The sequence below is a fragment of the Loxodonta africana genome, chromosome 12, assembly GCF_030014295.1.
Source record: "Loxodonta africana isolate mLoxAfr1 chromosome 12, mLoxAfr1.hap2, whole genome shotgun sequence".
NCBI lineage: Eukaryota > Metazoa > Chordata > Mammalia > Proboscidea > Elephantidae > Loxodonta > Loxodonta africana.
In genome coordinates, this window is record NC_087353.1 from 22,559,027 (window position 1) to 22,703,205 (window position 144,179).

Below are 144,179 nucleotides of genomic sequence, written 5' to 3' on the forward strand. Positions count from 1 at the left end.
AGTGATCTAGTGCTGCTTTAAAAGAAATACCACAAGTGGATGGCTTTAACAAAGAGAAGTTTGTTCTCTCACAGTCTAGTAGGCTAGGAGTCTGAATTCAGGGTTCCAGCTCCAGGGAAAGACTTTCTCTCTCTGTTGGTCCTGGAGGAAGGTCCTTGTCATCAGTCTTCCCTTGGGCTGGGAGCATCTCAGCACAGCACCTCAGGTCCAAAGGACACTCTCTGCTGCTAGCATTGCTTTCTTGGTGGTATGAGGTCCCTCTGTCTCCCTGTTTGCTTCTCTCTTTTATATCTCAAAAGAGATTGGCATAAGACATTATCTAATCTTGTAGACCTCATCAATATAATGGCCACTAGTCCATCTCATTATCTCATAGTGAGAGAATTTACAACACATAGGGAAATCACATCAAATGACAAAATGGCGGACAATCTTACAATACTGGGAATCATGACCTAGGCAAGTCGACAGATATTTTTGGGGGACACAATTCATTCCATGACAGTGTTAGCCTGAAATCTGAGGAGCGTTTCTCACAGTTGGTTTGGTCACACAAACTTCTTTGGAGAGTTTAACTTTCCCACTCTCCCCACGTGTATTCTGGCCTTGTCCTTGAGATCCAAACTTTTTGTTGGAAGTCCAACTGTCAGACTAGCTGAGAGGACTGTGAGGATCTGAGTTATGCAACAGGCAAAAATGTGTTGAGAATGAGGGCAAAAGGAGGACACTCATACATTTACTCACACAAACACAGAATAGAAAGGGACCATCTTACTACCACATACGCATAAACTTTGTGTCAATTTGAAAGGTATATTTTTATTTTACTTTTTTTTTTGTTTCTGATTTTGAATTACTCATTGCAAGGAAGGGGTGGAAAGGGCATCATCACTTCTGCAGTGCAGAGCAGTAGATGAAGCATTGCCTACAGACACACTGGAGAAGTCAACAGTGAGCACTTTCTAAATCAGTGCTTCTGGATGGGAAAATATACCCGTAGTTATGGTAACAGTTATTAGAGTAGGCAAGTTCTTAACATTAAGACACATTTTAAAGTCACTAGCTGTTTCCTGCTTTTAATTTACAAAGAGCTCTCTGCGTATGACTTGGCCCATTTATGGTCTTATTCTATTCACCAGGACAAGTTTGTTGGGTACTGAGAAAACATGAAACATTAAGGTATTATTATTATTCACCTTTTAAAACCCATTCATGGTGTTACTTCAGTGCACTTCTAAATAAGAGGTGGCAGGCAAACTGTAATGGCTTATTTAAAAATCAATAAGTAATTGACAAGAAAGCAGAGAAACCACACTCTGGAGTGTTAGGGCCCTGCAGCCACCTTAAGTAAGAAGTGAAAATAAAATATTACTATCATGTCAAGGAGAAAACAGCATTTTTTCCCAGGGAACTTCTTTAAAGAAACCCTTATTACGTAGTGCTTTGCCCCAATGTATCGTGGACAGATGCTTTGGGGACTGAGCTTGTGACCTGCCCAGGTTTGCAGGGTGGTGAGTTTGGTGCCCTGGAAAATCTGCTCTTGTGGGAGGGTAGGTAACTGGTTTTGTTTCTTTGTAGATCATCACTTGACAGCTTCCAATGACATGCACCCAGCTTGGTGTGCAGAGGGATTTTTCAGTCTTCTGTGGGGGATGTCTGGGTGCTGTAGATGGTTAATGTGCTCAGCTGTTAACCAAGCATCCTGACCAGCGCAGAAGGATTTTATGGATTTCAAACTACCTGGATATCCTTTGGAGTCCATGAGTGGTGAAAATGGCTAATGTGCTGGGCTGCTAACCGAAAGGATGGAGGTTCAAGTCCACCCAGAGGCACCTCAGAAGAAAGGTCAGGTGATCTACTTCTGAATAGTCAACCATTAAAAACCCCATGGAGCACAGTTCTACTCTGACACACATGGGCTCACCATGCATTGTAGTTCACTGATATTTGGCTCTTTCCCGGGCTGCTCTACTGCAGGGCTGGCCAACATGCCACCAAATTCCTGAATCAACAAAGCTGAGGCATCATTCGACAGAATGAGCTGGCATCTGGCATCAGTGGGGAGAGCTGGCTTCACAATAAATCAGGATTTTACAACCTGTTACAGTGCTATTCGATCTGGGCCAGCTCCAGGGTAATTTTGCAGCTACTGGGCAAAATATTGCATTGGACATATTGCATCTGCTGCAAAAGACCTCTTTAAAGTGTTAAAAAGCAAAGATGTCACCTTGAGGACTAAGGTGCACCTGACCCAAGCCATGTTAATCTCAAACACCTCATATGCATGTGAAAGCTGGACAATGAATAATAAAGAAGGAAGAAGAATTGATACCTTTGTATTATGATGTAGGCAAAGAATATTGAGTATATTGTGGACTGCCAGAATGAACAAGCCTGTCTTGGAAGAAGTACAGCCAGAATGCTCCTTAAAGGCAAGGATGGTGAGACTTCATCTCATGTAATTTGGACATGTTATCAGGAGGGGCCAGTTCCTGGATAAGGACATCATCCTTGATAAAGTAGAAAGTCAGCAAAAAGGAGGGGGGCCCTCAACAAGGTGGACTGGCAGAGTGGCTGCAACAATGGGCTCAAACACAGCAATGATTCTAAGATGGCATGGGACCAGGCAGTGTTTCATTGTGTTGTACATAGGGTTGATATGAATCAGAACGGCTCAATGGCACCTAACAGCAACAAAGGCAAATGCCCACTGATAGACCTTTTGCACCCAGTTAAGATAAAATCTCCAATGCTAAGGCATGTAGTCATTTGTAAGCTTTAAAGAAACAATTAGGAAAGTGGAAAGGGATTGGATTTGGCAACAGACTAGAACATTTTTAAACAAGCAGAATTTAAATGCTGTTTGCCGGTAGCCATTCCCATTGGAGTCTGCTTGTTGCCTGGAGTCTACGGCAGTAGACTCATAAAGAATTTGGAAGTTGACTTGACAGCAACTGGTTTGGTCTTTTTTGTTTTTTGTTTTTTTACAAGTACCCCACTCGAGTGCAAGACAGAACCCCAAATAGAATCTGGAGGTTTTGATGAGTTCAGAAACAGAACTTGGCATTTAGGGAGGTGAAGGCGGCTAGAATTTGCAGGGCAAAGTATTAGAGAGGAAGGAGCTACATAGAGAAGTTCAGAGATCTGCAGAGATCCCCCTGAATCTTTGGCTGAGTACTGATCTGCCCGTGACTGTGAGGAAACTACCGAGGCCGTGGGAGGAAACACTGAAAAAGAATGTTGTGGGCAGAACAATCTCCGGAAATCACACAGGCCTAGAAATAGTGGTGGTTTTAAAATATGCCCACAAATTCTTTGATATTCTTCCTTTCAAAAGGCGGAACCCAATTCTACTGCCCTTGAACGTGAGCTGGACCTAGTGACTTGTTTTTAAGGAATAGAATATGGCGGAAGTGATGGTGCTGGTGTATGACTTCAGAGACAGGTCACGAAAGGTGTTGTGGCTTCCTCCTTACTGTCTCTTAGATCAGTCCCTGTGGGGGATGCCAGCTGCCATCTTGTGAGGACACTTAAGCAGTCCTATGAAGAGGCTCATGTGGCAAGGAGCTGAGTCTCCCTTGCCAACAGCTATATGAATGAATCATTTTGGAAGCAGATCCTCAGGCCCCAGTCAAGCCTTTGGGTGACTCAGCCATGGCCATCATCTTAACTGCAACCTTATGAGAGATCCTGAGTCAGGATCACCTGGCTAAGCTGCTCCTGAATTCTTGGCACAAGAGACTGTGAGATAATAACTATTTATTATTTTAAGCTGCTGAGTTTTGGGCTAAATTTGTCTGTAGCAATAGGTAAATAGTACTACATTTCCACCAGCCAGAGTGGCAATGCCTCAAATGGAGGACTGAGTTGAGTTCTCAGAAGAAAATTGCCTCATAGAAGGGACAAAGTAGGCTTTTATGGACCTGCCCTAACAGTGCTAAAATACAAGCCTAAAAAAGATTCAAACTAATTTCAAGCAACTTAACCGCATCCCAGAACAAAGCCCATCAACAAAATCAAGTCACTAACAGTGCAAAATTGACCATGTCTGGCATCCATACAAAAATTACTGGGCATGCAAAGAAGCAGGATAATATTACCCATAACCTGGAGAAAATCCAGTCAATAGTTTATATCTGTTTAGACCCAATAATGACAGAGATGATAGAATTATTAGATGAGGATATTAAAACAGCTATTATAAATATATACTCCAAATGGTCAAGAAGGTAGAGGAAGATATGAATATGAGAAGATATAGAAAAGACCTCAGTTGAATTTCTTGAGATAAAAACACAGTATCTGAAATGAAAAATACATTTACATGAAATAACTGAAGATTAGACACAGTAGAAGAAAAGACTAGTGAATTTGAAGATATAGCATAGAAACTGTCAAAATGAATACAGTGAAAAAAGACTAAAAAAAAAGAAAATGAATAAAGCATCATCAGTAAGTTGTATAGTATCGGACTGTCTAAAGTATGTGTAATTGGAATCCCAGAAGGGAGAAGGGACAGAAACAAATATTAGAAAACATACCGGTCAAAATTTTTCTAAATTTGATGAAAATTATAAATCTATAGATCCAAGAAGCTCAATGAATTCTGAGCAGAAGAATCATGAAGAAATCACACCAAGGCACATTATAATCAAATTGCTGAAAACCAGTGATAAAGAAAAAAAAAAAGTCTTAAAAACAACTAGAGGAAAAAGCCACGTTTTGTACAGATGTCAAAGATAAGGATGACAGCAGACATCTCACTGGAAATCATTCTGGCCAGTAGACGGTGAAGCAGCATTTTTAAAGCACTGAAAGAAAAAATTACTCTTGACCTAGAATTCTATGGGTAGCAAGAATAGTCTCTCAAAAAATGATACTACAAAGAGATTCTTAGACACACAGCTGAGAGATTCATCACTAACAGCAGCACTCAAGAAATGTTAAAGGAAGTTGTTCAGCGGGAAATGATGTTGTTGTTACCTGTTGTCAAGTTGGCTCTGACTCATGACAACCTATGTACGACAGACTGAAATATTTCCCTGGTCCTGCATCGTCTTCACGATCATTGTTATTCTTGAGTCTACCATCCATTTGTCAGTTTGTCATACTGTGGTAGCTTGTGTGTTGCTAAGATGCTGGAAGTTATTCAGCCAGTGTTTAAAATACCAGCAAGACGGTGGACAGGTTTCAGTGGTGCTTCCAGACTAAGACAGCCTAGGTAGAAAGACCCGACAATCTACTTCCAAAAATCAGCCAATGAAAACTCAACGGGTCACAGAAAATGATACCAGATGGAAATTTTGATGTACACAAAGGAATGAGGAGCACCAGGAATAGTAAATATGTGGGTAAGTATAAAATATTTTTTCTTATTTCAAAAATCTTTAAAAGATAATTGACTACCTCATACAAAAATAATAGCATTATAATGTGGGGTTAATAACACACGTGGAAATGAATACATGACAATAATGGCACAAAGGCTGGAAGAAGGAGAAATGGAAGTTGACTATTGCAAGGTTCTTAAACTATAGGTGAAGTAAGTATAATAATATTTATGGTGACAAGTTAGGAGCCCTGGTGGTACAGTGTTAAGAGCTCGGCTGCTAACCAAAAGGGTGGCATTTTGAATCCACCAGCTGATCCTTGGAAACCCCATGGGGCAGTTCTACTCTGTGCTATAGAATCACTATGAGTTGGAATCGATTCGACGGCCACGAGTTTGGTGTTTTTTTGGCAATAAGTTAAAGAAGCAAATTGCAAACTGTAGAGCAACCACTTAAACAAAACAAAACAAAAAGGCGTAACTGATGAGCCAGTAATGAGATAAAACCGAATCGCAATGAATACTCAATTCAAAAGCAGGCAAAAAAAGGAGAAAAAAGGAACAAAAAACGGATAGGATAAATAGAAAATAAAAAGCAAGATGGTACATTCAAATCCAACCATGCGGATAATGACATTCAATGTAAACATTCCAATGAGAAGTCAGAAATTGCCAAACTGGATAAAAAAACTATACCCAACTATATGTGGTCAACAAGAAACCTACTTTGAATATAAAGACACAGGTTAAAAGTAAAAAAGGATGCTAAAACTAATCAAAAGAAAGCTGGAGTAGCTATACTGATATTAATAGACAAAACAGATTTCAGAGCAGAGAATATGACTAAGGATAAAGAGGGTCAGTTCTTCAACTGGGCACGGTAATACTAACATGTAGCTCTGTTAACAGACTTCGGAAGGGAAAAAGGCTTTCATATACGGAAAGTAACGCTTCACGCTAGCAGACAACTGTTGGCTACTGCTTTATTTCATGTTGCCGTAGAAGTATTTTGTTCTGATCAGTTAGTTGATATGGGGTAAAATTTTGGGCACAAAAATTTCTATGTCACCTTTCCAGAGATGCTGTAATCAGAAAGAAAAGGTCAAAAACAAGCAAGATCTGTTGCTGTTAATCAAAAGTACCAAGAAAGAAGCCACTTTGTCCAGATGCTGCAAGTGGCATCTAATAGGTCAGTTAGCAGAGGCACGGTGTCTTGCCTTTTCTCAAGCAGTTATTAGTAAATTTCTTCAGAAAGCAGTAAGAGATACTGTACCCAATTGCTTATTTCTCATTTTGGGGACAAAATGTATCTTCCTCAAGCTAGTGGATAGGTGGGCCTGGCAAGCAATGCGATGAACTTTATTACAAGGCAGATGGGAGACCCTGTGAAATTGCCTTGAAAGGCAGCAACAAGAGACATTAGCCCTGTGGCTTAGGATGCCAGTAGGAGTTGTCACATATCCAGGGGTAATTTTCAAGTGTGAGCTGTCAAAATTCAAGAAGCCTGCTTAATAGAGGGCAACTGGAAACCTCATGGAGTCCCGAAACCCAGACCCAAACCTGTTGCCATGGAGTGGATTCCAATTCACAGCAACCCTATAGGACAGAGTAGAACTGCCCTGTGGGGTTTCCAAGGAGTGGCTGGTGGTTTCAAACTGCCAACCTTTTGGTTAGCAGCCGAACGCTTGCTTAACCACTGTGCCACCTGGTCCCCACTCATAGAGTCCCTGGGTGGTGCAAATGCTTAATGCTCTTGGCTGCTAACTGAAAGGTAGGAGGTCTAAATCCACCCAGAGATGCCTTGGAAGAAAGGCCTGGTGATCTAATTCCAGAAAATCAGCCATTGAAAACCCTGTAGAGCACAGTTCTCTGACACACATGGGTCGCCATGAGTTGGAATTGACTTGATGGCAATGGGTAGTAGAAGCCTTATTCAAGGGTATGGTAAGTATCACTATTGGGTGGTTCTATTATCTGCTAAGCTGCTATGACCTTTAGTGCAAACAATATTATGTATTTAGGAGCTACAACAAACTGAACTGTGGAAATTAGTTCCAAAAAATACTCTTCTTTGATTCATCAGTGAATGATACAGCCAATGTAAACATTGACTGGTGAGAGCTGGAACTGGTAAAGTGATACGGGCATTTTCTTGGTTGACTGTATCTCAATATGTTATCTCATTTAAATTTCCTCCAAACCTACTGGAGTAGGAATGAGTACCTGGATTTAACAATTGAGGAAGCTGCTCAGAGTTCACCCAGCCAGAAGGCTGAGTGTTACTTGGACTCAGCTGTGTTAAACTATGAACCCCAGATTTTGTGCACCAACCAGGTGGCCAATTATAATTGTGAGCACATACTAAATACCCATTTGCTTATTTCTTGTAAAGGAGATGATAAAATCCCTGGAAGTTTTAGGCAGGTAATCAGATGCTTTCTCTCAGTGGCATCCTTGAGTTGGGTGGGGTAGATGTTAAAAGGCAGGGTGGTATGCTGAACACATCCCGGCAAGTGTGACTAAGCTGTTCTCTCCTCCGGGCTGATCTCCAAACGACAAGCAAGAGGACTGCACAGGTCTACCTTGAAAAGAAAAAGAAGATGGTGAACTCAACTGATCATTCAGAATTTAAGCTTGAAGAAGAGTGTGGGGATTTTTTTCCCCTGGAAAAGTGATACTGCCATCTTCTATGAAGCATGGTGTAGTGGAAAGGGCATTGAATAAGGTGGTCTCGTGTCCTGGGTGCTGATTTCCATTAATTGGCTGTGAGATTTTGGTGACCTCTCTGTGCCTTAGTTTCCTCATCAATAAAATGGGGATAATAGTATCTACCTCATAGGGTTGTTTGTGAGGAAGAAATGAGTTAAGATATGTAAAGTGCTTAGAGCAGTGTCTAGCTGATAGTAAACATTACAGTAATAATATTACTTTTACTTTGATAATTATTGTTCACTGTTCTGGGCCTCAGTTTTCCTATCTGTAACAGGAGCTCTTAGCATCTTTATGCCTCTAAACTCTTATGAGCGCCCCATCTGTGTCGTTGTTTTCTTAGCACTGGGGAATCTGAGACTTGAGACATGCTACTCAAGATGGTGGGGAACCCCATGTCATTTAACAAGGTCACGGTGACTGAGAGGATTGACTGGGCCCTTTGTCTCTTCTGGGACTGGAGCCCTGCATACCGCCTACATTTGCCAGCATGACACCACTGTTTCTAAATGATGGAATTCTCTCCTCCTCTCCCGGGTTATATTGTGGTTCTCTCCCATCGTCCCTTCTAGAACCTCTCCGTCCCCGCACTTTGGTCTCTCTCTCTCTGTCCTTTCCTGCCTCTCCCCTGCCCTCTGTCTAGCCTTGTTTATTATGAATCTTTCCTATTTGATGACAGGAGAAGGGTGTCCCAGCCCCCCTCAATCACATGGGAGGCAAGTGTGGGGGCAGGCACACGCCCAGCTCCGTTAGAGGCCAGCCATGGGCCTGCTTTGAGCTGTTGTGGGTGCCAGTCCCCCCATTTGCACACTGTTTCCTTACCCATCGTTCCGTTCTTCTATACCTGGCCTAGATTTATGCCTGCTCAGACCTCTAAGTTCAGTGGAACCCTCTTTCTCGGGGACTGAGCAGGTCAAGCCCTGTATCAGCGTACAGTCCTTCGCCTCAGCAGCTCTGGGCACGGTGACATTTTACATGCATTTGTGTGATTGGTTGTGTATGCTACTCCATTCACCAGACTGTATACCAGTGAGCACAAGGCCTGGCGTGGGATAGACACTCAACGAATGAATGTCGAATGAAGGAGTGGATGCATGGATGTGCAAGAGCAGGTAGTGGCTGCTTCTCTGAGTGACACGTGGATGACTGGGGGCTGTTCCGGCGCAGGTCTCACTCTTTCCTGAGCCTGTGCCCTTGACATTCTGATTTGCTGGAGTGGCTTCCTGGCTTTGCCCATTGCACTGTGGGCATGGGTCCTGTTAATCTTTGAATCCCGCTCAGCTTGAGGCTGAGGGAGAGCACACAATGGCTGTTTAATATATTGGTTAGGGTGAATTGGAGTGGTGTGGCAGTCTTTCTATATCACAGTTCATCTCAGCACTAAACAAATCCTTCTGTGAGTTACCCCTCCTTAACGCATGGGAAGAAACCCTGGTGAAGTAGTGGTTGAGAGCTATAGCTGCTAACCAAAAGGTCAGCAGTTCGAATCCACCTGGCGCTCCTTGAAAACCCTATGGGACAGTTCTACTCTGTCCTTTAGGGTCGCTATGAGTCAGAATTGACTCGACGGCAGTGGGTTTGGTTTGGTTTTTAGGGGCAACTGGTCAGGAACAAAACCCTCTGTCCTTTGGTTCCAGGCATCTACTCCACTGGATTGTCTTCTCTCCTCTTCTCCCTGTGGAAATCGATACTTTTCTGTGAAACTTGCCCCGGTCAGCCAGTCCATAGCACCTCAAGAAACCCGTTCTATCGCTGGTCAGTTTTCAGGCTGCTTTTGTTCGCTGTCCCCCAATGTGCTGTCCTCCAAGCAGCACCAGATGGCCCCTGGCTCCCCAGGTTCACACCTCATTCGGGAAAATTTGGGAGTGCCCATGCTCAGGTCATTTTATTAGGAGCCTCCAACCAAGGACCCACCTTGGATTTCCCCTCTGAGGAAGAAGTCATTGTTCTTTCTCTGGAAACCTTTCTGCCCAGGGAATTTACAGAGCAAACCGCTGATGCCCCGCCCCCCCCACAGCTGTCTGGGAGAGTGGTGAGTTGTATGCACCGAATACAATGCGCCTACCTACAATGGCTGATGGGGTTCCCTTTCTGTCCCCCACTCCCACCCCAGGCATTCTGGGTCAGGTGGCAGAGCCTTTTTGTATAGGTGGCTGATTTGGAAAACTCGAGAATTCCCAGGACAATACCATTGTTGTAACCAGCTGAAAGAGGGGAGGTTTCCACTGAGAACAGGGCAGTTGATAATACTACTTTCACAACTTTTATATGCAGGGAAATATCCCTGGTGTTTTAGAGCTACAGTTGGGGATTTTTCATTGTTCAGCTGGTGGAGAATACCTTCTCAGCAGGGCAGAGCCCATTCTCATTGAAGGACGGATAACTTTCTTGCCATTTCTCCTGGGGGTGGGGGTGGGGAAGCTCCTAGGAGGAAGGGCAGCAGCCTGCTGACTCCCTCACCCAGCTGGGCAGTCTTTCTTATCACAGTTCAGCGCAGCACCCAACAAATCCTTCTGTGAATTACACTCCTTGATGCAGGGGGGGAAACCCTGGTAGCATAGTGGTTAAGTGCTGTGGCTGCTAACCAGAAGGTCAGCAGTGCGAATCTGCCAGGCACTCCTTGGAAACCCTGTGGGGCAGTTCTACTCTGGCCTGTAGGGTCTCTGTGAGTCAGAGCTGACTCGATGGCAGTGGGTTTGGTGTTTTTGGAACGCATGGGAGGAAACCCTGGTGGCTTAGTGGTTAAGTACTACGGCTACTAACGAAAGGGTCAGCAGTTGGAATCCGCCAGGCGCTCCTTGGAAACTCTACGGGGCAGTTCTACTCTGTCCTATAGGGTCGCTATGAGTCGGAATCGACTCCACGGCAGTGGGTTTTTTGGTTTTTAACGCATGGGAGGGGCCCTTGTGGCGCAGTGGTTAAGAGCTTGGCTGCTAACCAAAAGGTTGGCAGTTCGCATCTACCAGGTACTCCTTGGAAACCCTATGGGGCAGTTCTACTCTGTCCTACAGGGTCTCTAGTAGTCGGAATCGACTCAATGGCAACAGGTAATGCATGGGATTTTAGAATCTAAAAATGTTCCAAGTCAGCAACTGTGTCAGGCAACGTGGTGGCCCTTTTCAGACAGTGAACCTGTGTTGAGCATCCACACCCATTTTCCAGATTGTTAAACTGAGGCTGTAGAATTGCGGTTGCTTGTGTTGTTTTAAGCACGTATCCCTGGGCTCTCTCCTTCCTCCTCAAGCCTGCTGGAATGAGTTTACTCATTCCTGTGTGGCTCCTTCTTCTCTCCCCAGTCTGCCGGAGGGCGGCAGGTCCTGGGATTGGCCGAGGGAATCACCTCAGCTCTCCTAGCTGACTCACACAACCCAGTCACCAGCCCTGGTCACTCACAGCACAGACAAGGGCCCTTCCAGGTGGACTCCAGACGGGCGAGATCAAAAGCCTCAGGGCTTTGGAGGATCCAATTCCGTTTATAACCTGGGAATGAAATACGGTCTAGTGGGTTGCTTGTTTGAAAAAAATTTTCTTCCTGCATGCCTGGTCCTGTTTTGAAGCCGTGGCAGTAACGGGGAGAGCAGGGAGACGAAGCTGGGTGGGCTGAAGGACTAAGTTGCTCTAAACCCAGAGCCAAAGTGTCATCTTAATGGGGCCATGTTAATCAGTGCCCTTACGGAGGCCATCCCTGCCCCCGCCGCCCCCTAAGTACATCATCTGTAGAAGAGGGAGTTTCCGACTGGATTTTATGTTTTTAGACCTCCAGGCTCCAAATTTTAAGTGTTTCAGATTTTAAACGAAGGCTTTACCTAAGCTGCCTGAGGTAGGACTTTGCTGTCAGCATAGGATAAACTTGCTTCCCTACCCCAAAGTTGTGTCCTTCTGGAGGCAAGGAAAGGAATGCTTCCCTCAGGCTCTGCAACCAAAAAAACAAAAAAACAAAAAACCACCCCAAAGAAAACCCAAACCATTTGCACTTGAATTGATTCTGACTCATGGCGACCCCATCTGTTGCAGACTGGAACTACTCCCCATAGGGTTTTCAGGGCTGTGATCTTTTGGAAGCAGGTCTTTAGGCCTTTCTTCCTAGGTGCCTCTGCATGGGCTTGTGAAGGCCAGGCAAACCCCTGTAATGGGCCTCCCAGATACCCCTGGTGGAAGTGTCTCACAGCCACAAATGGTGGAATACCCCTTGTGTAGCCCCATCTCTAACATGTCAACATGGGAGAGGGTTGTCTGCTTTCCTAGGGACAGAGGCGGCCTAGATGGGAGGTGTCCCATGACCTGCTACATGGGAGGTTTCCCATGGTCAGATCACCTGGGCAAGTCTCTCCAAGCAGATGACTCCACATTCTTTCTCAAGCCAGCCAGCTTCTTCCTTGAGCCCCAGATCTTGTGTCTGCCCACCTTTCGACACCTGCTCCAGCCTGAGCTGCACTCCTGAAGCCCTTCATTCTTACTCATGTCAGTAAAGGGCATCACCGAGACTTCACCCTTGATTCTTCTTTCTCTCATTGTGAGTCCCTTTTCTCTTACATCAGCAAGCCCTTGGCCTTTACCTTCTAAATATATCCAAAGTCTTTCCAGTTCTCACCACCCACCCCCACCAATTCCATCAGAGTCTGAGCCATCACCTCTCATGGATTCCTGCAATAGCCTTCTGTCTCCTCCTGTCCTGCTACGGTCAGTTTTCCATACAACAGAGGACTGATGTTTTCACAAATGTAAACTGGATCATATCATTCCCAGGTTTCAATTCGTTCTTGGAAAATATCTAAACTCCTTACCCTGACCTACAAGACCCTAAATATTTGGCCTCTGCTACCCTCCTGCGTCATTTCTGGATTAAGCTACAGTCACGTACCACAGCCTGCCCCAGGACCTTTACACTTGAACTTTCTGTTTTCTGGAAAATTCTGCCTCCTCTCCCCATCTTTGTATGATTAGGGCGTTTCTTATCATTTAGGGTTTCAGTTCAGATATGACCTTTCTGATCACCTGATCTAAAGTAGTCATTTCACCCTCAGAGATTAGCTTGCTCGTTATTCATTCCTTGATGTATCTCTCTGCAAGCAGAGACCTGTCTCTCTCGTTCAGAGCTACATTTTCCAGGGTCCTGAACACAGCTCGACAAATATTTGCTTAATGAATGACTGAAGCAGGAATGCTTTGGAAATGATTGCCCTGATCCTTTGGATAACAAAGGTGAAGTGCTCTGCTGCTACCTAAAAGGTTGGGGGTTTGAACCCACCCAGCAGCTTTGTGGGAGAAAGGCTCAGCAATCTGCTTCTCATAAAGATTACAGCCCAGAAAATCTTACGAGGCAGTTCTGCTCTTTCACATGGGGTCGCTATGAATGGGAATTGACTTGATGGCAGCCAACAACCAGGAAGTTGAGAGACTAAGGGGAAATCACAATTATGGCCAACAAGGCTGCCACTTTATGACTGAAGAAATAAAGGCAGAGGGTCAGGAGGGCGCTAAGGGATGTGTCCAGGTCCCACTGCTCCTGAAGAATAGGGCTGAGATGACAGTGGGTTACAGCTCTAGAAGGTTTCCTGGGCGGGTTTACTAGCCTGCTCCTTACCACTGATTTTGCAAACACCCTCCACTCCTTTAAAAAAAAATTGTCATGGAGTCCATTCTGACTCTACACTCTGGTTTGCACTTGGCTGCTAACTGTAAGGCTGGCGGTTGGAATCCTCTCAGCGGCATCTGCAGAAGAAAGGTTTGGTGATCTACTACTTCCTTCAAATCACCAAACTAAAAAAAAACAAAAAACCAAACCCGTTGCTGTCCAGGCTATTCCGACTCATAGCGACCCTATAGGACAGAGTAGAACTGCCCCATAGAATTTCAAAGGAGCGCCTGGTGGATTCGAACTGCCCACCTTTTGGTTAGCAGCTGTAGCTTTTAACCACTGCACCACCATTGAAAACCCAACATCCGTAAACCAAAAAAAAAAAAACCAAACCCATTGCGGTTGAGTACATTCTGACTGATAGTGACCCTACAGAACTGAGTAGAACCTCCATAGAGTTTCCAAGGAGTGCCGACCTTTTGTTTAGCAGCCAAACTCTTAACCACTATGCCACCAGGGTTTCCCTCCACTCCACCCGAGGCAGTGATATATGTCGACCCAAACTGTTCAAGAAAAGACGTGACTTTGGCCCTGGGAAAGAAAGAAAATAAAAAATACGGCCTAAAGGCCCACACCCACAGGAAAGCTAAGGTAGCCCTTTAATGGTTACTAGATAATAATATTTTTTTATTATTATTTAGTAGATGATTAAGAGCTCGGCTGCTAACCAAAGGGTCCCCAGTTGGAATCCACCAGCCGCTCCTTGGAAGCTCTATGGGGTAGACTCCCTGGGCCATGGTACCAATATCCCGCATGTGTGATGTGCTTCAGGGAACATGGTACCCATATGGCCCACTCTAAATAAAACTGAAAACAATTTCATGTGCAGCAAGTGCAATGTTTATTTAGTATTTTTTGTGTTATTTTTCGTAAGGTAGTTTCTGGCTCAAGTATTACCAGGAAGTGTGACTTCCTGGGACATGGTACTGTGATGTACCACGTTTGCCAAATACTTCATGGAACATGGTATCAATGTGGCCTGCCTGCGATTGGCACCCCATTTTTCCAAACAATAAAAAAACTACCAACAATGATTCGGCATCCATTCCATTATTGAAAAAACATGTCATCACCAAAAAAAAAAAAAAAAAATCGCCCACGAAGGGTTTAAGGATGGGCTGGCTGGTGGACCCAAGCCTTCCAGCAAGAGAGGCCCCACAGCAGCGGGCGCCACGGGACCTGAAAGCGGCCCTGTGCTCCGCGCCGCCGCAGCCCCCTGGCGCGGCCCCTCTGGCCCCGCCCCCGGGGTGGGCTGAGCCGGCTGACAGTCGCGCGGCCGGCTTGGTGTTTGCATACAAAGGCGGCCACGCGCGCTCGCCCTGACGCCGGAAGGTGAGTAGATGCTTTTTCCCGCCGCCCCGGAGCCGCTGGCGCCGGCGCCGGCCGCGGTGGGGGGGGGGGGCGCCCGGGGAGGGCGGGGGGCAGCCCGTCAGTCCGCGGCGAGGAAGGCGCGCCGCGAGGCCGTTCCGAGGCGGAGGCCCCCGGGCCTGACCCGCTGTGACCCTGGAGCCGACTTCTGCCCCGGAGGCCCTTTGAGGAGAAGTGATGGGGGAAGGAGGTGGAGAAACTGGCCGGGCCTCCTGGCTGGCTCCGCGGGTATCCCTGAGGCCTTCCGCTTGGGAGTGCGCCCGGAGCCCACCGCGAGGCCGGCCCCGCTGACCTTGAGCGGCGGGGCCGACTTGGGGGCTTTGTCGCGAAACCCCGAGGACAGCGGGGCGTGCTCCACCCACAGAGGACCAGCACCCTGCAGCGACCAGAATTTTTTTCCTACTGTGCACAGGGCGGAGGGGGGAGGGTTGTTTCATGACCGTCTCCCCAGGGGACTTAGGATTCTTGCCTTGCAGATGAGAAAACTGAGGCTCAGGGAGGTTGACCTATAGGCCCAAGGACACACAGCTTCTTGGGAGGCTGGCTGAGCCCAGATTGGAGTCCCGGTTCTGCCAGGCCTCCGTTTACTTTTCTTGTCGTCTAGTGATCTGGGTACTGGGAGTGGATGTTAGACCTGGTTAGTTTCTTTAGCTGCTCCTGACAAGTAATTTCACTTTTGGGAAGGCGAGGAAAATAGAACAGGAGAAATAATGGTTTGGAAATAACTTCAAGTGCCGCATAGCTAGAGCCTGGGTAACTGGCTGGTCAATTTGTGAGGGCAGAAGTTGCTGGAGAAAGCAGCAGTCAACTGTATTTTTTGACGACCAAACAGGAAACTTGAACAAAAACAACTGGCAGTGTTAATTCAGAGTGTTTTTAGAATCCAGCAGTTCCCCACAGTACAGCAGGAATGTTTTGGAAAAGTTGACCTTGTAACAATTTTTTGGGGGGAGGGGGGTATGGTGGTGAAATGTATTGTTTATCTTTTGTTCCATAATTTGAGGTCTTATGAATCAAAGTAAGCAACTGAAGAATGTATAGAGTAATTAAGAAACACACATTTTTTTTTTTTCCAGAAATTTTGAAAGATCTAAGGATTTGATTTATGGTTTTGTATTTTGATAATGCTTTGTATTTGACAACGTTTATTTTATTATCAAGCATTTTTGTGTTTGGGTGTGTGTTGGAGCTTTTATCCTTGCTCACATGTAAGACCATTGGGAGTTGTCGAGCCAGCTCTGGACAGGAGGCTTGGGTGGGTACTAGTCTTCCTTCTGCCTTAACTTGCTGGGGGAGTCCCTGGGTGCCTCAAACTGTTAATGTGCTGAGCTCCTAACCAAAATGTTGGAGGTTCGAGTTCACCCAGAGACACTTCACCGCCTCAGCAGAAAGGCCTGGTGATATAGTTCTGAAAAATCAGCCATTGAAAACCCTGTGCTGCTCAGTTCTGTGATACATATGGGGTTCCCATGTCTTGGGGTCGACTTGAGGACAACTCATGTGTGGTGTGTGTGTTAACCTGCTGCTGGACCCTGAGCAGGTTCTTTCACCAGCCTCAAACCAAAGCCATTGCTGTCGAGTTGATTCTGACTCATAGCAACCCTATAGGACAGGGTAGAACTGCCCCCATAGGGTTTCCAGGGAGTGCCGGGTGGATTCGAATTGCTGATCTTTCAGTTAGCAGTCGAACTCTTAACCACTACACAACCAGGGTTTCCTTCATCATCCTAGGTGTCAGTTATCAGAAATCTCTCACTTTAGAAAAGAATGGGCTGCATGGGACAAACCTGCTGAGTCTTGTCTTATGGGAGAAAACTTAAGGGCTCAGGTTAGGGACTGAAGGATCTGGCACTGGGAGGGTGGGTCCTGGATGGCCTTCCCGGTCTGGCTGGAAGGAAGTCTGTAGTCTCTGCTCTTAGCCCAGTTAGCTGTACTCAGGCCCTGGACCAAACAGAAGACCAAAGGAGGGGCAAGAGATGGAAAGATATTTCAGAAGAAGGACTTGAGGCCACAATGGCCTGAGAGGCCCTGAGGCTTAGTGCAAAGAACTTGAGTTTTGTAGTTATACTGACCTTGATTAAAATCTTAGTTTTGTCACTTAAAACTGTATGTTGAACAATGATGAATACCTGAAATATCTCACAACATGGGCAAATCTGGAGAGCATTATGCTAAGTGAAGTCAGTCACGAAAGGACATATTGTATGAGACCACTATTATAAGAACTCAAGGAAAGGTTTACACACAGAAAAAAGCAGTCTTTGATGGTTACGAGAGTAGGGAGGGAGGAGGAGGGGAAATCACTAACTAGAGAGTAGACAAGTATCAACTTCAGTGAAGGGAAGGACAACACACACTACAGGGGAAGTCAGCACAACTGGACCAGAGCGAAAGCAAAGAAGTTTCCTAGACACGTCCAAACACTTTGAGGGACAGAATAGCTGGGGCTGGGGCCTGGGGACCATGGTTTCGGGGGACGTCTAGGTCAATTGGCATAACAAAGTTTATAAAGAAAATGTTCTACATTCCACTTTGGTGAGTAAGAGTCTGTGGTCTTAAAAGCTTGCAGGCAGCCATCTAAGTTACATCAATTGGTCCCATCCCACCCGGAGCAAAGGGGAATGAAGAAAACCAAAGACACAAGGAAAATACTAGCCCAAAGGACTAAAGGACCAAATGAACCAGATACTCCACCAGCCTGAGACCAGAAGAACTAGATAGTGCCCAGCTACCACCAGTGATCTGACAGGGAATACAACAGAGAGTCCCGGACAGAGCAGGAGAAAAATGTAGAAGAGAATTAAATTCAGATAAAAAGACCAGACTTAATGGCCTGACAGATACTGGAGAATCTGGACACTGTGGCCCCTGGACCCTCTGTTAACTCCGAATTCAAACCATTCCCGGAGCCCACTTTTCAGACAAACGTTAGACAGGCCTATAAAACAAAAAATACACGTGAGGAGTATTCTTCTTAGTTCAATCAAATGTATGAGACCAAATGGGCGGCTCCTGTCCAAAACAGGAGGAGCAGGCAGGAAGGGGCAGGAGCTGGATGAATGGACACAGGGAACATGGAGTGGAAAGGGGGAGCGTGCTGTCACATTGTGGGGATTGCAACCAATGTCGTAAAACAATGTTGTATAAATTTTTGAATGAGAAGTTAACTTGAGCTGTAAACTTTCACCTAAAGCACAATTAAAAAAGGAGGGGGGGAACTGTATGTTGTTATCATCCAGTCCATTCCAACTCCAATCACGGAGACCCCACGTGTGCAGAGTAGAACCGTGCGCCGTAGGGTTTTCAAGGCTGTGACCTTTTGGAAACAGCCAGGCCTGGCACCTTTGGGTGGATTTGAACTGCCAACCTTTTGGCTAGCAGCCAATTGCTTATCTGTTAACTTGGGGCAAAAGACAAATTCTCTGAGCCTTTGTTTCTTCATATGTGAAATGAGATAATTATGCCCATTCACAAGACTAATGTAAAAAGTAAATAAGTTATGTGGAGCACCCCAGGCATAACGTGGGCTCCGTGGTAATTGTTATTATTTTAATTGAGAAACACAGTGTGCCAGTGGGGGAGGGGCTATTTGTAGGGTTGGACAGCCCTGTCTAATGCTGGCCCTACCCGTTACTGCTTTTTGACTGTGAGTTAGCCTTTGCTGGATCTTATCCTTTCTGGGTTCAAGGTCTAAAAGGTACCGAATGAGATAAGTTGATCTGGGCAAGTGTGCTTCTGGGTGAGGGTACTGGTAACTTGTTCCAGGAAAGAGCAGTCAGGGGCAGGGGAATGGAGTGGGTTGTCAAGGGGGCTTTTGGAGCATTTTGAGAGACACCTAGGAGTAGTGATCCGGTCACAACGCTGAGGCTGGTAGTTTGACCTGCTGTTTGCACTTGAGCTTTCTCAGTCATAACTGGAGCGTGGGATTATGGAACTACTCAGAGGTACTTACGAGGACATCCTCTGCAGTAGAATGTGAGGCCATGATGAGTTATCGCACACTGTCAGTTTTGGGGCACGTTTCCTCACCAAGTTCCCTGTGAAGTGTGAAGTCATATTTTTACCCTTTTTTGAACCCTGGTCCAATTTATTATGTAATAAGCCCATTCACTTAAAATCAGGCTGGGGGTGGGGTGGGGGGAGTAGAGCAAAGCCCTAAGCAAGTCCTTCAATGATTTTGTTAGTTACTGTCAAGTTGATTCTGACCCATGGCGACCCCGTGTGTGCAGAGTAGAACTGTTCCATATGGTTTTCAAGCCTGGGAACTTTTGGAAGCAGATTGTCAAGCCTGTCTTCCGTGGTGCCTCTGGGTGGGTTTGAACCACCAACCTTTTGGCTAGTCATCAAGCACTTAACCTCTTGTGCCACCCAAGGACTCTTCAATGATTTTACAAATTCTTAATTTATAAAAGGCTCCAGGAGTTTTTGTGTTAGCAATTTCTGAAATGTTTGCTTTCTAAACTGTGAGAGGAGAACCTAGAGGGTGAGGGGCTGAGCCCCTGCTTTTGTGCCTGGCAGCAGATCCAGTTCAAGGGGACACACATTGGCCTGGGTGCCTTGATTAGTGAGTCTCTGCCTTTGATGGGAACGATGAATCTGTCAACTTGGGAGGTGCACAGAAGACCGCATTTGACTCTGGGTCTGGTAAGAGAAAAAGGGGTTGGGAATATGCCCTGCCCTCCCTCCTTTCCTGTGCACACCTTCCTCTTTCTACTTCTTCCTCTTCTTGTGGTCAACAAACAAGAGTTCTACAGCAGCTGGGTGCTGGGAGTGGGGGCGGGCTCTGGCATGGTGGATTATTTTGAGGAATTATTTTGGTTTTCTCTTTGTTGAGAGCTCTGGGTTTAGGTAGAGGCCAATATATTGCAGAATGAAGGCTGTGGCCCACTGGTCTTAACATCAGTAGGTTGACAAACATGTCTTTTTTTTTTTTGGACAAAGATTTTCAATGAAATAGAATAGAAAAGAAAACAACAGTATATTAAACCAATCTTTAGTTACGTATTGTTTTGTAAAACTTATTTTAGCCTGCGTGTCCCTGTGCCCGCACACATGCGTTCACATGGGGAGTGGGCCCAGAGCCTGAGTCTGACCAGGTTGAGCGTCTTGAGTGCTGGCTGCAAGGAGTCAGGGAGCCTGGCTGGCACTTAGACATTGCCACCTTCCTGAAGGTCTCTTGTGAAAGGTCTTTCTGCCCTCAGCAGAATAGCGGGATTTACATGTGGGTACTGGTTTACCGGAGCCCTAGTGGTGCAGTGGTTAAGAGCTCGGCTGCTAACCAAAGGGTCTGCAGTTCGAGTTCACCAGCCGCTCCTTAGAAACCCAGTGGGGCAGTTCTGCTCTGTTCTATAGGGTCATTATGAGTTGGAATCAACTCAATGGCAAAGGGTTTGGTTTATTTTTAGTTACTGGATTGCAAAGGAGACCTGGTGCCGCGGTCGCTAAAGTGCCCAACCGCTAAGTGAAAGGTCGGCGTTTCAAACCCACCAGCTGCTCCACTCAATAAAGACATGACAATCTGCTCCTATAAAGATTGCAGTCTTGGAAACCTTATGGGGCAGTTCTACCCTGCCCTGTAGGGTCGCTGTGAGTCAGAATTGACTTAATGGTAATGGGGTTAACTGGGCTGCAACATGAAATATTTTTCTTGTTGTGGGTCCTGGTCAAAAATTAAAAAAAAAAAAAAAATTGAATTTGTCCTTGTAGAATACTAAGATCACTCTTTGAGAGTATTTCATTGATTGTCACATTTTAATGTATCTGAAATCAGTGTCTCTTACACGTGTAGGCATGTTTTATAGGCTGTGTATTTTTTTCTTTCTTGGTATATTAGATAATGATGTGACTTAGCATCATAATGACTTAGAATCTTTAAGTGTATCCAAAAGCAGCCATAGTAGTAAGCAGGTGGCTGGAGCTGGCTGTTGACACACATAGATTTTTTTTTTCCTTGATTCCTTTCATCCTAGTTCCAATGGACAGGACTGGGTTTCACTCCTCTGGTTTTTCATTAGCAATGGATATAACCAACCAGCCTGCCCGTTGGCCATCGAGTTGATTCTAACTTATAGCCACCATGTAGGACAGAGTAGAACTGCCTCATAGGGTTTCCAAGGAGTGGCTGGTGGATTTGACCTGCTGACCTTTTGATTAACAGCCAAGATCTTAACCACTGTGCCACCAGGGCTCCGTTTGCTCCTGAGTGGCATGTACTTTGAGTTGGTTCACAAAGTTGACCACAGACCCTGCAGTTGAGATGCACCAGTTTGCTGACTGCTCTGGGACACAACAAGCACTCTTATACCTGTGGGCCTTTGTTACCCAGAAGGTCCTGCTTGTCTCTTTCCCTCTATCTCCTTATTCGCATGTACCCTCTCTCTTCTTGGTGAAGTCTTCCTCTGCATTCATGGATCTCACACCAGGCAATACATCTTTGATTTACAAAGACCAGGGGCAAGCCACTAGGGTCATAGGATGATGGTAGACCACAGCCCACTAAGTTATATTATCTCCTGCTAGGCAGAACTCTTGAGCATCCAGGAGGTATTTAGCCTTCTCCTCATTGCTGGGGAGGATAAAAGGATCATAAAAAAAAAAAAAAAGGATCATGTAGAAGTAGAAATGGATCTTACAGAAGTAGAAGTGGCAAAAGCAGGGCATACTTTTTTTTTGACTAAGACACAGATTTGGCAGATGGCTCTTACAGGTGTGTAACGAAAGGATGCTAGATGAGTGTGTCAGTGGGTTTTCTAAGGAAACAAAATGTCCTGTCCTCAGTAAGTTAAATAATTAAGAGCCAAGGAACCCGAGGCTATACCTTGGGCTGTTTTTACAAGCACAGTTGACTGTGTTTTAGATGTCTCCATCCCTCTACTGTTCAGACCTTTTGTGCGCATTGGCACGGACCTGGGAACACTGATCACATGGGATTATGATGTCCGGGAGTTGCAAAATCTCAAAGCTGGAGGAACTGAGAACTCACCCATCTGACCTTCCTACCAAAGCAGGACTCCTCCCCAACATCCCCCTTGGAGTACAGCAGTTTCAATGATGGGGTGCCCCTGAGATTAAGGGGACCAAAGTTTTCTGTCCCTCATCTAGTTCTCTAAGTCATTAAAAATTGATACTAAAGTAATATATGCACATGTAAAAAACAAAGACACAAACAAAATGATACCACGGATGTATTTATGATAAAGAATAAAAGTCTCCTCCCCTTCTCTAGGCCTGATCCCCAGGGGTGATCACTGTGAACTTTTTTTGGTATGTAAATCCTCCCAGACTCTCTTTTTTGGGTGTGTGTGCTTATCAGAATGTATGTAAATGAACTTAAAAGTGGATTCATATTATAAACATTTTATACCTTTCTCACTCAATATATATATCTTTTCCTGTTAGTGTTCATGGAGCTTCTCTTCTCATTTTCTTAACAGTCTTATAATATTCTGTTATAGGGTAGAGTCCGTTATATGTTCCATTGTATGGTCCATGATTTATCTAACCAGATCCGATTGATAGTTACTCATTTCTAATTTTCCCTATTACAAGCCAAGCTTCGGTTAACATCTTTGCACATAGATCTTTTGTATTTGTAGGGTAAATTCTTAGCAGTAGAATTGCTGGGGTTTACTAGTATGTGTAAAAAGCCATAGATACTGCTAGAATGCTTATACCAATTTATTGCCCCACCAGTAGTGAGAGTGTTTCTCCTACTGTCACCAATCCTGGTTTTTTTTTTTTTTTGAAATGCTCTGATTTTTGACCATCTGAAAGGTCACTTTTGATTTGCAGAGGCACCTTGGAAGACAGGCCTGGCAGTCTGCTTCCAAAAGGTCGCAGCCAAAAAAACCCTATGGAGCAGTTTTATTTTGCACATATGGGGTCGCCATGAATTGGGGTTGACTTTATGGCAACTAATGACAACAAGAAATTATGAATGGGGTTGAATATCTTCTTGTATGTCATTGACCAGATGTATTTCTTTTTCTGTGAACTCTGCATGTTTTACTACTGAATTGTTCCGAGACCATCTTGAATAGACCTTAATAATATTCTAAAAGTGGCTGGTGTTAGTAAAAATTGTGAAATTATTGAAAGCTGTTGCAGGGATTTTGAATTTTGGCAGTAGTTCCAAGAAAGCAGAATTTCTTGGCAATCTGTGAAGTCTGGAGAAGTCTGTCAATTTTAGACCAACTGCTGATTTTTCTAACGTAACAACTAGGCCAGAAGTCATGAGACCGCCATTGCTTCATCTTGACAAAGTGTTGCCTGCTTTTTTTTTTGATACGTATCAGCGTGTATGTAAATAGAATTCTTAAAAAAATGGGATCAGATTATACATATTTTGTATCTTTTTTCACTCAGTGTGTGTCTTTTCATATTAATATTCATGGAACTACCTTTCACTCTCATTTTCTTTGGAGTGTCATAATATTCTATTAAAATGGTATATTCTATCATATATTCCACTATGTGGTCTATAATTTGTCTAACCAGAATCCTATTGATAGTTTTTTCTAATTTTCCCATTTACAGTCAAAGCTACAATTAGTGTTTTTGCACACAGATCTTTTTGTATTTGTTCTGGGAGCATGCAAGATTGGGTTAACTAATGCTTTTGAGCATCTACTGTGTGGCAGGTGTTGTACAGATTAGTTTAACTATGTGAGCTCCCTCCTGTGCTGAAGGAACTTAAAGGGCTCTTCTGTGCCCATTCTCTGCTTCCTCATTGTGTGGAGGTTTCCTGGGCTCCCGCTTTCCTAACTTGTTCCTGCAGGGTAATAACAGTGCCGTTGCTTCCTGGACACACTCTCTACACCCTCATTCCTGGAGCTGACACTCTCCTTCCTCTGGCTCTGAAGCTGAAATTCCAGGAGCTGTGTATTTATCTGACCTGTTTAATTCAGCAAGGGCTTTGATGGGAGGCCCCCAGTGCCAGCTGTTTTGGCTGCCTTGTCACTGTTGTCAGGAAGTATTGATCTGGCTTGCAGACTTTATTAAAGCATCCCAAGCTTTTCTAGTGAATTTTATTTTGGTCAAGAGTGTTTCTGAGTGCTAAGAAAGTTCACCAGTTCCCCCGGGGGTGTTGATGGACTTTTGTATAAGAAGCTTCTCGAAGCTCTCTCTTCAGGACAGATTAACTCACTGGATGAAGTATCTGGTGGACTCACTGAGCCTAGAATTGGCAGACGGGGCACTGACTTGCCTAAAAGTATGCCTTCTAGTCAGTAGCAGGGTGAAGGATTGAACCCAGGTATCTTGACTTTGATCTGGCATTCCATTTCCTGCATCACGCTGCTTCTAACTCATCTTTCCTTTTTTGTCATTTGTGTGTAACTTACCGTCTTTAACAGCTGTGATAAATATCATTCCACAGTGCACTGAAAAAAGTCCTCATCTTTGGCTTTAATATAAATCACAATAGGAAAAGAGTGTTACTTATAAACCAATTTCATTTCCATGCAAGTCTTATTAGTCATTATTGTGGATTGAATTGTGTTCCCCAAAAAGATATGCAGCATGTCTAAACCCCTGGACTGTGAATGTGACCCTGTTTGGAAATAGGGTCTTTGAAGATGGTGTCAGTTAACATGAGGTCATACTGGAGTAGGGTGGGTCTTAGTCCCATCTGAGTGGTGTCCTTATGAAACAAGAAGAGGGACACCAAGAGACAGAGGAAGAAGTGAAGACATATCTACACTCCAAGGAATGCCTCGGGCTACCAGAAGCTGAAAGAGGCAAGAAAGGATCTTCCTCCTGGAGACTTCAGAGAGAAGATAGCCCTGCTGAAACCCTGAATTCAGGCTTCTAGCATCCAGAACTGTGAGAGAATACATCTCTGTTGTTTAAAGCCACCTGCTTTGTGGCACTTTGTTACACAGCCCTAGGAAACGAGTATAATCATGATCCCATTTTTGGAATTTCTTAGAAATCTTCTCTCTCTCTCTTTTTTAATGCTTTGGATGAAAACCAAACCTTATCTCATAAGCCTCCACAGCAAATGTGATCTTGGTTAATGCCGGTAGCAGCCTGATGTTTACTTCTTGACTCAGTGCTGGTCAGACCTCAGATTTGGACACAGATTGAGACACAGTCTGGAATGTGTTCAAAGGAGAGCAGCCAAGGGTGGTGAGTGAGAGGACCCGAATCAGCCCTGTAAAGCATGGCTGCAGAGCCAACAGGGCCTACCCTAGGGAGGAAGGTGCAAGGGGCAGTTGCAGAGCTGTCTTGAGATGGCTGAAGGGGGCCACTAGGAGAATGGCACATGAGATTCGCTCCCTGGGCTTCAGCGGACCTGTGGGGAGGTGTGGGGTGAAGCCTCAGAGAGGCTGATTTTAAATACACTTGAGGAGGAACAGTCCTTACTAAAAAAGCCAAGTGGCTTAAATACTTCTAGGGATGGGTTCTCACTCTCCCAAGGTGAATTCTTCACTTTTGTGAGAAATTATAAATGGATATCAATAACTGGGTCAGTTAAGGTATAAGGCTTGAAGCATCTCAAGGGCAGCTATTGATCTTACCTGAGTTCCTAACCCAGAGCCAGCAGAGCTGGTGTTCATGTAATCGCTACCGCATAAAGGGAGGAATGGAAGTATAGGAAGGGTTATGTCTTAGTTGCTCCCCTGCCATCAGAGATAACTTTTAGAACTTTCAAGGTAGATAGGGGTAAAAAGCTAGAGGGAGAGACTGTGTCCTTGAGCATTTAAGTGAAATCACTTTGCCCTTTTTCTTCATTATCTCAAAAATAACCAGAGTTGGAAGGCCCTTAGGAATTTTCTCTGACTTTTAGAGCTGGAGAGGACTGAGCTGGTGGCAGGGCTCAGCCCTGGGTCCATGTCCCTGGCCCAAGCACCATCTGTTACCCCCTCGGTGCCACCTGGAGACTGGCGTTGCTGACCTGCTGCTCCTGAGTAAGCACAGTCATACCTCTGAAGCAAAGAGGTCAAATGCTGGCTGAGGAAAAGGACATAATACTCCTAAAATGTACTACAATATTTGTCTCACCATTCATTTGAGAACTGAATGTATTTTCATATACTAAGCATTATACCTTCTGAAGTATAAAATTTAAGGTATATATATGTGTGCTGCCTACATATGTGGATTAGAATGTCTAGACATGCAGAAGGTTTTGGAGGACTGTCATGGTGATGGTTATAGTGTAGACTTACCTAGATGTCATTCCTGCATCTGCCCCTTTCCTGTATTGGGACCTGCAGCAAGTTATTTAAATTCTACCTCTCAGTTTCCTTCCCTGCAAAATAGGAAAGCTGTATCCCTTGCATTATCATGATAAACAAGTAAAAACAAATTAGCTTATTATTACCATCATCATCTCAACAGTGTTACCAAACTAATGATCTATAAAAATGGACAGTGGATTTAAAGGATATTAAAGGCAAGCATCACACTAGTTCACTGTTATTATCATCTTTACCTAGTGTTGCCAGTGGAAACCCTCGTGGCATAGTGGTTAAGAGCTACGGCTGCTAACCAAAAGGTCAGCAGTTTAACTCCATGAGGTGCTCCTTGGAAACTCTATGGGGCAGTTCTTCTCTGTCCTGTAGTGTCGCTATGAGTTGGAATCGACTCGACAGCAGCGGGTTTTAGTGTTGCCAGTAAACTTAAGAGATATTTAGACGTCTCTCCAGTGTGCTGATTTAAACAAAGTTGTTTGGTAGGTTGGGGCTCCACAGTCAAATTTATCAGCCCTATGTGAACAGCAGCAGTCCATCAGCTGGTTCCATATCTGGGTGCTGTAATAATTCTGCTGTTAACAGGAGCACAAATGAGTGAGCCCCACCCTGGCCTGATGTTGGGCTGGTTTTTGAATCTATAAGCTTCCTTCCTGTCCCTCGCACCCAGACTCTGCTGGCGTCCCCTAAGTGTGTGCCATGAGTGTTGATGGAACCAGCAGAAGACAAGCTTCCTCTGTACGTGCAGGGGCAGTGGCTTTGTGGCGGCTCTGCCCAGGAAGTGATGAATCATTCTGAGGAGCGGAAAGTGCTGAGGTAATCTTTAGATCGCAGACTGAGTAAAGGGGGTGTTTTGACCTTCTCTTTTTTAGCCCTATAGGGGTGAAAGGGGAGGGTTTTTTTTTCCTACCTCTATTTTCTTTTTTTTTAATTTTATTTATTGTCCTTTAGATGAAGGTTTACAGAGCAAATTAGTTTCTCATTAAACTATTAATACACGTATTATTTTGTGACATTGTTTGCCAACCCTGCAACGTGTCAACACCCTCCCCTTCTCCATCTCAGGTTCCCCAACTTCCATTTGTCCAACTTTCCTGTCCCCTCCTGCCTTCTTGTCCCTGCCCCTGGGCTGGCGTGCCGTTTAATCTTGTATACATGGTTGAGCCACGTGTACTGTTTTATGGGCCTGTCTAATCTTTGGCTGAAGGTGAACCTCAGGAGTGACTATAGTACTGAGTTAAAAGAATGTTCAGGGGCCATACTCTTGGGGTTTCTCTAGTCCCTGTCGGACTAGTAAGCCTGATCTTTTTTTTTTTTGAGTTTGAGTTTTGTTCTGCATTTTCTCCAGCTCTGTCTGGGACCCTCTAATGTGATCCCTGTCAGAGCAGTCAGTGGTGGTAGCCAGGCACCAGCTAGTAGTCTGGTGGAGGCTATGGTAGTTGTGGTCCATTAGTCCTTTGAACTTATCTTTCCCTTGTATCTTTGGTTTTCTTCATTCTCTGAGAGGGAAGCTTTTGAATTATGGAATTTCAATATACCTTCTAAGAGGCCTTGAGAAGGGAGAACTGATGAGTGTGAAGAGTTTTGAAAACATCATATCCAGAGCCAGCCACTGAATCTTACTTCTCTAGTCAATTACCGTCTTAGTTATCTAGTGCTGCCATAACAGAAATACCACAAGTGGATGGCTTTAGCAAAGAAAAATGTATTCTCTCACAGTCTAGGAGGCTAGAAGTCCGAATTCAGGGTGACACCTCCAGGGGAAAGCTTTCTTACTCTGTCAGCTCTGGAGGAAGGTCCCCGTCATCAATATTCCCCTGCTCTAGGAGCTTCTCAGTGCAGGGACCCAGGGTCCAAAGCCTGCGCACTGCTGGCTCTTGTTTCTTGATGGTATGAGGTCCCCATGTCTCTCTGTTCACTTCTCTATTTTATATCTAAGAAGGGATGAGCTAATTTTGTAGATGAGTTCTGCCTCAACATAACTGCCACTGATTCCACCTCATTAATATCATAGAGATAGGATTTACAACACATAGGAAAATCACATTAGATGACAAAACGGTGGACAGTCACATGATACTGGAAATTATGGCCTAGCCAAATTGACACATATTTTGGGGGGACACAGTTCAATCCATGACGCTTACTAACGAAGGTACTAACAGTATAAGTAAAATTTACAGTATGCTTTCCAGAGGCAAATACCCATTCAAATTCATCATCTCGCTTAACAGTCACACCGTCAGCAGGTTAGGCTTGGTTAGGGGACTGCCTGGGCTCATGTGCAAGTAGCTAATAAATGCTGAGAAAGACAATCAAATCCAGAACTTCTGACCCCAAATTTTATGCAATTTCTATTTCTCAGACTCTTTACCCTTTGCCTTTCATGGCCTATTTGTTGGCAAAAAATTTCTTAAGTGTTTGCAGTGAATTTCGTTTGCAACATTTATGAGCTTTATGTTTCTGATTCTGCCATTCAGAGTCACCCAGCAGATCACTAAAGGCTTTCGCATCAAAACTCAGATGAGGACAGATACTTCTCTCTGAATCCTTGTTTATTTTCTGGTGTCCACTGCCAGAACACCCGTTGTTTCTTGCCTGCTTCTGACTTGTACTCTATTACCTGGGGCTCTAGTGCCGAGGGGTAGAAGGAATGGACCTGGTGGGACACCTGTGACCTGAGCTACTCCTGAAGCACTCAGGGCTGTAAAATAAGGAAGGTGGATTAAATGAGCTCCAGTGATGTGCAAATGGCATTCCCCTAGTCTGTAATCAGGGTTGCCTTTATTTGGGTGACTTTTAACTTTTAATTACAGTTTATGATGATCTCTATAGCACTGAACATCCTGTAAACATGTGCCAAGTTTTGTGACCTTGTAACTATATGATTATGATTTGTTTTGCTAAAATCATACTAAGATGTTTCTTAACTGGGCCTTGTCCATTTCTACCAGCTTTATCCACTCGAGATGGAGGAGGCAGCATTGTGCAAAGGAAAACAGGGGAGGCTTGGGGTCTGTTTTGTTTCTTAGGGCAACCATAACAAAGTACCACAAACTGGGTGGCTTATAAGAACAAATTTATTGGCTCACAGTTCTAGTGGCTATGAGTCTGAATTAAGGGACTCAGCAGGGCCATGTTGTCCCTGCCTACCCTGTAGGGGAGATCTTTGTCTCTTCCAGCTTCTAGTAGCCCCACGAGTTTCTTGGGGTTCCTTGGCTTATAGATGAATCTTCACCCGGCTGTCTTTCCTGTCTGTCTCTGTCTCTGTGTACCTTCTCTTCTTTCATAAGGACAGCAGTCATATAGGTGTAGTCAGCTCACGTTAACTGATAACATCTTCAAAGACCCTGTTTCTAAATAAGGTCACATTTGTAGGTACCAGGGGTTAGGACTGCAACTTATCTTTTTTGGGAGACACAATTCAGCCCACAACAGATTCTAACCAGGGCTTCTGCCTTAACCTTGCCACCAGCTAGTCATGCTACACTGACCACCACCTAACCTTGGTGCTCCTGGCTCCTCCTCAGAAGTGGGGTAATAACACTAATCCTGATTACTTTGCGGGATTAGTTAAATTTGTATCAGAGGAGATCACATATGTGAAAAAGCTTTGTACCTTGTAGAATGCTATCCAAATGTAACATGGAGGCTTGCATGGCCTTTACTTAGGATTTAATTAATGGTAACGTGTTAAGTTTGATGTGATGCTGAACAGTTTTCAGTGCAGCTTCTAGACTAAGACAGACTAGGAAGAAAGACCTGGTGATCTACTTCCAAAAGATAAGCCAGTGAAAACCCTCTGGGTCACAGTGGTCCAATCCCCTTGTGCACAGAATTGCTATGAGTTGGGGGCTAACTCGATGGTAGCTAACAACAACAACAACATGTTAAATATTTTGAATATAAACATGATGGGCACTGGGAACGATCTGAAGGCTTTGATATCCACCCTGGCTTTGCAACCCCATCTAAGTCTTTCATGTAACTATTACTTTATCCTTACCTATTCTCTCTGGAGTTCTTAGGTGTTCTGTTCTGCCATCAGGTAGGAGACATTCTCAACTAGGCTACATCTGCAAATCCCCCGAGAGCCTCACAAAAACAAGGATCATTCTCAAGGGGTTATGATGACAAACACAAATTTAACATCAGACAAGCAGCAGGTCTCTGAGCGACCGAAATTCTATTTCGTCCTGGATATCCTTTCCAAGATGAATACAAGATTAGCCTCTGCTGAAATTTGAGATAGTTGTATAATTTGTTTTCTGAAATTCTTTCTCGTTTGCTTCTAACACATTTACTCATTTTTCTTTTTGTGGTGACCTGTCAACTCATTCCTCATTAAAACTCCAGAGGATTGCACATGTCCTTGTGGCCTGTGACACTCTGACTCAGAGTTTCTAGGACCCAGCCCTTAAGGCTGTGCCCCCAATAAATGGGAACAGCCCCCTCCTCTCCAACACACACACACACAAATCCACAACCTTCCATTGTACATTCTATCCTTGGTTTTCCACAAATAGTCATCAGTAGTAAATAAACACTTGTTCCACAGTCCTTCACTCGAGGGCATACATTTGTTTATGATGTTTTAAGAGTAGGACAAACACAGCTTTGATTGTACATCTGCTACTTCCATTGTACCAATAGAAAAGCGTTCTCAATCAATATAGCATTTTCAGTTTTGGAAGACTGTCACCATGCAGATTTAATTTAATTCAACCATTCTAGAAGTACTTAGCTTAATAAACAAATGTATAAGATGAGACTCTTGGCAAATGTTGAAGAATGTAGTCAAAGACAATGTGGAAAGTAGTTAAAGAAACCGTGACCACGGATAACTGCATACATCTCCTGGGTCCCTGTGATGTGCCAGGTACCATGTAGGGGCTGGGCGCCCAGACATGAGCAAACTCTTATCCTTGACCTTAAGGACGGCAGGTTAACATGATGGACATATGTCTGCTCAGCCACGTGGTGATTGATAGCTAATATTTATCAAGCAACTACCCTGGGTGGGGAGTAATGCCATTGACTGAGCTTGGAGCACTGAGGAGGAAGTTGTTTGCAAAATACCGAGTCGTTTTGGGCATGTTTATGAAGGAGGTGTATCATGGACATCCAGGCTCAGACACTGAGGAGGAGATTGGAAATAGAGTCAGGGGTGATTGTAGAATTCTTGTGGGACACATAGTTGTTAAAGAGAAGAAGCGGTAGCAGGAAGAAAGAAAAGTAAAAATCAAAAGATCTACCAGAAAAGATGATTATGAGAGTTGTGTTTATTGTTGAGACAGTTTTTTTTAAATTGTGCCTTACATGAAGGTTTACAGAACAAACTAGCTTCTCATTAAACAGGTAGTACACATATTGTTTTATGATATTGGTTAACAACCCCACGACATGTCAAAACTCTCCCTTCTCGACCTTGGGTTCCCCATTACCAGCTTTCCTGTCCCCGCCTGCCTTCTAGTCCTTACCCTGGGCTGATGTGCCCCTTTAGTCTTGTGTTGTTTTATGGGCCTGTCTAACCTTTGGATGGTGAACCTCAGGAGTGACTTCATTACTGAGCTAAAAGGATATCTGGGGGCCGTACTAGTGGGGTTTCTCCAGTCTCTGTCAGGCCAGTAAGTCTGGAATTTTTTTGTGAGTTAGAATTTTGATCTGCATTTTTCTCCAGCTCTGTCTGGGACCCTCTGTTGTAATCCCTGTGTTGAGATATAGTTTTGTCTTAATTTTGGCACTTGTTATGGTGAGGTTTTGTTCATCCTCGCATCCAGATCTTCCAGTCTTCAAGGAGGAGAGGAGGGAAACAGCATGCATTTAGACGTTGCCCGCTATGCTGTCATGTTATTTCCAAGGAGTAAACCCACAATATTAAAATAAAGAAACGATTATTTCCTAGTTAACGTGGCTTAAATCACGTTCTAGTTGAGAGAACTAGAAAGGGAATTAAAATCACTTTCATCCACTTGCATCATAAATGAGCAGAACAACTGATTCCTGAGATGATGATGGAGGGCCTAGGCCTGAAATAGCTTGGATTCCCATATTTAGTTTTAATAATTGATGCTCTTAAAATTGAACATACTCTTACTAATGTTGTAAATAGAATCCCAAGTGGAAATATACTTTTGGAGTTTTATGTTCCTCGGCGTATCACCTCTTTGGGTCTAATATAAGTGCTGTAGTAGTTGCTAACCTAGATAAGAATATCTAGAAAGATGATATTCCCATTCCAATGGGATGTAATAACCTCAGAAAATTTTGTATTATTGCAGTAGGTCAAGCTAGAAAGTGCCATATGTGTGTGTGTGTATATAAAAAAAAATTTTTTTTTTTTAATTTTTATATATACACACTAAAAAACCTGTTGCCATCGAGTTGATTCTGGCTCATAGCGACCCTATAGGTCAGAGTAGAACTGCCCCCTAGGGTTTCCAAGGAACGGCTGGTGGATTCGAACTGCTGACCTTTTGGTTAGCAGAGGAGCTCTTAACCATTATGTCACCAGGGCTGCATATATATATATATATATATATAAATAAAATATATAATACATATATACATAAAATAGCATATACATGTAAAATATGCTCTGAAAATCCACAGCACAACTTAGAGAATTATAGTTTTGCCAACGGGTTTGTGAGAGGTTTGGCCCTGCTCTCCTTCAAAACCTTTTGAACTAAGGCTTGTGCAGTCCTGTTTCAAGTGGTAAATGAAACCCGAGCAGGTGAAGCAGCTGTTGCCTGCCAAATTTTGAGATTAAAATCAGTAGATTTAAAAGTAATTTGGTATGGGGCGAATGAATAGCAGGCGTCTCAGAGCAGTTCAACTGAACATTTAAGCATTTTGTTTTATTCCTTACAGATTTACTTTTCTTTTGTTACTCTTGAGGTAATTAAGATGTTTTCTTCTTCAAAACCAATGTTTCCCTCACTGCCTGGTCCCGTGTCTCGGTGAACACCAGGAAACTGAAAACCATGTCGGTAATACGATTAATGGTTCTTGCATAGGGAGGTGAACTCATCTTGAGCTGGCTTGTCTAACTTATTATGTTCAGGTAAATCAAGTTACCTTCTTCCTTGAGCCTTTTACTTCAGATATAACTGAAGGAAGTGAAACTTGGGAAATTAGACCCAGGTGGTTTAGTCTTATATTCTTTAAATATTTGCTAAGCATTTATTTAGAAGGAGCCTGCAGTAAGGACAGAAGAACAGATGAAGAGGAGCCCTGGTTGCCCCAAACTTACTTGCACCACTCAGCCAAACAGGTGTCTGCTGGTGACAGTCCCTTGTTCCCGTGTGCAAGGCGCTGTAGCATGTCTCTTGGGAGTGGCATTTCCTCCTCTACCCCAAGCTATTTTTCAAAAAAGTTTAAAACGTTTTTTATTCAATTGTGGTCAATATATAGATAACAAAACACTTGCCATTTAAGCAGTCTTTACATACACAGTTCAGCGACATTAAATATGTTTATCGTGTTGTTCAGTCATCACCGTTCTTAATTTTTTCCATCACTCTTAACAGAGGCTCAGTGTCCCCTAAGCATTGTGTCTTCCCTTCCCTCTCAAATAATTTTTTTTTTTTAATCAGTAATATTCATCTCCTTGAAAGGAGTTTCTGGTTAATTGTATTCTCCATTTTTAAAAAAAACATTTCAGTGATGCTTTTGAATCTGAGTGATACTTGAGACCACTTTAGGAGATTGTTGAGATTTGCCGTGTTTGGCCTGCTACATGTGTTAGGATTAGGGGCCAGTGAAGAGTCTAATGATGTCTGGCCTGGAGCAAGAGGCACCCTATAAGTAAGGGAACAGGAGTAGCAAGGCTTGAGACCGAAGAACTGAACCAGTGGTTGCCTTGCTTCTCAGATAGGGGTTTGGACAGCTCACTGTGGGGTGCAAGGGGTAGTAATATGAGAACCCCAAGGGAAGGAAGGAACTCAGTGGCAGAGAAACATCTGGGCAGCACTGGGGCTCAGCACCAGGATGTGGCATGGGTCTGCTCCCAATACTGGCTGCCTCCCAGGGTAGGGCAGAGGCTGGAAGGAGCTAGGCAGGGAATCAGAGCTCTGCCCAAAGGTGTGGTGGGTTTTGGAAGGCAAACCAACACCTGTGCTAACGCCCATCCATGTGCTTTGGGCACAGCTGGCGACGCTTAGCAGGGAGAGGCTGTAGCTCAGTGGGCGCTTCAGGGCTTGTCCAGGGCACTCTGTGTGGGGGGTGGAGCACTGACAAACTAATTCCTGACTCAGTTTACCATTGGGGAAGGGGCTCCTAATAAGCTGTCAGCCTTGATCCTCATTGGCAAAGTTGAATCTACAACCTGGAGGTCAGAGGCAGAATGGAGTTGAGGATTGATCATAGATTTAAGACCCAGGCCCACCTGATTGTTTAAATCTCAACTTTGTTACTTATTAGATAGACGAACTTGGGCAAGTCGTTCGTGTCTCTGTAAAATGGAATAAACCCAGTATGCCTAGCAGAGTTGATCCTGTACGTGGAAACTACTGAGTTTTCGAAGCCACACCTGGACAGGACTGTGAAAGGCAAGGACTGACTTCCTGGCCTTTCACAGAGATCACGTTGGGGACCAGAGGAGATAAAGTTGGATGTGTGTGGGGAACACATTTGGGAGAAGTCCTTGATTACTGAGCTGGGATGTTTGTCATTTACATAAAGGGAGTATTTTTGAAACTGGAGAATGAAAGAATCAAATAGTGTTTTGGGGTCCAGTCAGGTTTCATTCAGAATTAGTTGAGAGTGAAATTATTTTCAAGGGGAAGTGGTAGTTCAGTGGTAGAATTCTCACCTTTTGTATGGGAGTCCCTGGTTTGATTCCTAGCCAGTGCACCTCATGAGCAGCCACCACCTGGCAGTGGAGGCTTTCGTGTTGCTATGATGCTGAACAGGTGTCCGTGAAGCTTTCAGACTAAGATAGGCTAGGAAGAAAGGCCTGAGGTCCACTTCTAAAAATCAGCCAATGAAAACTGTGTATCACAGCAGCCTGATCCCCAGTCGATCATGGGGATGGCACAGGACTGGGCAGTGTTGTGCGTGGAGTCTCCATGAGTCAGGGGCTGACTCAATAGCAGCTAACAAGAAGATTATTGTCTAGGCATTGTTGTGACACTGGCTTGGTTTATACACCTCGGAGTTCAGCTGGGAGAATGCTCACATTGTGGGTGTGCTTATTCCATGGTACCATTTCTCTCTGGGGTGAGAAGTAGGGGCATGACCTCTTTTGCCCAATCCTAGGCTAGATGAGAAACTCCTTCTGGTGTGAGTGCTAGCTAGGCCTTTTGACTTGTGGTGACCAGAAGATAGGAGAAGAGACCCTTTGCTGTATTTAATCTTTTGTGCTAATGTTCACCCCCAAACCTGGGAATTATCCTTCATTTCTCTATTTCCTTTGCCCCTTCATCTACAATCCATCATCAGTGCTGTCTAAACTGGATTCTGAATCCATCCACTTCTCTCTGTTGCCACAGTTATGGGCCTGATCTCAGCCACCATTGTCCCTTGGCAGTTTGACTGTGGTAGCCAACAGCTTCTCCTCCTGCCTCCCTCCCTGCAGGCCCTTTCTATACAACAGCTGGAGTGCTTTTGTGAAGAATCAAATTGGATCATGTTCCTTAAGGCCCATGCTTAGAACCCTTCAGGGGCTTCCCATGTGGTGAGTAAACTCCAAGTCTCTTATCACGTTCTTCAAGACTCTTGGTTATCTTGTACTTCTTGATTTTACCAACCTCATTTCATACATCTTCTCTGAAAATTAAGGGCATATGTGCCTGATTTTGGTTGCTTAAACCCTTCTATGTCTTTGGACTAGCCGTACCCTGTGCCTAGGATGGCTTCCCCCCAGCTCTTTCTGTGGTAACTTCATCAGTTCCTGCAGCTTGCAGCTCAGTTAACACCTCAGAAAAAGCCTTTATTGCATCCTCATTTATAGTAGCTCTTGTTCTCACTTTGTCTCATTTCCTACTTATTGCCTTCCTGGCACTTAGCACAGATCTTATTTACTTGTAGGCGCCCCCTACATTGTCAGCCTTGACTACTACTCTGTTCTCAGAACTGAAACTGCTCGAAAAACCCGTGTTGAATGAATGACTGACTTTGATATTGCTCAAGATGACATTTATGCAGAAGCTGGGGAAAAATTCATGAGGACTCCCCCAAAAGACTTCAGAGAATAAGATTTAGGTGAAGGTGGATTTACCCTGGGCCTGTGTGGTGGGGTTTAACCACATGGAAGGCCTTATCGTAGGAGATGCTCAGAAGGCTGCCCCAGGTATAGATGTTGAGGAGAGTTCCTAGGAGTAGGTTACCAGGTGGGGCCCATGACCCTATCATGCATTAAGAATTATTGAGCCAATCTCTTGTCTTCAAGTATAGGTATTTTCAGGTTTGCAAATGAGTTATTCAGTAGAAAGTACAGCTAAAGATACCAGAGCACCACGAATCTAAGCTAAAGACAAAACTAAAGATACTAGAGCAGTGTCTGATTATTTGTAGTAGGAAAATGCAATGGACCGTGGCAGTGGCATATAGCGGAAAGATCACAGGGCTGGAAATCTGAGTCCTGGCTCCATCTCTGCCATGGGGGTGGGGGAGGTATAGCTTGCGTGAGCCACTTCCTGTTTCTGGGCTTGTTTCTTTAGAATGAGGGCGTTGAAACAACTCCCTAAGGATCCTTTGAGCTCTGATATTTTCGGATTGTGTGCGATAACCTTGAATGCACTCACTGCAAAGGGGGAGATGTGCTTTGTTCTTGAGGACAAGATAATAGAGCAACATTTAGTTTTAAATGATTAAAGATAGCTTGTCAGTTGCTAAGAGTTAAAGAGAGCAGTCTTTATGTCAGTTAGGGCTGGAATTGGACCTTGGGGGTCATCCAGGCCAACATCCTCATTTTACAGATGAGAAGCTGAGATGCAGAGATGTGATACCATCCTGCTGTGAGCTTTCTCTTATGAATAAAAAATGTCAAGCTACGAAAAGACATGGAGGAATCTAAGTGCGTATTGCTAAATGAAAGAAGCCAGTCTGAAACAGCTACATACTGTGTGATTCCAACTATCCGACATTCTGGAAAAGGCAAAAGTGTAGAGACAGCAGAAAGATCATTGATTGCCAGAGGTTCAGGGGGAGTAGCGGTGGCGGGGTTGGGGTGAAGAGTGGAGCACAGGGCATTTTTAGGGCAGTGAAACTATTCCATACGATACTGTAATGGTGGACGCATACCATGATGTATTTGTCAAAACCCATCGGACTGTACGTGTGTCAGTATTGCTTCATCAGTTATAACAAATGTGCCACATGAATATAGGATGTTTGCTATGCAGAGGGGAGAAGAGGTATATGGGAGCTCTGTAATTTCTGCATAGTTTTTCTGTAAACCTAAACCTGCTCTATAAAAAAAATGTTTCCCACCACGTCCTTAGATCTCCTTGCGAGTTGTGTTACGAACAGCAGTTCTCAGCTGAACTGGTTTGGGTTTAGGACCTCACTGGTGGTGGAGTGGTTGTATCATGCTAGTGGTAGGCATAGACCACATAGAAGGTGCTGAAGTTATCAGTGAGGGACACTAGAGGGTGCTTGACAGAATGGATGTGGATGTGGTCACAGAAGCAGAAGACCCATTTCCTAGGCCTGGTAACACACCTCCTCAGCTCTATGGTCTTGGGCATTGACCTTACTGCACTTTTGTGTGAACTTCAGCTTTCTCATCTGAAAGACTATGTACTTACAGGGTTACTGTGAGAATCACATGAAGCTTAGACAATGTATGTAGAAGTAATTGCATAAAAATGCTATTCGTATTGCTTGCAAATAGCTGTAGAGTTAGAGATTTACCTGTCTAGGTAAGCATAATATGTTAAAATCTAGGTTTAACGTTGAGGGTGCTGGCTCGTTTTATAAAATGATCTACTGTAAAAAGTATCAGGGTTAAAAAGGGTCATTTTTAAATATTGTACATCTTTGCATCTTTTTTTGGATGAAGTTAGTTAAACCTGAACATTTAAGCAAACTTAGGAAATGCATGCTTTTTATAGTCACATAGATATTTGACTCATATTAGCAGGGCAGCTTCAGGTGGAAACTGGGCGGCTCTGGCGTTTACCCCATTTGAAAGGGAAGTAGGCCTGTGTGCATCACGGCACGTGTTTTCCGAAGGATGTGCTTTTTTCCTCAGTTGAGGAGGAGGGGTAGCATCAATCTAAAGAGCTTCATTTCAAAGTTTGAGAGGAGCCAGTCAGGGCTTTCTTATATTCTTGTCTTGTGTGTATCATTAATTACTTTTAGGTCTCTGGCCTATTCTAAATTAGAATTAAATCAACAGCACCTATTTGCCCACTGTAGGCAGAGCATTTGACCCAACCACTTTTGAGGCCCAGTTTCCACATTTATAAAATGGGCATATTATATCACTTCTGCGTATTTCATCAGGGTTGAGGTAAGGTTTACAAAAGATACTTCGTGTTTTTGTAACTCCAAAAGGACAGGGATCAATGCTTGGCTTCAAGGAGAGTATGGGTTCACTGAGTGATAGGAAAACCATATGGGAACATCAACGACAGAATGGAGACACATCAGAGCCAAGAAAATGCATAGGACCAAACTATATAATGTTACTCAGTGACATGTGTGTACCTGCTCTGTGGTGGTTCCTGGGATAATTGTTAGTCACCTGGGGTGGGTAGAGGTGATGGTGGTCACACACACCAGCTTAGTTGCCTTGAAGAATCGGAACAACATGGGCCAGGCAGAAAGGAGGTCTTGGGATTGGAAGATTACATTTTGTAAATCATTCATGTTCAGATGGTATTTGAAGCAATGTGACTTCATGAGCCCACCAAGGCATTAAGCGGTAAAAAGAAGAAGAGAGGGTCTGGGACTCAGCCCTGAAGTATAAGTGCAGTTATGGTCGGTAAAGAAGAGGACCCCTTAGAGCGGAAAGGCCACTGAGGTACCACATCCCTGAAGGGAGACCAGAGGATGGCTGATAGTGCCCAGCCCAATGAAGCAGAGCCGTGAGATGTGAACAGGGGAGAGGCTGGAGGAATGGCCAGGCCAGGGCTGAGATATCAATGTGTGGGCCAGTCTGAGGTGTCAAGGCTACAGCACAGCGCAGCACAGCAGGGCACAGTGACAGGCAAGAGGAGATAATTTGGAGAGCCAGGGTTATGCTAAAGTGGGCAGTTGGCCAGGGGTGGATCAGCACCAAGGTAAGTAGTCAGGAATCCAGAAACTATGAAGAGAAGTGCAGAGTCTAGTAGCAGCTCACACTCCTGGTACTTTGAGCCCAGAAGTATCTCTTGAATTTGTCCCTTTCCCTCCATCTCTTCTGTCTGCCTCGTTCAGGCTGGCATCATTGCTTGTTTGCACCATCATCCACAGCCACCCAATTAATCTGCTTGCTGTGGTTTCTTTTCTTGCCTTATCTATGTTTTTTTTTTTTTTTTTTAATTTTGTTGTTGAGAATACACACTGCAAAACAGATACCAATTCAAGAGTTTCTACATATACAATTTAGTGACATTGATTACGTTCTTTGAGTTGTGCAACTATTCTCACCCTCCTTTTCTGAGTTGTTCCTCCCCTCATTAACAGACTCACTGTCAGATAAGGTTCCAATCTAATCTTTCTAGTCGCTATTGTCGGTTTGATCCCGTATAGATAGTTCTTAAAAGAGCATAATGCTCAAGGCAGACCTTTTTTTTTACTAGTTAAGCTAAACTATTATTTGGTTTTAAGATGACTTCAGGGGATATTTTTAGTTTAAGGTTTAAAAATTATCTCAGGGCAATAGTTTCAGGGGTTCATCTATCCTCCATGGCTCCAGAATGTCTAGAGTCAATGAGAATTTGACATTCTGTTTTGCCTTTTCCCCCTTTTGATCAGGATGTTTCTATGGAATCTTCGATCAGAATGCTCAGTAATGGTAGCTGAGCACCATCCAGTTCTTCTGGCCTCATGGCAAAGGAGGCAGTTGTTCATGAAGACAAATAGCTACACATTCCATATTCTCTGATTCCTGACTCTCCTTCTCCCTCTGTTGCTCCAGGTGAATAGAGACAAATTACTGGGCCTTGGATGGCCACTCGCAAGCTTTTAAGACCCCAGGCAGTATGCAGCAAACTAGGAGGCTGAACAGAAGCACTAAACACATTATTAGGCCAGTTAACTGGGATGTCCCATGAAACCATGACCCCAAACCTCGAAACCAAGGAACCAAATCCCATGAGGTGTTTGTTTGCACATAAGCATGCCTAGCAGCTACTCTTTTTTTCTTTTATTTTGTCATTGTTGTAAATGTATCTATCACACAACTTCTGCCAACTCAACTTTTTACAGGTGTACAACTTATTGACAGCGATTTCAATAATCAGCTGTGCATCCCTACCCTTAATCAATGGAATTTTTCCATCCCTTAACCCCCTTTTCCCCCCCTCCCTCCCATACCTGGCAACTACTAATAAACTGTGGTCTCTATACATTTGCCTTTTCTTGTCTTTTTATATAAGTGAGGGCACATAATATTTGTCCTGTTGTGATTGGCTTATTTCACTCAGCATACTGTCTTTAAGCTCCATCCATTCTGTAGCACCTATCAAGACTTCATTTCTTCTTCTGGCTGAGTAGTATTCCATTATTTGTGTATACAGCATTTTGTTTATCCATTCATCTGTCGATGGGCATTTAGGTTGTTTCCACCTTTGAGCTATTGTGAGTAGTGCTGCAATGAACATTGGTGTACAGGGCTCATTTTAAGTCTCCATTTTCAAGTCTTTTGGGTATATACCTAGGGGTGGAATTGCTGGGTCATATGGTAGTTCTATTTTTAGTTTTTTGAGGAATTGCCACAATGTTTCACAATGATTGTACCATTTTGCAGTTCTGCCAGCAGTGGGTAAAGGTTCCAATTTCTCCACACCTTCACCAACATTTGTTCTTTTCTTTTTTTAATCTTAGCCATCCTACCTGTTACCCGTTGCTGTTGAGTTGATTCTGACTCATAGCAACCGTGTAGGACAGAGTACAACTGCCTCATGGGGTTTCCGAGGAGCGGCTGGTGGATTTGAACTGCTGACTGTTTGGTTAGCAGCCATAGCTCTTAACCACTACTCTACCAGGGCTCCTTAGCCATCCTAGTGGGAGTAAAATGGTATCTCATCGTGGTTTTGATTTGCAACTCTGATGGCTAATGACGCTGAACATCTTTTCCTGTGTTTGGTGACCATTTGAATGTCCTCTTGTGTCAAATGTCTATTCAAGCCCTTTGCTCATTTTATGATTGGGGTATTTGTCTTTTTGTTGTTAAGTTGTCAAAGTTTTATATATATTTTGGTTATTAGATTCATATCAGTTATATGGTTTCCAAAGATATTCTCTCAGTAGCTTGTCTTTTCACTTTTTTAAAAACTCTTTTGATGAGCAAAAGTTTTTAGTTTTTATGAGGTCCCATTTATCTGTTTTGTCTTTTGCTGTCTGTTATTATATTAGTTAAATATTGTTAAAGCCTAGGCCAGTCAGCGTTGCCTCTGCATTTTCTTCTAAGAAATCTTAAGGTTTTAGTTTATATATTTAGGTCCTTAATCCGTTTTGAATTTGTTTTTGTGTGTGGTGTGAGGCATGGGTCCCGTTTCATTCTTCTGTATGTGGAAATCCAATTTTCCCAGCACAATTTACTGAAGAGATTCTTCTTTCTCCATTGAATAGATTTAGCACCCTTGTCAAAAATCCATTGACCTAGATGTGTGGGTTTATTTCTGGGCTCTCAATTCTATTCCATTAGTCTTCTCTGCATTTTTACTGTGATGCTTTTGCTAAATCATGGATCTAATTGTCAGTTTGTTGTCCAGAATCTCTCTGATGGCTTGTTATTGCTACATAATGAAGTCCAAATTTCCTAGCCTGGGTTTCAACTCTTCCCTCCTGCATGTTCTCTGTTCTAGGCCCAGTTCCCTCTTTGTACCTGGAGCTTTTCAGGCCTCTGTGCCTTTGTGCAGAATTTGTTCAACTGCAGTGCCCTTTTTTCCTACCTTCTTACCTGAAAGCATTCTATTCCTCCTCCAAACCCCCCTCAAGTGCCCACTGCTCCATGATGCTTTCTTCTCCTTCCTTGGTCACAACTCCTTTAGCATTTATTAAAAACAAACAAACACAACAACCAAATTAAAAAAGAAAAGCCAGTTGTCATTGAGTTGACTTTGACTCATGACAACCCTATGTGTGTTAGTAGAACACTGATGTATATCTTAGTTACTTGTGTTTACTTCTGTCTCCTTCACGGGCATTGTGCCTTTTTTGTCTTGGTGTCCGCAGCACTAGGCCCTTTGTGGAGTAGATGCCCTGGATGTTTGCTGAGTGGATTAGCTGGTCAGACAGAAGCAGAGCGCAGTTATCCTCTTGGGTGGTGGGAAAGAGGTCAGACAGGCAGACAAGGACCAACCGAAGTGGAAATAGTTAAAAAAATTTTTCTTCCCCTGTCTCAAGTAAAAACAGTCATCTTTTTCAGTGAATATTATTAAATGCTTATTCTGTTTGGCCCAGTGGGGGATGCTAAGATGTATAAAATACAGTCTCTTTTCTCAAGAGTCTTAGGATTCAGTTATGTAAAACATGTCAATAATGACAGAACAAGGCAGGTAGGCCATCAGGATGATACGCCCAGGGGTAACGGCCTTCGGGCTTCACGGGACAGTGGGTATTTGATGGGTTTGCCGTTCTGGGAAGGAGGGAACATGTGGTGGGGAGTGGGTATGGTGGAGCACATTCTAGGGAAACAATGATATGAGCAGGGTTGAAAAGTTGGAGTTTAACATATATTGATACATTTTTGAAATGGCGAGGAGTTCATTTTTATTCCCTGAATTAATCATTTGTGTGTATGTATATGTTTTGTTTGCTTTTGTCTGTTTCCTAGGCTCAAACCATGAATTACGTTGGGCAATTGGCCGGCCAGGTGTTTGTTACAGTGAAAGAACTCTACAAGGGACTGAATCCTGCCACACTGTCTGGATGCATCGATATCATTGTTGTTCGCCAGCCCAATGGAAACCTTCAGTGCTCCCCTTTCCATGTCCGCTTTGGGAAGATGGGGGTGCTGCGCTCCCGAGAGAAAGTGGTAAGAGCAGAGGACCCAGTGGCCTGATGGGCTAGTTCTCTCCTTAGAGAAAGCCATTGTACTTCTGTGACTTTGCACATCTTGACCTTCTCTCAGATCTACATTTTCAGCTCTCAGTTGGGAAGGGCTGTTCATTAAATTGACAATTATTAATTCAAATTATTCTGGCTACTATATAAAAAAAAAAAAAATTTTATGGCTGTGTAAATTACACCAAAATGTAGTGCCATAAAACAACTGTTTATTATGCTCATAGATTCTATGGGTTGGGAATTCTGACAGCACAGAGGGATGGTTTGTCTTTGCTCTATGTTGTCTGGGGCTTCCGCTGGAAGATTCCAAGGCTGGGGGCTGGAATCATCTGAAGGCTTGCTCACTCACGTGTCTGGTGGTTGATTCTGGCTCTCGACTAGGATCTTTGTGAGGATGTTGGCCAGAACACCTACAGGTGGCCGTTCCATGTGGCCTGGTCTTCCTCACCACATGGTGTTATGGTTCCAAGTTGAGCATCACAAGAGAAAGGGAGCCAGGGAGAAGCTGTATCCTTTCTATGACCTTGCCTCTTAAGCTACATAGTGTCACTTCTTTTCTACTCTGTTAGTTGGAATAATCACAACTCTACCCAGACTCAAGGGGAGGGGAAATAGACTCCACTTATTGGCAGGCAATGGCAAGGTTCTGGAAAAGCATATAGGACCAGAAATAATGATACATCCATTTTTGGAGAATACAACCTATCACACAAATTGGAAGAAGGAAATACTTAAAAAATAAATGTTTCATGCCCTTAATATAGAATTTGAAATAGTGTATTACAATCAGCTCTCTGGGTTAAGTTCAAGTGAAAACTATTCAGAATACTTCAGGGATCCCAGCCAACAGCAGACAAAATGTTCCAGGGTATAATTTCTGAAGACTAGGGGTAAGGAGACTTTGACTGAAGGTTGAATTCTACCCCTAACCAGCTGTGTGATCCTTGGCCAATTGCTTCCCTTGTCTGGGCTTCAACCCCTTAGCTGGAAAACAAGGAGCTGGGTCTGGTGGTCTCTGAGGCACCTTTCACCTAGGTTCTATCCTTCACAGTCAGCTGCCTGCTCTCCAGAGCCCGGAACTCCTGAAGTGCATGGGTCTCCATGAGGGCTGTCACCCTGGATTAACTGATTGGGATTTGGAATTGTGAAATGTTTTTGGGATGTATTTGATTAAAGTGTGTGTGTAGCGACACAGCCATCCCCTCTGAGGTTTTCTTGTGGTGAAGGCAGCTTATTGTTTTCTTAAAACCATGTTTTTCTTTCAGGTTGACATAGAAATCAATGGGGAATCTGTGAATTTGCATATGAAATTGGGAGATAATGGAGAAGCATTTTTTGTTCAAGAGACCGATAATGATCAGGTAGGAGAGATGGGTCAGAATTACTTCCTAATCTTGAGGTCTGGGCAGTGCTCATCCAGGAGACACATCAGAAGTGTGGTTGGAGAAGCAGTGCGGGTGCCGGGCTGTGTGGACAATGCTAGCGTGAAAAGCAGCCCTTTTCCCACACTAGGGATTTGAGCCAGACAGGGTGAGGCCTCTCCACATAAGACTCAGGTGTCGTGGCCTTTCTGAGGCCACTGGTCTCTTGTATTCCTGCTCTAGTTGGCAGAGGGACGGCAGTCAGCCATTTGGCCTCAACCATTGCCCAAGGCATACAAATTACACTGATACGGGAAATCCCAAGGCCAGATGTTCTAATTTTATTTGGTGAATGGCCAAACCACTTTTTATTACTCTTTAATTCACCTGGGAAGCTACTTTGAAGAGGTCTGATGCACTGATTGTTCAGTGAAATCCACCTGAGCTAGTTCCTTTAGAGGACGACCCAACCAAAACCAAACCCAGTGCCGTCAAGTTGATTCCTACTCATAGCAACCCCATAGGGTTTCTAAAGCTGTGAATCTCTACAGAAGCGGACTGCTACATCTTTCTCTCACAGAGCTGCTGGTGGGTTCTAACCACTGACCTTTCAGTTAGCAGTCGATTGCTTTAACCACTGCGCCACCAGGGCTACCTGGGGGAAGTAGTCTGATTAAAAAGAAGAGCTCTGTACAAAGCCCTAAAACAAATGACTATAGTTTGTAGTTTTAGAACAGAATTGTCCCAGGGCACTGCTTCCATTTGGTCTGCCCAGGTGAATGTATGTGGCCCCGCTCTTGGTAAAGGTATAATATTTGAGGCAGAGGAAACCAGGGTGTGGCAGATGTGGCAGGTATTGCACAGGCCCTGGGCACATGGCACCGCTGAGCAATTTCTATTAACTCAGTACGGCCAGTGGTGTATCTACGGAAAATGGTGCATACAGCAAGCATTGAAATTGCACCCCTGTCCAAACATCTGACACTCCTCTTTCAGATAGATAACTTTACCATAATTTCAGCTCAAAAGTACAAGTCAAGCTCATTAATCATGTAATACATTGCTGTGCTTGAGGAAGGACATTGGGCCATAGCGGGTTAATAGAAACTGCTCAGAGCGCCACATGCCCAGGGCCGGTGCAATACCCCAGATATGTCACTGTTAAGAGGAATCCCAGAGTCCTCGCCTGTGCCTTCCCTGTCCTGTAACTACCTCCTGTGGTCATCAGGGATGCCTGCCTTTCTGCTCCTTTCTTTACCTCCCTCTTAAAGTGGAAAGCTCTGGTAATTATTAGTTGATGCCTGTGGTACTTTGACAGAAACTCTCAAATGGACACTTGCTGTTTGTTTCTTGGCTTTAGTCAGATTTTAGGCCCTATGAGCTGAGGAAGCATTTGGGAAAGGATGTTGTGGACTTAGAAGGTAACAGCAACCCTGCTTGGCTGGCCTTACAGAGGTCCTGTGGGTGGGACGGGGTCCTGGAGGCCAGAATATGTTCTGTCCCGTAGACATGCCTCTTATCGTTTCTGGGAGGAGCAGAGGCTGCTGGAATTTGGGGAGCAGTGTCCTTCAACCCCAGATTGTTGCAGGATGTCAGCTCTACCTTTCTCCACAGGCTCTTGCTGCCCCTTCTTTTCAGGCTGAGGACAGGCGAGAACCCTTTTTTTCTACTCTAGTTAGTGCCTTTGTTTCTTCTTCATTTGGTTCAGTTGGCCAGTTGCATGTGATGGCCTCTAAAATCCCTTCCAGATTTCATGTTTTTAGCATATTTGATGCTCTCCAAACCAATTTAAGGAGCCTCTGCGTGGTACAGATGGTTATGTGCTCAACTACTAGCAGAAAGGTTGGTGGTTGGAACCCACTCAGAGGTACCTTGGAAGACAGGCCTGGCCAGCTGCTTCTGAGAGGGCATAGCCTTGGGAAAAAAAAAAAAAAAAACACACGTGAGGAATGTGCTTCTTAGTTCAATCAAATATACGAGACCAAATGGGCAGTTCCTGCCCAAAAGCAAGAAGAGAAGGAAGGGACAGGAGCTGGACAAATGAACACAGGGAACCCGGGGTGAAAAGGGGGAGCGTGCTGTCACGTTGTGTGGATTACAACCAATGTCACAAAACAATCTGTGTATAAATTTTTGAATGAGAAATTAACTTGTGCTATAAACTTTCACCTAAAGCACAATAAAATTTAAAACAAAAAAACCCAATGGAGCAGTTCTACTCGCACATACAGGGTTGCCATGAGTCGGAATTGACTCAAGGGCAACTAACAACAATAAAACAAACTGTCAGTAGCCTATTTTTGTTTATCCCCTGTTCTTTACTTATATATATATATTTTTACTTGTTATACCTTATTAAAATAAGTGAGTCATTCATTAATAAAATGGGTACTATAATTCTTAAAAAATTGAATCATTATAAAGAAACTATTAAACTGACATTTTGTGTTTTTTGTCCTTTCATTTTTAAGAAGATGATCAATATCTAATTGCAACACCTAATTACCCAGCTGTCACATACCCGGATGTGCCCTGGGCCAGGCAGACACTCAGGAAGGGGGAGGCTGTCAGTAGCTCTTAAAAGAAAGTTATTACCACCTTAATTCAATGCGTATTGGTAAATATACACACACACACTCTCTCTCACATAAGCACACCCTTACGTACACTGAAATTTAAAATTTAAGACAATTTCCAGGATAATCCGATGACTGAAATCCCATTTTCTCCTCTTTACTCTGGACGGGGTTAAATTTTGTGACCTGAAATCACTGATAATTACCTCACTTTGTTTTAATTATGTGACTACAGGACTCATTACAAAATGGAATTTGATGAATTGTCGGCTTTTTGATCGTCTATCAGATTTGGCAGTCACGTCTCTAGAATCACTGTGGCTGTGACATTTAGTTACATTACTGCTGTGGCCCCCCCCGAGGAGTGCTTAAACTAAAACCAAACTGCTGCTATCGAGTTAGTTCTGACTCAAAGCAACCCCATATGTTACAGAGTAGAACTACTCCGTGGGGTTTTCTTGGCTACAGTCTTTACAGAAGCAGTGTGCCAGGCCTTTCTTCCACGGTGCTGCTGGGTGATTTTGAACCACCAGCCTTAGGTGAGTAATTGAGGGCAAACTGTGTGTACCACCCGGGGACCTCAAAGAATGCTTAAAAAAAAAAAAAAAAAAAACCTAAATTAACACTGGAGAGCTTTTGGCATAGTTCTGCTCCTTAAACCCAAATTAACGTAGTTAAATTAATAAAGACTCTTTTTGGAAAATGTTTTCTGTTCTTTAGGAAGTGATCCCCACGCACCTGGCCACCTCTCCTATCCTGTCAGAAGGGGCCTCGCGAATGGAAAGCCAGCTGAAAAGGAACTCTGTAGATCGAATAAGGTGCCTGGACTCCACTGTGTCGCCCCAAGCTTCACCTCTGAGTGAGACGCCTTCAAGTGGCTCTTTAGTAAAGAAGAGAAGAAAACGGAGGAGAAAATCCCAACTGGACAGCCTAAAAAGAGACGACAACACCAACACATCCGAAGATGAAGACATGTTTCCCATAGAGATGAGCTCTGACGAGGATAAAGAACCACTGGAGAGCAGCAGGTAAATGTGCGTGAAGGGAAAGACCTATAGTACATGTCAGAATTGGGTGAATAAATTCTTAAAGCTGAGCTTTATAAACAGTATTTTTCCCCATAATTTCTAGTTTTTCTGTTATGAATTTTGGAATCATGTGCACTTCATCTTATACAATAAGTCCCCAGGTTACGAATGTCCAACTTACAGACAACTCTTACTTGCCTTAAAAAAAAAAAGCCTTTTAGTGTTATGTAAATTCGCCCTCACTTTGAACTGATTGGGACCCTGGTGGTGCAGTCCTTAAGCGTTCGGCTGCTAAAAAAAGGTCAACAGTTCGAATCCACCAACTGCTCCTTGGAGAACCTATGGGGCAGTTCTACTCTGTTTTATAAGGTTACTGTGAATTGGAGTCAACTTGATGGCAGCAGGTTTGGTTTTGAAACGATTGAGCCAGCCCCTACTCACAACAAATTCTTCATCATAATCACATTCACGGTTTTGCACCGCAGTTGTTAAATTATTGAAAAGGCTTCTAGCCTTTTCTTGAACTAACCAAAACAAAACCCGTTGCCATCAATTCCGACTCATAGTGACCCTGTAGGACAGAGTAGAACTGCCCCATAAGGTTTTCAAGGAGCAGCTGGTGGATTCAAACTGCTGACCTTTTGGTTAGTGCCTGTAGCTCTTAACCGCTGCGCCACCAGGGCTCCTTCTTGCACTGAAGTAAGGGTAAATAAGAACTGTGTGCACCTGTTCTGACTTACCTACTAATTCAACTTAAAGGCAGACTCAGGAATGGATCTCATTTGTAACCCAGGGACTGCCTATAGTATAAAGATTTGCTGTAGCTTATAACTAAGGCAACTGGGAATGCCAAACCTCCTTGGCCGACAACTTCAGCAGTTCAGAATAGAATAAATAAACAGAAACTGAGCAATTCGGTAATCCATGAATTAAACCATTTTTTCAGAACCTGTTCTTATTTGTGTACTAACTATATACATGGCAATTGGGCTGAACGCTACTAGTTTTTTCTACAAGCAAACTTTTTCCTTTTTAATTCTGATTAGGCCTGAAATTTGATGGACGTTTGGTTCCATTTTTTTTCGCTTTTAAGAGTGGTGAAATTCTGTTTCTACGTATTACTATTTTGGTGAAAAATTCCCGTTTTAAAAGATGAAACTCATTTGTAAATAATATTTGAGTGCTATTCATGCGTTTGTGACATTCAGTGTAATATTTTATATCTTTTTAAAATAAAGATGGGATAGAGGAATGTCAGGAGTAGTCTTTCCCACTTTCATTATTCAGAGTAGAGTTTTTTTTTTCCTGGCAAAGGCAGGTTAGCAACGTTCTTTTCCTAACTACAGCTTCTAGTCTGTTGTAGACTAAGAAAGCGAATAGTTGGGTTCATTAGAATTGCCTCTCCTGCATGTCGTTTAATTCCAGAACTTGGTGATAGACAGTTCAGATGATGTTAAAAATACAGGCAGATGACTTCTGGATGAGTGAAATAGTAAATCATATTTTGTAATGAGCGTTCTTATACCTGTAACGAGGCGCTTTTACAATCACTTTAAAATTATAAGATACATCTGATTTATATCATTTATGTCTTCTGCTAGATGAAACACGCAGGTATGTCCACGCTCTGTGTGTGATCGTTCGTTATTCAGCAGTCCCACCTGCCCATAGGAGGGGCTTTATAATACCCCGGGGCCACCTGTGGGTGAAATATGTTATGAGGTGAAAATATAAGAGGCGACCGTAAGGTGCAGCGGTGGCATAGCAAGCCTTGTATAAGCCCAAACACTTACGCACAGTAGCTTTACAATTCCGCCAAAACAGAAATCCGCACACATTGATCTGTGTCTGTATTGCACTCTTTTTCTCTCCACTGTCTGGGATGTGGAAACCCTGTGGTGGAGCGGTTAAGAGCTCAGCTGCTATCTAGAAGGCCGGCAGTTGGAATCTACCAGGTGCTCCTTGGAAACCCTATGGGGCAGTTCTACTCTGTCCTACAGGGTTGCTATCTGTTGGAATTGACTCGACAGTAATGGGTGTTTTTGGGTGTCTGGGATATACCTGGGTGGTTTACAAAGAGATCGTGTTAATCTTCAGAGCACTCACAGATAATCAAGGGCAAAATTGCAACTTTATTATGAATTTGTCACTAGTAATTCTTTAACTTCAATTTTTTTTTCCTCTAGAACTCTTCCTAATGACATACCTTCATTTCAAGATGATATTCCTAAGGAAAACCTCTCCCCAGCCCTGACTTATCCTCAGTCAGCATCGTACCCTAATTCAGATAGAGAGTGGTCCCCTAATCCAAGGTAAGTGTGTTTGCTCACCTGACCCCCAGTGCACAGGACTTTGAAGTCAGTTATAGGAAGTGTGTCTAATAACATAGGAAAACATAAGGAAAATATGAACATAATTAGGACTGGAAAAAATAAAGTTTAGCATGGGAAGTATAGATCAGCACTGGAAAGGGAACATGCACAGATTGTAAACTTCTATACAAGAGGGTCACTGTTCTGCAGATGTGGCCCTTAGCTGTCTAGACGTGATAATGACATGCAGTTATATAATGCTAACTGTTAACAGGTGAAATCAGGGTAGCAGAGCCTTTCTTGATAGTAGGCCTAAAGTAAATTTTCAAAAGAAAGGCCTGGCTTCAGGGCCCACTGAAGGCATTCAGGGCTCTTCGAATGATGCCTTCCTCCCGTGCTTTAGTCCCTTTTGCTGAAGTCAAGAGAATTTATTTCTGTGAAATGAACTGTTCAGTTGTCCTAGAGTTCTGGTATAAACTTTGAGAACTGTAACTGCACGGTGTACAAATTGCTATCCTAAAGATCTCAGAGACTTTTAAATCAGTGCAACCTATTGAATGTATCTGAGCTCTTCTGAGCAGTTTAGGGGAGAGATCCAAACCATACATTCCCCTTGGGGAAGTCTTACCAATGGGGTGAGAATTGGTTCTTCATGGGCAAACAATTTTTAGATACTTACAGTAGTTTGTGACCCTCTAAAGGGCCACAGTACATAAACAAATACACAGTGTATCTATGGCATGAACATTTTATGGGGGAGGGAGGCTATTAGGAAAAAAAGTCTCAAAATATTTGACGGGGTAGTGATAATTGAAATAAAAGATTGAGACACCCTGGTCTAAATGACAGTGACATCCTTGGATTATTTTTATCCCTAAAGTCTTAGATTTACTTCTGGTTTAAAATGGAAGTGTATGAATCCTTAGAAGCTCTGCTGTGTGCCTCAGAGGCTTCATACCTAAAACCAGTCTCATCAGAGCACCACTTCTGGTTCCAGCTTGATGAGGGTAATCTTGTTAATGCAACAGCAGCCATCAGCAGTGCGTGCTGAGGCCAGGGAAAATAGATCTGTCACATGCCTGGTTTCCAGCCAAGACTGTGACAGTAAATGTTGTTGAACCAGTGTGGGGCTGGGGACCTGGGATGAAGCCTGTTACTGAGGTCCGTCTGTCTTTACAGACCAGCCTTGTCCAGTAATGGCAAATATTCTAGTAGTAGTATTTAAAAAGTAAAAAGAAACAGATGAAATTAATTTTAGTGATATATTTTATCTGATCCAGTATGTTTAAGATATTATTTCACCAAGTAATCTGTTTTTAAAAAGTATTCATAAACTATTTCAGATTTTTGTTTCGATATCATGTCTTCGAATCTGTTGTGTATTTTACATGGACCGCATATCTCCATTTGGACTAGACACATGTCGAGTGCTCAATAGCCACTTACAGCTAGGCTGTCATTGGACGGCACAGGTGTAGCCTTTCCTAGAACCTCATTCATTCTGTCCCTAGATTTGTGGAGGTAAACCCCTAAGGAGGGAAAAAATACAATATTTTGGAAAGAAAAGTATATGGAATACTTTCAACTGATAAATTGAAAAATCTGTTCAGAACTATACATGAATTTTAAGAATTAAAAAGAAGTGTTTGAAACATAACCCTGAATGTGTTTCTCTGCCTCTAGTGTTTTGCTTTATGAATCCAGAATGACTGCGTTAGGTTATGTGGACCTGACCACTGTCAGATGGAATTATACATTTTTCTTCTTGGAAGAATGTGTTTTCTTTAAGGAGACAATTGACAAAGTATCGAATCTTTGAAACACACAGTTTGACTGGGCACTAAATGTGATCAGAGAAAAACAATCTTTTCTGGGCATATAGATGACATAGAAAGTGAAATAGATCTTTTCTGCAGCTTCCTGTTTTCGTGGTTCAGAAAACTCATGTTGATCTCAATAATTTCAACACGTAATCCTCCAGTGTTGTCAGATGCCTAAGTATGTTCATTTTCTTATACATGTTAGTGTTGAGAGTAGTTAAATCATTGATAGGATATTCCATTTAATTTAATTGACCTGTAATTTTTCTTTCTTTTAATGTTTATCCCGTGGTATCCAGTAGCCTGGTAGATTGCAAAAGGACCCCCCCTCATCGTGCTGTTGTGCCCGAGGGTGGCCTTTCTAGTTCATGCCCTCCACAGCCTTCCCACTTCCATGCTTCGGAAAGGTAGAAGAGTTAATTTTCCCATTTTGGACGTATTCAGTAATGAAAATTTTGATCTAACTCTGATCAATCTGTTTTACTAACCCAATGACTTATGAAGAAAATACCTATAAATTATATTTATATAATAGAAAAATTTTGATCTAACTCTTACAAATCTATTTTACCACTAACCAAATGACTTATGTAGAATGTACATATAGATTACATATTTCCTTTCACTTTAAGCATTTATAAATTATCAGTTTTTTTTTTTTTAGTTAATAAATTTGACCCTCTGGAAATTATGATCAAGGATGTAATTCTACCTAATTCTGTGGAGTGCCTTAAAAAAATAGAATAATGAAATCTAGATGGGGAATATCCTACGTTTCGTGTCTGGGGTTGTTCAACAAAAAAGTTTACAAGATATTTTTAGGATGACACATTAGTATAAGAAAAGTTATTCTAAATATTTAAATGGTTCTTTAAACTTTCTGAATAATAGAATGAGATATTTTCCACAGAATTCCGAGAACAGAATTTTGGAGAATAGAGTAGATTGGATCTTAATTCATATTTTCCTTAATACAATTGTCTTAGGTCTCTGCCTTCATTCCCTCAATTTTGCCCACTTTTTTTTTTTTTTGATGTACCTGTTTTGTGGACTTAGTTTACTTTAAAACCTTAGCAAAATAAAGCCATGATTCATGTCTACAGAGAAATCTTTTTTCTTTGTGATTGAAGAACCAAATCTCAGGATATACTTCATTCAGAGGTTATATATATGCGGAAGAAAGGCCATTTTAAAGTGAGGTAAACTAAGTTGTAAGCATTTTTAACTAATTTGCCTGATTGGATGTGACAAAAATATAAAAAACTATTATAAGGCTAATAAATACATTATTTATAAACATCAGTCCATGACTCTGTAAGCTTACGTTTTTGAACAACCCTTGATCTTAAACGTCTAATATTTGCCAGTGGGACATTTTGGTATCATCTTTCTGATGAATCATGCTCAACTTTGGGACATCTTTTCCCCAGTTCATCTTTAGTCATCCTGAATTCCCTTAACAACCAATCATAGGATGTGCCTAGGTATTTGCATACTGAATCCTTTTGAGAGGGGCTGAGATGGCATAAGTGGGCAGCATTTATTGCAGTGGCATATTTAATGTGAGAGATGGGACTTGCAGCTTGTGGCTATCACAGAGCACTTGGTTCTTTATGAATATTTACAGACTTTTTTTTTTTTTTTACTTGGGTTATGGGTTCTAGAGTTGGAAGAACCTTGTTCAGATTTTCATTCTTCAGATTTTCATTCTTCTTGGAGTAGGTGTAGGTTGGTTACAGCTCACGGGCTAAATCTGGCCCACCACCTGTTTTTGTAAATAAAGTTTTATTGGAACACAGCCAGTTTACATATTGCCTATGGCTGCTTTTGGGTAACAATGGCACAATTGTGTCCTTGTGACAGAGGTCACATGACCCACGAAGCCTGAAATATTTGCTGTCTGGCCCCTTACAGAAAAGTTTGCCAACCCCTCCTCCAGAGCAAGTTAAGATCAGTCTAAAGGGCTTAATTTAATTTAATGGCAGTAAGTAAGATAATTTATTGTTCCAAAAAATTTATAACAAAATATAAATTATATTTTATGTGATAAATTAAAATGGCAAGAGCGTTTTAAACAAATGATTTGGGATCTGGGTTATAGCATTGTTGAGGGCAGCAAGCCAGTTATGATGGACTTTCTCTGCGGTGACTCTGGTGAAAGAACAGATTGAGGTCACAGTTGTTGGTACAAAGGCCTGCCGCTCGAGGCCACAACATTCCTGTTTCTTATTTCACAGATACTGGGTGTATAATACGGACACTTTAGTGCCAGAAAAGCATTGACCATTTGAAGAAAAGCATAATTACAGAACTAGAAGAAGCACGGGCGATTGATGGCAATGAATACTTTACCACTCAGACCTGTTTTGTGTTGAGCATTTCTTCTCGTTTTTCTTCCCAAGGGCCAGCAAGATGTGTATGTGAGAGAGGGCGTGGGGGGAATCCCATTATATAAACTCTCACAATATGATATCTCAGGATCCTGCTCTGCACAAACTGACACAATAGAGCCTGAGTAACAGGCATCATAGCAACACCCCATTTCAGATGAGCTGGTGGGCAATGAGCACCAAGGAAGAAGAGACAAGCCTATATCCAGCTCAGTGGGAAATGAGGGCGAGAGAGCAGTTGGCCTGTTTGGTCCAAATGGCTTGACTAAAGATTGGGAATCAGTTTAGCCATGGAGGGGCTCTATTTGATACAGGATGTGTGTATTATCAGCGAGCTCGCCTTGTACTGACTGGAAAGTTGTATTCAGGCTTATTGGAGTTGACATCTAACTCAGATAAATGAGACCAAGCACTGCAATGATAGCTAGTTTAAGAGAATATATAAGGACTTTGAAACAGAGTATCCGAAAGGAAAACTGTGGTAACTTTATTGCTTTATATGAAACCTCTGCCATCTTAATCACTCAAGAGAAGATGATGGAGCAGGATAAAGATAAGAGATGACTACTTGGGTATTTTTTTCTAGTCTATATATTTTTTAGAATACTGTGAGAATCTTGTAGATAAGTTACTTTTGCTTGGTTACTTTGGCTGGACAGAAGCATGACTTTGTTCAGGTCGCAGAGTGAAAATATAGAAAACACAGAGGTGAAAACACAAGTTACAACCACTTAAAGGTTGGCCAGAGACATAGATATCGTGATATGTTGGTAGAGAAAGAGTCTTAGCAAATTGGTCAGTCCTTTGAAGTATTTCTGGAAGGCATAATACCTTATAAAGTCTTAACTTCGAGGCTTCTGCCTCATTAGCAAGTTCTTTTGTGGCATCTGATATTTGTGGTGAAGTTGGCTATGATACAGTTCCCCTATTTTCAAAGCCAATGTAGCTTTATAAATATTTCAAACATAGAATATAATGGATGCCTGTCTGAGATGACCAAGACCCTTCGTCAGCTGTCTGGAAGTTGAGAGACTTGATTTGAAAATTGAGGTGAGCTTGAGATGAGGCAGGGACTGGGGTGGTGGTTTTGAGGAAAAATAAAAACTCTTTTATCCATTCTCTTTTCATGACTTTTTCTCTTTTTAAATTTTCCTTTCTAGACTACTTCTTTTTCTCATCTTCTCAACTTATTTTGAATTTGGCAGCAGGTTGGGGTGGGGTTACCCAGCTCAGGAACACCTTCCACATGGACACATGCTCTGTGGACCCCTGATGGTCACAAAAGGGGTGTTTTATGAAGCCATGCTGATAAGGGGACAACAGCTTGGGTGCATTTTCTAGGCTATTTGAACCATGGATCTGGGCCAAAAACATTAAAAAAAAAAAATAAATACATAAAGTTTCTTTTCCCACCTTAATCATGAATTTGTGTTTTTTAAAGTCCTTCATGTTCCCGACCTTCAACACCTAAAAGTGATTCAGAATTGGTCAGCAAGTCCGTGGATAGGACAGTGCAGAAGAATAACCCAGAAATGCTCTGGCTGTGGGGAGAATTGCCACAAGCTGCAAAGGTTAGTCGAATTATACCAGGTTTTTTTTTCTTCAATTCTGCCATACACTGTAGATTTCTATTACAACTTAGCTTGAATTATGTGGAATCAGTATCATATCATAGCCAAGGAACATAGATTAAAAAAAAAAAAAAGTTTATCTTGAACATCTGAATTGCTTTTTCCTGCATGCTCAACATTATAGAGAGGCTTCATTGCATTTATGTATTTTAAACAGGACTACCTTGAGACTGGAGCCCTGGTGGCACAGTGGTTAAGAATTCGGCTGCTAACCAAAAGGTTGGCAGTTCAGATCCACCAGCCACTCCTTGGAAACCCCATAGGGCAGTTCTACTCTGTCCTGTAAGGTTGCTGTGAGTTGGAACCGACTCGAGGGCACCTAACAACAATAACAATAACCTGGACTCTACCCTTATTTTAGCATTTACATTTCATATCACAACTACATGCAAATTAGAAGAAATACAACTTATGTGTCAATCCTGGTATCCTGAGCACATAAATAGAAAATGGCTCCCAGCTCGGGTTCTGAGAGATAACTAGTGAGAAGCCACATGATGATAGACCTAGAAGCTGGGCCCTTTGAAAGAAGGGCAAGTGAGTTGTGAAAGCTGGAGTTACATGGTCTCGTGTCCCTCAGAGAGAGAGAGAAGTCTGGGAGAGCCCTGGGGAGAAACTGGGGAGAGGGAAGGGTTAATACAGCAGAAATGAAAGTCAGGGTCTAACAAACAAAGTCAGGAATTTTAAGGCTTTAATTCATCGGGTGGTAAGTATTTTTGCACCCTTATTAGTGGCACCGAAGAAAGCCAAACCAAACCCATTGCCGTGGAGTCTGGTCCAACTCCCAGCAACCCTATAGGGCAGGGTAGAACTGTCCCATAGGATTTCCAAGGAGTGGCTGGTGGATTTGAACTGCCAACCTTTTGCTTAGCAGCCGAGCTCTTAACCACTGTGCCACCAGGGCTCCCATTGTTGGTAGAGCCCTGGATTTGCCCCTTGTCAGAATCTTCAGAAGAAAAAGAGAAGCAGCTGAGTGTAGTGGAGAGAATGAGGGCCACGGAGTCAGACTGTCCGAGGTTAGAATTCCTGCTCTACTACTTACTAGCAGGATGGCTGTGGGTGAACAGACTCACCTTTCTGATCCTCAGTGTCTTCCTCTGTAAAATGTGAGAAAACAATGCTGCTCAGAGTTGTGGAGAGGTTAAATGAGATGATGTGTGTAAAATGTCTGGCATATCATAAACCGAAATCCAAACCCGCTGCCGATGAGTCGATTCTGACTCATAGCGACCCTATAGGACAGAGTAGAACTGTCCGATAAAGTTTCCAAGGAGCGACTGGTAGATTTGAACTGCTGACCTTTTGGTTAGCAGCTCTAGCACTTAACCACTACGCCACCAGCGTTTCCCCAGTACTGTAAGGCCCTTGGAAAATGCTACAGCCTCTCTCATGCCCAATAAATGTAATAGGAATGAATGAGTGAATAAGTGAATGAGTGAATGAGTTGGTGAGTGAAGATTGAAAACATTCCTTTTGAGAGTCAAGATGGGTAGCTCTCTTAGAGAATACGCCTGTTGAGGCCACAGTTGGAAATTCATTCTCTTTCCAGGTTTCTTTAGGTCTTAAGGAAAATGTTGATTTCTGTGCCCACAAGTTAGAGTGCTGGCGCAGCCAACTGTCTTTATGAATTTATGTCATTAGTTGCTAGAGAAGCAGGGTGAAAGTGCAGACCCATTATTTTTCCTGGCAAAATAATTCTAACCACAGATGTACTGTAGCATTATTTTTAATTATGCTGGAAGCTGTAGGCTCCAATATAGAAGTGATGGCCCTCTTCCTGCTTTCTAACCCATAAATTGCATATTTGTTTTTAAATTGAATAAATCTTTTCCATAACTGGCAATTCCTTTTAAGGGATAGAAGCAAAATGCTAGTTTCCCACTTAAGTGGAAAACAAAAATAAAAACAAACCAACCTGTTGCTGTTAAGTCGATTCTGACTCACAGTGGCCCTATAGCACAGAGTAGAACTGCCCCGTAGGGTTTCCAAGGAGTGGCTGGTGGATTTGAACTGCAGACCTTTTGGTTAGCAGCTGAGCTTTTAACCACCATGTCACCACAACTCCAACCAACCAGCCACCAAATCTTCACGCAATCACTCATGTTTTCGGAGTGAACGCTATTGAAATATACCACGCATGCAAAGAAATACACGAATCATAAATGCACAGTTCAGTCCATCTTCACACTGTGAGCATACCCATGCAACTTGAACCCAGATCAAGAGCTAGGACACAACTAGCAACTCAGCAGCCTCACCTTTTCCAGCTACTGCGCAAACTGACTACCTCCTTCCACCGCCCACAAGGATACACATGGCCTTGACTTCAGCACGGATTTGTTTTGCAAGATTCACCCATGTTGTGTATAGCGTAGTTCATTGTTCATTCATCCTCATTACTGTGTAGTATCTCATTGTGTGAATTTACTTTCCATTCTACTGATGAACATTGGGGTTGTTTCCACTTGTTGGCCATTACTACTTCTACTTACTTCTTTCCTAGTTGATGTTTTATATGGAAGTCCCATTTGCTTTGGGACTGTAATCTTGGTTCGTGGACCTTCAGGCAGGTCAGGAAACCAGCAGGTCCTTCCTGAGGCTTAAAGATCTTCCTGCAAGTGGGCAGTACCACAGATCACTAACTGACTACTTGTTATTCTCCTTTGGTTAACTCAGTTTTTCTGTTTGCCTGGTGCTCTGACCTTCTCTCTCTTTCTCTCCCCCTTCCGTCTAGTCATCTCTACACAAGGTGAAAGAGTCCAGCCCATTGATCAGTAGAAAAATCTCTGATAAAGTGCACTTTCGGGCCATTCAGAGCGAATCTTCAGATACTTTTAGCGACCAGTCCCCCACGTTGGGTGGGGGTCCTCCTGAGCAGGCACTTTTAGACCAGAACAAGCCTCCGACTGAAATGCAGTTTGTGAATGAAGAAGATGTCGAGGCCTTGGGAGCAGCAGCCCCGCCGTTACCTACGAGTGAAGAACACAAACCCCCCTCTGCCAATTTAGCCCAGACAGCAAGCAAGACAGACTCTCCTTCTAGGAAAAAAGGTATAAAGGCTGGGACTCCCAGATTTTTTCTGTGCACATTTTGTATTTTGCAAATTAGAGTTCTTCCTTTCAAAAGTTCAGAATAAATTGAAATAGAAACTGAACCGTGACATTTGTCACGGCCAACCTGTGCTCTTTTGCAGACTATATTGATTTTCAGAACTTAGTCAAAGGAAGTCAGACCTAAGGAGGCTTTGAGAGTCCTACTGTAAACCTCCTCATTGTACAGACTGAGGACACTGAGATCCAGAGGAGCTAATGTGTTCCAAGCCATCAGGCAGAAGTCCTCTTCATGAAACTATGTATGGGATGCCATAAAAAGCGAAGTTCAGAAAGTTGATTAGTGAGCTGATCTTGGTCCTCTCTCTCCCCTTGCTCCTAGTCGCTCCCTGGCCCGTTATCCTGTTTTAATTTCTCATACCATTTGTTACTATTTCAAATGACCGTTTATTTGTGTATATTTTCTCCTGACTTCCCAGACTAGAATGTATGCTCCATGAGATCAAGGATCTTTTCTGTCTGGTTTAACCTTTCTATCCTGGTGCTTAGAACAGTGCTTGGCACCTAGCCGTGCTCCATGGATCTTTAATGAATTGGTTGAATGGCAGTAGCGATGATGTCAAGCCTAGTGTTTGTGAGCCACGTAGCTTTGTGCAGCTTTCTAGATTTGATGAACCAACCCCATAGTGCCCTGCAGCCATGAAGAGGAAATCCAAAATCACGGTGTTTAGCGACTGAGGGCGCTATACTTGAAGTATTGTTGCGGAAGTGCTAACTGAACTGAAGTGCTGACTTCAACATGCTGAGTGCTTAGTATACTTCAGGCACTTTACAGATGAGAAACTGAGGCTCAGCCAAGTTAAGCCACTCGATCAAGGTCACACAGTGAGTGATGGAGCCAGTAGGCAAACCCCGGACAGTCTGGCTATAGTCATCCTGTGCTGCTCACTTCTAATTCCTGGGGTTCTGGGCCAGTTTGGGTGTTTCTGAGCCAATTTTCACATTGTGCTTAAATACCGTTTCTAGAGACACTCAGAAGCCTATCAGTTTGTTTCTAGCAGAATGATTCTCCACTGTGATCCATTTTCCCTTTAATTTAGATAAACGAAGCAGACATCTTGGTGCTGACGGCGTCTACTTGGATGACCTCACAGATATGGATCCTGAAGTGGCCGCCTTATATTTTCCCAAAAAGTAACATTTCCTTTTTATTCCTCACGTCATTTTCTGTATAGCCAGAGTATTACTCTGTGAGCCTGTTTTTTTTTTTTTTTTTCTCATTGATTAGAACACTAGTAAGGAAAGACAGTGAGAGGCTGATATTTTACCATGAAAAGCACCCAGTGGAAAGAATTGACTCTGTGTGTGCCCTTAAGTATGTGCACATCTCTGTGTGTCCATGCACGTGGCCGGCTTCCCACCTGGAGACCAGAAGCGTGGGCACCAGGCTGTCTCACACCATGAGCCTAAGATTTTTGTCTGCTGTGGTCATTGCACCACCGTCCAAATAATCATCAGAAAGTGGGCCGCTGCACCGTCCTCCCCCCTCCCCAGGAGAGATTTTCCTGTGGTCCTTGGGGTTTCATCTTCAGCTCGTCCCTAGGGCAGCTTGCTTTCTTTGTCTTTAGTTTATTTCACATGGGCTTGGGAGGGGACACAAGGCCATGCCAACACCTAAAAATAATTGTCCCTGCTAAGGTGAATTTATTTTTACTTCTGTTTCATTGTCACAGTGCTTTAATGAAAAGTCTGACCAGAGATGAAATCATTTGCTTCTCTGAGGTGTAGCAGATTGCTAGAGAGTAGTTTGATGTCTATGTGAGACCCCCCGCCCCGCCCCACCCCGCCAAAAAAAGAAAGTTCTCAGAACATCTCCATTTTTTCTTCTCCCAGTGGAGATCCTTCTGGGCTCGCCAAACACGCCAATGACCTTGGAGTCCGGTCAGCCAACCAGTCCCCGCAGTCCATGGGCAGCTCTGGCATTGACAGTGGTGTGGAGAGCACCTCGGATGGCATGAGGGACCTGCCATCCATTGCCATCTCCCTCTGCGGGGGTCTCAGTGACAACAGGGAGATAATGAAAGGTACTGCAGATGCACGGTTGCATCTGGTTTTTAAGCCAAGAGCACCCTCTTGTGGCCGCTGACCAGAACTTTCAGAAAACCAGCTTACCCAAAAAAACTAGGTTTCTTTAAGTACATAGTTCATTTCAAAAGTACCTTTAAAAAAAAAAAAGTAACTTCCTTTGGAGCACGAATGACTTTTTGTTCCTTCACAATCCAAATGTTTCAGGTTTGCAGTTAGCTGACCTCAGAGTTCTATTGATCATACATGGCTTCAGGTACCAACAAAGCCATTGGGGTTAGTGTGGGTGTATTCAGCCATCTATGGTCAGGCAGCGTTTGCAGAACACCATTGTATCTCCTGAGCCCCATACCAGTTACACAGAGGTGTCTGCCCAGAGTCTGTGGCCTAGTGGGAACATCAGTCTTATGAACGTACAGTGCTTTGGAAGTGTGTGAAAAATGCTGTGGGGCCTTGGAGGAGAGAGGGAGGTCTGAGATTGCCTGAGGAAGTCTCGGAACACTTCACAGTTGGACTTGAAGAGTGCTGTTGGGGTTGGCTTAGGTGGTTCATTAATTCATAGCATCCACCATATTTGTAACAACAATTTTTCCAGGGCAATGTACGCCAGAGACTCCTAGTCAGTACAGTCAGCAGTTGTCAACTGATGAACTCTTTAGCTAGACCTAGCTGCCCTCCCTCAGCCCCTTACACCTCCTAACGCCTGGCACCTTCTCATCTGCCCCGAGTTTGGTGGGGCTGCCTCTGCAGTAAGGCTGCACAGGGTCAGCCAGGCAGGGGCCCCTCCAGCCTGCAAACTTATTACAGGTGACAGTAATGAACCACTACAGCTGCTAACATTTGTTGAGCCCTTACTTAAGGCAGGGCACTGTGCTCTACATTCATTACCTTATCTATCCTCACAATGGCCCTAGGAGGTAGACAGGATGATTATTCATTCTGCAGATGAGAGAGCTGAGACTTGAGATTCATCACTTGCCCCAGGTCACATCAATAAATGTGACTTACACCTAGGGAGTCTGTCTTCAGAGCCCTGCTCACTGTTAACCTACTTCTACAGATGCGTACGTTGCCATACTTCCCACACACCTCCTCCCTGGACTGCTCACATCTTCAGACATTGCCCAGCCACCCTTCCTTCTCCACAGACGCTACCCCAAAACAAAATGAAGCCCCCTCTACAGCTACCTTTTATAGAATTGTCCACACAGTTGGAATGCACGAACTCTCAGAAAACATGTGAATGAAAAAGAAAAATATGCCTGTTTTTTAATGTAATTTTCTTTTTCTGTTCTTTCCCTTATCCGCTGTGATCGCCTTCGCAGATGCATTTTTGGAACAAGCGGTGTCCTATCAACAGTTTGTGGACAACCCTGCTATCATCGATGACCCCAACCTTGTGGTGAAGATTGGGAATAAGTAAGTCCCTCCCGGAGGTCATTCTGGCGGTACCACGATACTATTTCAGTTTTATTTTTTTAAATATGCAGAGACCCAGATATTAAACCTTAAAATATATATAAAAAAGCATTTGCTAAAATTAGTTATTCTCTCTTCACTTTTGGCAAAATTCTGTATTCTTGTATAGTTGATAGGCTGAGGTAGCTATAGATCTTGTGGATTTTAGTGTGTGTCTACACTGGATTTTGTAACTGAGTTTGTGAAGTCATAATGCTTGGCTCGTGGGACTCAGACCCCATATGTTGTTGTTGTTAAGTGCCGTTGAGTTGGTTCTGACTCATAGTGACCCTCTGTGCAACAGAATGAAACACTGGTCCTGCGCCATCCTCAGAATCATTGTTATGCTTAAGCCCATTGTTGCAGTCAGTGTGTCAGTCCATCTCGTTGAGAGTCTTCCTCTTTTTCGATGACTCTCTACTTTAGCAAGCATGATGCCCTTCTCCAGGGACTGGTCCCTCCTGATCACATGTCCAAAGTATGTGAGACGAAGTCTTGCCATCCGTGCTTCTAAGGAGCTTTCTGGCTGTACTTCTTCCAAGACAGATTTATTCGTTCTTCTGGCAGTCCATGGTATATCCAATATTCTTCACCAACACCATAATTCGAAGGCATCAATTCTTCTTTGGTTTTCCTTATTTGTTATCCAGCTTTCACTTGCATATGATGGGATTGAAAATACCATGGGTTGGGTCAGGTGCACCCCACATGGTACGTAGATAAACAGAGTAGACTACATGTACCAGTGCCTGTAAAACTTCCTTGTTTGAGGTAAAGGGATGTACAGACACTTTTGCAGACTGTCAACAAACTTTTCTTCCCGAGATGAAGTCATAAATGTTTTACATGTTACCTTAGGCTAAGCTAGCTGCCTTATCCTTGAAATGTGGCAAGAAATGCCATAAGCACTTGGGTTGTTTGAGGCAACAACGGCACAGTGGAATTTGGGCTGCTCTCCAGCTAGCCACTGGTGTCTCCTGGCAGGTCTGACTGTGTGAGCTTGAGCCATGTCTGTTGTTTGGCCTCTTAACGTGGCCACCGTGGGGTTACGTAGAGATGGGAAGCCATTGGCAAGGGCCGGTTATGTGGGGGAGGTCTGGGAAATGTTAGAAACAGTATTGGCCTCTCTGAGAACCTAGCTGGAGTTCCACAGCTTTCCTTGACTGCTTCTCATGACTTATAAAGATTTTCAGCCTGTGCCTTGATCTTTTGACATCTCTTTCATTTTTCTGCCATGCTAGATATTATAATTGGACGACAGCAGCACCTCTACTCCTGGCAATGCAGGCCTTCCAGAAACCGTTGCCAAAGGTGAGCTTTAACATGCGAAAGAAAGGGGATGCTCAAAATGATGAGTGGCTTAATATGGGTAGTTGGAATTTAACTTTTATTTTAAAACCCACAAAGTTAATTACACTATGCTGTTTTGAAGTTCATGGGTATTTACTTCAGGAGTTTCAAATCTGTCATGCACCTTGGATGCCCTCCTCCTTATCAAGGCAAAACCTATCAATCTTGGCAGTACTGGACCAAGTCCTGCCTCCTCCATGATTCTTAACACCGAGCTAGGGACACAGGTGGGAATAGAGCTGATGGTTGCCAGGATGGTCAGAGCCAAATGATAATGCAGAGAGAAAAGGTTCACAGTTGAAGGGTTGGAGCAGCCAGAGGGGCCGGGCACAGGGAGGCAGCACGTCAGACATCAAAAGCCAGCACTAATGTCAGGTGTTGCCTCAGCCGGGAAGCCACATGCCTGCTTCTCTGAGGCACGTGCCAGACCAGGGTCTGGGCAGCTCATAAGAGTATGTAAATATTGCAGGGAAGAGTTTTGTGATTTTTTGCTAAAGGTTTTATACTTTTTTATTAGTTTTTTTTTTTTTTTTTTTGATGCCTATGATTTCCCCTGTCTACCTATCGTCGTAGCATCCTTTTAGATTTTGAAGCCGTGTTTTCTGGTCTTTATGAGTTCAAAATTGTTATAGCACCCTGCTGGAATCTTCCTTTGTCATGATGTATTGATCTCTTTATTTCTAAAATGCTTTTTTCCTTAAAATGTATTTTATTTTGTATCAATTTAGCCATACTGGCTTTCTTTTGAATATTATTTTCACTGGTGTGTCTTTTCCTATCGGTTTATTCTGTACTCTTCTGTGTTGTTACATTTTAAAAGCACCTCTTGTGAACACTGTATAGTGAATGTTTAAAAGATAAAATTATGAGTATCTGCCTTTTTTTTTTTTTTAAATCCATTTATAGTCAATATTGATAGATTTATTGCTACCCTTTTTGGTGCTTTTGAAACCATCTTCCCCCTCTCCCCCTTTTGCTTTGTTTTCCTTCCATTTCTGTTTTTTATTGAACAGATCAAGTTTTATTTAGTTAAGACTCTATTTTATTTGGGCTTTTATATATTTTAGAGATTATCGTTAAATTTTCTAATAAGCATAATTTATTTAGAGTCTAAAGAGAGTCAATTTTTTATGAATAATCTAAGACTTGGACCATGTTAAATGAGTCCCCTTTCATTTTACCTGTACTTATTACCCAATATTTGAGTTCTACCTTGTTGATAAATCTCCCTAAAATAGTCACTATTATTATTAGCATGGCTTTATAGGATCAGTGGTTGATTAGATTTATCCCTGTGCTTTATCAGCTTCTCTACTCACCATTATTTTTTACATCTAACTTTTTTCTGTTAGTTTTAAGTTCTTTTTCCAGAACTACATCCTTAGTTCCCTCAGTAAGGGTTTGTGAGTAGTAAGCTCTCTCAGTCTTTTGTCTGACAAACTTCAGCAACATTGTCCCTTGACTTTGTCATTGTTGGTAACTGCTATTCCTCGGTAGTCTTAATTTCAAACATCCCATTATCTTGCTACCATTTCCTAACTTTCTGGCTTACTTTGTCTAGTGCCTCAACTCCAACAATCCTTGGACTTTGAATCTATTTATTCTACCACCTTTTCACTGTCTCACCCACCTCAAATCCTTTTTTTCTTCTTTTCCTGGCTTAAATTCCATGGCCAATCCTTGTAATAATTTCTCTTGAATACTCTCTCAACTCTCTTGCCCACTCTCACATTGTCACACTTCTTGGCTAAATCACAATCTTGGTTGATTTTTTTCTCCTACTCCATACCTGCCCAAGTGCAGCTGAACATGGCTAAAGTAAAACACACCACATCATGCCAAATGGTGTCAAATGACCCCTAATGCTGTCTTGCTATCATAGCCCATTTACTCTCCAGCTCTCTTAGATGACTATTTTACGCTTGTCTCTCCTCAAATCTCCAACATCGCCTTCCCTGTTTCTTGCTGCTGGTGACCTTGCTTCTTATTTCACTGAGAAAACTGCAGCAATCAGAAGCAAGCTTCTACTGTGTCTACTCTCTACCTACATCTGCACACACTGTCTTGTCTCCTGTTAGTGATGAGCTTGCAGTGCTTCAAACTACAGCTGTCATTCCCACTTGGGCACCACTCCAGCAATTCTCCCCTCTCTCTTCTGCACCCTCAGTATTGTCTCTCCTAGATCAGTACCACTGGCATATACGTTCCATTAGTTGTCTCATCCCTTTAAAACCCTCTGTTAATCCCACTACTGTTCTAATGCTTTTCTTTCTCTTATAGCACGACTCTTTGAAAGACTTGTTGATACTCGTTGCCTTCAATTTCTATTCTATCTGGAACCCACTCCAATCAGTATTTTGCCCTCATTACAGCACCAAAAACACTTTTAATCAAGGTCACCAATGACCTCCATGTTGGTAAATACAGTAGTCAGTATTCAGATCTGATCTTACTTGACTTGTCAGCAGCATTTGACCCAGATGATCACTCCTCCCTCCTTGGAACACTTTCTTTACGTGGCTTTCAGCTGAAAACCCCTGCTTACTTTCCTACCTTTCAGGCCACCTCTCTGTCCACTTTACTGGTTCTTAGCCTCTAGACCTCTAAATGTTGGAATTCCCAGTACTTCTATGTGGGCGAAGTGGGCCAGCATGGAAGAATTTTGAGAAGAGTGACAGGATCTGAGTTAAGTTTCGCACTTAAGTATCACACTGGTTGTTATGTTAATAACAGACTGAAGCGGGGAAGCAGGAAGAAGAGAGGTGAGGTAGACATCTATGCAATACCCAGATGAGAGATGGTGATGGTTGAGAGAAGTGGTCAGATTCTAGATGTATTCAGATAGATTTGAGCATGCTGTTTGAATTGTCTGTTAGATACCCAAACAAAGATGTTGAGCAGGCAGCTTTAAGTCACACTTAGAATGGGGTCTGCTTCCCCATTTCCAAAAATTATAAAAATATACCCCCATATTTTCTTCTAGTACTTTGGTTTTAAATCTTTGATGCATCTGGATTTTATTTTGGGCGTAATGACTGAGTTTGCTCCATCTAGATTTTATTTTGAGGATGTTGAGCAAGGAATAAGAAACCAACAGTTTTTTCCACTTGGCTATTAACTCAGTTAGAATGCTTTTTTTTTTTTTTTTTGCGGGAAGCAGTGACTAAAAGTGGCTTAAATCATAGGAGTTTATTATCTTACATAATATTCTTAATAACAAGAATCCTAGAGATCAGAGGTTTTAGGTTTGATTAATTTGGGTTAACATCTTTGTGATTTTTTTGCATTTCCTTTACACCCTTACTTCACACAACCACATCCAAAATAGGAAAGATGGGGGCAGGCTTTTCATATTTCATTGGCCACAAAGGGCACGTAATCACCCCCTAAACCAGTTGTTGACAAAGCAATAGAATAATTATGAGGAGCTTCAACCAACCAAAGTTCGTTCTCTGGGTTGAGGCTGTCTTCCCTGAACATATTGCAACCTGATTCCTGAATAGAGTTTGGAATCTGTTGGCAAGAAAGAAAGGAGATAATGCATCTAGAGAGGCAGCTAACAGAGTCCTCTACTCAATTACACTAATAAACCCGAAACCAAACCTGTTGCTCTGGAATTGATTCTAACTCAGCAACCCTATAGGGTTTCCAAGGCTGTAAATTTTTATGGAAGCAGACTGCCACTTCTTTCTCTTTGGAGTGGCTGGTGAGTTCTAACGGCCGACCTTTTGATTAGCAGCCGACCACTTTAACCACTGTGCCACCAACCAGAAGAAACCAAACCGGTTGCTGTCCAGTCGATTCCAACTCATAGTAACCCTATAGGACAGAGTACAACTGCCCCATAGGGTTTCCAAGGAGTGGCTGGTGGATTCGAACTGCTGACCTTTTGGTTAGCAGCCGAGCTCTTAACCACTGTACCACCAGGGCTTCAGTTATCCTACCATGTATTAAATAAGTAACCTTTTCTCCCACGGATAGATAATTACAATTTTATCATATATTAAATTTTTCTATGAACTTAAGAGTTTCTCTTCTATTCACTGATATGTTTATTTATGTACTGGTACTGCGTTCTTTTAATTACTGTAGCTTTTAAACATGTTTTAATATCTAGTGAGATTTGTGCCTATTCATTATTCTTCTGTTGCAGAATTTTCTTGACTATTTTTGTTCGTTTTTCCACATGAACTTGAGATTCAATTTGTCTAGGTCTGAAATAATCTTACTAGGTTTTTTTTTTCCTTCCTTTTTTAAGAATTGGAGTCGTGTTACATTTATGGGTGAAATTAGGGGGGAAGAAGGGGAACTGACATCTTTATGAATTCTCCTGTTTGTACTTTTGTATATTCAAAGTTTTCTTTTGTGCCAGGCATGTTTTAAACGATTAAAAAAAAAAAAAAAACACTTAGGCTAAATATGTAAGGTATTTACCTGTCTACTTATTTGTGACCTGTTAAGTTGAAAGACTTAAGTCTTTCTCCCATTACCAGCTGAGGTTTTGGCTATTTGAGAGCTCTGTAAACTGAGGAGGAGGAATTAGATAACATTTACTCTGTCCTGGAATTAGCCTTCAAGATAGATGCCTTGTCTTTTGAAAATGCTTAGAAAATTATTAATACTTAATCTTTCCTTATCAAACTTTCATTTATTTTAAGGCAAAAGGCCAGGAGTCTGAATTTTTAATATTTGAGATTTTAAGTCAAATGCATCTGTTAATAGTCAGTTTGTAAAAATTCAGAAATTTACACTTACTAAAAAGATCCTGTGCCTTTTACCTTTTGTTTAAAACTTCTATCCTCTACTCCGTGTTAATCATTCCATGTTTTATTTTATAATCTTCATATTGAGGGTGACAATTAATATTTTAACCAGTAAGCCACTTTAATTGGAAAACTTTTGGTCTTACTAATCACTAATGATATTTAATGCTTTCTTTTTTTTTTTTCCTTGTTGTTGTTGTGTTGTATTTTATTTGTTGTTTGTTTTTTCCTTTAACATCTTCTTAAGTCTTCATGCTTAAGTTACCTTAATGTAATTTTGGACACCATTAGGTTTTGCTTCTCTAAAGTTTTTAATCCGCAAACAGTATGTTGTATTTCCTCAGATTTTCTTTTAATATTCCTTTAATTTGCATGTGTGTTTCTTTTGGTTTGAATGTGCGAAGTTGATCTTTTTTTGGTTCCATTATTTATGTTACCATCCATTTAAAACAGGCCACTGTGGAATCTATCATGAGGGATAAGATGCCCAAAAAGGGAGGAAGATGGTGGTTTTCATGGAGGGGAAGAAATACCACAATCAAAGAGGTAAGCATGGAAAACAAAGCCACGTCTCTACTTAGCTTAGCAGATTTAGGTTTTATGCAATGAAGTTTATGTTTTCATGTTCTTATGTCAGAGAAACAAGCATAAGCTATGGTACTGAGTTTTCATGAGCCAAACTTGCCACAAAGTAAGGAAAGGCATCACAGAATGTCAGGAAGGTAGAAAAGAAGAGTGAGCAGAGAGTTGGACTCATCTCCTAGCTGTCTTACCTCTTAGCCTGGAGACCATGGTCAAGTCACTTCCCCTTTGTGTCACATCTTCATCTGTTAAAAGGAGGGTTTCAACTTGATGATGATAAGAGTCTTTCACCTTTCTTTTTTTTTTTAAATTAAATATCCTTCTGTTTCTTATGAGGATAGTTTTAATGAGATGTATTTACAGTGATAGATTATTCTTATTTGACATTTCATTTAAATAACATGTCTAAATATACATGGCTTTCGTTTCCATCTATATAAATGCCTATATATAGATACACACATTTTTTTCCCAGGTCTCTTCTTTATTGATGTCTTAACCTCTCCTTGAAACACTTCCTTCACCTGGCACCCATGCCGCTGTGTTCACCTAGTTTTCCTCGTCCCTCTCTGGCTGTCCCTCTTCTGGCTTAGCTCCCTTTACAAGGCCATTTAATTTTAGAGTTTCTTAAGGGTTGTTTTAGAGTCTTCTCTTCTGTTACTACTTTACTCCTTATGTTTTCCATAGGCAGTCTCACCCATACCCCATGCTGATGACACCATTTTTATTTCCCAACCAAACACTCTTTTTTCACTCCAGGTCCATTTACTAAATAGGCAGCTAGGTAGACATTTCCACATGGATGCTTCAAAGACACTTCAAATCATCGTTTTTAAAATTGAACTCCCAATATCCCTGTGAGTTCTTCCTTTGTTGGTGCCATAATCAGAAAATAGCATCACTGTCCATCAATAGGCTCGCTACTTCCTTGGACTAGACACTTCCTTTTTCCTCACTCCACACATTCAACCCATTGTCAGCCTATCAATTTACTACCCTAGATATTTCTCAAATTTGTCCATTTCTCTCCATCTCCAGCCCCACAAATCTAGGCTACCACCAGCTTTCCCAGGAATGCTTCTTAATGGTCTATTAGTATCCATTTTTGTCCTTTCTTCTTCATTCTCTGAGCTGCAGTTAGATTCATCTATTTAGGATACCAGTCTAATTTATGTAACTCCCTGCTTAAAGCCTTTTTAAGGACTCTTATAATTAAGATTGACGCTGTCAAGTGTTTCATTTTACTCGGATTCAGAATCAATGCCTATGGAAGCAGCAGTCAGGAAATCAGGTGACATACTGCATTGGGCAAATCTGCTGCAAAAGACCTCTTTAAAGTGTTGAAAAGCAAAGATATCACTTTGAGGACTAAGATGCACCTGACCTAAGCTGTGGTATTTTCAATTGCCTCATATGCATGCGAAAGCTGGACAATGAATAAGGAAGACTGAAGAATTGATGCCTTTTAATTATGTTGGCAAAGAATATTGAGTATACCTTGGGCTACCAGAAGGATGAACAAGTCGGTCTTTGAAGAAGTATAGCCAGAATGCTCCTTGGAAGCAAGAATGGTGGGACTTCATTTCACATACTTTGGACATGTTATGAGGAGGGACCAGTCCCTAGAGAAGGACATCGTGATTGGTAAAGTAGAGGGTCATTGGAAAAGAGCAAGATCCTCGACAAGGTGCGTTAACACACTGTCTGCAACATTCAGCTCAAGTATAACAATGATTGTGAGGATGGCACAGGACTGGACAGTGTTTTGTTCTGTTGTACATAGGATCGCTATGTACCAACTTGACGGTGCCTAACAACAACAACATAATTGAGAGTGGTCTACAGGACTTGCATATTCTAGTCTCTGCCTCCTTCTTCAGCCTCATCTTTTGCCATTCTCCCCCTGCTCTCTGTGCTTTAGCTTCACTGGCTGAAGGTATAATTCTGCCTCAAGGCCATTTGTATATTACTTTCTCTGCCTAGTGTTCTTAGGACCCCTCTCACCGCTCTTCACTTAATTGCTGCTCAAATGGCTCTTCTTAGCAGACTAGTCTGCTCACATAGTCCTATGAAGCTTTTCTTCACAAATCTTGCCCAAGTTTATAATCGTACACTTATTAGTGAGACTGTTTGACCAATGTCTCTTTTCCTCTTTAGAACATAAGCTCCATGAAGGAAAAGATTATGTATGGCTTTGATGCCTGTGGTATCCCTGGTGCCCGTAATGGACCCAGGGGAGGGGTTTGGCAAATATTTGTTGAGGATGTTTGTTTGGAATGTAGTATGAAAAAACCCACAAAGACAACACTTAAGTTGCTTGTTATAATAGTGAAAGAAACCCCAGTGAAACTAAATTTATTTGTTCCATTAGTTCAAAGGGAAAAAGTCTGTTGGAAGAGTCTAACTGAGATGTAATTGTTCTCTAACGTTTTCTGTTAGCATTCCTGAGTTTTACTGATTGTCTTATTATCTCCAAGGGTATAAAACAAGTTAAAGCAAATATATATGCTTTGCTTTAGGGGTCTTAAGACATAAAGGACCTTTCTAGTTTCCTTATTAAAGAGCAGAATATTCTAGAGTTTAAGACAGATGGATATTTCATGGACACCTGTATTTGATGTCTTGCATTGAGGGGAATGATAAAATGAAATAAAGCGCCATTTATCAAATTAAATATTTATTAAAAGAAGAGAAATATTATTCACTTGAGATAGATATTATTTTTGAACTAGCCTTATGAAAAATTGTCAGTAGTGGTGACTAAGTTACCTGCTTCAGTAATGAAAAAAATGACTGATATGTTATCATAGCAATTGTGTGCTCAAACAAAGCGAAATATATTTCATGTTAGTTTGTACTCCCCATATGTTGAGACCCACACCCACTGCTGTCGAGTCAATTTTGACTCATAGCGACCCCATGGGGTTTCCGAGGCTGTGAATCTCTATGGAAGCAGACTGCCACGTCTTTCTCCTAAAGAGCCACTGGTGGTTTTGAACCACTGACCTTTCGTTTAGTAGTCAATCGCTTTAACCATTGCACCACCAGGGCACCAGTCACCCTGTTTTGTATTATTCATTTTCGTTATTAAAGTAGCTCAGTAGAACACGTTAACCTGTCTCTCCTGACCAGTGACCACAAATAATGAGATTCGGTCATGTGTCCTTTTCCCCTTGATCTTCCTATCTGGCCTCTTCTTACTCACAGTGAAGCCTTTGGTGCTGGCAAGTGTCTTCCTCCTCCCTCACCTGCGGTGTGCCAGGTGTTGTGCTTTGTGTACGGCATCGCCTTAACCCTCGTAGCTGTGTTATGAGATCGACATTATCGCCCCCATTTTGTAGATGCGGAAACCGGACCCTGAGAGGTTAAATGACTTGCTCACAGTTGATGAGTGAGAGATGCAGGGCTGAGCCCCGTTCTCCTCTTAGAAATCCAAGGCCCTTTCCAGTCCATCAAAGGAGCATGTTCTATTAAGAATATGAGGTTTTGAAAAAGAAAATACTTCCACGTTTTTCCCAAGCAAAATATGGTGTGAAAATATTTTCAAGCGTTTCTACCAGCAATTATAAGGAAATATTTTGAAAGCCCTCGGGTATCCAAGCAGCCCTTGATAAAGCATTTGCATGAGCTACAGTGATTATGAAATTTGATTTGGTGCCACAAACACTTATGGATAACAGACTCATTTCTGTCAAAAATATTTCTCAGCTTAATTTTATGTTTCTAAGCAAGGGAGTAACTAGGACCTGCCCAAATAGGCATACTCAGAGCCTTCCAGGGCCACCCCCAGCGTGTGTGCCACTGGGGAAGGGTCTCCCTTTGGGGTCGCTGTCCTGGGCCTTAGGGGAGCCCATTAGAGAGCACAAGCTGTCGCTCAGGTGCTTTCTCCTTGGTACTTTCCATGACTCTACCTTTTCTTCTCCAGGAAACTAAGCCAGAGCAGTGCTTGGCTGCAAAGGGCCACAGTACTGGAGAGCAGCCGTCACAGCTTAGCATGGCCACCAGGTACAGTGAGAGTCATCTTGGGATGTTATACTCCATTTGGAGTTGGGATGTTAGAACTCCAAAGTCATGGCACATGCCGGTTAGTTGCTGACAGGATTCACCAAGTGGCACAGGCCTCACACGGAGCTGGACCCAGATGCCACCCCTGACATACACTCACCGACCTCAGCTATTTATTTAAATTGGTTTTGCTATCAGTAAAGTGGAGGCAATTGCTCCCTTAGATATCTAATTTACAAGGTAAACGTGAGGCTTAAATGAGATAATGTAACTAGAGCACTTCTCATGGCTCTGGCATATGGCAGCCCTCAGTATTCTGAAGATATTAATGATAAACAACAGCAATAACCATTAACAATGATGTGGAAGTATAAGTATCTCTGCTGAAGGAACTTGCCTTTGCCTACAGTTTCAATACTTACCAGGATTTATGTTGATACTTTTCAAAATATCGATGTGGATTCATTTTAACTTGGCACAAGAGAGATTCAATTTTGATAATGTTGACCGACATTAGTGGTGTTTTGTCTTTAGGTTAATCGATTTGTGTGGGATTTGAGAGTAACATTATTCTAAAGACAATGCTGTTACTCACTAATTGTGATGCTGACAGTACGTAATGCCATTGAGTGATCGGAGCGAATGACATCTTTTATGTATTACCTCATCTTTACAGTATTCCTGTGCTTAAGAAACCCAGGTATTGCATTTCTTATTTAGCAGACAGAAAATGCTAGCAAATTAATTGAAGGCAAGATCCGTATCTTAATCATTTTTGTATCTTAGAGGCAGGCCTGACACATGGTGGGCATTTCATAGAAGTTGTTGAACTATTACTGAGCTGATGAGATTGGCCCAATACCATGTGGTTAACTTATAGGAGAGGCAGGCGTAGATTTCAAGTCTTCTGACTCCTGGCCATAGCTCTGTGTCGTAAACTATTCTATTTCTAGACTCAAATAGTTGGAGATAGAAACCCATGCGCTATCTCAGGTGGCAAGTAGGAAAAAATATGATTTCTTCATTGCTCTCCGTGGAGAAGAGTAGGGCGGTGAGGCGTGCAGAGCCTAGTAAAATTGTTTTTCAGGAAGACTCTGAAGGGCCCGAGTCAGCTCATGGTCAGGATATTGTCAAAGGAAAATCTTAACTGTTTTCCTTGGTAGTGCCCTGGGTCTTATAACTTTCCACCTGATTCCTATCTCGCCCATTCTCTGGCGAAGGGCTTTCATGCAAGAATATTTAGATGCTTTTCCAACCTGGAATTTTGAGTTTGAGTGAACTTAGAAGGGAGAAGGCAGGTGTTTTTAAGATGGTGAACAGACCAGGAATGTATTGTCCTTTGAAAAGATCTACAAAGCAGCCAGTATGCAACCTGGAACCCAGTGGGTATTCAATAACTGGTTGTTTAGCCCTGTTAGTGGGAAGTGGCCAGCTGTAACGGAAACAGCACAGACTTTGGAATCCCGAAGATCTGGTTTGGAATCCTAGCTACACACCTACTAACCGTTTGACCTTAGGCAGACTACTGACCGTATCTGAGCAAAGATAAAAGTGTGATGTTAATGCCCAGAGCAGCTGGGAGGAGGCTGTGACTCATGGGAGATTGAATCTATGAAAGGATATACAAACAAAGATGTAAAACTGTATGTTGTAGGCAGTTTAGACTAGAGGTTTATAGCACTAGATGTGTCCTGCTTTCCTGGAATTCTTTTAAAGAACCATCTCCGTCCTAACAGTGATAATTTCCAAACGTGAGAAGTAGCGCACAACAGGGACTCTGTGAGGCAACCTGTATAATTGTTGGCAGATTAATCAGCTCCTCAAGTGACCGTTTTGCTCACCTGTGAATTGGAGATAGGAATAATACCACACCACAGACATCATGGGTGCATTATGGGAAAGGTGATTGTTTAACCTTCAGTCAAGAATGCAAAAACCAGTGGGGTCCAGAGAGGTGGTGCACCTGAGGCGGCTGTAGGTGAACAGTCAGGAGGGTGGATCTTTGGTGACCTGGAGGACACCTTCTCAGTCTTGAAACCATCCCATTTCAAATGTTTTGAAAAGTCCTTTGTGGGCCAAATGAAAGATGTCTGCAAAATTCAGCCTGCAATCTGCCTGCTTTGGACCTTCAAGATAGAGCTGAGGTTCAGAAATGTTCTAAAGGGTTAGTGTATGACAACCAAGTAGGACACTGTCCAGTACATAGAGGGTGTGCAAGAATGGAGCTGACGCTGCCGTTGGTGTTGTCACTACGGTTATTTTCTCTTTTTCTGGCAGTAGCATGGAGTCCCCAAGGAGGAAGCTGGGCAGGGCGAAGATGGCGGGACACTTCTGTAGCTCTGCCCAACTTGGAACATCTGTGGTTTATTTGAAGTCTTATGGATTTTCTTACTAGCTGATTATAATATGACTCAAAGGTTGACAAAAATTTTTTTCTCAGTTAAATATAAATATTTTAAGACTATTTACTATTGTGAATTAGTCATGCTATGCTTCTGTATCAGACCTAGGAAATGAAGACTTGCTTCTCGTGACAATGAATTGAGATTTTGAAAAATATTAATATGAAGTTCTTTTGGGAAATGAAAACCTTTTTTTATTTATACTAGCATCTTTAGACTTTTAGTGTCCTTGAGAAATTATTAGACTCATGTAGTTGACTTTTAAAAAAAAAAAATGGTATTGGAGTGTTTTCCTAATTGACAGACTTGATTGATGGAACAGTCCCTGATGTCCCATAATTGAGCAAACAGCTTGTCACCATACAAATAATTAAAATACCATTTGAAAAACGTACACCATGGCAAGTGCTAACTTAGATGTTGTTAACAGCTACTCCTCAGAATGCAGATTTTCGAGTGATATGAGCCCTTTTGTTTTGTTTTGCTACTTCTTGCAGAGACACTTTAAAGCAAGCCATGTTTCATGAACTACTGGAAATGGGAGGGCCTTCAGAAAGGGAGCCATTTTGTTTCACACTGAAGGTGGCAGCTGCAAATGCCGTTTACTTGCCCCAAACCGAAACGATTCGCAGCCAGTTGTACAGCGTCCATTTTAGTTTTTGTATCTGTGTTTTCCTTTTTGTATTCCCTCAAACATGGCATGCTACACGAATTTAGCTTTTGTTTTTTTTTTTATAAAGCAACAGATGGAAATAACAGCTCTTCCGCTTTGCTTCTGCATCCTCCCAGCAGAGGCACACATCAATCTGTTGTCACTAAGAGCTTTAGTTCACATTTGGCTCTCATTTCACTCAAAGCTGTTTTGTGGGAACATAAACATTTTCTTATTCAATGAGGTGGCCTGTGGCTCGATTTTCCTTCTGGCCACCCAGGCATTTGTCAGGCCAGGTTTGCTCCGTGACTGAAGTGTCTAAAGCCAGTTGCTGTTGAGTTGACTCTGACTCATGGTGGCCACTTGTATGTCAGAGTAGAATTGTGCTCCGCAGGGTTTTCAGTGACTTTTTTGGAAGTAGATCACGAGGCCTTTCTTCTGAGATGCCTGTGGATGGTCTCAAGTCACCAACCTTTTGGGTAGTTGCTGAGTGCTTAAGTGTTTGCAGCACCCACGGACTACCCTGTCTACAAACCAATGGGTTTTTGGTTCAGAAGAACCAATATTTTCATAGGCTGCTGAGATGTCAGAACTGGAAGGGCTTTTGTTGGAACATCTCATTCTACAGATGAGCCTACTGAGGCCAAGAGAGGAACTCTGTAGTTAGAAGGTCATCACTGGAACTCATGTCTCTCAGTCTGACTGTTTCCAGGCCGTTACCTGCCTGTACCCTAAATTTTTTGGTGGGTGGTATGCAATCTGTTTTTCTACATTTTAACATAAGGAAATTGAGGCTAGAAGAGAAAGAAGTGATTTGTTTACGGTACTACAGCCTGAAGTTACTAGCCAGTGTTCAAACCTGGATTTTCATGATGCTAAGTGAGTCTACTGTACTTAGACTCAGCCCACAATGTCACGTGTGTTGTTTCAAGTTTCTCGTCACATGGAGCTTAGCCCTGCTATGGACCAATCAGAATTCTAGCCTAAGGTCCCTGTCCTTCTCATTCTACACAATCACCTGTTGCCATGGCTATGTCCTAGTGATTGTCTCATCTGCATCTTCAGCCCAGATTGTTCTGCAAAGATCCAAATTCAAGTCCAGGTGCTCCCATATCGTCCTCTGCTTCCCATCATAGCATGTGTGCTGCTGCCTTGTGATTGTTTGGTTCATCTCCCTGCCAGACAAAAAGCCCTGTGAGAGTAGGGGCTGGGCTGTTTGCTCTATCCTCAGCGCCTGGCACAGTACATGATAAGCATTGGTTGAGTGAGCTCCAGTCCACCAGCCCACAGCCTGCAGGTGCCCTCTCCTGGGTCCTGGGAACAGATGCTTGGGGAGGGGCTGTACATTTTAGGAATGGAAATAGCCAGGTCTCCATGTTAAGATGTGGCAGAAATAACACAGAATTGGGGACAGTATTGGATTGTAGGAATTGCTGCTTGAATGAACAAATATGGGGTAAGAAAGTGATAGGGTACATAGGAGATATCTGATAATTTCCTGGTCATAGCGAATGGAGACAAGGGGGAAAACAAGAGTCAGGAGAATAAGAGAATTTTAGCATCCAGAGGTAAGACTTGCTGAGAGAAAAAACTAAATGGAACCCCTGTGTATATGTAAATTCTGCGTGAAGGATATGCTGAGCAGGAAGCCTGGCAGGAGGGCAAAGCACCTGAAGAGCTGGGACATGCCTGCTTTGGGGGCCACTTGGCCTTTCCCATTTTGTTTAGCACTTTGTCAAAGTGTAAGACATGATTAAAGATATTGAAGAGATTTAACATTATTGAAGATATTGTCCCTAGGAAGCAGAGCTAATACTGTTGGTCAGGGATTATGTCATAGCAGGATTTTAATATAGGGAACAATTAATTATTGATATACTTTAGATGAGCTATTTAGACAAAATGAAAATGATTCTCAGCCTGCACCCCCTGCCCCCGCCTCCCTCTACACGGCAAATTATAAAAGTTAGAAGCCTTGCCCTGTGGATTCTGTGCAGGCACATTAGGCCGTATTTGTTGCTTATGTGACGACTCCTTAGAAAAGGTATTGCTTAGGGATTTTGGAGGAGGAGAATTGGTGAGTCTTCTTTATTTTCACTGGCACCTATTTGTATGTCTTAGAAACACCCTAATTATTTGGAATGGTATAGTTAGTGAGAAGCCCTGGTGGCGCAGTGATGAAGAGCTCAGCTGCTAACCAAAAGGTTGGCAGTTGGAATCTACCAGCTGCTCCTTGGAAACTCTATGGGGCAGTTCTACTCTATCCTGTAGGGTTACTTTGAGTCGGAATCAGCTCGACAGCAACGGAGGTACACGTTGGGAACTGATCGGTTTGGGCTGGTAGAAAGTTGGATTCCTAGTGCTCAGCCTGCAGCCTCAGGCGGGGAAGCTGAGGGGCAGAGCATGTTCGGTAGCATCCTTCTGGGCAAGGAGGGAGTTTAATTCTACTTATCATGACTGGAAGGCTGTTGGTTTAAAATAGAGTGATGATAGCTAGTAAATAGACAAGTGAATGAGGAGAGGCAGCCCCCAGATGCACAATGCAAGCGATGTATGAATGGGAATTTAGTGAGAATTCATTGATGAATTTAATGCCATATGGTAAATGACCACCCAGGAGACTGTGCTCAGGAGAGACCTGATTGACTTAGTCATTGATTCCAGGCTAATGCATTTTTAATGGCTACCCAGATGCATCTTCTAATTGGTGATTACATCACTGTTTGTTCCAGAATAAAGCATGAGTCATCCTCCAGTGATGAAGAGCACGCAGCTGCCAAGCCATCAAACGCCAGCCACCTCCCTCTTTTGTCTAATGTCAGCTACAAAAAGACTCTCCGGCTCACTTCAGAGCAGCTGGTGAGTCTCTTGTCTTCGCCACGGCTGTGTTTGTCAGTACTCGCCAAGTGACAGTCGTCCGGGTATGGTATGTGTGATGGCCTGAATACCCTGCTCACTTTCTGGACCCCGCTTTTACTTCCTGGCTTTTATATCCCAGGGTGCCTGCTACCCTCTGGCTACCTCAAACCCCTCATTTTGGTACCCCAGGTTTCCAGCTGCTCCCCACTGTAACATCAGCACCCTCTCTAGTCTGGCTCTTTAATATTACTTTTGTCTTCCCTGACTCAGGACTAGAGGCTCTTTTTTTCCAAGTGTTGGGAGGAAAGCAGGAAGTATAAATGAATGATAGAGTTTAAAAATCTCTCAGGGGTGTTTTTACTTTGAGATGTTTGCTAGCTCAAATGCATCTCTTAAATTGATGGAAATCAAGCAGATGTGATGAGATTTAGAGAATTTCAGGTAGCAGCAGGCAGGTTCTGATCCTTTTTTGCTAATATGTGAGACCCATTTTAGTTAGGCCCATTCCTTCCCTGGAGCCTATTTCCCACGATCAATCAGTGAGCCAGTATTCCTCTGTTTTTGCTAATACAGTCTTCTACCTTTATCCTAAGTGTTAGTGGACAGCCGGGCTTAGTTGTGATGGTATTTAATGGGAAGAGATAATGAACCAGCCCAGACAACCACATGACCCACAGCTTTCCCCAGCAACCCCAGGGCAGAGCCCTTGAGTTCGGCAGCTCTGCGGGGCTGTGGAGACAGCCAGCATTCATTAGAGAATCCAACAAAGAGGTTCAAAACTGCCAAAAGGTGATTGTGCCTTTTGAATTTGGTATGGTTTCCTTTGGTTTGGACTTATTCTTCTGGATATAAGGTGTGACTGATAACAGACTTTTTTTCCGCCAATTTGGGTTAAAAAAATCATTAAAAACCATGGTTATTACAGAAACATATTTTCACACTTTGCAAATTAACTCACCGAATCATGACTCTTTGTATTTAGTCATGGAGCAGTAAGAGTGCCCCATTCTGCAATCGTGATTTATTATGGCAAGCCTCCAGCCTATCGTTTAACCCTCTCTCCTAAATCTCACTCAGAAATACTGAAGCAAGTTTGCAGTGTCCCTGGACGTAGATGCCTATGTAGGAAAAAAGTGTGCTAAAAATAAAAGACCAAACCTGTTGCTGTCGAGTTGATTCCAACTCACAGTGACCCTGTAGGGCACAATAGAATTGTCCCCCATAGAGTTCCCAAGGAGCGCCTGGTGGATTCAAACTGCCGACCTTTTGGTTAGCAGCCGTAGCACTTAACCACTCTGCCACCAGGGTTTCCAGAAGTGTGCTAGCTGCATTATAAGTGGGTCTGAGAGAAGAGCTGAGAGTTTTCTCTCCAACCCCTGAAAGACCCTCCTCTTCTAGAGCAAGAGAGGGGGAAAGAAAGAACTATACAATGGCCTAGGATAACAATTTTTTAAAAAAGCCTAATCCTCTTCCTCGTGGAACAGAAGCCAAATGTCTCTTGATCTGGGCCTTGCTCTTAAGCGGACAAATTGTTCGTGTTTTTCAGAAAAGCTTGAAGTTGAAGAATGGCCCAAATGATGTGGTTTTCAGTGTTACCACGCAGTATCAAGGCACCTGTCGCTGCGAAGGCACCATCTATTTGTGGAACTGGGATGATAAAGTTATCATTTCTGATATTGACGGAACAATCACTCGGTAGGTACAGCTGATTTAGGGGGCAGTGATGGATTTCTTAACTTCAGAGTAAACTCCTCAGGCCTGGCGTTAGTGTTTCAGCCCTTCTCTGTAGCATCACGGAAATCATACGGATCAATTTCTGATACAATCAGAGCTGCTCACATAGTCTTAGTTCCTTGAATTAAATAGCTGTATTAGGTTTGGTGGTGGTTGTCATTCAGGACATCGTCTCTGTCACTTTGGTGCTTACATGGATGCTTACCGAAGAGCGTCTTTTCTGAATGGACTTCTCGTTTTATTCAGCACGTCGAGAACTTTGATACATGCTCAAGTTGAAGGTGCCCTTTCATATATTAACATATCCTTTCCTGAGCATTCAGGTTTGATTACTTTAGCTTTGGGCTTTCTCTCCAGAAATAAGGTCATGGGTCTCATTTGCATTTTTTTCTCATTTGCATCTTTGTGAGGCATTTATGGTGCCATGAGTCTGAATGGATTTTCGTTTCTTTTGCTGTTTCCTTTTTACTTTGATTTTTTCTCATTTCTACATTTAGATCAGATACACTTGGCCACATTTTGCCCACCCTTGGGAAGGATTGGACCCACCAGGGGATTGCTAAGCTGTACCATAAAGTGAGCCAGTAAGTACAGAGCCTTTGCTTCCCGTTTTTTGCCACATTGTTGGTGTACGCATGGCACTCTGCACACAGAGTCTTCACTGCCAGGCCATTAGCTCATTTATAAACAGGGTCAAACGGGAGTGGCAGTGGAGAGCCCCAAGTGTGCAGTGAATCCCAGCAACTTCAGATTTGAATTCAACATCCAGAAAGAAGAAAACATACAGGTGAATTGAAAATTCATAGGAGGCAGAAGAAGGTGATAGCATTCAGAGAGGGATTGAGGTTCAGTTCATATTGAAGAATGTTAAAAGATAATGAGATGAAAAAATGGTAGTGTTACATATTCCAAGTGATTTACCTTTGCCTAAAAAGTTGCAGATTCAAGTTTTCAGTAACGTTGCGGGTCCCACGAGCCATCCAGCAGTACACATCACTACACCTGGCCTGTGGCACACCCGGGCTCAGGACCCTTCAAGGAATTTGCTTCTTCCCACCACCACCCCCATCCCTCTGCTCCATACTAGCTTCCTGAGTCCAAGTCTTTTACTGCACTTAGTCATAAGTTCTCCAGCTTTCTATGGACTAGAGTCTCCCATGTCCATTAGACCTCTCCCTCAATGAATTCTGTTCTCCAGCCAGTTAGAGCTGGAGGGTGCCTACCTTAGTGAGAATGAAGACAGCCCTCTCTTTTCCTGGAGGAGGAAGGTGAGGCCCCTGGAAGTTACAGTTAATGGATGTCAGGACTTAGAACCCAGGCCTCATGATTCCCAGCCTAATGTGTTCACCTCTGGTCCACATTGGTAGTCACAGGGCATGGGCAATGGGCAGTCAGCCAGAGCTATTTCTGGTACTTTGCAAACACAGATATACTTCCCTGGATTTCCTTTATTCATTTATCCAACATTTACTGAGTCCCTATTACGTGCCCGGTCCTCTGATAGGTACTTGGAACATAACAAACTAGACATATAGTCTTTGACCTCACAGGCCTTATAATCTGGTAGGGGAGTGTGGCTTGGGGAGAGAGAAGACCTTGTATCCTGGTAAGATTAAAAATATCTGATTTCTTCTTAGTGCTCAGCTCACTGGGTTGACCTTATTTCAACAGGTTTCATCTTTTAAAAATTACAAAAGTAAGAAATGCTTCTTTGAAAAAGAAGAGGCAAAGATTATAGAAATTTAGAAGTACAAAGTTTGGGTTTTTCCCTTCCTGCCCTACCACCTAGCTAATCCTTTCCATAGAAGTGTAATTACTCTTAACAGTTTGGGTCCCTCCTGCTCTACTTAAAAAAAAAAAAAATTCGTTTACACCCTCCCTGCCCACCATACACATGTAATCACATTACTTAGTAATGCATTATATCTTTTTGTTGCATTACATATAAGGTGTACCTCACTCCTTTTAACTGCTGCACAAAATTCTATTGTGTGGATAACCATGCTTTATTTAACTAATTCTTTATTGATGGACTTGTTTTCAGTTTTTTTCACTATGTCTAATAGCGACCGATACAATGACTATGTACATATTAGGTTTATTATACATAATGTGTGTGTAAATAAATACAGACATACTCATTTAGGGCGATATTGCTGTAAAGTAGATTTCCAGAAGTGGAATTGCTGGGTCAAAGGATAAGTGCATTTAAAGATTTGATCGATATTGCTGGATTGCCCTCTGCAAAGGTTATCTCTGTCTGTACCCCCGTGGACAGTGTAAGTACCAGCTCCTCTCCCCACCACTTTACCACAGGCTGACCTTTTGTTTAGAGGGACTTATCTACTGGTGACCCTGCCTCAATTTGCATGACACTGAAAATTGCATCCAATTGTAGTTGAAAGAAATCCTCAGGGGTCAGGATACGGAGTAGGTTACAGCCTAATTCACTCTGGTTTTTGGAACATAAATCTATTCCTGCCCTTGCTGCCGCAGTAAAAAAAAAAAAAAGTGCAGTCGCATTTTTTTTTTTTCTGATTTTGATTTGTGTCTTAGATTTTCCCAGAAAAGATGTCTTACTGAAAAAGTGAGGTTATAGAGCTTACCAGAGGACACCTGATCTTTCTTTTCTTTGGTTTAGAATGAATGATATCTATTAGTTAAGAGCTGGGAAGACCCCTGGCGTTTTCATTTCAGGGAAGAGGACAAAGCATAATGTGATGTGGAGACTTGACATTTATTTGTTCATTGAGTTTGATACACGTAGCCGGTGACACCAGTACAATTAGGCCAGGGTGATCTGGAGTGATGTTCAGGGCTTTTGGAGCAGCTGTCTAACATACAGCTTGGTCATGGCCTTCAGAGGTTCCATACTCAGCACCTGTAGGATAGGTATCACTTTCAAAGCCCAGGAGCTTTGGGTCCCAGCCTTCTGATACATCCTTATTTTCTGCTGCTGCTTCTCAGACCTTCTTGCACTAACGCAGCTGACTGTGTTTCTCACTCTCTGCTTCATTTTCACGTCTTCCTGCCCTTGCTCATATGATGGTTCTGCTTGCCATGCCTTTACCGCTGATCTTTGCTTCTCAACGTGTATTTATCCTTTAATGCCTGGCTCTAACCCACGATCCTCACGAAGTCTTTCCAGGCGAGAATCAGTGACCCCAGTCTGCTATAATCTCTCCCTCCTCTGGGCTTGTCAAGCTCCATATTGCTACCTGGTTGTCTAAGGACTTGGGCCTCGTTTGCTGGCCTTGGTCCCCATTATGGAGTTTGAGTACAGGCTGGACATGGTGTAAGTGTTCTGTAGCTGACTATTAGTTAAACTACACTAGCAGCGTCTCACAAATGAGATCCTTTGACGTTCTTAGGCAGCCATGGCTGTGAGAAGTGCCAGGACTAAGAATTGATAAGGGTTTGTGACTCACTAGGATCCTTGGTAGCTCAGTGGTAAAGCGCTTGGCTGCTAACCGAGAGGTCGGTGGTTGAAACCCACCAGCCACTCATGGGAGAGAGATGTGGCAGTCTGCTTCTTTAAAAGGTTTTCAGCCTGGACGGCAGTGGGTTTGGGGCTTGGTGTGATGCACCATTCTAAGGAGTCCAGGTTTTTCTTTTGAGGTTGTGTTTGTGATTACCCAGGGAAATATTCAGCGTGGTAGAGTATCAGGAAGAAGATGCCATTCAGTGTCAGAAATTTGGACTGATCACTCTCTCCTGGTCTCTGCTTTCCTTGAATGTGGGTACCACTCAAATTTTATGCACTGCTGTTTTTGTCTAATGAAAAAAACAGCCTTACAGATAGCCACTTTCCTGGAAACAACAGAAAATGAGGACAGTTTTACTGATTGATTGTTGAGTTTACTTGTTTAAATATGACCAGCCTGGGAGAAAGGCTGATTGCCACCTAGTTCATGTGGAGGGTATAGCGCTTGCTTGTTTATTGATTTTTTTTTAAAGAAAGTTCACTTGATTATTGATTAAAAAGAACTATAGTAAATACAAATGGAAATATATGAAACTCCCTATTTCCTAAAATGTCTAGATCATTGAGTTAATGGGTCTTTTGGGGACTAAATTTGGACAATTAGTCTAATTTTCTACTTTATTTGATATATATTGAGCACATATGTTACATATATATATTAATACGGATACTACTGAAATCAGTGTCTCCACAACTTAGCTAGAATGAATACTTATGTTGTTTCCACACATAAATTAGTTCATCTCTGTGGTCTAAGGTATGTAGCATCTCAAGCCCATGTACTGAAAATGGGAAATAATCATTAGCAGACTCATTAGGGTCTTTTTTCCTTCTCCTGCCCACAGAATACAAAAAAACCAAACCCTTTGCCATCAAGTCAGTCCAATTCATAGCAATCCTATAGGACAGAGTAGAACCGCCCCGTAGGGTTTCCGAGGAGCAGCTGGTGGATTCGAACTGTAGACCTTTTTGGTTAGCAGGCAAGCTCTTAACCATAAGTGCACCACCAGGGCTCTGTCCTGCCCACAGCAATTATCTATTTCTTTCACTTAAAAGCTTCTTAGTTTACTATAGTCATTACTCTCTGCTGGTAAGAGATAAGATGATATGTGATTGGGAGTCAGGGGACCTGGATTCTGCAAATGGCAGCCATCAACTCACCATAGGCCTTTGGACCAAGTACATCCCCCTTTCTGAGCCTTGATTTCCTCATCTATAAAATGAGGAAATTAAATGAGATGATCTCTTAGACCCTATCCAGCCTAGGATTGTTCTGATACTGGGATGTGGTTGAATCTTACAAATGTGTGTCTTCTACAGCTTTCCCAAACCGAGCCTCAGTCAGAACTCAGAGAATGAGCTAAAATCTATGATTGCACACCTGTTGTGCACCAGGCACTATTCTAGGTGCTGTAGGAGTTACTGCGCGGGGAACGATGGGTCCCCTCCCTTCAAGGCACTTAGGATCATGTAGGAGGAGGTACACATAACCAATTGTAAAGAGGCAGTGGGGGTAAATGTAATGATAGAGCTACTAAGTTTACGAGGACATAAGTGAAGGAGAAATTAATTCTGATCAGAGGGGGTACCAAAGAAGGTTTAGATGAGGAGATGGCACTTGAGTTGAGACTTAATGGTTGAGTAGGGCTTTAAAGAGAAGAAAAGTCATCATAGGTGGAAGTTGGAATGAGAAGAAAGGTAGAGACTAACAAGTGCACTGTGTGTGCATGGAACAGAGAGGCTCCAGCGCAGGGCATGGGGTGGGGTAAAAAATGAAACAGGAAACAAGGCTGGGACCAGATCACAGAAAGCCTAGGGTGGCAGGCTAAGAGTAAGCCTGCGTTTGGCACAGAACCTTCTTTCCTAAGGTAGCAGGTGATTATTCTTCCTCACAGGAGTGCAAGTGGGACCTGAGGGAGACAGAGGTCCCTTTTCTCTAGAATGGTTGTTCTCAACCATGGGACACTTTGACAATGTCTGCAGCTATTTTTGATTGTCATGGCTGGCTTCTAGTGGGCAGTAGTGTAGGCTGCTAAACATCGAGCAATGCACAGGGCATCTCCTCCCAACAAACAATTAATCTGGTCTAAGATGTCAACGCTGCCAAGGTTCAGAAACCCCAATCTAGAAACTTATCTTGGAAAATGCTCTCAAAGGTAGTCTTCCCAGCTATTGAAATATCTCTGGGTCAAGTGTTTTAAAAGGGTTGTAGAGATTAGGACAGAAGGAGAAGACTGCTTGTATCAAGCCCCTAATAACCCTAGACATGAACTGTCCTTTCTGTTTTGCTCTGGTATTTCCCTAGAGCCCAGTTTCAATTGAGAGTATTGGAGAAATAGGTGTGATAGATATGTGTGGACTGCACTTTTATTAAGCTCTTATGTCTTCTCAGACAGAGTCAGTCTTTCCTACATCTGGCTTTCTGTTGAACCTTGTGTACACCTCTGCTTTGTCATGTGTCCTGTCTGTGATTGTTTTTCCCACAACAGCCTTTGTTCCTGCAGAGCTGGCCTGTGTCCTGCCATTATGCACTCCCAGGTCAGCATGAGGTCTGGCCCAGGGAGGTGCATAGTAAGTGTGTAGTACGGGAAGGTGGGATGCATGTATGGATGGAGCAGAGACTTGGGCTGCACCTTCCTGGAGGTCATGCCCTTCTGAGTGAGAGGTCTTTCTCGTGAGGGGGACCATTGAGGATAAGCATTGGTGATTTCCTACAACCTGAGCATTTGATGGGGCACTTTGCAGCATTTGCAAAGCTTTCACAAGGGTGAAGGTTCTGGAGGGATAATCCCTGCTGCCACCAACAAGCATTTCCCTCAAGAGGACATTGTAGAGCTGATTTCCAGTGAAATTTAGCCATGGCCTTTGAAGCCAAACACTTGCATGGTGAGAACAACTCAGTGGTATGATCAAACTATGAAATGTATATGAAAATCAAGTTTTGAATAAAATTAACATCCCAGACCCCTGCAGGTGGCAGCTTTTAGGACTTTGGCGGGAAGAGCTATATATAGAAATAGTGATTTTTTTTTTTTAAAGATTGCACCAGTTAGACAGCTAAAATACAAAAATGTTTAATTAAAAAGGTTACTTGATTTTTTCAGATGGATCTCTATATTCCAAACAAGCTGATATTTCTAAATCTTTTTTTTTTTTTGTCTTAAAACTTTTCTCTTCTTAGTTTTAAATAAAAATATTGTTAAGCAATTTAGAGACAGGTCCTTTTACCACCCTAAAATATTAACGTCCAACTTAGAAGAATAGTAAGTAGGGTAGGAAGTGGATAGTTTGTGTTTGTCTATTCAGCAAATATTGACTAAATGCCATCTACATGCCAGGCACTCTTTTTGGCACTGGGATACAGCACAGCATGAGACAAAGTCCCTACCCTCATGGAGTTTGCAGATTAATGAGTTAGTCAAACAATTGAATATAACATTAGTGATAAGTGCTGTGAAGAAAAATAAAAGCAGAACAAGGGGATAGTAGCCAGAGTGAGTGAGTGTGTATATGTGTATTTTATTTTAGAAAGCGTGGTCAAGGGCAGGGCCTTCTTGGGGAAGTGATATTTGAACAGACCTGAATAAGGTGAGGGAGCAAGCGAGCTCTGAAAATCTGGGGGACTAGTGCTCCAGGCAGAAGGAAGAGCAGGACAAATGCCCAGTGCAGGAATGAGCTGGGTGAGCTGAGGAATAGTAAGAACATCTGTGAGGTTAGCCAGGAGTGAGGGGAGGGGGCGGTAGGAGCAGATGGGGTTGGAGAGAAAGGCAGGGTCAGGTCTTAGAGACCTTTAGGCCCTGGCAAAGAATTTGGATTATGTTCTGAGAGAGATGGTAAACCATTACAGGAGGGTTTTGAGCACGACCTGATTAAACTTTAAGTTTTCTTTGAGTACTGTGTGAAGGCTCCATTGGGGTGGGGGAGGCAAAAGTAGAAGTGGGGAGATGATTAAAGGCTGTTGCAGTAATGGAGGCAGTGGTGGTGTGGAGTAGCAGTGGAGGTGGTACTGTAAAAATGGCTTAGGGGCATTGTCTGACCTCCTATAACTTCACAAGGGGGAAGGAGAACCAAGGCTAACATAACAGCCCAAGGCTGATTCGTATGAGGCGTAGGTCAGACATGCCTCCTCTCTCTGCCATTTTTACCAATTCTAACACCAACCGTCCCTCCCACAGCACTCTCTACTTCTCTGCTGGGTTTAACAATTATTGCAATGGCCACACAGAACTCACAGACCATACTCATGTTTATGAGGTTTATTAGGGAAGTAACAGTTAAATTCAGGCACAGGAACAATCAAGATACAGTTCTTCCATCAGGATAGCCTCTTCCCAGCCGAGCTCAAAGGGACACTTCTCCCTGGTCCTCAGTCTCTGTCCAGAGGGACTCAGCTTTCTCTCTTCATGGAGTCGGAGGCCCACCACACCGTCTCTTGCTGCTGGGTCTCTCCTGCTGGTCTGTCCTTCCTTGGTGGTAGTGGGCTCCTCTCTGGTCTGGAATTGGCTCCCTTTTAAGGCAAAACTGACCAATCCCCTTGGTGGGCCACAATTACCCTATCATACAGTCCTGCCCAATCACCTGGGTGGGAGTTACAAGACCATGGCTAGAAAGGCCACACACGAAAGTAATCAACTTGTACTGCAGGTACTGAGGGGATGGTTTTGGAATAGGCATTGGTGGTGGAGCCGAGAGGACTTGCTAGTGGATTAAGGTGGGGAAGGTGGCTGTGAGGAAAAGTAGAAACCACTTGGGCTAATGAGAGTGTCATTTGTTGAGGTGGGGAAGGCTTCAAGGATGGTGTTTTTTTGATATACTGTGTTTAAGACGTAGGAGCCTGTTGGTGCAATGGTTAAGCGCTCAGCTGTAAATGGAAAGGTTGATGGTTTGAGCCTACCAACCACTCTGGAGGAGAAAACACCTGATGATTTCCTTCTGTAAAGATTTCTGCCTAGGAGACCCTATTTGTATTACAGGGTCACGCTATGTGCTGGAATCCTCTCATAAGCACACAACACATTTAAGATAGTATTACGTGTTTAATAAGTAATGTGGATTTTGCAGTTGGCTATATGGACCTGGAGTTTAGGAGAGGGATCTGGGCTGAAAACGTAAATTTGGGTGGTATCAGTGTATAATTGGTACTTTAAAAATTTTTCAATAAGTTAATATATTTGAAGTATTATTTAAACTAGTAACTAATATAAAAATAATATAATGAGTTGTAGTCCAGTTTTTATATACTAAACACTGAAAACTTGGTATATATTTTATACTTATAGCACATCTCATTTAGGCCACTGAATTTTCAATGATTAAAAAAAGTGAAATGTACGGTAGTCCTACTAAAGCAATACATTTGTGTTTAACAGAAAGATGTTTTACACTTCTGCAGTTTAGATGTGGCAGATAAGGCCATGGAAGTAGTGGAATCGCCTAGGGAGTGAGGGTAGTGAGAAATGAGTCCTGGGACCCCGGGGCACTCCAGCCCTTCGAGCCTGGGTGGAGGAGATGGAAGCAGCAAAAATCTCTGAGAAGGAGTGGCCAGTGAGGAGGAGGGAACGAGGACATGTGGAGTCTGAAAGCCCAGCGCAGGAAGTGTCCCAGAGGAAGGAACCATGAGCTGTGTCAAATGCTACCGTGGAGTCTATTAATATGAGAGCTGAACTTGGGCTACTGGATTTGGCAAGATGGACGTCATTGGTGACCTTTACAAGGGCAGTGATGAAGTGGGAACAAAAGCCTGTTTGGAGTGAGCTGAGGAGAGAAAGTCAAGTGAAGAAGCAGAGTCAATGAATATAAACAGCCTTTTCTTGGAAGAATTTTGTTGTAAAGGGGTACCGAGAAATGGGATTTTAGCTGGAGAGGGTCCAAGGAGGTTTGTGTGTGTGTGTGTGTGTGTGTGTGTGTGTGTGATTGTTTTTGATTTGGTTTGTATTTAGGATGAGATGGGAGTGATTGCAGCATATTTATACACTGATAGGAATTATCCAGGAGAGAGGGGGGATTTGATGTTGTGTGTATGTGCTGAGGGCAGCGGAGGGAGTTGGGGGGGTGTGTCTCACTCTTGGAGTAGTCTGAATTGGCAGATGGGGTGGGATCCTGTGCACAAGCGGATGGGTGGCTCTAGTTAGGAGCAGGGACAAGGGAGTGTGATCTGTCCAGATGCAGGTAGGTTGGCCAGTCTGAAGATCTGAACCTCAGGTTCCCTGGCAATAAAGCAGGGAAGATACCTACCAAGCATGTCCTCGTGAGGATTAAATAAAGTGATGAATGTGAAAGTGCCTCGTAAATTACAGTGCAGTGTGTATAGGCCTGTTCCTCTACTGAAAATAAGATTTTGTATAACCTGGATTTTATTTGTGAGGCAGCATGCAACAATGCCATACTTCATGAAAATATATAAATCAGGGTTTGTGAATGGAAAAAGTCCCATTTTATGATTCCATTAAATATACATCTTTTTGTCTCATTTTCAGAAATGGATATAAGTTTCTCTACTGCTCTGCACGTGCTATCGGGATGGCGGACATGACGAGAGGGTACTTGCACTGGGTTAACGAGAGGGGCACGGTATTACCTCAAGGACCACTGCTGCTGAGCCCAAGCAGTCTCTTCTCTGCTTTGCACAGGTACTGCCCTCAGGTCCACCTCCCACTCCCAGACCTTTGGTCCAGTTCAGGCCTTTATTCCTCCTAACTGGAAGTTTTGCAAGAATAATCTTGTTTTCCCCATCCAATACGCATGCTCCAAATCAGGCAGCAGAAAAATCATTGTAAAATGCAGGCCCAGCCCTGCTGCTCCCTGCTGTCTACCATCTTGGGCCCCTCATGGCTCTCAGGATCAATTCCAGATTCATCAGCTCGTATAGCGTGACTCTTCATGACCTGACCCCACCCTCCTCTCCACGTTCTAAAATTCAGCCATGCGGAACTACCTCCATTTTCCAGAATGATATTCTCTGCTTTGAGTCTCTGCACATGCTGTTCCCCTTTTTTGGATAGCCCACCTTCTGTCCTGCACCCCCTTTGCTTTGCCCAGCTAAGTCTTAATAACCCTTTGAGAATCAACTTGTATCCACCTAATCTGAAACCCAGGCTGGATTAAGTGGCCCCTCTACCAACTGCCATCACCCACCTGACCTTGGGCTCCCGTAATAATTGTTCGCTTTACTCAGAGCTGTGATTACATTATTTATTTTAATGGTCCTCTAACAGCCACTAGCCAATTTCTGATTACCCGTCTCTCCCTTCACCTTTCTAGCCTTGTTCAAGGAAGCCAAACCAGTCTAGCCCTGGCCTCATTGGAGGGGAAGGGGGGAAGGGGAGGGAAACAAGGGACTTGCCCATAGCTTGAGGCCCAAAGCATAATCTAGTCTGGCTAACTACAGGACGTTGGTCCTGCTAAGGGGTAATTATAAGTATCACATAATTGTATCGCTAAGACCCGCCGAACGGCTAAGACCTGCTGAATGGCTTTGACATGAATCTGCCTGAATTTGGGGGCCAGATTAGCTCCTTGCTGTTGTTAGCCATGGAAAAATCCAGAGAAGCCCAAAACACCATGTTGACTCTTCTTGAGTATTTTTCTTGAGCTCTGTGGATACCTTTTCCATCTGTGCTTTGTGTAAGGAGTCACTTTTTTCCTCTAGTAATGAGCTCACATTGAAACTTGTATGTTTTCGGGGGGAAATTCAGGCAAAAACCTATGGATTCTGCAGTGTGTTTCAAGCCCTAAGAGCTGTTGTAACAGCGTAGATGGCAGTAGATATCCAGGTATGTTAGTGGAGCGGTGTTCCTGAGTTATGTTGACGGTGTGCAACAAGCTGCTCATTAGCATATGTTAAGTATTAAGGCTTTGCTAGGGAAAGTGAAGAGTTGGACGTTATTACTCTGACATCCTGCCACTAAAGGTCAATTTAAAGCCGTCCTTGTTATTTTTTCCTTATTATTAATATCACTTTTTGCCTGTAAGGAATTATTAAAAAACAAAACAAAACAAAACACAAAGCCCTCACCATTTGCCCTCTACAGAGATAGAGGTGCTTCTCATGTCAAATGGCCAACAGCCTGGTCCTTTCTAGCTACAGTCTACCCAAAGCCATTGCACATGTTAACTGTTCTGTAGGTTTTCTAAAATTGTTGGCTAAGCCCACCAAGTCTGCCATGAACATGGATGGCCTTCCTTACTTGCGTTAGTTCCCTGTATTTTTTTGTTATGGGCTGCTGTAATGAAGGACCACAAAGTGAGTGGCTTTGAACAACAGAAATTTATTGTCTCACAGTTCTGGAGGCTAGTTGTTTGAATTCAGGGTGTCAGCTAGGCCATGCTGTCTCTGGAGGCTGCAGGGGGAAATCCTTTCTTGTCTCTCCCAGCTTCTGGTGCCTCCAGGTGTTCCTTAGCCTGTAAGTCCATCTTCACATGACAGTCACTGTCTCTTCTTTTTTTTTATTGTATGATCCCACTTACATGAAATGTCTAGAGTAGATAAATACATACAGAGTAGACTAGTGGTTACCATGGGCTAGGGAGGGGGAGAGAGGGAGCCACTGGTTATTGGGTACAGTTTCTGTCTGGGGTGATGAAAACGTTTTGGGAACAAGTCATGGTGATGGCTGCACAACACTGTGAGTGATCAGTGTCACTGAACTGTACACTTGAAAATGGTTAAAATGGCAAATTTTATGTTACGTGTATTTTACCACACACGCACACACGCACACAAAAATGGTATTAGTCCAGGAGGATGCTGCAGCAGCAGGAGAAAGTCTGCAAGCAGAGATAAGAAACAGGTTCAGTAATAAAGAACAAGCAAGATGGCCTGGACAAGTGTAGGGGGGAAAGATCGCCTGGGGCAGGGGTTGAAAGTGGAAGGAAGTCTTTTCCGGAGGACTGTAAGCCTAGCCCATTCCGCTTAGAGAGAGCCAGTAAAGGTACCAAGTAAATTGGACACCTTCCCACAGGTAGAGCTGAGGTTCTCCTTAGGTTCCCTAGATGGAAAAAAATTTAATTTGCTTGGGGTTCAAATTGAGGAAGCAGTTTCCTGGACACCTTCCCATAGGTAGAGCTGAGGTTCTCCTTAGGTTCCCTAGATGGAAAAAAAACTTAATTTGCTTGGGGTTCAAATTGAGGAAGCAGTTTCCCAAAATCATTCATCCACAACCACTTCTCCATTAAATTAGGTTCTGGAGCTCACCATTGCATGATGGGGAATCCAGCATCACTTTTTTTGGCATATTATGATTCCTCTTCCAAATTATGGAAATGCTGGTGGCATAGTGGTTAAGTGCTATGGCTGCTAACCAAGAAGTCGGTAGTTCAAATCCGCCAGGTGCTCCTTGGAAACTCTATGGGGCAGTTCTATTCTGTCCTATAGGGTCGCTAGGAGACGGAATCGACTCGACGGCAGTGGGTTTGGTTTGGTATTTTTTTATTCCAAATTATAATAGGTAGTATCCCAGAGTAGCATACAAAGTAGAGGTGGAAGGTGATATGAGTTTACATGGAGGGAAGCAATCAGAATTGGACTGTCTCAGGAGTGAAGAACCCAGATGGTAGACCTTCAGCTTCTGGAATAGTTGGGTAGCATTGCTTGAGAGACCTAGAAGACATCTTTGGGTTGAACAGTCTTCTAAGGAAACTGCTTCTAGTTAGGGTTTCTTTTTAACCAGCTGTCGCTCCTTGGAAAATCCTGGAGAGCCTTCGGAGCAGCTTGTATTCATTCAAATAATAACTGGCTGCCGGGCTGTTGGTTTTAATGGGGAAAGCTGGAAGGTAGCATGTTGAAAGACATCTTGGCTGCTGAAAAGGGGGTTCTCTACCCCCAGCGCTGACCCCAGCCCAGCATCACCGTTGACCTGACGGGGTACAGCTGAGTCCAAGATCTCTGTCTTCTTCTTCCATAAGGAGCGACTCACATGAGATCAGGACCCCTTCTATTGTAGTATGACCTCTGTTAACTGATAACATTTCCAAAGACCCTGGTTCCACACAGGGTCCCATTCATAGGTACCAAGGGTTCGGATTTCAACATAATCTCCTTGGGGGGCACAATTCAATCCATAACACCTATGGACAAGACACTTTAATTGGGTGCAGTTATGATTCTACAGCCAAGGTTTAAATCGGAATGAAGGAAAAGGAACATAGTGGGTGAATCTGCAGGTAACGTGGTCTGCAAAAATGAGATCTCAGCAGGGGCTGGCAGAGAGGGTCCTGAAGGGGGGCTCAGGAGCCCCAAGTTTTAATCATGTGTGGTGATTGCTTACCAGCATGACTGGAGTGATGGCTCACTTTTCTGAGCCTGTTTCCTCAACTGCCAAGTGAGGAGTTGGATTAGAAGATCCTAAGGGTCTTTTTCGACACTAAAATGCTGTGATTCTAGGAAATATGTCTAAAAAAAAAAAGGTTGAGAATTTTTTACACTCTTGGTTCTGCAGCTGCTTCAATTAAGGTAGAAATTGGATATGAGTCATGTGATCTTTTCAGTTACCACCCTGTTTGTTGTGGAGACAGCTATTCAGATGATTTTCATCAATACACGATGGCTACAGTATACGTTCTTAACAAGGATGGCTCCAGTCTTGCAAGTAGCCTTGGCGATGAGTTGAGCCGATGGTGAGGGTTGGACAAGTTAGCCTTTGCTGTAATTCCCATGACCTTGAGTTACTGAGCAGCGTTTAGCTTCTGGAGTTAGTTAGACAAAAACAGAGGCTGGCATCTGTCTGTGGGAAAGACATTATTCCGTAAGTAACTCAGTTTTCCCTTTGGTGTTCTGAGCTGCTCTGAGGCTTGGACAAGTGACATTTATTTGTTGCTAGAGTAAAATTACTAGTGGGATGAGGTGGATACCAGTGACTGTTTGCAAATTCAAATCAGCAAAGAGATTGGACGTGCTAAGGTAGAATCTGTATTGCGCGCTGCGGCGGTTCTCAGCAGCCCTCACTGCTCACTCCCTGGGGATCCGAACTACCAAACCGGGAGTCAGGCACCTTCAAAGCATTTGGTGGCAAGGGGCCACGGAGGTGTTTTCTTCCTGTGGACTGCTTACCTTCGGATACCGGCCTGCAGACATCTTCCTCCGTGTCCTCCACCATACCTCCTCTGTGTATATGTGTGTGTGTGTGTGTGATTAAAATAGGAAATTGAGTTTGGATATTTTTCCCCAATACATTCAAGTTTGAGACTTATACAAAAACAAACCAAAACAAAACAAAAAACCCATTACTGTAGAGTCTATTCTGACTCATAGCAGCCCTATAGGACAGAATAGAACTGCCCCATAGGGTTGCCAGGAAGGGGCTGGTAGCAGCTGAGCTGATTAGCAGCAGAGCTCTTAACCACTGCTCCACTAGGGCACCATTTATCTATCTCTAAGGGTTCTGATATGTAGAATGCAAGCCCCTCATTTTATTGTTAAGGAGGGCCTCAAAGCCCACACAAGTCGGTACAGAGCCAAGACCAGCCCTTGGGTCTTTTGACACTCAGTGTGGTGCTCTATCTTCATCATCATCGTCATTTAAATCCCATATTGAGTAGGTACAAAAGAATATTTCTTAAATATATGTGAGGAATAAAGGATAAGCTAACAGTGGACACCAGTGTCCCCACCCCCAGTTAAAGAGAAAGGACGGTACCATTACATATGAAGTCCTTAATTGCCTCATCCCTCCCCCCTCAGAAGGAGCCCTTGTTCCTGAATTTTATGTTAATCGTTCCTTGTTTTTCTTAATAGTTTTATCCCATATATTTGTGTGTATTATATGTTTGTAATCCCAACCCATATATTTAATTTTGCATGTTTGTGAACTTTATATAAATGGAAACGTGTTCTTCTGGAGCTTGCTTTTTTTGATCAGCATTATGTTCCCAAGATTGTTGAACGTAGCTGTAATTCATTCATTTTTTATGATTGCATAGCGCTCTGTTGCATGGCTCTACTACAGTTTATTTATCCATTTGCGTGTTGATGGGTATTTGAGTCATTTCCAGTTTTTGCTACCGTGAGCAGTGCTTCTCTGAACATTCTTGTAGTTATCGGCTGGGGCGCCTGTGCAATAGCTGCTCTAAGGTCTATGCTTAAGAGTGGAATTGCTCGGTCACAGAGGTGCACGTCTTCAGCTTTACTAGGTAATTCCAAACTCTTTTCCAAGGTAGTTGTCATGGATTCAATTATGTCTCCCCAAAAACGTGTGTATCAATTTGGCTGAGCCATGATTCCCAATATTGTGTGGTTGTCCACCATTTCGTGATTGTAATTTTATGTTAAAGAGGATTAGGGTGGGATTGTAACACCACCCTTACTCAGGTCACCTCTCTGATCCAATGTAAAGGGAGTTTCCCTAGGGTGTGGCCTGCACCACCTTCTATCTTACAAAAGATGAAAACGAAGCAAGCAGAGAGTTGGGGACCTCATACTACCAAGAAAGCAGCTCGGGAGCAGAGTGTGTCCTTTGAACCCGGGGTCCCTGCGCCTGAGGAGGTCTTCGACCAGGGGAAGATTGAGGACAAGGACCTTCCTCCAGAGCCAACAGAGAAGGAAAACCTTCCCCTGGAGCTGATGCCCTGAATTTGAACTTTTAGACTACTTTACTGTGAAGAGATAAATTTCTTTTTGTTAACGCCATCCACTCCTGGTATTTCTGTTATCGCAGCAATAAATGACTAAGACAGTCATACACTGAACCAATGTGTGCACCCAGCAGCAGTGTCTAAGTGCTCTGTTTGTTCTGCTTTCTTGTCAAAACGCTGCCAGACTTTTACATTTCTGTCCATCTGGTAAGGATGAAATGTCTCTTTTCATATGTTTATCGGCCATTTGGGCTGCTTCTTCCCTGAAGTGTCTGTTCAGATCTTTTACCCATTTTCTGTTGTGCTTTGTAAGACTATGTTATATAATCGTCTGTATACTTAGCCTATGTTGTGTTAGAAACGTCTTTTTCCAGTTATGGCTTTTGATGAACATAACATTCTTAGTTTCATGTAGTTGAACGTATCGTTCCTTCTGTGATCTGTGCTTTTTGTACGTTAAAAAATCCTTCCCTAACCTGTAGGCATAGTGATATTATTCTGTATTCTATTTAATGGTTTTGTCTTTCATATTTTGGTCTAGAATCCACTGGGAGCTGATTTTCATATATAGGGTGATGTTGTGTTGTCTTGTGCCATAGAGTCAATTCCTACTCCTAGCGACCCTATAGGACAGACTAGAACTGCCCCATAGGATTTCCTAGGCTGTGATCTTTGTAGGAGCACATCACCAGGTCTTTTCTGCCACAGAGCAGCTGGTGGGTTCAAACCTCCAACCTTTTGGTTTGCAGCCAAGCGCTTAACCATTGTGTCACCAGGGCTCCTTATATAGAATGAAATAGGGTCCAATGTCATTTTTTTTTTTCTATATATTCATTTGTCCCAGAACCATTGACTAAAAAGACCATCCTTTGTCTTCCGCTTTGAGGTGCCATTGTGGTCGTAAATCAGCATCTGTGTGACCCTGTTTTTCTGGGCCCTCTGTTTTGTTCTATTGGCAAAGGGAGAGACAAATTGACCATTACCACACAGTCTATAAACTAGTATAAACTAAAAAAACCTCCCATTGCTGTTGAGTGGAATTCTGACTCCTAGCAACCCAGTAGGACAGAGAAGATCTGCCCCATAGGATTGCCAAGGCCCTAAGTCTACAGAAGTAGATTGCCACATCTTTCTCCTGCAGAGTGCCTGGTGAGTTAGAACCGCAGACCTTTTGGTTAGCAGCTGAGCGCTTTAACCACTGAACCACCAGGACTCCTGTTAAACTACCATAGTTTTGTAATAATTCTCGAGTAAGTCCAGTAAGGCAGGCTTTTCAACTTGCCATCATCAGAGGTGTTTTGGCTATTCTTGCCCTTTGCTCATTGAAATTACTGTGAATCTGCATATCAATTTAGGAAGAAGTCTTTCTTAATATAATACTGAATCTTCCAACAAAAGAATATGATATATTTCTTCATTTATTTAGGTCTTCTCTGATATATTTCAGTGAAGTTATATAATTGAATTCATAAAGGCCTGGCACATTTTTTGTTAGGTTTATTCGTAGACATTTGCTGTTTTAAAATTCTATCTAAAATACAGTTTACAAAATTATGTTTTCTACCTATTTGTTTCTGATGCATGAAAATGCAGCTGGTTTTTGTACATTGATTTGGTTGCCCGCAACCTTATTACTCTCATTGGTACTGGTAATTCACCTGCAGGATCTTTGGGTTTTCTATGTAGTTATTTTTTTGTGAATAATGATAATTTTTTTCCCCTCCTTTCCAGTCTTTATCAATTTTATTTATTTTTCTTACTTCACTACACTGGGTAGGACTTGCAGTACAGGGTTGAATTGAAATAGTGAGGGTGGCCACTGTTATTTCAGTATCAAATAGGATCTCTGATACGGGGTTATGAGTATTGCCTTCTGTTCCTGGTTTAAGAGTTTTCATCCTGTTTGGATGCTGAATTATATCAAATAGTCTTTCTGTATCTATTGAGGTGATCGTGTCTCTTTGCCTTTAATCTGCTCATGTATTATATTACGTTCACCAGTTTAAATAGTAAATTACTCTTGCATTCCTGTAATAAACCCAACTTTTATTCTCTCCTGGGGTCACTACGAGTTGGAATCGACTCAGTGGCACTGGGTTTTTGGGGTCAGTTTGCAGAGTTTGGGTGGTGGAAATGGTGTTTAGCGCTCAGCTGCTAACCTGTTAACCGAAAGGTTGACAATTCAAGTTCACCCAGAGGTACCTCAGAAGAAAGGCCTGGTGATCTACTGAAAAATCAATCATTAAAAACCCTATGTAGCATAGTTCTACTTTGACACACGGTGGGGGGCCATAATTTGGAATTGACTTGATGGCAATTGGTTTGTACTGGTTGGGGTCAGTTTGCATACGTGTATTTCCATTCACAAGTGAGATTGGCCCACATTTTGCTCATGCTGTTCGTTTTTAGGTTTTGTTTTTCAGGTTATGCGACCTCGTAAAATGAGTTTGGGAATGCTTCCTCTTTTTCTATGCTCTGGAATTGTTTCTTCAGTGAAATCACTTTGCCACAGTGGCTTTTTTTTTTTTTTTGTGGGATGACTTTAATGTACTGATTCAATATCTATCTAGTGCTTTTTTTCGGGGGGGAGCTGACCGACACATAGTTAATTTTTGAAATATGAATGTGTTCTTAGAGTCACGGCAACTTTTGAAAGTTAAAAATAATCGTCGCTGTTAAGGAAGCTTATCTTCTCATTCTGATGCACTGTTTACCTATTTATTTTAACAGAGAAGTGATTGAAAAGAAGCCAGAAAAGTTTAAAGTCCAATGTTTGACAGACATCAAAAACCTGTTTTTTCCAAACACAGAACCGTTTTACGCTGCTTTTGGAAACCGACCGGCTGTAAGTAAGAGATAGGATCTATTAGAGCTCTTGAAATGACTACCTTTCTTGACAGTAGTCGTCTGAAATCCCTGCCCTGGAGCTTTAAATAAAGCCAGCTTCTCAGCCCACATCCTACAAGAAATAGCCTGGTAAAGAGCCACTTGCCTCCATCTAAAGGAAAGGAGAGTTTAAATTATTTCAGCAGCCCTAGTTTTCTTTAAAGCTCGGCAAGTTGGTTTCAGTTTGAAGCATGAGATGTGGGCTAGAAACTCCAAATGACCTGGTCTCACGTAGTTGCTCAATTTAAATGGCAAAGTGTAGCACATTCGGGTACCCTCTGAGTCACATGGCTACTTGCTTGCTAAATAAGTAAAACAGGAGCATATAATAGGATTAGACCCTTTCTAGCAGAAGGAAATCCCAAAGCCAACCCTAAGCACAGTGGTAAACTCAGCATTTCAGTATAATGTAGTATTGTTTCATATGGTGTCACAAATACTTTGAGATTTTGTACGTACTGTCCAGATTTACCGGAAAGTTCAGCATTCTGGAGACCCTGTTTATCTTTCCACATACTCACCTGTAATACAAGGGTAAGTCAAAAAGTATTGCCACTAGGGTTCCAGTTCATAAGTGCACGGTTTTATTCCAAACAAAACGTGTTTAAACATGTTTCTGCAGTTAGTGGATGGTTGCAGACAAATTCTCTCAGTAATACCCTTGTCTTAGTCTTGTTAACAGTGCCTTCAAAAAAAAAAAAAAAAAACATACTTTTTGTGCTATGGGAAAACACGGTTTTGAGGTGAGGGCTAATATCCAATTTTTAATATAACTCAAGTGGACATCTTCTCAAATCATTGAAGCTTTGCAACAAATCTATGGGAATGCTGCCCCACATAAAACAGTTTGTAGATGGATCAGGCATTTTAGGGAAGGTCAGAAAGACTGCAGAGATGAGCCAAGAGAGGGAAGACTGCTCAGAAGGTTATGGCGACTGTTTTTTGGGATTCTGAAGGGGTAATCTTGATCGACTTTCTCGAAGAACATAGGATGATGACGGGTGCTTATTATGAAGACGTTTTAAGAAAATTGAAAACTGCATGGGTGAGAAAAAGGCCAGGAAAGTTGCCCTGAGGAATGTTTCCCATCATGACAACGCACCTGCTCATTCTTTGAGGGTACCAAGGGCTGTCCTTTGAGGACTTTGTTGGGAAACTTACCCCATTCGCCCCACAGCCCTGATCTTGCCCCTTCAGCTTCTTTGTGTTCCCAAAACTCAAAGAACATTTAGAAGGAGCATGATTTGAGTCCCTCGAGGATGCCAGAACTGCTGTTTTGACGTGGTGTAAATCGAACAGCACAAAATTCTTGGGGGAAGGGTTAGGGAGACGGAAACACAGCCTTCAGAAGTGTAAAGACCTAGACGGAGGATATGTTGAGAAACAATAGCTTCACGTTTTGATATTTTTGTTTAATAAAGGTTTCTGTGATTTTGTGGAGCCCTGGTGGCATAGTGGTTAAGAGTTTGGCTGCTAACCGAAAGGTCGGCAGTTCAAATCCTCCAGTTGCTCCTTGGAAACCCTGTGGGACAGCTCTACTCTGTCCTGTAGGGTTGTTATGAGTTGTAATTGACTCGACAGCAACAGGTTATGGGTTATGATTTTGTAGCAATACTTTTTTTTAAATTGTGCTTTAAGTAAAAGTTTACAAATCAAGTCAGTCTCTCATATAAAAATTTATATACACCTTGCTATATACACCTAATTGCTCTCCCCCTAATGAGACAGCACACTCCTTCCCTCCACTTTCTCTTTTCATGTCCATTTAGCCAGCTTCTGACCCCCTCTGCCCTCTCATCTCCTCATCAGATAGTAGATGCCAACATAGTCTCACATGTTGTAGCAATACTTTTTGACTTACTCTCGTATAGTTGGGTGCTAATTACCCAAGTAGAAAATTCTCTTACCTTTGAAATCATGACACAGAAAATGGGTCGGGGAATAACATTAAGGAATGTTAAAGCTGCAGGGGATGTGATAGGTTATCTACTCTTTGACTCGGTTCTTGAACAAATGAGAGAACTGAGGCCCAGAGAAGGTAATGAATTTAATAGTTCTACATCAAAGGATATTCTTTCTCTGTAATACTTGGAGGCAAAATGTGGTTAAGGAAAATTTTATCATGTTGTAGAAAATCCGTACTATCATGTATTTGTTTTTACAGTTTTCTAATTAACCCTTTCAATAACCTTTACCAAATATAGGATGTGTATTCGTACAAGCAAGTAGGAGTGTCTTTGAATAGAATATTCACCGTCAACCCCAAAGGAGAACTAGTACAGGAGCATGCAAAGACCAACATCTCCTCGTGAGTACTGGGAACGTTTTACGTTGTTACTTTATTGTTCCTACTGTTGCTCTCCCTTTACTCTGGAATGGTGTTTTACAGTTTATAGTATACCTTTTTAGTACTTGTTGCCTGGATTTCAGTCTTTAATTCCTGTAATGAAAAATATATTTGACTTCTTGTATTTTTTCCAAGACTTAATTTTTGGACAACTGAAATGAAATCAGCATCCCTCTGGGTCTAAAGTTGAGGGCAGTGGTTAGATTCTGCCACAGCAGGGGACTGAATGAATTTGAGAATTTGTGAGGTAGATTTGCCAAGTTAGTTTTGAAACCCTAGCATGTGACTTAGGAATTTAACCAGATTGAAATGTCACATGAAGCTGTATTTAAAGATGAGGGGCTGTTTATCTCTTCACAGGCTGACCTGTCATAATGGTCTTACCAGAAACCTTGTTGTGTAATTATAAGAATTCCTCTGACATTTTTGGTCAACACCCAGTTTCTGTGAGTCAGAGGGCTAAATTGGATAACTGTTCTTAAGGAGGCATTCTAATTGGCTGTGGAGTCACTCTTGACTCTAAAATGCCTCATTTTGTATCCTTAACTTCTTAGGAAAAAAAAAAACGCATTGCCGTCAAGTTGATTCCAACTTGTAGCAACCCTATAGGACAGAGTAGAACTGCCCCAGAGAGTTTCCAAGGAGTGCCTGGTAGATAACTTCTTAGAATGGAGAACATTTCCACATTCTGTGAGAGGTATATTAGGGCGTTTTGCCCACTGGGTGATGTCAGCCCACGCAGACAGTTGTCATTCTGCCTGGTCCGTTTCAGAGGCTGGACCTCCTTTGGCCAGGTCTATACAGACATGGAAAATAGCCTCTGGCCTGAGTGACCCCAGGGCCCCTCCAGAGCCTTCCTTAAATGGCAGAGCTAGTTTGGTTCTAGTGGTTTCCTAGGGATTGGTCTTCTGTAGACACCTCATGTCATTTCAAGTTGAGTAGAAATGTAGATTCCCTCCAGAACACATCACTTTCAACATGACCCTCATACCAGTCGGAGTCTCCTAACTCAGCAGTTACAGGCCTGGGGGAGCCCTGGGGCCTGCCCTGGACAAGGCTCCTCCCCCATAGTCATGCTGATACCAAAGCAGTTCTCAGGGTATGTGGGGAGGCAGGGGAAGGTGGAGCCGAGACCCTCTTCCGTCTTTGACCATGTAAGTCAGTGCCGGGCTGCTTTGTGATCCTCAGAACAACAGCAGGGACTCTATTCCTTTCTTAACCCTGTCCTTGTAATTTCTTCCCCCTCCTTGGTTAAAAATGTCTACCCCTGGCTGTGTCAGAGGTTCCTCCCCCAACATGGAAGGCTTTCCTTGGTGTGGAAAAGAGCTAGGGGATTTCTGTGGAGGGTCCAAAAGACCTCTCAGCCAATAGGGTGCTGCCTGGAAATGGCCAGGAAGTCTGCCTAGATAGCAGACAAGTGGCAGCCTTGCCACCAGGTACATGGACAGGGGGATTCCAGCATCCGAGGCTTTGGCCTAGAAGGCCTGTGAAGGTACCATTTGCAGGTATTCTGGAATTAAGATGCGTGCTTTGCTCATGGCATGGCCTAGCGTGGATCTCTGTATGAGAGAAGACTGTTTTATATATTGCCAAAGAACATTTTTATCTGATGCACAGGCTGAGAGATGTGATTGTCTCCTCTCCAGGGAGGCACACACATTTCTCTGGCATTGAACTTAGTACTGAACCACTTCTAAGCCAAGTAGGTACGTGCCCCTCAGAATCTGGGACCCTGTCGCAGAAGTCATCTGAGGTGTCTTTGGCTGAATAGGGGCCCACACAGGATGGGGAGGTTTAGTGCTTTTTTTCTTTTGCATTTGTGAATGTCAGTATGTGAGTCCCGCGTGTGTTGCAGAAGCCCTGTGTGTGGAGGGTGGGCCAGAAAGAGGCTCATAGATGGAGCTTGGGCTCTGCCGCTGAGGGCGTGTGAAGGTGACTCTGGGTCTGGTACCTACCGCAGCCTGGCAATGGGCTGCTACCTGTAGAAGGACCAACCTCCTGTTGCCACAAAACTCAAACAAATAGGCCTTAAAGCCGGGGGTGTTTATTCTATTTTATTCGTTTGTTTTAATCCTCAGAAAAGACATAATGCTTGCTTATTGAGAGAAGTTTTTCCCATTTTGTGCAAGCACAATATTTCTCATAAGTCCTTTATTAAATGTACATATTCATTCTTATTTAGTAAGTGATTTTATGTCTCAGAACATGTTAGTTCCTGGAGTTTGGATTTTAAAAGCCCCTCCCAGCTTCTTAGGAAATCAGAACTGGAAAGGGACCCAGTGACTGTCAAGAAGGAGGCTACGGGTGTACAGGAGAGGGCTGGGCATGTCAGCATTTCAGGTCGGAGGCACCCGGCAGTCTGAAAATGTGTGTTCTGTTAGCAACTTTACTTTTTTGTAATACAAACCAAAATAACTAATATCCAGTATCTTCTTTAAGATGTTTAGAGAACAGAGTAAGAGAGTATGAAGAGAGTGTTTAGAAATAGTGATCTAGTCCAGCCCTACATGCGGAAAGATGTGGCTTCTGAGGCCCAGAGAGGGCAAGACATTTGTCCAAGGTTGCATAGCAAGGAAGTCAGGAGTAGATGCTAGGTCTTCTGACCCTCATGGCAGCCAGGACTTTTTTCTCTAAGGCATGTTAAAATTTATTGTCGAATACATTTAGTGAGTGCCTAATATGGGCCAGGCATTGTTGCATACGATATTTTATTCAATTCTCATATAAACACTGTGGCACAGTTTTCATTTTTCTTCTTTTACAATTGTGGAGATTGAGCCTTAGAGAGATTAAGCCATTTTCACAGGATCGCACAGCTGGTAAGTGGCAGACCTGAAGATCAAATCCATGTCTCCTTAGGCTCAGGGCCTGGTGTTTGCTCATTGTACAGTAAAGCAATCTGTTCGGTGTCCAAAGGTATATATCATCTGTGATTCTTTCTTGTTGATACCCTGTATGTGTCCTCCTTGGCAGGTGGCTGTCCACTCACCGAGTCGTTTCCTCTGTCTTCCTTTGCTTCTGCCCTGTTCTCCTTCATCTTTCTGTTGTGGCAAAGCCAAGTCCCGCTTTTTTCCACAAAGCCTTCTCGGACCCCTTTGCATATTCTGATTGCTTCTCTGATATCCTATTAGTTTAATATGAAATTATTCTAGAACTACTTCCAATGTGTTAAGTAGGTGGTCAGCTGACAACGCTGGGTGCATGGTGGTGCTCCCTGTGGTTGGGGTCCGCTGGCCCTCAGTGGCAATGATGATTTCCGTTTTCCTTCTAGGTACGTGAGACTCTGTGAAGTGGTTGACCACGTTTTCCCATTACTGAAAAGAAGCCATTCTTCAGACTTTCCCTGTTCAGATACTTTCAGTAATTTCACCTTTTGGAGAGAGCCACTGCCGCCTTTTGAAAACCAGGATGTTCGTTCTCCCTCCACCTAAAACACACCAAGCAGCCTCTTGACGTCAAAGTGGAAGACTGGGCATCACACATTAAAGGATAGGTTTTGTGAACCGTGGAGCTGGAACTCAGGAGACTGACGTGCAGTCATTTGCTTAAGGACGGAAAGAATTTAGAAGCGTCTCCCCCTCCCTCACTCCCCTGGGGGAGGGGTGACATTCCTAAGGGAAACATGGAGGGTGTTTTACAGGCCAGGAATAGGGCTGCGTTCATAATGTGGAAAGCATCCCTTGGCTTTGACCGAAAGCCAGTTCCAACATGGCATTCCCAGCCTGCTCCCATGGTTATCTGTTCACGTGCAATATGGGCCTATGAAACCCAAGCAGAGGGTGACTGTCCGTGGGCTGTCCCCGCTGATGACAGTGTCAGCTGAGGAGAGCCAGATATGTAGGAGTTTTGGTAAAGATTGAGGCAGGGGCCACGCTTTATTTATAGCAGTGTCTCTGCCACCTTTTTTTGCACAGGGCAGGGAAGGGCCGTGCAATCTGAATCTGAGGCCTCTTTGAAGAGAATCCAAACCCCAAACCGCACTGGCTCTGGGCTTTGGCCTTGTGAATGGTCCCTTGCAGTATTTGCCTATTGGTCTGATTTTGGGGTGATAAGTTCTTCTTTAATTCCTTTGGTTAAAGATAACCTAAGTAATTGGCATATCCCTCCCCTCCCTGATTCCTGTGGCTAAAGGCTGGAATATTTATGCCTTAATGCATCTGTGGCAGGTGTTTTATTTAGAACGTGCTTTATCTAGCTCTCTAGAACTTTGCAATGCCTTAATTGAAAATTATAGTCAATATTTCTAAGGCAGTATTTTGAATCAGTTCAACACTCTGCCAGCATCCTTTTATCTAGCAAGGTGGTACTGAAAGTGCGGACTTGAACAGAGCTTATGCCAAATGATAACAAAGTCGATTTTTATTGGGAGCCTTCAAAAGCAGTTGGTTGGTTTTCAGAAAATAGTTTCAAGAAGTTTAACTTATATTCTTTGTTAGGTATGATTTATTACTCTGATTGGATTGCTGTTATCAACCTTTTAGCCATATTCTATTCCAACTGTACTTAATAAATTAAAAAAAAATATGTGTTGGACTATCCAAAGAGCCTTATTCTGTATATTTCGTAAGATTGACCCTCTTTTGGAGTTTAAGAGGAATACTTTTTTTGTTCTTAGTCCTTTTCCTCAGGTTAAAGGCAAATGGATATGTAATAATTTGAGCGACATTTTTTTAAGCTCATAGACGGTGATTCTTTTACGTGTTTATTAAATTGGCTTATGGAGAGAACGCTTGGGAAAGTGAAAATTATTTTGGTAAAAGATTTTGCTTTACTTTTTGAAGTATTATTTTTTAACGAGTGTTACACTCCAGTGATTGAAGTGCTTCCGTATTTAAATTGGGTTGTTCGGGTCCCCGGAGGAACAAAATGGAACTGACTGATGAAATTTTACTCTTTCTGTGAAAGAAAATCTCTGAGGTGTTGCCTTCGTTGTGATTGGTGGTCTCCGTGAGCAAGGAAAGCTTTTACTCAAGGTTCACGTGGACATACAGAGAAAGGCAAACGTACCTGTGTGCAGGTGATCCCCGATTTGTGTAGGAACACAAACATGCGTGTGCAGATTCCCTTTTGGGGATTAAAAACAAACAATATTTTTAATTGGCATTAAAAATATTTTTACAGATAGTTCTACCCTCACTACTCTGGGCTTCATTGGTGACCTTGAGGAACTACATTAATTCTTTCTGTCACGAGGGTACTTTTGAGTGACATCTGACTGACATGAACTAAATATAAGTTCATGGTCCTGCAAAGGCTCACATAGTTTCTCCCTCGAGCCTGGGAATAACTTCGGCCGAGAGATTAGGTAGAGTATCCCTGGCATAATTTGCCCCTCCTCAGGACAACCAGCTGTAGTCCACACTCCCAAGTGGGTGTTTGAGAGCGTGCAACTTTGGACGGTGACTTTTGTGTACCTTAAAATTCCACCCCACTGCACTCTGAAACAGGGCATGCCGCCGAGAAAGTCACACTCAGATCTCCATCTCTGTACCCACGAATGTGCGAGAATGCTTGTCTGTGCCTGCAAGACTATAACCCAGTAACCCCATGGTTACACGCTAGGAAGCTGTATTTGGACCACATGTTTCAAAGTTGCCCCATGGAAATGAATCACATTGTATGTGATGAAGAGCACCATAGACAGCACAAACCTGGTACGTTGGAGAACAGTGATAACACCCTCAAAGAGAATTCCCTTTTCAATTTTAGGTTTGGATCGCCACTTTAAATATATTTATTTGCCACATATGTTCTGTATTTGTATATGCTGGTGCAGTGATACAAATCATTGTAATACTTCCTTGTGTTGCGCTGGATGCAAAGTTAGAAAATATTGTAATAAATGAGACTGATGAAAGAATTCTCTGAAAATCAGGCGTGTGAATTTTAAATAGTTCTTGGTAAGTTATTACCCTGCCGATTTTCTAGTGTGTAGTCTCAAGCATATGATTTTATTTTCTCTTCCCCAAAACCTTTGAGGCTATGAACTGTTCAATATTTGGAATAAAAGAGCTTGTCTTTTCTCATTCTTTTAGATTTATGATGGTACAATCTCCCTGTGCCCGTGAGGGGGAAAGAGGGATGAAAGAAGAGAGGAGAGGGCTGCCCCTCTGGGCACGCCCTACTCTGATGGGAACGATTCAGGAGCCTGGAGGCGTCAGTTCAACGTTGTCCATCAAGTGCCTCTCAGGCCTGGCCTAGAATCTCTGTTTAACGCGTAGCTGTTCCGGAAGGGGGTTCCCTTGCCTCACATGCACTGCCCTCAGTTTTTGGGCTCCTGACTTCTCTGTTGGATACCCCAGATTAGTTTTTCATTCTGAATTAATGAATCCAAATCTTTGACTGGTTCACTCCTATAAACTGAAAACTATCATAGTTCCTATTGATTTTGTGTGTTGCCCACATGGCCTGAGCCTTCCTGTTGATATACCTGCATTAGCCTAAGTGTCTTTGGAACAAATGGAAGGCTGTCGGTCCTAAAATGCTTAAAACATAGTTATACGAGGTACCAGGCTAAGCTCCTTATGAAACCCAAATCCAAAACAGTTCATCTCTGGGCATATGTAGAATTAATGCTTGTGTATCTTCAAAACAAACTCTTAAGTTGGAGCTGAACATCACAGATTTATTCTAACTCTGGTTTCAGTTTCTAGGCTCTTTTATCTGTACAATAAAAATGAATATAAATGTTTGTCTGTGGCCTGTTTATTCACATATGCTCTCATGGTTTTTCATCCCTCTTCTTATCTTGGTACCACTAGGCTATGCTGTTTCCATTCAGCTCTGTGGGCAGCTCCCACATATGCAGGGGAAACTAGTCCAGGAGCCTGAATGTCACCAGAGTCTCAGCTGTAATCACCTGAGTATGTAAAGTATTTCATAGCCACCACCCGACTCAACAACCCTTTCATTCAGAGGCCAAGGAGCGTTGAGAATGGGGTCATTCACCATCAGCCTTGGGGGTCAAAGTGCCCTTTCCTATAAGAGGTCATAAATGCTGCCCTCTTACCATCCTGGCGTAAGAGACTAGTTATGGAGGAAAGTTAACATGTAGACCCCGCTGTAAAATACTGAAAAACAAACTTGTAGAACGCTCATCCTAGCAGGAGTCTCCTAACCAGCTGTGCGGGAGGAGCTTGGATGCACCCCCATTCACATCTTACTCATACCTTCCCTTTGCACATCTGTATTTTATCCTCAGACTGGGGGGGGGGTTCGAGTGGGAGCAAGACTACTCCTGCTGCCCTGGCGGCGGGGTAGGAGAGCATCCTGTCTCTGCCTTAAGTATTGAGAAGGTGGTAAACATGCTGCTAGGTTTTCCTCCTTCCCCCTTCTGACTGTCACCACTGGTGCAAGGTTTGAAGCCAGGTGAAGGGCATGGTGCCTAAAGGAAATGGGACTGTGAGCAGGCAGAAGATGACCCTGGAAGTCAATGGGCACAAAATGGCCACCTGCGGGCACAGATCAGTGTGTGTCTGGCAGCACAGCTTTTCAAAACCTTTGAACGGGAATGTTCTCAGGTGGAGCATGCTCTCTCCATTTTGACAAAAGGCTCCTCCCTGTGAGCGCTATACTTGGAGACCAGCCAGGGTTGTGGATTAGGTTGTGGGCAGAAGGGGAGTTCCTTAAGAGAACTGTTTGGGTATCAAAGTATCTCAGTGGCCCTGAGATTGGACCAGTCTGAGGTCAAACATCACTCACTGACTTGGAAGAGGGAGCACTTTGCAGCTGTTTGGTCAGGTCTGAGCTATTTAGATCAGTGATTCTCACAGCATGGTCTTTGTACCTGCAGCTTCAGCACCACCAGGGAGCTTGTTAGAAATACCAATTTTTTGGGCTCTGCTCTAGACTGAAGGAGCCCTGGTAGCACAATGGTTAAGTGCTTGGCTGCTAACTTAAAGGTTGGTAGTTCGAACCCACCCAGTGGCTCCATAAGAGAAAGACCTGGCAATCTGCTTCTGTAAAGATTACAGCCTAGAAAACTCTATGGGGCATTTCTACTTTGTCACATGGTGTCTTTATAAGTCACCCAACAACAACACAACCCTAGACTTGGAGTCCCAGGGTGGTGCAAACCGTTAATGTGGTTGACTGCTAACCAACAGGTTGGTGGTTCAAGTCTACCCAGAGGCACCTTGGAAGAAAGGCCTGGCGATCTACGTCTGAAAAACCAGCCACTGAACACCCTGTGGAGCACAGTTCTACTCTGACACACATGGGGTTGCCATGAGTCAGAATCCACTCAGCAGCAACTGGTTTTTTACCCCAGACCTACTGAATCAGACTGGGGGTGGGGCCCAGCCATCCGTTTTAATGAGCCCTCCAGGGGATTCTTACTCGGCTCAAGAGTGAGAAGCACTGTTTTAGATGATAAACCCAGCTCCAGGGGTCCTGTGCCCTGGTAGCTTGACTGGCCGTTTCACCCCAGCTTTGCCCTCTTGTATTACTGCAGCTCATATTTTACTTTAAAAAAGTACCCAGTGGCATGAAAGCGGTACACTCGGTGGCCCGGCTACAGTGAATACTAACTGCCTTGAGCTTGCACAGGTAGGGTCTGCAGCAAGAGGGAACCCCCTGGAGAGACCACCTTGTCTCAACCTGTGTCCTGGCCCAGAGCTGGGAAACCCGATACAGGTGCTCGCTTGAGACACAAGGTGTCGTTGTGATGCTTTGATACACAGCTTGCAGCCTGGTCACCTTCCTAGAGATCTCACATGTTGAGCTGGCAGCCACAGAGGGAATTGTGCCTGATCAGAGTGCCTGTGAACGAGCAGGCCTGGGCCCAGATTTCTAACGGCTGCACCCCCAGCCCCCCGCCACCCCCGCCCCAAGTTGTCGTCGCCCAGAGGTGCCTGTCCTGGTGCCAGCAATCTTTTGATTGGTGCAGGAAGTCCATTGAGGCCTGCTTGGCTTTTAATGAGTTTTGCAAGCAAGTGGCCGCTTCCTATGACTCATTCTGCCTTTTGTACACCGGAGATTGTGGTTTTAAGTTTCACTTTGGAAAGTAACCACCGTGTCTGCTGCTTTCTCTGCTCCTGGAATCCGAACAAGTTACATTCATTTTGCAACAAAGAAATGTAAATGTAGGACAACCAGTCATATTTCTGCTCTGATTGTAAAAACATCCTTTTCCGCCATGGTTGACAGAGCCAAGCTCAGAAGAAATGGTTTGTATTTCCAAGGATCACATTCATTTGGGAGCTTCATATTTTCCCTTCCAGAGTGGTTTGATAGTTTGGCTTTTGTTCTTTGTCTTCTTGATTCGCATTTAAGGGCGATCCTAAAAACAAACAGTACTTGTTGATTGAGTGAGGTGGTTAACCTCTGATTTACTGAAAGAGACTTGGTTTCTGGACAAGAGTTTGTGTTCTTGCTTTCATGCAGCATGCATAAGATGATAACAAAGATAATTTCTCGTACAGGAAAATGTTTTGCACCCGGACTTTCCAGAGAAATAAGCCTGTGGTACTTAGGTAGATGAATTTGTTAGCACAAGAGATCCTGTGTTAAATGGCAGTTTTTCTCAAATGTAAGGAACGCCCAGTCCTCTTCAAAATATTGTTTACCTAAATTACTTTTATATAATTTTACTTAAATATATATATACATAAAGCGATGTTGTTGTTGTTAGGTGCCGTCGAGTCCGTTCCGACTTATAGCGACCCTATACGACAGACTAGAACTGCCCCATAGGGTTTCCAAGGAGCGGCTGGCGGATTTGAACCGTTGACCTTTTGGTTAGCAGCCGAGCTCTTAACAACTACACCACCAGGGCTCCACATAAAGATAAAGCTCTTATAAATTCAATTATAAAATCAAAATAGATGTAAAATTAAGTCCAGATAAACTTTAAACAGTCATAAAATTCAAGTTCCCATTAATGTTATGTGCCGGAAAATGTAAATGTGTTGAAGCTAGTGAACTGATGTTGATCCGGGCTTATAATAGACATATTCATGATTTATGTTTCATTTGTTGACTTGATTGTTTTGACTTTTGAACATGATGGACCACCATTTGAATCATCGTTAACGCTGTAACACTGCCTTTTGCAAAATACAGTAATGAAAAAGCCCTTAGTTTGTACTTAAATCTACACTGACTGCTAATGAACTGTTGTGAATGTTTATCTCCAGATTGGGGTCTCATCAATCAATCCTCTCACTGTACAAATGTGGCACTGACTTGAAGATGGGGACTTTTGAGTTTAGCTTGGAATGACACTTTAAAAAAAAAAAAAAGACCTATAAAACCAGTTACCATCATGTTAATTTGGATTCATGGCAATCCCATGTGTGTCAGAGTAGAACTGTGCCCCATAGGGTTTTCAATGGCTGATTTTTTGGAAGGAGATCTCCAGGCCTTTCTTCTGATGTGCCTCTGGGTAGACTCGAACCTTCAACGTTTTGGTTAGCAGCTGAGTGAGTTAACCAGGGACTCCTGAAATGACACTACTCTGACTTGATTCTCCTGATTTTCTCCTTTTCAAGTGCTGTATAACCTTGGTTTAGATGTTATGTGACATCATTTGATTTACTTAAACCATTAACACACTTAGGGGTTAGGTTTGGGGTGCACAGCATCCTTTTCCTCCTCCAGGATTCTGACTGATGGAGCCTGTACTGAGCCAAAGGGGCACTTAGGGACCAGCTTTATCACCCAACATCATGGGCTCCCTGGCAGATAGGATAAAGGTAGCTTAGGCCTGAGGCCAAATTGGAGCTTTTTAATATAATGCAAATGGTTAACAAACTCAGCTGTTAACTGAAAGATTGGAAGTTTGAGTGCACCCACAGGTGCCTCTGAAGAAAGACCTGGCAACCCACTTCCAAAAAATTAGCTGTTGAAAACCCTACGAAGCACAGTTCTACTACTCTGATACCCATGGGGCCACTGTGAGTTGGAATCAACTTGAAGGACATTGATTTTCACCCCCAAAGCTGGACAACTACTCCCTACTCTGGCTCTATGGAGATGGGGGTGTCCCAAGTAGTTTTAACTCTGTGCAAAAACAGTCAACTGTGCCTGAGCACCTGGGAAGGAAAGAGAGCCTGTGTCTTACTCGGAGGCATGGTGGTCCTGCACTCTGATCTTGTGGACAAGGGCCAACAGTGTCTCACCATCTCACCCACAAAGAGCGCCTCCTCCCTCCACAGAGCCGCACAAGAGAGAGCTGTGGTGAGCTGCTCCCCAAACCTGTACATACAGTGTCACTCTCTCACACAACGTGGAGGGTACAATCATCTAAATGTAGATTTGCATGTTTTAAGGGAGGTGGGTGGGCAAATTCTATTTCTAGAGAGCCAAAAATTATTTTGAGGAAACTTGGAATTATGGTTTTGCTTGCTTGGGGAGCAAGCTGGCTGGTGGTCAGGCAAGAATCTTTACATGGTTTTGAGGGACCTTGGGATGGAAGAAAAGAGCCCTGGTGGCACAGTGGTTAAAGCACCTGGCTGCTAACTGAAAGGTTGGTGGTTCGAACCCACCAGCTGATCTGTGGGAGAAAGGCATGGCAGTCTGCTTCTGTAAAGATTTACAGCCTTGGAAACCCTATGGGGGCAGCTCTACTCTCTCCTACGGGGTCACTATGAGTTGGAGTTGACTTGACAGTAATGGTTTTGGTTTGAGTTTGGGGGATGGAAGAAGGCTTTCTCTGGGGAGTCGGGAAATTGGCCTGGGCTCTTCTCGTTCTCACGGGCACCTTCTGCGCAGGAACTGCAGGGGGTAGTTGAGCAAGCTCAAAATCCTTAGGGTCTGTTCCAGGTTCACCAAGTACCTGGAGCAGAGATGAGGAGAGGGACCTTGGTGACAATGACACCTTGAATGTGTGGGACCTTGGGTGGTATCTCGCTTGGGCAGCCACTGCCCTACTCCTGCAACAAGTTGGTCAGAAAGCTCCAGACCCTGGGGGTTCCTGAGGTGCCGTTGACATCCAGGGGAGGGAAAAGATAGGACAATAGCCTTGACATTGGCCTCAGAGGAGGCCTGGCTTTTTCTTCCACCGACAGTACCTGGCAGTCAGCATCGTTTTACAGCAGCATAAAATCGTAAGCTAATGTATGAGAGTTGAAATTTAGGCACAAGGAGTAGTTTGAAGGTGTCACTGTACAGTGTAGGAAAACGTGCACCAGGAAGAGGCCAACGTTACAACCGAGGGTTCCCATGTCCTTCTGGGAGTAGATCACCTGGGCTCTTTTCTCCCAAAGAAGAGAACTTGGCTTTTTTTTCAGGCATCTTTTGAGTATTATCTACTTTCCCAGGTGTCGTTCCTGTCCACCGAGAGTTCTATTCTAGCGAGGACATGTCCTTAGGTATTTTTTTCCCAAAGCAACTGTCACAGTGCCTGGCATATGTCATATTCTCAGAAAGGTTTATTTAAAAACAGTCTGACCTGTCCTCTATTCTGTTTTGCAGCCCTTGCTTGTGTCAACCCGTGTCCTATTTGGGCACCAGTTTCTTCATGTGTAAAATGGGAGATGATTATACTCCCTGCTGGTTTCACATGACTGCCATGAGGCCAACGATGACATGAAATAACCTTTATGACTGTGCTTTGGAAACTGTAAGACATGCATACCTATAAGTCTTACTATCATTGCTTTGTATGAACCACTTTGTACAGTCACTGTTGTTAGCTGCCCCTGACTCCTGGCGACCCCACACACAACGGATGAAATGCTGACTGGTTCTGTGCCTTCCCTATGATCGGTTGTGGACCAGACTGTGATGATCGATAGGGTTTTCACTGACTCGTAAGTAGATCTCTAGGCCTTTCTAGTTTGCCTTAGCCTGGAAGCTTCACTGAGACCTGTTTAGTGTCATAGAAACAGACAAGCCTTTTGTGGGACAAAGAACGAAGTCTGGTCTTTTGTATCTGGTTTCTAAAAATAACCTGAGCCGTCAAGGTCTTTCTAAAAACAGTTTGACCACACTTCAACATGTCTGAAAGAGTTGGGAGTGCCCAATTTGTTGTCTTCATCTCATGTACTTTGGACATGTTATCAGGAAGGACCAGTCCTTGGAGAAGAACATCATGCTTGGTAAAGTAGAGGGTCAGCAAAAAAGAGGAAGACCCTCAATGAGATGAATTTTGACACAGTGGCTGCAACAATGGTTTTCAAACATAGCAATGATTGTGAGGATAGCACAGGACCACACAGTGTTATGTTCTGTTGTACATTGGGTAGTTATGGGTTGGAACCACCTTGATGGCACCTAACAACAACAACAATTCATTGCCTTGGCAATAAGCTTCAGGAAGGGAAGGGCCACGATGAGGCCTCCACTGCCCCACCTTCTCAGGTCTGTTGGTTGCCCATGTAGCTTGCCATGTGGGGTTTGGAGTATAAAAATGGCCAGCTGAGGGGCTTCCTCAGCTGTGGTGAAGGTGGGGTACGTGTAACATAAACTTCTAGCCCACCTAACGAGCCTACTTGGCCAGGAGGAGACCAGCTGATGGTAAGCCCCTGTTGTGCCCCTACGCATGAGAGGGGATGCTTGGTAGAGTTTTCTGTCTCCACAGGGACAGCTTTCAGAACCCAGGGGGTATTGCTCAGTCAAGGAACTTTTCCAATTGTATGCTGTTTGCTTCTGTTCATAAGTAATACAAAGCTACTCTTCATGTGCTGAAGTGTGTGTGTGTTCAAGCTCTGATCAGAAGGATGTGATACTTATGGAGCAATCCATATTGGTGATTGGTGCCCTTTAGCTAATTGCCTCCAGGCTACCTAGAAACTGGGGACTACCATGAGTGTCGTCCCACACCTACACCGACAGCAAGCGGTGGCTGCGCATGAAGTGCTTTGGCTGGGAATTGGACCTGGGCCTCCTGCATGTCGTTGTTAGGTGCCGTAAAGTCAGTTCCAACTCATAGCGACCCTGTGTACCACAGAATGAAACACTGCCCGGTCCTGCGCCATCCTTACAATCGTTGTTATGCTTGAGCCCATTGTTGCAGGCACTGTATCAATCCATCTCTTTGAGGGTCTTCCTCTTTTCCACTGACCCTGTACTGCGCCAAGCATGATATCCTTCTCCAGAGACTTTTCCCTCCTGACAACATGTCCAAAGCATGTGAGACATAGTCTCGCCATCCTTGCTTCTAAAGAGCATTCTGGTTGTACTTCTTCCAAGACAGATTTGTTCATTGTTTTGGCAGTCCATGGTATATTCAATATTCTTCGCCAGTCCCACAATTCAAAGACATCAGTTCTTCTCCAGTCTTCCTTATTCATTGTCCAGCTTTCACATGCATATGATGTGATTGAAAATACCATGGCTTGGGTCAGGCACTTCTTAGTCTTCAAAGTGACGTCTTTGCTTTTCAACACTTTAAAGAGGTCCTTTGCAGCGGATTTACCCAATGCAGTGGGTCATTTGATTTCTTGCCGGCTGCTTCCATGGGTGTTGATTGTGGATCCAAGTAAAATGACATCATTGACAACTTCAATCTTTTCTCCGTTTATCATGAAGTTGCTTATTGGTCCACTTGGGAGGATTTTTGTTTTCCTTATATTGAGGTGTAATCCGTACTGAAGGCTGTGGTCTTTGATCTTCATCAGTAAGTGCTTCAAGTCGTCTTCACTTTCAGCAAGTATGGAAGGTGAGAATTCTAACGCTGAACCACCAATGACCCTTTACAGTTACTGACTCCACTTTATTGCAGAGAAAATTGAAATTTGGAGAGACTGTGACTTGTCTAAGGTCCTCCAACTAGTCAAAGGCAGAGTTAGAACCCAGATCTCCAAGCATAATTTCAATTTCCTCAGGCTCTGTCGATTGCTTCCAGCAGTCAAGCGCAACACCCGTAAGAGTTCTGGGGCAGTGAGGTGAGAGTGGGGAACAGTCAAAGCAAGAGTCACACCTTACCAAAAGGAATTTCACATTGTGCTGCCTGTTGGCCGAGAACATTAGACACAAGAGAAGCACCAACATCCATCCTGCCTGAGCTGGTGGAGATAAGAGGACACAGAGCAAAGCTGTGAGAAAGACTTCAAGCAGGCTCCACATATTACTCAGAGCTGAATCATTGTGTGTGCCACAGTGCATTTGCTTTGTAAAAAGCAAACACATTTTGAAAAGTGGAGTAAGCACTTCCTGTTTTGATCAGGGACAGATGCACACCAGACCCTCTTCTTACCAAGCTGAGCCTGACCTTTGGTTCAGAACTCTCTGCAAGGACCCAATTATGCTTGGGTGGGGGAATGAAGCCTTATGTAACTGAAGTTCTTGTCAAATGCACCATCTCCTGGCTGAACTCAAAGATCTGCCAGGGTACCAGACACCTGCCAGGTGCACACCGAAAGTGTGAGCTGATGAGAAGTATTCGGGGTGCAGGGCACAGCACTAAGTATATTGTATTGCTCTTCTGGCTTCTATTCTTTGTTTACCACCATGTATTACAATTTTTTTATTACAATAGCATCACAATACAAAGGGATAACACTCATGTTTGTTTGCTTAATCCCTGATGTACAATATCAGATAGAAATGCTAATTGGTTTACGGCTTCCTGTGTATTTTGGTGGACAGGGACTGAGAGGTTAGAGACTCAGCCTTAGAAGGTGTGGCAGAGGTGGCTATCTGTCTTTTAAAGAGTCCTTCTTTTCTTCCATATTTTAGAGTTGTTGAAAAGCAGCTTCCCATCAGTGATATATTTCCCAGCACCCACCCCAATATCTGGCCAGGAATTCAAGCCAGATTTAGAAGAGAGCCTGGTATGAGGGGTATCATTGCTGGTGTCAGATGGGCCTTTGCTGAAAGAAGACAATACAAGAAAGATGTTTACCTGTGTTTTATTAACTATGCAAAGGCATTTGACTGTTTGGGTCATAACAAATTATGGATAACATTGTGAAGAATGAGAATTCCAGAACACTTAATCGTGCTCATGTGGAACCCGTACATAGACCAGGCGGCAGTCGTTTCAAATAGAACAAAGGAATAGTGTGTGGTTTTAAACCAGGAAAGGTGTGCGACAGGGTTGTATCCTTTCACCATACTAACGCAATCTGTATGCTGAGCAAATAATGTGAGAAGCTGGACTATATGAAGAAGAATTTGACATCAGGATTGGAGGAAGACTAACAACCTGTGTTATGCAGATGACACAGCCTTGCTTGCTGAAAGTGGAAAGGTCTTAAAGCACTTACTGACGAAGATCAAAAACCACAGCCTTCAGCACAGATTACACCTCAACATAAAGAAAACAAAGATCCTCACAACTGGACCAATAAGCAAAATCTGATAAATGGAGGAAATATTGAAGTTGTCAAGGATTTCATTTTACTTCAATCCACAATCAACGCCCATTGAAGCAGCAGTCAAGAAATAAACAACATATTGCATTGGGCAAATCTGCTGCAAAAGACTTCTTTCAAGAGTTAAAAAGTAAAGATATCACTTTGAGGACTAACGAGTGCCTGACTAAGCCACGCATGGTATTTTCAAATGCCTCATATGCATGTGAAACTGGACAATAAATAAAGGAAGACCCGAGAATTAAATTTTGAGGTTGGTGAAGAGTATTGAATATACCATGGACTGCCAAAAGAACAAACAAATCTATCTTGGAAGAAGTACAGCCAGAATGCTCCTTAGAAGCAAGGATGGCAATATTTTGTCTCACCTACTTTGGACATGGTATCAGGAGGGACCTGTCCCTCGAGAAGGACATCATGCTTGGTAAAGTCAGCAAAAAGGAGGAAGACTGTCAACAAGATGGATTGACACAGTGGCTGCAACAATGGGCTCAAATATAGCAACGAATATGAGGATGGTGCACTGTTTCCTCCTGTTGTACGTAGGGTTGCTATGAGTCAGAACTGATTCAACAGCACGTAACAACAACAATCTCAGTATCTAGGTGGGGCCATGTCGCTACTTCTTGCCAAAGGGAGTATAAGCAGAGATGTCTATCACTTCTGGACCAAAGTTGTTAAAAAGTTTGCCTTTTCTACCCTGTCCCTAGCCATCGATTGGAAACAAGAGTGTTTAAAGGGAGAGCTACAACATAGAAGGAACATGGGTGTCTGAATCACTATGTGGAAGGTGGCCCGCCAAATACCAAAACAGACTCTGTGTTAGTGAGAAATAAACTTCCCCAGTATTAAACCTCTGAGACTTTGAGGTTTATTTGTGACAGCAGCTAGCATTATTTAACTGATACAGGGGCAAGAGAACAGACTAGAGGAGAGTTTCAGATTGGAGGAGGGCAGAGATGAGGAGAAACTATTAAGGAAGACAGAGAGGAAGTGGTCCATGAGGTAGAACTATAGGGTGAAGTGAAGCAGGGGTTGAAAAAGGTGAGGGTGATGAACTGTGATCAATTAAATCACTCCCTGACTGTTAGGAACTGAGGAGGGATATTAAGGAGCTGATTTTTTTAAAAAAATTTTTTCATTTAACAAATAGTTTTTATCGTGCTTTAAGTGAAAGTTTACAATTCAAGTTAGTTTCTCATACAAAAACTTATATACGTATTGTTATGTGACCCTAGTTGCTCTCCCTACAGTATGACAGCACACTCCTTCTCTCCACCCTGTATTTTCCATGTCCACTCAACCAGCTTAAGGAGCTGATTTGAATAATTTAGTGGCTGGATGTGGTGAGGGGCACTTTGGGAGCCCAGGAGGAATCCAGGATAACTCCCAATTCCCCACGGGGACATGTGAGTGCCTCAGGGAGCCATCTATAGAGTCTAGGAGGCCAGAAAAACAGCCAGTCAAGGGCATGGACCAGACAGGTGAAGGGCTCATTTTGAGACATGTTGAGTGGTTTATCCCTCAGGAGCACCCACGTGATGTTGGTGAGCAGCAGAAAACATGTGTGGTCTGGGTGCATTTTACTGATCCAAACAGGGTGGGCGGTATAGATTCAGACAAAGGTAGTGTTAAGAGAAGTTCCACTCCAGAGACATCCCAAAATGGATCCAGCCCCTTAAAGCGGCTTCCTTTTCTTCTCAGCCAGTGACTTTGCTTGTCATGAAGGCTCAAGGCCACAGGAAGAGAAAGGGCTACTCTGCTTAGAGAGATAAGCAAAGGAAAAAAACACACACACACACACACACAAAACAACGAAACCCGTTGCCTTACGATTCCGACTCATGGTCACCCTACAGGACAGAGTAGAACTGCCCCATAGGGTTTCCAAGGAGTGGCTGGCGGATTCAAACTGCTGACCTTTTGATTAGCAACCAAGCTCTTAACCACTGCGTCACCAGGGCTCTACTTAGTGAGATACTTGCCCCAGTTCACGGGGCCTCATTTCTATGTCGGGCTGTTGAAGGGCAAGCCTCATACTCTCCCGGAGTCCCCCTGAAGCACAGGTCTGAGCACAATAAGTGGGGCCCACCTAGGTCTCCGCTCTTTCCCTCTCTCAACTTCTCAGCCCATACCTGGCTGGGTTGGTACCTGGTGGTCTTCAGATCTGTGGAGAAATAGGTAGGGAGACTCATTTGGCCTCAAATCTAAGTCTAATCTTTATTCTGGCTTCTCTTGCTAGAATGTCCAGCACTGTGAGTTGTTGAAAACTTGCCTAGATTAATAAAACTGATTGTTTGTTCCTATATGCTTGCTGGAGCCCTGCTAGCACAGCGGTTAAGAGCTATGGCTGATAACCAAAAGGTCAGGAATTTGAATCCACCAGGCTTTCTTTGGAAACCCTATGGGCAGTTGGAATAGACTGGATGGCAACAGGTTTTTGGTTGTTCTTTATGCTTATATGCATTATCACTGAGGAATGGAGAAAGAGTAATTGATTGATTTTGGTGCATTTTGGCCGGGAATCTCTGTAAATGAACCTTGTGAGTTTTACAAGATGAGGAAGGGATTCTTGGTGTGGCAGTAGAGCCCTAACAGGCTTCCACTTTGTGGGGCAACTCTGCACAGCTGTGGCTGACACTGGTCATTGAGTACCAGCAGCAGAGAGCCTTCTCGGTCTCATTAGCAGGAATTCTCAACTTTATTTGTATTAATGGGGTGAGATTTTAAAAATTACTGATTCCCACACCCCACACCCAGCCATCTGAACCCAAGTCTCTGAATCCACACTCTTCATGTGGGGTCAGCTCGTCTCTCAAGTGTACACATCATAAACTTAGATTGTCTTTGTGGATTTGAAAGACCCAGACTGTGAGTTCATCCACAACAGGGCAATGATGGAAGCTTTCTTCTATAAAAAGATAAGGATCTTTGTGGGCCGGGGGGGAAGGGCTTGTTTTGCAAAGGATAGTCCATCTTCTTGAGTAATGTAGAAAGCCCATTGCCTGTTGAGTCTATTCCAACTCATAGTGACACTGTAGGACTGAGTAGAACTGCCCTGTAGGGTTTCCAAGAAGCGCCTTGTGGATTAAAACTGCTGACCTTTTGGTTGGCAGCCGTAGCTCTTAACCACTAAGCCACTAGGGTTTCCAATGTAGAAAGAGAACCTAAATGGAATTATCAGGAAAGAAAAAGCTAAAAGTATGTGTGGGCCTCTCTGCTGACAGGAGGGGTTGAGACATTTTCACACTTGCGTTGGTATTGGGGTGTCAGGAACACCAGGGGAAAGAGAAATGAAGACATTTTAAATATGCAGATGGACCGAAGAGCCTCTAAAAGATAAGTTTTTGTCATTGTTGCTGTTAGCTGCTGTCAAGTTAGCTATAACTCACGGGGACACCGTGCTCAATGAGCAAGACGCTGCTCCATGCTGCACCAACCGCATGATCTCTCGTGGGTTGGGATGTTTTCATTGGTTGATTTTTGCAAGTAGATTTTTAGACATCCTTCCTAGTCTGTCTTAGTCCGGAAGCTCTACCGAAACCCACTCAGTGTCATAGCTACACACCAACCACCACTGAGAATTCTACCACTGAACCACCAATGCCTCGTCTAGTAACATATGGAAAGCTCACGTTTCTAAGGTTTGCAGGATGACAAGAAGTATATCAAATGTCGCTGTCTGGAGAGCCGACGATTGACTCACAACCAGCACCATGAACCTCCTCAAAGGCGAAGTCTTCCTGCTGAATTTGTATTTCTAAAAAACACATCCAACAACTGGCCAGACTCACTGGTATTCTGGTGAGGCTGAAACCAAGAATATTTCGCTTTTTATACATTTTCCACTTATTTTCCTTCTAGAAATTCCTCAAGACTCTGTTACGGTGTTTGGCTCGGGTCTGAACTGTACTGTGAACTACGTTCTGCCAGCCTAATTTTGCTTTGTGTAACTTTTCTTGGGTCTTGGAATTTACTTGGGTTTTCTAACTTTTGTGGGTGTCGGGGTGGTACTGAGTTAACCTCGTGGTTCTCATTGGCTTTTTTGGAAAAGTGGGACACACAAGGGACTTGGCATTGATTTCTGCTCCTTTGCAGTTGTTAAAAAAAATTACATCCCTGCTACTGGAAGGTAGCTCAGGAAGCAGCAGTTTCAGAAGAAATCCATCTGAAATCTACTCCTGTCAGGAACTCCTCTCTCTAACACCGAGCAGAGTGAGAAGTTTAAAAGAGAATTTAGTTCGGACTTCAATTTATTTGGACTTTAAAACCTATATCCAAATCAACAACCAAATCCATTGCCGTTGAGTCCATTCAGACTCATAGCGACCCTATAGGACAGAGCAGAACTGCCCTGTGGGGTTTCTAAGGAGCGGCTGGTGGATTCAAACTGCCAAGCTTTTGATTAGCAGCTGTGCTCTTAAGCACTGTACCGCAAGGACTCCAATACCTATTTGGAAATTAAAATATGAAATAGAATTTACAGCATCCACATTTGGGCTTACCGTATAATCTGTGTAGGGCTATGTTAGACACCGTGGCTGAACTTATTTACAATGTGAAATAGAATTGGGACCAATTTTCAGGAGAGGATTCAATATGACCTTGGAGTTAATTTAATTAATATTCTGTTCTTTCCCGTTTCAAAGCCTTTTGGGATAGTGGTTTCACAGTGGGTGTCCTAGCCTCAGGGGGACAGCTGCACTCAGAGATACACTTGGACGATGGTATCAAGCCCAATGAATACATCCCAGGGGCTGGTAGCGGCAGCTCCTGGCCCTATTGGTCTGCATTTGATCAAATGGAGATCTATGGTGGCTTGAGGTATCCAAACGCTACTCCACAACCTAGTCACTAACTGACCTTTCTGGAATTGGTAAAGTAGTCCTCAAAAGACAGACCATTTTAGGAAAGTCTTAATTTTTTTTTAGTTGTGCCACCACCTCATCCCAAACACCCACCTACTCTAAGGTTCAATTAAGTTTCTTATTTACTTAGCTGAGGATGCAGACACCTATTGGAAGTGAGGTGGTCACAAAGAGCAGAGAGAGGATATATCCCGCCTCGTTATAGCTTCCTTTGATACTTCATTTAGCTGCCAGTGTACTAGCCATGTGAGGTAGCCTCTGGCTTGGTCTAAGAAAGTAAATTTCTTATTGGCCACAAACCCAAAACAGCAAACCAGTTGCCATCGAGTCAATTCCGACTCATGGTGACCCATGTGTGTATGGAGAACTGCACTCCAAAGTTCTCAAGGCTGTGATCTTTTGGGAGCAGATCACCAGGCCTTTCTTCCAAGGTGCCTGTAAGTGGGTTCGAACCACCAACCTTTTGGTTAGTAGTTGAGCACTTAACCCTTTGCACCACCCACAGACTTTTATGTCACCCAGGGACTTCTTGCTCCACGATGTCCCAGAAAGCCCAGTTCCACACAGTCCACTCCTTGACTCTGGATAATTTTGATATTGAGTTTATTTGGTGGTTCATAATCACAAATCCATTTCCCCCAAGCTGGAAACCCTGGTGGCGTAGTGGTTAAGTGCTATGACTGCCAGCCAAAAGGTCAGCAGTTCGAATCCACCAGGTGCTCCTTGGAAACTCTATGGGGCAGTTCTACTCTGTCCTATAGGGCCGCTATGAGTCAGAATTGACTCGACGGCAGTGGGTTTGGTTTGGGATTGGTATTTCAAAACTTGGGAAGATTTAGTGATGCATTTTAATATTCTTTGTATAGTGGACAGGGCACTGGCTGTATTCTGTTATTTGTCTATCTCAGTTTTTGAGTTTCTCCATTTGCTGGGGGTTTTCTGTAATTCATTTAAACACTGGGCACCAAGTGTGTGCCGACATGTCATTGTAACATGTTAAATTACCCATTTGGGGGCATGTTTCAGTTACTGTGTCAAAATGTAGTGAGTGCTTCATGGCTAGTTTTCTTTAACAGTCTTATCTATCATCTATGGTTTATGCGTTGCCATCATTCACATTTTATCAGGGCAGAGACTGGGAGGTAGGCAGAACATGGCCCGAGGTGGGAGGTTATAGTACTTTATGGGTGAAGGAATAAAGGTTTTCTGGTCATCTCCAGGATGACAGTGTCTTGGTTAGTGGTATCATTTACATTGTCTCATTAATCCATACAACCTACCTGGCAGGTATGTATCTTCATTCCTATTTTAAAGATGATAAAACTGAAACTCAGAGAAGTATTGAATGGGGAAGCTAGGACTAACTTCAGAACTCTTTCCACGAAGCCACACTACCTCATTTAGAGTGTGTATGTGGGGGCGGGGATCACCACCAAGATTACTAGCCCAAGGTCTGCTGGTAGCTGCAGCCATTCCTTCTGCCTTGAAAAGCTTTGGTCACCCTGTGGGGAAAAATCTGGAGTTTTCCCAGCTTTCCCAATATGTGATCTCTGGAAGACCATTCACCGGTACCTGGCATTGTGGGAAGGCAAGTAGTCCCGGATAGATGTAGGAGTCTGAACTCAGGCTCAGTTCAGTTTAATTCAATTCAATCCAACCAGCATTACTGAGCTCTGACCATGGGCCAAGTTTGTGCCAGGCCACTGTTTAGCTGAGGAAGAACAGATGAAAATATATGGCTCATGCCCTTTGGATCTGGTAGAGATGGGGGCAGAACGGGTGGATTATCCAATAGGCAAGGTTAGCATGGTGCTTGCCTTGCCTACCAGATCATCTGTAGTGAAAAATTTTGCGTTTTTTCACCACATCAAAGATTCTGCTTCTAGGTATGGCTGACATCTGTCTCTCTCGCAACCCCACAGCTGCTTTCTACAGGATCAAAGCCTCTTTTCAAATTTACAATCCCTGACAGGGACGGATTACCCAGCCAGCAAGGTAAGCATGGGTTTATTTGTGCTTACTTATTAATCCGTAGTGAACAATTTCCCATCTAGATGTGGTGAAGCCCATGTGAAATTGTTTACTACAGATTAGCAAGTAAGCACAAGTAAGCTGGTGCTTACCTGGTTTATTGGGTAATTCGCCCCTGGAGGGCAGGCAAGCACAGAAAATGTTTGGAACAAAAGAAGACTAGGTTACATCCTATAGCAGGGATCTAGCGTGGTCACTGGTGGATAAGCTGCCATTATCATTGAAGTCAAACCTTATAAACTAATCCTTATTAGACCATATTGAAAATTATAATGCTTAAAAGATCTATATAAATTTTTGTTGTTTTTAAGATTTACCAAGGTTAGCTAGCCTTTGACAGAAGGCTTTAATGATAGAGAAGTTGTGGTCAGCAGTGGTGTGCGTATGTGTGTGCGTAGGTGTGTAAACTAACTGGAAAGAACTGACATATTGGAGTTTGGATCCTGCTGGTGTTAAAATTACAATAATGACTCTCATGGAAATATGAAATGAATACATGCCACATATTTTGTTTAATTTATTCTTTAATGAGGAAAACCAGTAAAATGTAAAAACAGGTTCAAAGGAGAATTCAAAGAACACATGAATATAGGCAATGAAGAATCTGAAATGAATTTACAAATAGAGGCAAAACTAGGCAATGTCCGTCCACAGGGCAATAATCAATAATCAAACCATCTCCAGGGGGCAAAATTTATTCTCATGTCCATGGACAAGAACTACATGTGTTACTGTCAGTTTTCCATGACTTACAGAGTTGTGAAATAGTGCGGAGACGTGCAGAAGGTACAGATAGCCTGGAAGGCTGTTCTAGAAGGAACACCCAGTAACCTATTTTTTCCCCATTTCAAAGTCTTTCATCATTTTTCCTGTCTCTGGTGAATAGTAGGATTATGACTTTGGGCATAAGTCGAAATCTCCTCATCTGTAAAATAGGGCTGCTATTTCTTCACTGGGCAGTCCTGCATATTAAAAACGGTGTTAATAAAGTGCCTGACACAGAGTATGTAGTCAATCAACATTAGAACTCCTCTCATTGTCCTTTTTTCAAACTGATATGTGAACTTGTTGCCAGCAAATCTCTTCATTCATACATTCATTCATTCAACACCTGCTGAAGGCCTATTACACTAGGCATGTGCTATCCTAACGCATACCTAATGACCCTATAATGAACAACTCACACCTCGGGGAGCTTGTAGACTGCTGTTAGGGGTGGTTGAAGGGACAGGCCAATTAAGTAAACCGGTCATTATGGTTTACTGTGACACCCAGAGTGAGAACCGAAATCGTGGGCGAGTATCCCAGGGGAGTATAGGGTGGTTGACAGCAAAGACTCAGGGACCAGATTACCTGGGTAAATATTTTTTCACTATTAACTGTGTCCTTAGGCAAGTTAAGAAGCCCTGGTGGCACAGTGGTTAAGTACTTGGCTACTAACCAAAAGGTTGGTGATTCGAGCCCACCAGTTGCTCATTGGGAGCGTCTATAAAGATTGCCAGAAACCAAAACCCATAGTGACCCTATAGGACAGAGTAGAACTACCCCATAGGGTTTCCAAGGAGCAGCTGGTGGATTCAACCTTGGAAATCCTATGGGGCAGTTCTACTCTCTCTTACAGGGTCACTATGAATTGTAACCGGCTCGAAGTCAATGAGTTTGATTCTTTGGTTCAGGCAAGCTCTTCATCTCTTTGCCTCTCAGTTCCTTCATCTTTAAGATGGGGATGATATTTATAGATTATTGCAAAAATTAAATGAGTTGATATTTCTGAACACTTGGAGCAGTATCTGGCACTTAGTAAGTGCCATATAAAAAAAAGCCAAAACCAAACCCACTACTGTAGAGTTGATTCTGACTCATAGCAACCCTATAGGACAGAGAAGAACTACCCGATAGTTTCCAAGGAGCGCCTGGCAGATTCGAACTGCCGACCTCTTGGTTAGCAGCCGTAGCACTTAACCACTACACCACCAGGGTTTCCATGTGCCGTATAAGTACTTGCTATTATTCTTTAATGACTGTAATATGCATAGATTGAAATAGAGAGTAGTTTCTACATTAAAAACCCATGTTAGGGAAAGACAAAAACCACTTGACAAAATTCACGTATCCTTGTTGCTAAAATGATCTATTAAACCACACTTGTGTAAAAAAAGCAAAACAACTGGATTTTATGGCACGTTCATACCTCTGAGACTCTTTCTCAGGCCAAACCACACAGAAACATTGGGGGTACTCTCTTCACAACCACCACCTCAGTCTTAATTTTTCATCCAGTTCTTCCTGGATAAGATAAAGGATCTCTGACTCCTTTAGGAAAAGGTCCGTCTTGTCTACCAAGTTCAATGCTCCTCATCTTACCAGTTAACTGTCTTCTCATTGTTAGGAACCTTCCCTGGAGACCAGGCTGCATTCCATTTATTAATCCCTGTGTTCTCAGAGAAACAGTGTTTTCGTCCCATTTTAACCTCCTTCACACACAGTGGAGTCGCCAGTGTTTGGACCTGTTCCTTCATCCTGGACTCTGCTGTGAGGGCAGGCTGATGGGGAGGGCCGTTTGCCTTGTTGCTCAGTGGGTGCCAGCCTGAATGCACCGGACACATGACCCTCCGGGTTTAAAACTGACTTGACTTAAAAGGTTCCTGCCAACACTCAACCACCCACAGGAAGTTGAGGTGCTCATTTTAATCTCTCAGTTTCCCGGATGAGCCTGCTCCTGTCAGATGTCAGAACAGCCTCAGAAGGCATTTTCAGGAGTTTTCACCCAGTTAGAGAAGGGACTGCTGCTTTCCTATTTGCGGCGTGGTCTTCAGAACATAGCAAACTGCTGAGGCAGTACATGGAACAGGGTTAGAGATACGTGGGGAGAAACACTGTCCCTAGGCCAGGTTGAAGTAACAGTAATCATTGTGATTGTGGCGTATTGAGCATCTATTTTATGTCAGGCTCCAGGATGGGTGCTCTGTATTTATTATAACCTAATTCTTAACACTTCTGTCAAAGTAAGGAGCATGAAAGTCAGTCACACAGCTGGTGTAGCTGACCTGGGGCTGGAATCCAAGGTGACGCCAAAGCCAGGCTATTTTTCTCTGTACCAGCGCTGTGGTGATCTCCTCTCAGGCTGACCTGCTCCTGGGCAGGCATCCTTGAGACGCACCGCTCTGTGGTAAATGGAGGGGGCGGGCGACACTGAGGGTGAGGTATGACATGGTGAATGTCTTCCCTCTGATAAAGCTTGGTAACCTGCCAGCTGAGGCTGTGATGCTGGGGCAGGTGCTGTAGCTTCTCCTGCTAAGTGGTATAATGGTGGAATGGATGTCTTTGGTTCTGAGATGGTGTAGATGAATTCACCAGGACCACATGTGAGCAGAAAGGCAATCCTCTCATATATGAAAGCTTTCTGCAGACAGCATGGAAGTGGTTTCCATACAGTGTGTGCTATGAATAGCGTTAGATATTTAGCAAGTACTGCTTTTTGGTAAATTGAGCATCTGTTATATGTCAGGCACCATGATAAGTGCTTTACGTTTATGGCTTATCCCGGTTGATTTGCCTTGGTCCTTAAGCGTCCTGATTCCTGCTGCTCTGGCTCACTAGAATGGCCTCTTGTGAGGCTCTGGGCTTCTGGTCCCTCACCCTGCATCTCCATACCCTACTGAAAGTGATCTTCCTGCTTATCTTAATCTCCTTTAGTTGCCTCCCATCTTCTACTTGGTGAAGTACAAGGTCCTGAAAGCTGCCTTGTCCTGGTCCTTATTGATCTCACCCATCGCATCTTTTACTGTCCCCTGCCCCCAACCCAGCAGCCACCTTGAACCACATGGCTTTCCCCAATACCCAGGCTCTGTCCATGACATGCATGATCTGTCTTCCTCACCTAGTGTCATGGATTGAATTATGTCCCCCAAAACATGTATGTATCAATTGGGCTGGGCCAGGATTCCCAGTATTGCGTGATTTTCCTATATATTTTAATCCTGTCTCTACGATGTTAATGAGGGAGGATGGGCAGCAGTTGTGTTAGAGAGGCAGGACTCAGTATACAACATTGGATTGTGTCTTGAGGCAATCTCTTGAGATAGAAAAAAAGAAACGAGCAAAGAGACAGGGAGACCTCATATCACCAAGGAAGCAGCACCAGGAGCAGAGTGCTTCCTTTGTACCCGGGGCCCCTGTGCCTGAGAAGCTCCTCGACCAGGGGAAGATTGAGGACAAGGACCTTCCTCCAGAGCTGACAGAGAGAGAAAGGCTTCTCCTGGAGCTGACACCCTGAATTTGAACTTTTAGCCTACTTTACTGTGAGGAAATAAATTTCTGTTTGTTAAAGCCATCCACTTGTGGTATTTCTGTTACAGCAGCAGTAGATGACTAAGACATCTAGGGATTTGGCAACTATTTTTTGAACACACGTTAGAAGAGGTTCCAGGCGATCCCTATCCTAATTCCATGTCATGTACAGGCAGGCCTCAACTTACAAAGGGATTCCATTTTGGTGACTCCACCATAAGTAATTTCTGACATAGCAGAATGCTTCATTTAAGAAATTTTTTTTTCAATATTATTGCCCTTTATTATCAGTATCTTTACAAATCCTATCTTTATTTGCCTTTAGGGGATTGGAAACATTACATATAAACTTACACATATGATGACATCAGGAAATTGCACAGTGCAATGTTGTATGTAATACATATCACTAACAATATGATGTGCAAAAAACAACAACAACATAAAACCAGTGGACGGTAGTAAATTCCGTTCTTCATAATTCGAATGCGTTAAGTGAGGACTACCTGTACTTGACTTCTGCTGCTATTTCCTGGCCTCAGTGCAGTTGCTCATAGAGACAGGGTATCACCTGGATATGCACTGTAACAAAAAGAAGCTTGAAAACCTCTGGATTGGTAGGCAAAGAGCTGCCCCGAGTGTCAGTAGACCTGCTGCTCACTCCCATGTCACTTTGGGAAAGTCCCTTCCTCTCTGGGCCTCCAGGAAGAGTCCAACCTGTGGACTTGCTCCCAACAAGTCTATTCATTTGGCATCTGCTGAATGCTTATTATGCCAGCCACATGTTATACTAACATATAGCTGTTAACCCCACAATGAACAAATCACAGACCTTGAGGAGCTTACTGGTTTCCCCACCGGTAAGTGACTAGATTGGCCTAGATCAGTGGATCACAAGTGTGGTCCCTGGGCTGGTAGCATCAGTATCACCTGATGACTTATTAGAAATGCAGATTCTGGGGCCCCACTCCAGAACTACTGAATCAGGAATTTGGAGGGTGGAGCCCAGGAATCTCTTTTAACAAGTCCTCCCGGGGATTCTGATACAGCCTAAAATTTGAGAACAGCTGGCCTGGATGAATTTTAAGTCTCCATCTGGCTCTAACAGCCTGTGGTTCTCTGCTCTTATCTAAGAAGAGGGGTGACTTCACCTATTACCTCTTTCATGGGGACTTTGACAAAGGAGACAGGGCCTCACACAATTAAAATGGAACTCTGATAGGTGGCTGTATCAGCTCCTTTCAAGGCATCACTTATTATCCCATCAGATGAAGTCCATTCGCTAATTTAAGCAAAAGCTGAAAGGGAGACCCGTGGGAAAGTCCTGATGTCCCTGCAGCGGGCTGCGCTAAGAACAGATGCTGGTTGTCCCTGGAAGGCCCCTGAAAAGCTTCCCTGTCGGCAGCACCTGGAAAGGGAGGCTGATGGCAGCTTTGTGCATCTGAGAGTGGATACTGTTTCTCCCATTGGTCCCCAACACAATGAGGCAAGTGTACGTCGGTCCGGCCTGCTCAGCTGTGGCTGTATGCCCTACTCTCCCTGGAAATGTGCCCGCAGCCCGAGAAGGGGCGCTCTGTTTCCGTGGGAGGCATTCCCAGTGTCTGTTGACAGCTTTGTAGCTCATGCAAGAAAAGGTCTGCTTTCAGGAGCAGGCCTGGGACTGAGCCAGGAAATGGTTATCTCAGGCCCCCAGCATGCAGCTCGTAGTAGGTGTGGGAATCAGCTGATGGCAACTTGAGGTTTGTTGCGGCATTTCTCAAAACTGCTATGGGGCTCAAATGAAATTCCAGAAGCAATTTTGCTCCTTGACTCCCTGGTGCTGTAGGGAAGGGAATATTATTTAAGACTCCTGTGCCCCCAACCTACTGTCTAAAAGAGGAGAACTAACCCATTGCTGTCGAGTCAATTCTGACTCATAGCGACCCTATAGGACAGAGCAGAACTGCTCCATAGGATTTCCAAGGAGCACCTGTTGGATTCGAACTGCTGACCTTTTGGTTATTAGCAGTAGCACTTAACCACGAGAGGTAGAAGGAAATGACATTTTGCTGGGAGAGTACCATGTGACACACTAGATGGTTTCTCATCTATGATGTTGCAAGACACAGCAACATTGCTTGTAGGAATTGCTTCTAATTTCTAGCTGAAAAATTAAGGCCCAGAAGATAAATATCTTGGCCAAAATCACACAAGAAGTAAGTGATAGAATTAAATATACTAAATTTAGTTTGTTTTATTGGTCATTACTATACAGCCAGACAATATACTCTTTATATGGTATATCTTATTCTAGTCCTCACAGTAATGCTTCAAAATAGGTATTATTGTCTCTATTTTAAAGATGAAGACAATGAGAATGAAGGAGTAAATTAACTTACCCAAGATCACACAGCTGGAAAATGGCTAGGCTTGAACTGCCACCTCATAAATGGGTGAATGGATGGATGGATAGATGGGTTGATGGATGCAATCAAAACCTATAAAACCATATTCATACTTAACCATATTCATCTCAGGTGTGGGTTGAGGGTGGCCTGGAAGAACTCTGCTCCATGTCAGAGGTCTCTGTCTAAATTTTCACCATCAGCAGTCTTTGGGATTCTACCCTCCCTAACCCCCAATCCCGAGGAATTGGTTTTCTCTGAGAGTATGCATATTTCTGGACAGGTGAGCTATTAGGTAAATCACCTGAAATTTGCATGATGAGACATTTGGTGAGGCGTTGGCACTGTTACAAATCCACACGACAAGATTATAGTTTTATCATTAGACTTTCTTTTGGACAGAGGCACCTTCGTTAGCTACTATTGAGTTGGCTCCAATTCATGGCGGCCCCATGCTCAATGGGATGGGACCACTGTGATTCATAGGGTTCTCACTGGCTGATTTTTGGAAGTAGATTGCCAGACCTTTCTTCCTAGTCTGTCTTAGTGTGGAAGCTTCAGTGAGACCTGTTTGGCATCACAGCAATATGCAAGCCTCCCCTGACAGATGAGCGGTGGCTGTGTATGAGGTGCAGTGGTTGGAATTGAACCTGAGGCTCTTGTACAGAAGGCAAGTATTCTACCACCAAACCACCACTGCCTTCAGAGTCACCTTAAGGAGTATGAAAACCACTGGTACTTGGGTAGGATGTGGGGCATCTAGCCAGGGTGGAAGAATTCCAGAAAGAGTGATAGGAGTGTGATGAAAAGAAATCTCACCTACATTTTGCTCCTTGGGTAGTGTTGTTTCATCTTGCAGATGAAAAAAGTAAACCCAGAGATGCTGGATAAGTCAGCTGGCTAATTGAAGTCATTAATTCAATCAGTCATTCACTAAGCATCTGCTCTGTGTCCAGGGCTGTATTTGTACTAGGGAAGGCAGAGATAATTAAACACAGTATCCACCCTCAATGAACTCATAGTCAAGTGCCAGAGGCACACCTGCAGACAGGTAAGTTAAAATACAACAGGACAAGGACTGAAATTTTGGCCCCAGTATCCTAATTCTCACTGTTACAAGAACAATGGGGAAGATGCCCTTTCTGGCCTCATAAGGCAGAGTAACAGCAATAAACATATGGTGGTATACATGTTATAAGGAATCCCTAGATGGTGCAAATGGCTGAGTAATTGACTAATAACTGGAAGTTTTAGTGCTTTGAACCCACCCAGTGACACCTTGGCAGAAAGGCCTGGCTATCTGCTTTTGAAAGGTCACAGCCTTGAAAATTCTAAGTGCAATTCTGCTGTGAACACATGGGGTTGCCTTGAGTTAGAATCGACTGAATGGCAACTAACAACAACAACAATACAAAGGGATATTGATACTTTCTCAATTTTGTTGATGTGTCTAGGATCACGTAGCTAGTGAGTAGCTGAGCCGGGTCTTAACCCCACTGGTCTTAGTTACCTCATGCTGCTGTCACAGAAAAATCTCGTGTGGGTAGCTTTAAAGAACAGTTCTGAGTCTAAAATCCAAATCTGTGTCTCTGCAGTGTCTATTTCTTCCTTGTTGGTAGCCTTATCCTTGGTTCCTTGGCTTGTAGACTATCTGCACATGGCGTTTGTGTCTATTCTGGTCATTTATAACTCAGAAAGGATTTGGTTTAGAATCTACCCTACACTGGTATGACCTCCTTAACACAACAAAGAAAACCCTACTTTCATAAGGGATCACATTCACAGGTACGAGGGCCAGGAATTCAATGTATAGTTTGAGGGACAAATTCAATGCATAATATCAGCTATCTGATTCTAAATCTCAGGTGGTTTCCAACAAGGGCAGAGCTGGACCCAAGGCAGAGCTGGCACAGTGAAAGTCCTTGTGTCCTCAAAATAACAAATGATCGATGGGTGCTAATGATCGAGGGAAGGCTGGGGTGATATCCTTTCAAAATTCTTCCCTCACTGTCTGAGAGCTACAGACGAAAACCAAGCAGGAGACAGAAGCAGAGAGGCCTACAGAAAGTCTTCTCAACTGGATAAATGTGTGGCTTTTCAACTTTATTTAGGAGAAGTGAAAGGAGACCAGCTGAATCCTTTTTAACATTCAGGGTTGCAAAATGATGATTTTCTAATATTATTTTTCTTCCCATGTTTATTAGCTGGCATTTTTCTATAACAAAGACCTTTGCATTGTTCTTTCATTCTCTATTTTTTAAAACTATTACTATGGTTTCATTTTTTTGTTTGTTTTTACTCAGTGTCTTATAATTCATTACTATCATTTTTTTAATGCACAAATTGTCCAAAATTTGGCCAGTAGGAGCCCCTTCAAACCACCTCCAGTGTGCTTTTTACATCTTCCACCTTTCTTTGAGCACTACATTTCTCTCTGGAACGAGGTATTCTAAGCTCACTTTGTCATTTCCTTGCCCCAGACGTGGAATCTTTTATTCCTCTAAAGAGTCCTGATTCATTTTAGTGGGGAATGGTATTCAAAAACATGATCTGGACACCAGGCGTTCTCATAGTACCAGGGTATCATTGCTTCTAGGCTCTTTCAATGGACACACCTCTATTTATCTATCTGTATCATCTATCTGTCTATCTATGGATCATTTATGTATGTGTCCATCCGTCCGTCCATCCCTATCTATCCACCTATCCACCTGTCCACCTACCTACCTACCTATCATCTATCCACTGTCTATCTTATCTTAAATGAGTTTATGATGATGCCTCCAATTTAAATCCAACACTACAAGATTTTACTTGACCTTCACCATTACATATTTGTCTCTCTTCTTCTGTAGTGAGAACTCTCCTTCCTCAAAACACCAGTATATTTACTGTTTATGATACATACAAGATAATTCCTGAATATACACTTGTACCATTAGCAACAACACACTAAGCACATTTTCAAGGTTTCTTTGCAGTAACTTTTGTCATTAGAATATATCCCAATAAGGATGTATAGTGAGAATTCTATCTTCAAAAGCTAATTAAGTCAATTATTTTTTTCTTTCTATGTGGTTAAGTTGTCAATTCAGCATACAGGTAGGCTCATTTGTTTCTGTTTGTATTCAATTTTAAGTTACGCTTTTTAAAAAATGTTTTTATTTTTGGTTTTAATGTTAAGGAAGATTTTTTAAATTAATCTATTTATTTATTCTGCTTTTTAAGCGAAAGTTTACAAATCAAGTCAGTCTCTCATACAGAAAGCTATACACACCTTGCTATGTACTCCTGGCTGCTCTCCCCGTAATGAGACAGTGCACTCCTCCTCTCTACCCTGTATTCCCCATGTTCACTCAGCCAACTCCTGTCCCCCTCGTCCTTCTCATCTCACCTCCAGACAGGAGTTACACACATAGTCTCATGTGTTTACTTGAGCCAAGTAACTTACTCCTCACCAGTATCATTATCTTATAGTTCAGTCCAATCCCTGTCTGAAGAGTTGGCTTCGTGAATGTTTCCAGTCTTGGGCTAACAAAAGGTCTGGGGATAATGACCTCCAGGGTCCCTCTAGTCTCAGTCAGACCATTAAGCCTCTTTTTATGAGAATTTGAGATCTGTATCCCTCTGTTCTCCTGCTCCATCAGGGATTCTCTGTTGTACTCCCTGTCAGGGCAGTGATTGGTGATAGCCAGGCGCCATCTGGTTCAGGAAGATTTTTTGAAGAGAGGAGATATGAGTACTTGTGTGTTTAGTGGAGAAAACAGTCCAGGAGAAAAGGAGAGCTTGATGAAGAGGAGAGAACAGAGATTATAGAGAAGTAAAGTCCTTGAGAAGATGAAAGGCAGTGTATTTCAGTACATGTCTCGTCTAAGAGCAGGGACATTTCTGCCATTGTAGCAAGAGGGAAGAGGTGGGAAGATGAAAGCGACTCCTTCTGGCAGCTTCCCCTGATGAGAGTTGAAGGATTGTGGAAAGTTTGAAGAGAGAAGAGATGGGATTAAACAGCAAGAAAATCATTTCATTGGGAATACAAGGGTGAGAGATACTAGTGTACAGATAGAGGGATATTTGTGGTTGAGAATTCAGACGTGGTGAATCATTGTCAAGGACAGAGACGAGAACATGCTCATGGGAATGAAGGGCTGAGGTTGATGGGGGGCAAAGACGGCTCCCTGGGAGGCCAGACACCTGACTTAGAGGGTGTTGAGTGGGTCATCCTTATGGATTTTGAAATCATTGTGAGTGATGACAGCAGCAGAATTGGAGACAGAGACGATGAACCAGTAGCCAAAGTCTTCAAGGCATCAGGATGAGTGATCTGAAGGTTAGTAGCTGAAGGCAGGATGATGGAGTTTGGAAGGGAGAAGAGGGTTAGGGGGTTGGTTCAGTCTACGTGCACAGAAAGGGGATGAGAGTAAGGGCTGGCCTGGGAGGATTGTACTTCTAGGAAAGAGAGGTGTGATACTATTACTCCTCATAGTCTCCTAGGAGAATGAAGACAATTAGTACAGGATATGTTGTTGTTGTTGGGTGCTGGTTTAGTTGATTCTGACTCATAGCAACCCCATGTGACAGAATAGAACTGCCCATAGGTTTTTCTTGGCTGTAATCTTTACAGGAACAGATCACCAGTTCTTTCTCCTACAGAGCTGCTGTGTGGATTCAAACCACCAACATTTTGGTTAGGGGCTGAATGCTTAACCGTTGCACCCCCAGGGCTCTTATAGTACAGGCCATCACGCTGCATGTTTAGTTTCAGAGTAATTGTGAGTTCATAAACCATAGTGATGAGGCGTAGCCTCAAGAGTCAAAATGTTGTTTCCAAACATTCTATACCACTTATTAGATACATGGTCTTGGGCAAGTCTTTTTTCCCTGTCCGTGGCTAGATTTCCTCATCTGTAAAGTGCTGTTAATAAGGATTGTTTTGAGGATTAAGTAAGAGATTAAGCACATTGTACTCTGCCTTGTGTATATCAAGAGATAGTAGTTATTGTTATAATAATCATATTTTTGGAATATTAAACTACTATATTTTCATCCTTGATAATCCTTAGATCCAGGCCATCCTATGACCCCTAAAACAGCACCGTCCATGACCACAGGGTTTCAGACCACAGAGTTTCCTCCGCAGTGTAGAGAGACAGCGCTTTCCTTAATTAGGTTGGGTCAGGAGGCTTTGAGTCCTGGGAAAATAGGAAAATGTGCTTCAGAAGAAGTTCCTTGCAGAGGGGATGAGAAAGCTGAAGGTATACCCTTTCTGGTCCAGAGGCACGCGGGAAGGAAAAGAGAGGTGCAGCAAGCAGGTGGTCAGCCCATGTATCCTGACCACCCCCTTTGGGCTAAGGTTGTGAAGCTAGTGGGTACATTGGTTAAGTTGAGGTCAAAGATGACAGCAGAGGAGCTTTGCCGTGGTCAATGTTTGGAACCAAGGAAGGAGCCTACAGCATAGCGTTACTGTGGCCAACATGGGGCAATGGTGCAGCAGTCACTGAAGGGGGTGGCTACAGGATGGGCCTGAGGTGGAATTTATGCTCATGGACATAACAACTTGCATGTTTGGTTGGAATACACCTGCCTTCAAAGAAAGCCGGTAGACCAGAGTGGGAAATTGTCTCCTAGTGAGTTGGGCTAGTCAATACCCTCAAGGACAGATGTCTGCTTGGGTGCCTCTGAGCTTTTGACTGATGGCTGAGGAACCTGGGCCCACCTGGTCTACTGTTCAACATTTGCTCAAGTATTACCTTCTTCAGGAAGCCTTCCTTTATCCACCCAGGCAGTATACGGGGGTTCTTTCTCTCAGCCATGAGTTAGAGTTGACTCAACAACAGCTGGTTATACCTGAATCCCCCTCCCCCATATATTCTGTGCAGACTTCCTTCAAGACACCTCTCATCTGGTGCTGATTTTGTAAATGGTTCAGACCAGTAACCAATTGCCATTGAGTGGCCTCTGACTCTTGGAGACCCCATTGTGTCAGAGTAGAGCTGTGCTCATAAGGTTTTCAATGGCTGATTTTTTGGAAGTAGGTCATCAGGCCTTTCTTCCAAGAAGCCTCTGGGTGGGTTTGAGCCTCCGACCTTTGAGTTAGCAGCTGAGTGTGTAAACCATTTGCACTACTCAGGATCTACAAATGGATCTGACTAGGACACTAATCAGTAGCTCCTTAGGTGACTGGGAATGGATTTCATTAACCTTTGTATTCCCAGAGTTTAGCACAGTGCCTCGGCCCTTCTCATTTCCCTTACCCACTTTAGATTTTTTTCTGTAGTACTTATCATCTTATATCACATGGACTTTCTTACTTGCTTTGTTTAGTGCCTGTCTTCCTTTCTTGGTATGTAAGCTGCATATGGATAGGGAATTTTTTTCCTTTTTCATTGTTGCATCTCCAATGCCTAGGACAGTGCTTGGGACCTAGTAGTTGCACTATCCATTTTGTTATTGCGTAAATGAAAGAGAGCTAATGGCGCAAGTATCTTTGCCACTGCTAGGCATTTTTGCTCTCCCAGAAGGCAGGTCCTACTGTTTTGACATGTCATTTGTTCCCCCTATAAGAACCACACCTCAGCATTTTTCCTTGCCTCTGTGTTCCCAAAAATGAGGCTGTTTTTGGCTTCTATGAGGAGCAATTCTGAAAGCTCCATGGAAATACCGTTCAGGAAGGCTGATCAAGGGTTTACTTGCTTGCAACTTAGTTTCATATCCAGCAAAGTATGGTCTTCTCTCTTCTCTGCCTCTGCTGAGCTCTAGTTACAAGTGTGGTGGCATGCCTATTGGCAACCCCAAGGTAGCATTACATTCCCAAGGGATGAGAAACTGCCCTGTGGTCCAGGTGTGGACAGGGTTGGTTCTTCTGAGTGTGTACACGGATGTGAGAGCCAGGTGCCCACCATTAGCAGGGCTTTTGTGCCTCCACCAGCCCACATCCGGCACATAGTATACATGCTTGTTGAATGGATAATGATGGATTCCATGGTTGCCTTTCTTCTCTGCAATTGCCCTCTGAGTAGATGAAGTTCTCCCTCAAGCCCTTTGAGAGTTGCTGTGAAGTCCCTGGGTGGTGCAACAATTAATGTTTGTGGCTGCTAACCGAAAGGTTGGAGGTTAGAGTTTACCCAGAGGCATTTTAGAAAAAAGGCCTGGTGACGTACTTCCAAAAATTCACCCATAGAAAGCCCTATGGAGCACAGTTCTACTCCAACACACATGGGGTCGCCACGAGTCAGAACTGGCTTGACAGTGACTGGTTTTAAGGCAGAGTTTCCACCAGTCAAACAAGGAAATGACATGGAAACTTTGAAATTGTTGAAACCTGCAGTATTACTTTCTTCATTTTATCTGAGGCCAAATTTCAGACAACGTGATGTAGGGGAGGAGGTTGAAAAAGGATAAAACTTACCGCAAGCTTTCAAGGAATTCGTAATCTTACAAAATGATGAGGGAGGCAGAGAGGTATTCTTTTCTAGGCACCATCACCAAACACAGCTACTATTCTTGTTTTTGCATTTATTTTTTCCTTTTCTGTTGGGCTCATACAGACATTACAAAAAAGACAAGTTGCTTAAGCCTTGATCCAGTCATTTGCTCAGCAAGCATTTGTGTTCCAGGCACTATTGCAGGCCCTGTGAGCACTGATGAATGATTCTTTAGTGATGATGAGTTCATCAATTCTTGTCCTCAGTGAAATTCATCATCTCCCTGAACCTCAGTTTCCCACCTGTAAAGCTGCCACAGCAATTCTTACCTGATAAAAAAAGAAAAAAAAATTTTTTTTTTTTTTTTAAATAGGAATGTAATATTCAAAAGAGACAAAAGTTAAGTAGAAGCTTTCAGCTTATTGTCATTAGCTTCTGTGGAGTTGGCGTCTGACTCAATGGCCGTTCCATGCACCATGGAAGAAACGCTGCCTGGTCCTGTGCAATCCACACAATTAGTTTGTTGTGATCCATAGGGTTTTCACTGGCTGATTTTCAGAAATAGATTACCAGACCTTTCTAGACGGCAATGGGTCTGGTTTGGTTTTTTTGGTTTTCTTCCTAGTCCATCTTATTAAAACCAGTTGCTGTAGAGTTGATTCCTACTTATGGTGACCCCATGTGTTTCAGAGTAAAACTGTGCTTCATAGTGTTTTCAATGACTGTGACCTTTGGAAGTAGATTGTCAGACACCTCTGCCAAGGTACTTCTGGGTGAATTCGAACTGCCAATCTTTTGATTAGTAGCTGAATGCTTCACAGCTTGTACCAAGCAAACTTGATGTCTAGCTGAAAGGTTGGTAGCCTGAATCTCTCAGGTGTGCCTTGGAAGACAGGGCTAGTGATCTGCTTCCAAAGGGTCACAGCTTTGAAAACACTATGGAGCAGTTCTATTTTGCACACATGGGTTCACCCTGAGTCAGAATCCACTAGACGGCAACCAACAACAGCATTGCGTGGCCAGTGAGTCAATTCCGACTCACAGCGACCCTATAGGACAGAGTAGAACAGCTCCATACGGTTTCCAAGGAGTGGCTGGTGCATTCCAACTGCCGACCTTTTGGTTAGCAGCCGAGCTCTTAACCATTGTGCCACCAGGGCTCCGACATCAACAAAGTAGGTGCAAAATACGTTTGAATCCCTCTCCCTGACTTACATTCTCACAGAGACATTGTTTTACTTTGTTGGGCCAGGAGGTGGGACGTGGTTCCCCGTGCTACCAGCAGATGGCACCCAACAACCCCCACCAGGAACCAAGGCCAATCTCCCCTCCTTCACCTCATTCCCACTTCAGTCCCCTCCCTCCCCTTCTCTTGGAGGCTTCAGTCATTCCAGGTCTCAGGCAGAAAGTCACACAAAACACTCTGTGCCTGTCAGCAGATTCCTGGAACGTCACGCTTAATGATCAATGCTCCTGGGTAGGAATGGAGGGCTCTTTCTCTCTCTTTTTTTTTTTTTTGGTGCCCCATGAATTGCATCACCAGGCAGCCTCTTGCCTTTATTCATCAGAATCCTGTGGTTTTTAGACCTTTTCCAATTGTTCTGTGTCTGCTTCCTCTCCAGGCCCCTTCGGGCCAAGACAGGATATTCAGGGTTGGCTGTGGCCATGGAGCTGGCCATTGTCCAGCACTTTCCTTAGTCACTCCCTCCTACCACCCTACCCCCACTTTCAGAGCCTGAACAGATTGTGGTCCTGGGCCAGAGACCTAACTCACTGCTGTGACCCTGGTGACTGACTGTCTCTCTGCCCAAATAAGGAGGGCCTTTGCTGGGAGCTTGCCTGGCAGAGAAATGGGTCTTATTTTCAAAGTCTGACTTCTAGTGGGGTCAGGGCCCTTGGAAACCCTGGCCTTTGGTATCCCGCTCCCCCTGCCTAACCACATATACACTGCTCATGATATATTTCACTTTGCTGGCTCTTTAAAGAATTATACAAAATCGAGTAGCCATTTTTTCCCCCCCAGATATCCTGGGATGGTTCCAGTTTAACATTCTTTGTCCCTGTATTAGGTATTAAGACCATGAATCTTGCTATTGTGTTTGAGGAATATGATTCACACCATCCAGAGGCATCCTTCTCCTCTATTCATTGCATTTGCTATGGGCCAGGCAACATGAGTTATTATATATACAGAGATCAATGAAAGTAGACCCTGCCCTCGAGGAACTTTTGGGCAAGGAGCAATGAGTAGACAGACACAGGTACACAGTTATAGTTCCTGAGTGAGGTTGCTGCAGAAGAGATAGAATACAGGGATCTAGGAACCAAGAGATGGAGGCAGAAGTGACCCTCCTCACCATCACCCCCAATGACTCACTCGGGGGAATTTGTGCTTCATGTCCCTGCAACTTTAGACTTTGGGTGTCTAGAGGTCTTGGTGACAAGAAGGGACATGTTTCCTTTAGGGAACATGGCAAGAGGCCTACTGAACTTAAAGCTATAGCTGCTGCCCTGTCATTTTAGGCTCCTTGTGCCAGTAGATAACTATTTTGTTGGATAATTGACCTCGATCGTCATGAGGAGGTAGGGCCGCTGCTTCATAATGAGCTGAGGGAAAAGTATGTTTGACATTGAGGTGATCCCTTGGGAATCTCTTGCTATTCCCACACCCAGTCTTAACAGTAAATGGGTAAGTTCCATAGCTATGGGCTAATAAGCACATGGTAACCAGGGGCCCAGACCCACTCAGGTGAAAGTCTGGATCCTCTTCTCCCTCAGGAAGTCCATGTAGATCAGCAGACATGCTAAGTTGGTGTGGAGGGAAATTTAATATGAGTGATGGAGGAAGGAGATGAGTTTCAGATATGACCTTGGGACCAACTGCAGCAGCAGGGGCTATAGTTTGCCCACTGATCCCTGTTTCCCCAGAAATTTCAGCCAATCAGGATCCTAAAGAAGTTACGCCTAAATGGCATGAACTTAACACGAGAAGCAAGGACATTGAAGTGGTGCAAGGGGTGGACTGTAGTAGATTTGTTGTGCCTCTAGACTTTCTTTACCTGATGGATCATTCTTGGCTTATAGCTACTCCCTTTTCTTGAGAATTGCCCTGGGTAATGGGTGTTACTCTGGAAATGTTTGGAAGGTTATACTTTCCTGTGGAGATGGCCTCCAGCCAGTGTTTGATTGGCATGGGTATACAAAATGTCAGTCAATGCAAAATATGTACATGACCCTGACCATGTTGTTACCTCTGGGCTCTGGAGTGACCAGTCTTGTCTTACTTGCATCAGAGTAGGACAATTTTGTGGTTCACTCACAGTCCACATAGACTTAAGCTGAACCCACATCTTTGCTTAGCTTTTTCCACTGCCCTATCCTGCTTTCCTTTCCTCCTTAAGGATCCTCTTGAATAAATCCTTCCTCAATAAATCACTTGCATAAGGATCCCCATCTTAGTTTCTGCTTCTAGGAAACCTGATCTAGAAGATAAATAGGCTGTGGGAACGCAAGAGAAGAAGACACTTTGTCTAGAGACTCAGAGGTTTCTTCCCAGGGTAGTTCTTGAAGGATGAGTAGGAGTTTGGTTGCAGGATAGGACGTTCCAAGCAGAAGAAACAACTTGAGCAAGGTACAGCAGTCACGTGCCCTGTCTTGAGAATACTAAGTAGTTTTATTCGGCTGGAGTGCTAAGCATATGGGGGTCGGATAGGCTGTGAGTGGCGGGAGAAGCAGATTGACACCAATTTGTAAAGATCCAGGTAAGGAAACTGGACTTTAAGGTTTAGGTCTGAAATAACCCTGACCAGAACTCTACAGTTGGTTCAGACCTGAGAGACAACCATGTAGGTATTAGCTGAGATATAAAAGCATCCTATGTCATATTCGAAATCATTGGCCGACTTAGTATAGAGAACTCAGGCCCCAAATCCCAACCCAAGGCTCTATCCATTGCTTATAATAATAAAATCCTTTGAATACTAAAATAATATTTTAACCTATTCAAAGCTGTAGTGTTGGACGTATCCTGATTCATCTATTTTAGGGTGAGAAGTCTAGTCTGTAGGTAAACAAAAAAACCAAACGAGTTGTGTTGAGTTGAGTCCGACTCATAGCAACCTTACAGGATGGAGTAGAACTGCCCACAGAGTTTCCAAGGAGTGCCTGGTGGATTCAAAC

At 43.3% G+C, this 144,179-nt stretch overlaps 1 protein-coding gene across 8 annotated transcripts; it reads left to right on the forward strand.

Moving 5' to 3' along the window:
* The first annotated feature begins 14,917 nt into the window (after positions 1 to 14,917).
* LPIN1 (lipin 1) lies at positions 14,918 to 110,707 on the forward strand. 8 transcript variants are annotated; one of them, XM_010591922.2, is made up of 21 exons: positions 14,918 to 15,008; positions 43,173 to 43,373; positions 44,671 to 44,766; positions 48,063 to 48,370; positions 50,557 to 50,682; positions 52,802 to 52,909; positions 56,334 to 56,463; positions 59,258 to 59,573; positions 60,674 to 60,767; positions 61,467 to 61,657; positions 62,984 to 63,077; positions 64,358 to 64,427; positions 69,683 to 69,775; positions 73,737 to 73,816; positions 79,603 to 79,729; positions 81,276 to 81,424; positions 81,961 to 82,047; positions 91,424 to 91,576; positions 100,245 to 100,359; positions 102,605 to 102,708; positions 106,019 to 108,607. In XM_010591922.2, the coding sequence occupies exons 2-21, from the start codon at positions 43,182 to 43,184 to the stop codon at positions 106,176 to 106,178; spliced, it is 2,793 nt and encodes a 930-aa protein (XP_010590224.1). In that variant the 5' UTR covers positions 14,918 to 15,008; positions 43,173 to 43,181; the 3' UTR covers positions 106,179 to 108,607. The 8 variants fall into 8 exon arrangements, 7 of the variants coding, with proteins under 7 accessions (XP_010590224.1, XP_010590223.1, XP_010590225.1 ...); XM_010591921.3 differs by lacking the exon at positions 14,918 to 15,008 and adding an exon at positions 22,795 to 27,055; XM_010591923.3 differs by lacking the exon at positions 14,918 to 15,008 and adding an exon at positions 32,849 to 35,918.
* Positions 110,708 to 144,179: the final 33,472 nt, after the last annotated feature.

Coding starts and splice junctions, on each gene's coding strand:
- LPIN1 (XM_010591922.2), top strand. CDS start 43,182: ATGAATTACGTTGGGCAATTGGCCGGCCAGGTGTTTGTTACAGTGAAA. Junction 52,910..56,333: donor CACTTCCATGCTTCGGAAAG/GTAGAAGAGTTA, acceptor TGTTTTTTAAAG/TCCTTCATGTTCCCGACCTT. Junction 102,709..106,018: donor GCAAAGACCAACATCTCCTC/GTGAGTACTGGG, acceptor TTTTCCTTCTAG/GTACGTGAGACTCTGTGAAG.